Source organism: Pseudonaja textilis, chromosome 1 (genome assembly GCF_049901715.1).
Source record: "Pseudonaja textilis isolate UNSWEBS1 chromosome 1, rPseTex1.2, whole genome shotgun sequence".
Taxonomy (NCBI): Eukaryota; Metazoa; Chordata; class Lepidosauria; order Squamata; family Elapidae; genus Pseudonaja; species Pseudonaja textilis.
In genome coordinates, this window is record NC_141990.1 from 165,919,681 (window position 1) to 166,041,576 (window position 121,896).

At 38.2% G+C, this 121,896-nt stretch overlaps 1 protein-coding gene across 1 annotated transcript; it reads left to right on the top strand.

The window, feature by feature from the left end:
- The first annotated feature begins 47,317 nt into the window (after window positions 1–47,317).
- KLF7 (KLF transcription factor 7) lies at window positions 47,318–119,601 on the top strand. The gene is made up of 4 exons (XM_026707781.2): window positions 47,318–48,079; window positions 78,376–78,985; window positions 103,589–103,712; window positions 118,777–119,601. The coding sequence occupies exons 1-4, from the start codon at window positions 47,855–47,857 to the stop codon at window positions 118,826–118,828; spliced, it is 1,011 nt and encodes a 336-aa protein (XP_026563566.1). The 5' UTR covers window positions 47,318–47,854; the 3' UTR covers window positions 118,829–119,601.
- Window positions 119,602–121,896: the final 2,295 nt, after the last annotated feature.

The following is a 121,896-nucleotide window of genomic DNA, read 5'->3' on the forward strand; positions in this document are numbered from 1 at the left end:
GTTATTAAAAAATTTGAATCCCACCCCTGCATACAACCCTCCCACCCAACCACTAGTATACATGAATGAACATATACTGTAAATTCATGCATACACCCACTCCCTCAGGTCCGAGACTCTGAATCAATAAATCTTTGCATTAATAAATTTCAAATCCCATGCACCAAGGGAAAGTCCGCTTCTTGGAAAGCTTGTGTGTGGTCAGCGTTCCACTTCTGAAGCTAAGGGAAGAAAAATAAAACAACTCCACAAGAGAGGTATCTAATCTCTCTGGGAGTTGCAGCACCAAAGGACCATGGAAGCAGACAACCCAGCAGCTGGAGGGGAAGAAGCAGCCCCATAGCAGAGGTACCTGCTGGGCCAACTGGAGATTATTGACTTCCCAAGGCTGCCCTTCCATGGTCCTGTGGGCTGTCTGCAAGGGAAGTCTGATGCCAGCATAGAATGGAAAATGCTGCTTTGAGGTGGAGGTAGAGACTCCCTTGTGAGCCCTTGGCAGCCAATGGGGCATGCTTGCGCCCCAGTAAGTGGCTTATATGCATGAGCCTTGAGCCATTATTGGCTTGATTTGTGAAAGTGAATGAAATCTTAGTTACCTTTACAAACAGTTTGTATATTTTTGTACATCACATGTACAAAACTCATACTACCTCTTAGAAATGATCAAAAATCTACACATGGAACAAAAAGATCTGCTTGCAAGTTTCGATGTGGTTTCACTATTCACTCAAGTCCCGATAAAAGAAACCCTAGAAATCATCAAAAACAAATACCAAACACCAAATACCTCATGGAACTAACAGAACACTGCTTAACCAACACATATTTCATATACAAAGGACAAAGATACAAGCAAATTGAAGGAGCCCCCATGGAATCACCACTGTCACTCGTAATTACAAACCTGTTCATGGAAGAATTCGAATCCAGACTCCTGGCAAATGCCACCCACAAACCCAAACAAGATTCATCAATGACACATTTGTTATTTGGCCCCATGGAAAAGAAAACCTAAATAATTTCCTAATACACCTAAATAGCGCATACTCCAAAATCAAATACACCATGAAAACGGAAACAAACAAACAACTACCATTCCTAGATGTATTAATCTACAAAAAAACCAGATGGCACACTAGGGCACACCATATACCAGAAGAAAACACACACCAACCGCTACCTTAATGCCCAATCCCACCACCACCCAGCACAGATAAACTCTGTGGCCAAAACACTAATTGCCAGAACCAAACACCTGGCAGACAAGACACACATAAAGACTGAACTATGCACCCTGACTAAAGTACTGACAGCCAGTGGCTTCCACAAAAGCAAAATCACAGGCCTGATCCACAAAAACACACTGAGAGGAGAGTTCCAGTTTGTCAGGCTTCGGAGGCGGCAGGAATTCGTATTTGTTCGCTATCCCTGTCGCGCTTGCTGCTGGAGTGCCTCCAATCCAGCTGGATCCAGAGGCTATAGTTATCCTGTAGGGATAACTGAAGATAAGGGAGATCCAGGCAGGGGTCTGGGGGCATCGCAACCCCCTTCCCCAGCTGGCTTAACTCCCTTTTCCAAAGGTGGTGGAGTGGCAGTCAGCAACGGCCACCACAAAGAACCTCTCAGCTGGACAAGTTTTGTGCAGGAGGAAGTTGAGAAAGTGAAAGTTTTTGGCTGAACCAGGACGACAAGCAACATCTGAATACCCTGGAACTTCGGCTCTTTAAATGTTACATTGTTTCTCAAGAAGATCGTAAAGCTGTGGTTGAAAGTGAAAGTGAAAGCTTTTTTTTTCTCCTCACTTTCCTTCCCTACAGAGATAGCAGATGGAAATTGGAAATACCCGCTTTGGCAGCAGAAGGTAACTAATTTTGAAAATTAAAACCAAGGGGACATTAGATTTCTAAATAGACATTTAAAAATTAAAATCTTTTTGCTTATAAGTGAGAAGGAAGAGAGGTAAATGATTTATATCAAGATTTGTTGAAGGAGACTGCTTGGAGGTTATAAGATCAGAGATTAAATTGCAATAAGACTTCAAAAAAAATTACTTTGGAATTGTGTAATTGAATTCTACCCCAGGAAGAGAAATTATTAAAAGAAGAAAGTGCTAAATGAAACAGTTTGTGCTGATTTTGATTGCTTGATGACTTTGGGACTTTTGCAAACTATCTTTTGAAAGATTAATAAAACATTTGGGTTGTTTAAAAAAAAATTTCACAATGGTATCTGTTGAAGAATTGAAAATGGAATTTGAAAAGTTAAAAGAAGAGGAACAAGAAGGCAAGGGCTCTTTTGGATCTATTTTTCGCTTCTTAGAAATGGTGATTTCTACTTATCAGGAAATACAACAACAAGAAGGTTGGGATGAAGAAGAAGAAGCCATCTTTAATGGACATATAATTTTAACTGAGGAAGAAAAGGGAAAAAAGGAAAAGAAAATGAAGAATATAAGTTCTAAAAAAAAACCAAGAAAGGGAAAAATAAGGTGAAAAATCGATATAATGTCAGAAAGCAACAGAAAAGAGGAATACAACAGAGAGGGGAGACTAAGAGGGTGGAGATGGAGGGGGGGGGGGTAAAAAGGCTAGATTTGACAAGAAAGGAAGGGAAAAAGTGAAGAGAAGTTATAAAGGCTTAAAACAAGACATTAAAAAACAGGCTTTTTTCAGAGACAAAGGGTAAAATATAATCTAAAAAGAGATTCTGCAAAAGTACATAAGATTGTATTGTAGTATTTGTATTTGAAATAGTTAGAAAATTGGAATAACATATGTGTTAATAAAACATTGTAGGGAATGTGTAAAATGTCTAAGATTTAACTAATAGAGTTTAATTAATTAATTTGTTATGGAACATTGTTTTTACCATATTATGAGCTTATTATGTTTTTTATTTTAAAATGTTATGTAGAATGTACTAAGCAGAATCAGAATGGAAATTATGTATTATCTTAAGTGTTAAATTTGGGGGAAAGATAGAAAGGTGTCATACTTCAACCAGTGATTACAGGAAAAAGTTTGTATTAAAGAGAAAAGATAAATAGATAATTGAAAAAGAACGGACAAAAGATACAAGTATAATGATTTAAATTGAGATTAAATAAATAAAATAGAATTAAGAGTGAAAAGAGGGGAGAAGACATATAGAAAATATAGAATGTTAAATAAGATATGAAATAGTATATAAGGTGAGCATGAATCTGATTTATGTCTGTACAAAAAGTTGTAACCCGGGGTTAAGCCGCTTTCTAAAAAGAAGTTTTATGTTTTTATGTTATGTGTTTTGTTTGTTTATGTTTGTTTATTGAGAATTAATAATGTTGGATAAGAACATATGAAACAGTAATAATATGAAATATGGTAATATGAAATAGATGAAAGTATAAGTTTAATGAATAAAATTGAAAAGAAGTAAAGGAAGAAACAGTGAGAAGTTGGAAAAAGAGTAATAAGATATGAAGTTGAATACATAAGATGCATATTAAATTGTGTTTGTATGGAAATGTGATAATTTGGAATTATGTTGTACTTAAACAAGATGTTTTATTTGTTTTGTTAAGCAGTTCTGTACTACTGTAGTACTAGATGTACTATGTTCTTACATTTTATGTTGTTTGTCTGTGTATTATCTTTGAAAATTAATAAAATTTGTTTAAAAACACACACACACTGAGACATAATGGAGACCTAGAAGATGAACAGGCCTATGGAACAGCTGTCCTGCCTTACATAAGAAGTACTACAGACAAAATCAGTAAGATACTACACAGGCATCACATCAAGACTGCCTTCAAAACAGACAGAAAAATAGCAGCCATCCTAAGAAACCCCAAAGATAAAATTGATCTGGAAAACCAAGGCATATATGAAGTCCCCTGCACATCATGCCCTGCCACATGCATCAGACAGACCAATAGAAGAATAAGTACCCACCTGGATGAACACAAAAATGCAGTAAAAAATCTGGAACACACTTCCTCACTAGTCCAACACATGAAAGCCACAGAATCGACTTCAATGGCACCAAAACCCTAGTCACTATAGAAAACCCAAGCTACAGAATTATCAGAGAAGCCATAGAGATTGAAAAAAGACCTGAAAGCATGAATAGAAGAGATGACTCCACCAGACTGTCAATTATATGGAAGCCTGCACTCACAAACAAAAAAATCTCCACACCACAAGCCAAGCAAACACCTGGGCACAAACAGACCCCCCCTGATACCTCCAGCTCAAACACAGCCCAACCAGGCACCCAGATGAAACCTAGCTTCCTAATAAATGATAGCCATCCGTTTACTCGAAGCCAAGCCGCACTAAAAGCCTCTATTACAGGAAACACAAAGTTGCCAGCCAATCAAGACAAAAAATGTTACAAATCAGACAGAAGATATTAGAAACACCAATCAAGCAGAACACAGCAAACTCCAAAACCAATAAACACAGACCAAGACTCCCAACCAATCAGGATGAAGAAAAAACCATTTTAACACAGCAGTAGGCTAGCCCCAAATTTAAAACAGAAACGGCTGTGAAAGTCTGACTCACAGATGAACACAATACAGAAGCCTGATGATGGCAGATGAGATTCTGCCGAAACGTTGCTACAACTTTAAAAGCGCAACTATAATGATGTGGGAAAATACCCGAACAAAGCTGAATACCAGACATGTAAGTACCTGAAAACTTAAGAATATATATATATATATATATATATATATATATATATATATATATATATATATATATATAGTATTCAGCATTGTTCGGTATTTTCCCACGTCATTCTAGTTGTGCTTTTAAAGTTGTAGCAACGTTTTACAGAATCTCATCAGCCATCATCAGGCTTCTGTATAGTATACTTATATTATATTATATTATATTATATTATATTATATTATATTATATTATATTATATTATATTATATTATATTATATTATATTATATTATATTATATATATTACTTCCTAGTCTTTGTTCAGCCCTCTGCTTTACCTTAACATTCATTGTCATTCCTTTCTGTGGTTGGATTTATAATCTCTTTGGAACAAGCAGAATATAAATACCAGAGATGCTTTGAACATTGATTTGTAATCCTGTAATAAAAACCCAAAAGCAGACAGTGCTTTGCAAATTTCTTTTTTCCCCTTTAGCTGCAAAATCTCTCAAACACCAGGCAAAATGACTTTAAATAGTAAGGCTTTTATATAGATGTCAAACTGAGACTCATAACGTGATCATCTGAATAGTTCCCCATAATTAAATTAATGGATCCCTCTCTCTTTCTCTCTCCCTCTCCCTCCCTCCCCCCTCCCCCTCCCCCCTTCTCTCCCTCTCTCCCCACTGCTGTGGAAAAGAGTTTTACACTGTAATAGTCCAGAATAGTTCACATTTTGAAGATAAAGCATAGGAAATTAACTGAAGCTTAGAAAACCTGAACCTCTAGGAAAGAAGCAGCATTTAATACAACAGGGCATGTTTTTGTTCAGAAGCCTCCATGTTCTAAGCTGGCATCTATTGTGGTATCTATGACAGATTGCAATATCATCATACAAATGCTGCAGTTAAATACTTCTGTCGCAATATCAATTGAAAGTATGAAAATGTTATCATTTGTATGATGAAATCATCACACAGGCCATTTGTCCTCCTTCCCTCCTGCACATGACCTTTTCATATCTCCAGTTAAATGAAAAGGATCTCGGTGCGGTTTGTGAAGAGTTTCTACAATCCCAAGCCCTCAAAAGCATTTTCAACCCCTATGGCCTTGAAATATTAATAATGAGGAACTAAAGTCCTTGTTTTTGTCTTGAGGAAAAAAGGCTTGATTTTATTGAAATGACTCTTTAGTCCAGGGGTCCTCAAATTTGGCAACTTTAAGACTTTAAGCTATGCTGGCTGGAGAATTCTGGGAGTTGAAGTCCACAAGTCTTAAAGTTGCCAAGTTTGGAGACCTCTGCTTTAGTCATAGACTGACCTTTGCATTTAAAGGAAACTTATAGGAAGGAAGCATCTGCCAACTATGCGAGGTTTTTATGATTACTGCAAGAGAGAGAGAATGTAGTTAATTAACACACAGTACTGTTGTTAACCTCCACAAATAAGCCTCATTATAACAGATTAATGAAAAGAGCTTTTAGGCACATCTAAAAATGTTTCGCTGAAGGGTTCCTTCATCGTCCCATGTTTCATCATCTTCCTAAGTACCATCATTCCCCTAACATCCTGTTAATGTTCAGATTTGAATATTGTGTTAGCAGAGCTAGTAAAAGAAACAGCACAGCAATGGCTTCACAAAATCTGTAGGAAAATTGAAACCTTGGTAGCAGTTATTCTAACCCAATCCCGTTTACTAATTTTTTCTTTCATTTGTTCATCCTTTCTTTTTCTGGCACAAAACAACAACTCAGGGTGCTAATTTCTCAATTTCAGTCTTTTTACAAGAGACTGTATATATTTGCCAGGGGTGGGCTTCAAATTTTTTATCTTGCCAAATAAATTTAAGTGTTACCTTATTTATATCTTCAAAAAAATTTTTTTGGTAATTTAATTGGGATTGTCTGGAATAAGTAAAGGAGTTTTGGTAAGATGTTCATTTTGATCGTGGCAATCCTGCCCAGTAGAGAAAGCTGCAGCTTATTCCAAGATTCTAGGTCTTTCTTAATTTGCTGTAATAGTTTATCATAATTATTCTCTTTGAGCGATTTACTATGTGGTGTTAACCATATGCCTAAATATTTGACCTTTTTTGTTGCCTGTATACCCACGTTTTTTTCTAATTCTTTCCTCTGGTTCTCTGTTAGATTTTTAGTCAGTAATTTTGTCTTATTTCTATTAATCTTTAATCCTGCTACTGAACCAAATTGTTCTAGTTCTTTTATTAGGTTATGTCCTTTTTCCATGGGTTCCTCTAGGAAGAAAACCATATCGTCTGCAAACGCCTGTAGTTTATATTCCTCTGCTTTGACCCTAACTCCTTGGATTTCAGAGTTTTGTCTTATCCACGTTAACAGTGATTCTAAAGCAAGTATAAATAGGAGGGGTGAGAGGGGGCAACCCTGTCTAACGCCTTTTTCAATGTTTAATGGGCCTGTTTGTTCACCATTAATTAGTATATTGGCTTGTTGGGTATTGTAAATTGTTGTGATAATGTTCTCGAATTTAGTGCCCAGACTCATGTTATAGATTTTTTGTATTAAAAAGTGCCAATGTAGATTATCAAATGCTTTCTCCGCATCTAAAAACATGAGTGCAAATTGTTTCTCTGGATGAACTTCATAATATTCTAAGACGTCAATAACGGTTCTTAGATTATTTTTGATTTGGCGGGATGGAAGGAAACCATTTTGGTCTTCATGAATGTATAAATTTAAAACTTGTTTTACTCTATTCACTAGAATTGAGGTAAATAATTTATAATCAGCGTTTAAAAGTGAGATTGGTCTATAATTGTTGATATATCTGGCATCTACATCCTCCTTCGGAATTAACGAAATCAATGCCCCCCTCCATGAGTCTGGCATTTTGGCTGCCAAAAGTACTTCGTTAAACACTTCCAGCATCAGTGGCCCTACTAACTCTATTGTGGCTTTGTACAATTCTACTGGAATCCCATCTGGACCAAGGGATTTATTATTACTTTGATTCTCCATTGCAGATTTCAACTCAGACCATGTAATATCCTTATTTAATAATTCTTTCTCTCCTTCCCCTATTGTTTTATCATTCGTATTCTCCAGATAAGTTCTTATTTTGTCTTCATTGATTTCTTCTTTTTTATATAATCTTTGAAAATAGTTTAATATAATATCTTTTTTCTTCTCAATCTCATGTTGTGGTATGCCTTTCTCGTCTATTAGTTGGTGTATCAGTCTCTTTTCTTTTTCTGTTTTAAGTTTATAAGATAGCCATCTTCCTGGTTTATTGGCGTGTTCAAAATAATTTTGTTTGGACCTTCTCAAGCTAACTTCTATTTTATCTTGTTCAATTAAATTCAGCTTATGTTTGGTTAATATTAACTGGTTTTGTATTCCTTGGATCTTAGGGGTTTTTTGTAATTGTATTTCTAAGTCTTTGATTTGTTGTTGTAATACGTTTTGTCGGGCATAAGTTCTCTTGTCTCTCATAGCATTATAGGAAATTGTTGTACCTCTTATAATTGCTTTCATAGTATCCCAAATGTTCTGTTTTGAAGTTGTTTCATTATTATTATCTTTTAGGAAATAGTTTAGCTCCTCTTTCAGCTTATTAATATACTCTTCTTCATTTACTATTTGGGTGTTTAGTGTCCATCTTTTTTTTATTCCTCTCCTATCTCTCCAAATTAGCTGTATTGGGTTGTGGTCAGCCCATTCATTTGGTAGGATTTTAATTTCTTTTATTTCATTAGCCAAATCCAAATCCATCCAAGCCATATCTATTCTAGTCCAAGTCTTATGTGGATTAGAATAGTATGTAAATTGTTTCTCTTCAAGATTCCGTTCCCTCCATAAATCTTTTAAATTTAACTCTTTCATCATTTCCTTACATGCCGCAGAAAGTTCCCTTTTCCCTTCTTGTTTTTTCCCATATTACTATGGTCTTTTTGGTAGTCTGCAATGGAGTTAAAATCGCCAATCAAGCAAATGTTCCTTTTTTCAAAGCCTACTATTTTTTGGTGGAGGTGTTTAAAAAATTTCCCTTGGTCTTCATTTGGGGCATAGATTGCTACAAGTAAAAATGTGATGTGGTTTATCCAAACTTGTATAACCAGAGTTCTTCCTTCGGGATCCAACCAGGTTAATTCTGCCTTTACATCTTGTTTTACGTAAATTGCAATTCCTTTTTTCTTGTGTTTATCGGCCGGTGCCGTAAAAAGTTTCCCTAATTTTGGACAAATTAGATGTCTTTCATCATTTTTTGAAATACGTGTTTCTTGAAGACATTATATCTGCGTTATGTCGAATAAGTTTTGAAAATATCCTTTTTCTTTTTGATATTGAATTTAATCCATTTATATTGATGGAGAGCAACTTCTTCCCCTCCACCATTTATCTACGTCTGCTTAGATTTTTGCCTAGTAATGATTCGATTCTCTTGTTGTTGTTGTTGTTGTTGTGGGATTTGCTCTTCTCTCCCAGGTTGTGGTTTATCACTTCCTGAAATTGGAGAAAGTCGTTCCTTTTGGGTTCTGTGATGATATTGGTCCTCCTGTGGTCTCCTTTTAAGTTCTTCTTTAGTGGATTGACCATTCGTATCCGTGAGCTGTTGGTACATTTTTAAATTCCTCATCCATCCTTTCAAAGTTAGTCTCCATGCGTGTTGTTCTACTCTCTACATCTTTTATTTTCACTTCGTTTTTCTCCATGGCCTGCTGTAGAGACCCTATCTTACCCTCCACCTTCAATATATCCACTTTCATTTCAGCCTTCAGTTTCCCCATCTTATCTTTCAATTCGCTTATATCTGCTCTAGTTTCATTGTGATTTTTAATCATCATTTCTTGCATTTTAGATATAGCTTCCTGCAAGGATAATAGGGAAGTTTGTATATTAATGTTGGGGACATTAGGCTGCTTTTCCCCTGTTAGGGACTCCTCAATAGTTTTTTGAGTTGTTGGTGGGGTGGGTGTCAACGTAGTCGATAGGGTTGGGGTAGCCTTCCTTCCTGTTTTTAAGGCCATAGTTGTCGTGGATGTCATCTCTCTAAGTATTTGTTTTTGTTGATGCACAATTTTAGATATATTATCCCAAATCACCATTCAGTGTTTGGGTCTTGTATTTGAAAGTCTATTCGCGTATTTCTATTTAATATCTCACTCCACAGTCTTTTCCCCTATATCATAAATAGATATCTACTACAGTATTCTAGTCTATGTAATAAAAAAATTGGTCAGCAATAGTACATCAATTAACACTTTAAGGAATTAATCTTAAATGTCTTAAGTAGTCTAAATAATTTATAAATAGTTTATATCATCAGAGTTTATCCCTCTTTACTATTAATACTTACAACAGTAATCTCTTAACTCTATAATAATAGTATACCCCCCTCTTTCCCCCCCCCCCAAATAAGTAGAATTATGTAAGCTATTTAGGAGATACTATAGGGAGGCAGGGGGCAAAACAATAAGAGAAAGGGTAGGAGAGAGATTACCACAGCTTCAGAGAATCAACAAACAAAAAGCAAGGAAGTCATCTTAAGGAGAAAGTAGTACCAAACTAGTAATATTAAGTAGTACCACGTAATAAAGAAAGCAAGTTGGGTGAGCTAAAAGTCCATCTTCCAGCTAGAGGATTCTTTTCAGCATTCCAATCAGCAAATGGTGTAATGTGCTGACTAATCTGCAGTCCCAAAACCATCTTTCCCAGCCTTCTATTCGTCTCTGCCTTCTTCCTCTTGCTTCTTCTTCTTTCTTTGCTTTCCAACTTTTAAATCAACATACAAATCATCCAAAGACCAATATAATGCTCAGTTTGTCTTCTCCACAGTATTAAATAAATGTAATAGTCATGTTGTGCTCAGATCTGAGGATTCATAAGACTCAATCAATGTCAGTATTCTTTCACCTCCGTCACCTCCCTTTTCTCAAGTAAAGTCAAAAAGAAAGGTCCAAAAATCAGATGAAGCCCCTCACCAATTCCGGACCTCCGATCTCCTGGTTTTAGCAATCTCCCTCTTTCCCCAGAGCTTCCCTTTCACAGGGTAAATCTGTGCTTTCCCTTTTGTGCTTAGGCTTTTCCGCTCTCCCTTATAATCCTTTCATTTTCCCAACTGCTTTTCTGGCCGCTTTCCGCCCGACTTCTGAAAGGTGCTAATTACAACCAGGAGAGAAGAATTTATGCTGTCATTCTTCTGTCATTCTCTCTCTTCAGTCTTCAAAGGATCCACATTCTCCACGTTGACACGAACCTCTCTGGGGTTCGTGTATCCCTGGTGGATCGCTCCTGGCGCCAGAAAAGGTGTTCAAAGACTGCAACAGTCTTCTTCACCTCCGTTCTCCCTGTCCTGCCACCGGAAGCTCTCCAAATTTTTTATCAAGGGGCTCTCTGCCCTATTAACTGCCTGGGTGGAAGTGGCTGGGTGGGTATGGCTAACTCAACACCACTCCCACCCAGTCACATGACTCCCCCAGCCACGCCTACTCAGGTTTTGTTGCTCCGGGTGTTTTCTGTGGGAAGTGGGTCCCTCTCTCTGTGTGTCCCCCCTCCCTCCCTCCCTCCTGTAAGCCTCAAAGGAGAGAGGTAGCTTCTACAAATGGTATTCTTATCTATCCATTTAGACTGTTAAATACTTGCCACTACACAGGATCAGAAACAGGCCATGGCTCTTACCCCCTCCTCAGCAAATGTTCTTTCTCAAGCCCTAAAGGATACATTCCATTAAAACAAATATAAGAACTAGGCCTGAAGCAAACTTTGAAAATGTGGGATCAGTTTTTCCCCAAACCAAGAAATAATAACTGGGTTCTAACTATCTCCCACAGAGGCCAAATCAAGCAATATAATCAAATAATGAACTGAACCTAATTGAGCTGAAGCAGAACTTGTCATTGACCGGTCTATCATAACTCCTATGCATCCTTTCTTTGCCTGAAGGATTTTCCTTGTGCATTAGGTTAGATCAGTGCTTGATGGCCATTCAGTAAAAGGTATTTCTTGAATACACAGATTCTGAATGCCATCATTGCACCGATAATGGTTATAATGCCTGTATATTTTGTATATTTTTTCTGGACAGAGTTCTTTCTGAAAGCTTCCCTAAGGAAGATCTAACCTTGATTGTATTTTCCCGTCCATGCTAGAAATATCCCCACAGAAAACATTAGGATGTGAAATGAGTAACTTATATTTTGTAAAATGAGAAAGTGCTGAAAACTATTAGTTTAATAGCTGGATTATGGAGTTTGGATAGTTGGAGCCAAAACAGATCAATTCCTAATTGCTCAAGGTATGTGAGTAGTCATTCAGTGAAACTTTGGTGCTGATGAGTTCCATGAAAATACTACAGTATAATTTTGGCAGTTCTATTGTAATACATTGAGAAGTTGTTTAATAAGAGTCTAAATTAATGAGTGGCTGAGATTTTATCTCCCTATGGGATCATAATAAATTAATAAATTTTGCCTTATGGGGCTACTGAATAGGATTTTTTTGCTTTATGGAAGCTGTGCATTCTGGGAAATTTTCTTTACTACAACATTGTATTTGATATTTTCAGATGCACCTCAGAATATAAATTCTTGATCTGCTGCAGCAAAATCTATAAACAATTCTTGGTTTGATATAGTAAAACTTTCTTTGAGAGTAACAACAGGCAATGCAATATATTATCAAGTAGGATAGTTCCATATACTATTATTTTTGTTATCAAGTAGGGTAGCTCCATATACTATAATATACTGTGATGATATACTATACACTATATCATAACAGCAAGATACAATTTCTGGATCATAAGTTTCTCATACTAAACCAACCTATTGAAATACTAATATTGAGGTATACAGAAGTGGAACATAGTTTACCAATTTCTGGGTACAATTTTACTAATTTATAATTCCTGGGTACAAGATGACTTATTTGTTCCCCCTATTTTGTGCTGTTTGTACTCATTATCTTTGCTACAGTGAGTTGTTAAACAATGTGTTGCAGTATGTTTGTGGGTTTTTTTAAAAAATTGATTCATTAGAAAACAATGTGCCTTCTTGGATAAGCTCTTTTGGGGGGACTTTTTCATAATAATTATAAAGATTTATCAGAAAATCATATGGATCTGAAGGAAACAAATAAAAATCTTGCTTCATATTTTGTTGCTAGATACACTAGATACTAAATATCACGCATAATCAATACAATAAAAAATTCCCACTCTTTTGTTTCTTCTTTATTGCAGAAGAATTTCACAACTCAACTGTGTTTGTTAATTATTACAGAAGTGATTCATTAAAATCACTACATGTTTTGACCCATGACTCCAGCACCAGCAGAGTCCTAATTGAAACATAATGTATGACAAGTGGAAATAAATGGTGATTCTTATCAGTGAGAATTGCTTTTTTTGTACACACATAGAACTTTTGATAACTGTTTTTGGATGGTTTCTGTGTTCACTTTTCCAAGGCACTGAAAAAACTAACTGTCATTAGTGGACCCACAGGTAGATTCCCTTAGTTATCTCACTGTCTGGAAACAGTTTAATGAAGTTATCATTCACAATGAATTGCAAACCACGAAGCAATTAAAACAGAACCTCAAAAACTTCTGCTGTCAGATGGTGCTCCATTCAAAATCCAAGAAAGAAAAACTCCATTAACTAGATTAATTAAATTAAAAGATATCTTTTACTGGAAGTCAAGTGGTAGCAACAAAAGAATTCTGAATCTGACAAAAGGAGCGCGTAAAGCACATATACAAAGTGATGGCAACGTTGCCATCGCCAATAGTTCAATTGGCTCATCCAATTAAAAGTTGTGTACAACATCATGTGGGCATCTCTAGTTGGTGATGAGGCCTCTGTCCGTTGACCTTGACATATTTTGATAAAGAGTTGCGGTTGCGCATAGCATAGGATAGAAGCCTAAGCAAGAAACTCCCCCTGCAACTTATACAGTTCTGGTTTGTAACACCTCCAGCTCGCTTCCCATAACCATGTCCCCCCTCCTCCCCCCGTTACTTATGACAGCTGAAAGATGCAAAGCAAAGGAAGAAAATCTTGAAGGCTGACATCTGCATTCACTGCTGCCTAACAGTGGGTTATGTAGTTAAAACAATCATCAGTACTTGGGAAGTTCTTGAACTCTTGACTGTCTGCATTTGTCTCACGTTTGACAATTGCAAGCCAAAGTTTAGACATACCTGGTCAGATTGTATATTTCAATTAACATCTAAGTGAATTAAAGCTGCCACAGCCTCTACATGGCATAAAGTTAAATAGAACTATTTTTGGCTAACCAGGTGCATATTTATTACTTAGATGCAGTTGTTTACAGATTCAGAATAAGTAAACAGTGATTTATCCTGGCTGTTCATGCTATTTCAGCTGCTATTTCCACTAATCTTAGCCTACTTTCCTTACTTATGCCTCCTGCTTTCTACATACCATCACCTTCACCAGCACCATTCATGCCCCAATAAGCTGTTTCCCCATTCCATCTTTCCAACCCTAACCCTAAGAAGAAATTCAATTCTCTTGAAGGGCTCAGACTAGTGTGCAAACCTGAAATACTTACCAAAGGTTGTTCTAGGTCTATACTACTTTGCAATGCTGAAGTGGATGGAGAAATGCATAACTAGCTGCCCAAAAACCCTTTCTACTTATAAGACCACCTCTCTTTCTGATATGCTGCTTCAGTACAGGCAGGGAATTTTTGCTGCGGGGAAGATGTGAACATGCTATCCAGTCTTGTATTCTGACAGGGTATTGTAAATCCTAAGAGGACACACATTATGTTGTAGACACCAAAGTTATCCTGGCTTTTTTTCAGAGTCACCTTCAAAGAGCAATACTAACCACTTAAAGCAGGAGGTTCCCCTGCTTTTCATCTCCATTGCTTCAAGCAACTGAATAGGGAACTCTGTTTGCCTAGCATTCACTGCCAGGACCCCAGGCACATTTGATTCCCCTGAAAGATTTCCTTTTGGTTCATCCCCAAGAGAGATTTTATACCACTCTTTGGCGTTTGTTGCAGTCACATTGCTTCAGTTCTAATCAGACTCTGTTTACCCTTGAACCTCTGGTGAACAGTTGGTGCTGTGTAGTGGGCTTCTGTAGCCGAGAAGCAGACCAGCATAATACAACAACATTGATTGACTCTAAACTGGAACTGAGGAACAGCAAGCAAGGGCCCCAAATGGCCTTAACCAATCATAATACTTGAAAACCCCACCCAAATATGAATGTTCTAAGTTTCCCTCTAAAACAGTTGGAGTTAACAGTTAGGGTCATCTAAATGTTACTCTCACTTTAGAAGGGCCTAACACAACTTTATACGCTCAATACATAACAGCTGGTTCTCTCAGGTTTGGTTACAACTTGCATTTGGAGGCACACTTCTGTGGATCAATGTCCATTTTGAAGCAAAGAAAAATAGATTGGGGACATCATAATTTCTGTGGCTCACAGTAGTTCAGGGTTTACAAATTTGTAGCTTCTTTAACAGAGTTTTGGAAAAATCTAGCTATCAATGACCACACAATTTGAGCTTTATTTGGCTGGGACATACAGCTGAAGTCCCTTACAATGCGAGTCCTCAATCCCCACTACCAGGCTGTGATCTCTAGACCACATGAGTTGTCATGTACATGTGCAGGTCAATTCACATGAGTGGTGGGCCTGCGTGCTTGTGCACGGGCAGGTCAACTTGTGCACATTGAGCTGTGCAGGTTCATGTGCATGCTGGTCTGCTGCTTATGTAAGTTGAGCTGCCCATACATGTATGCATGCCAGCCCACCACTTGCATAGCCTGGTTCCCCTCTCACCTCCCCAAGCTGGACTGCTGAGCCATAAAGATTGAGGACCACTACCTTACAATAATAACTAGATAAAAACTAGATAAGATTCAAAGGCATTGGGGGTGGGGGGTGGGGTACAGACCTTGTTCTCCTGTATTTACATAATGACTCCAGACTAATTTCCCTGCTTGAGTGCTTCTCTGAACTGGTTGCTTTCCAGCATCGGATGATTTCAGGCTTGTCTTTCTCTCTCAACCCAATGAACTTTATAGGTTTTGCAGGCAAAAATTGGAGGAGAGAGTTTGAGCTCCTGGAGGAAATGTAGGATATAATGCAAAGAGACAAACAAGCAATTAGAAGAACTGCATCTAATCAATATGAGAGTTTACAAAATATTAAATATGTCTGATTTCAGAAATAGTGGTATTGTTTTGGTTTTCACCCTTTTCCACCTGACAATAACAAAAAAAGCCCATATTACTTTGATTTTCTGTTGTGGGTGGCATTTCCAGGCTTTTTATATTATCTAGGAATTCAACAGATATGCAAGAGGGAGGCTGACTGGGCATATTAGCACACTAGAACAGAATACAACAGAATTCTTTCTTGGCCAAGTGTGATTGGACACACAATGAATTTGTCTTGGTGCAAATGCTCTCAGTGTACATAAAAGAAAAGGTACATTTGTCAAGAATCATAAGGTTCAACACTTAATAATAGGCATAGGGTACAATAAGCAATCAAATCATACTAGGAAACAGTCAATTAAAAAATTGTAAGATACAAGCAACAAAGTTACAGTCATGCACTAACAAACGGAGCCATAGATTCAGAGTGGATTAATGTGGTACTCAAATTACAGCTGTCTCAAAAGGGGAAAAAATAAAAATAAATGGGCAACATTAACTGAATAATAAGAGAACTTGTAAATAATGTAGCACATTTAAGTGGTTTCCCATACATGATCTCAGCAGGGAAAATGAATTTTGGAGGGATAAGGGGCAAGATAGTACTTATTTTCTAATGAGGCATATTTTATTTATTTCTTCTTTCAATTGTTTTTTACAGATTTAAAGTAGTATTTTAAAGTGATTTCAATCTTTATTCTGCTGTGAAGAAATAACTAGCAATAGGGAGTATATAACCACAAAGGCAAAAATCCATAATGGCTTTCTGTATAAATTCAATGCACATAATAAGCAGAGATACACATTTACACATCGGCACTGACAAAGCAATCTCCAGGCTATGGCTCTACACTGACTATTACCTCTGACACATAATATCATCACAGCCACAGGATAGTAACAAGACCAGGAATATCCATCTCATTCGTTGAGGAATGCAGGTTCATTTTTTCTTGGAAAGGGAGGGGAAAGGTATTTGAACAGAATGGTGACATTAATTCACTGGTCTCCTTCTGGATAGATTTAATTTCAGGGTGTTGAATTTTTCTGGATTAGAGCAAGGTTCCACTGAGATATAATTCAATGGTGAGAAAAGTAACGTCCTGCACTTAGGCAGGAAAAAGCAAAGGCACAGGTATAGAATAAGCAATACCTGACTCAGTAATGGTAACTGTGAGAGGGATTTAGATCTCCTAATGGACATCCACTTAAGTATGAGCCAGCAGTGTGCTCCAGCTGCCAAAAAAGCCAATGCAGTCCTAGATTGCATCAACAGAGGGATATCATGATGATGACAAGTGATAGAACTGTGCTATATTGCACTAGTGAGGCCACATTTGCAGTTCTGATCACCATGTGTTGAATAAAGATTCTGAGGCCCTGGAAAGAATTAAGAAAAGAGCAACAAAGATGATAAGGAGTCTGAAGGCTAAACTATATGATGAATGGCTAAGGTAACAGGTATGTTTAGCCTAACAAAGAGAAGGCTCAAGAATGACACAATAGCATCTTCCAATATTTGAAGGGTTTATTTATTCTGCAAAGCACCCTAAGACAGGACAAGATGTTAGGGGTGGAAGATCCAACTTAGAACTAATGAGAAATTTTTGGACAGTGAGAATAATTAATCAGTGGTACCGCTTACCTTTGGAAGTTGTTGGTGCCCTTTCATTGGAGGTCTTCAAGAAGAGACTGGATAGATATTTGCCTGGCATGGCCAAAGGACTCCTGCGCTGGGCAGGGTTTGGGCTAATTGACCTCTAAGTTCTCTTTCAGTCCTATGATTCCATGAGTTCAGCATCTTGTTTCCAGGATAGGAAGGAATTGCTCTGCTTGTATTTTCTGTAAACTGTATTACTTCTTTGCAATAGCTCCTTCAAACTCTTTCCACTCCAAATTGTTGCTGCTTATTGGATTTCTAAGTTCAGGATGAGAGAGCCTTGTTTTACCTTAACAGCATAAATATGAGAGGAGATAGGCAAAGGAAAACACAGACAAAGAATCAACTTAGTGCCTACAGTAGATGCTAAGCTGTTCTGGTGCTTGATTGAGGTCCCATCCTAGATTCCCTCATGGATCCTTTACCTCTTATGCCATGAGCATGGTATATTTTCCCCCCACCAACATAGATCCAACCTGATGGACCAAACGTCTTCCAAAATATTGTTAAAAAAATATGCTCATCATTAAAAATGCACATTAACAACTACCACTAAGAGAAGAAGCAAGGTGGGGATGGGATGATATGACCAAAAGCATACAGAGAAACGGTGTAGGAAATGGCAAAGTCCCATTCATTCCACAATGTGTTGCATGTAGGCAAGGTGAGAGGGATGGGAGGCTCACCAAAATCCAATATACAAATATTCCTGGAATTAACTTTTTGTGTTTGGAGTAAAACATAACACATACCCAAAGGGGGTTTTTCTAGGTGCTCCTTTTGGATTTGAGATCAAACATTTGGGTGCATAGGACCTTAATCTCAAGAAAGGAATTGGGGGGGGGGGGCAAGGAGAGAGATTTGCCTGAACAAAACCAAAATAAGTTTCCTCAGCATCATCTTTTCTGTTTAAAATGCCTTGTCATGGGTTGTCTGGGAGAGGCTGACAGGAACTGAGAGAGCAATCATTGACAGATATAGCTTGAAAAAAGAGAGAATGAAGTTGAGGGAAGGATTTTGGATGAAGACCCCAAAGACTTCAGGAAAATGGAGAACAGCCCAGGACTGAAGAGTAGAGTGGGACTTCAGATCAATGGAGAGGTAATGGAGTTTTCTGGAATATGGAGGTGAAGGAGAGAGTGCTGGACTGAGACTCAGTAGCCTAAAGGGAAAAGATTAAATTGCTTCTGAGCTAAATGTTACAAAGCTGGTTGCTTACCTTTAAAATAAAGTAAGCCTTTATTTAATTGGTTTTGCCTTATTATCATTGCAACAACACAAAATTTGACTACTGCACGAGTGGTGGCTGGATTTGAGTCCCAGAGAAGATGGTTCACAGAGAAATTATCTAGTCTTCCTAGAAATCTTTCTAAAAGATGGAGAATGTATGCTAATCTGATGGCCCTGTGCAAGAAGACATGTGAGATCTCCTACCCCCATGACAACATTGTTAACAAGTTAGTGAAAACCTGGGGAAACTTTGACATTTGAGAATTTGGAAACATAATCCTATAGTTCAATCAGCTTTGCCCTATTCCACAAGAAGCCAATCCCCTTTGAATTTAAGTCCACCATTAAACCAAGATTATGCAGGTCCCAGGCAGCCTTCTACAGTAATATCCCCCACAGCACCATGCAAGCCAGATTCCTGATGTTGCTCATTTCTTTTTATTATACCACCACATTTCACATGGACTCACTTCTGTTAAAATAAAATAAAAAACCAAAAATCCCAGGTTGGCTATCCACCATGGAGGCGATGATCCACCCCAACATACTAGACATAGATTAAAATGGTTAGATACAATGAAATTTTAGATAATCAAGGAATACTAAAAAGCAATCCGGAATTGAAAGATAAGGGAATAATTATAGATTGGTGGCCATATCTTCAGTTACAATCATGATATAAAAAAGATGCAGAGAAATATGGATTTGACACTAAATTACAATTAGATAAATTTTGGTAGGCCCAGAAGAGAAATTAATAACAAGAATATATAATTATTTACTAAAATTCGACATGGAAGAGGAAATAGTAAAAGGACCCATGATAGTATGGGCCAAAAATTTCAGACATAATATTGAGCTCGAAGATTGGGAAAAAATTGGGAATAAAAATTATACAATAACAAAATCCATTGCATATAAGGAAAATCAATATAAGATGTTTTATCATTGGCATCTGGCCCCAACAAGGTTGCCAAAAATATACCCAAATCTGAATCCAAGCTGTTGTAAATGCAAACAGGGACAAGGTACCTTCTTTCACTCATGGTGGTTATACCCCGAAGTAAAAAAGTATTGGATTAAAATACAAAAAAGGATGTATGAAATAACAAATTGTCAAATAGAACTGAAGCCAAAATTGTTCCTTTTAAGGATAATTAAGAGGAAATATAACAAAAAGATAAAATATATGAACTCGCACATAACTACAGCAACGAGGATCGCACTCACACAATGCTGGAAAAAAGATAACATGCTATCAGAAGGCCTAGTGATCCAAAAGATCTTAGATTTTGCAGAAATGGATAAATTCACCTAGAATTAAAAGGTAAAGAAGATTTGGAGTATTATGTGGTATGGGAAAAATGGTATGAATGGATAGACAATAGGAATAAGAATTGTAGAGATAAGAATAAGGTATAGAAATGTATATGAATATTAGAAATGTATGGAAATGTGTATTTGTAACAAAGATGCCTTAGTATTGTTAAAAATATTTTCTCTTTACAAAGTAAAGAGAAAAAAGTGCAATAAAAACAATTTAAAAAACCAAAACCAAAGTGATCATAGTAGTGTTGGAAGAAATATCTTTCTGGGTTCAGTTCCAAGTGGGGAAGAAAGACATTGGAAACATGGGGACTGCTTGGAAAGATGGTTGGATGGTGGACTGGACCACATGGCTTGGAGATCCTGGGTGAAAAGGGAAGAGATGCTGAGAGTGCCTGGGTTTTATGCCCTTTGTTGGGCTTTAAATTTGAGCTTGTGTTCTGATTGGTTGTCAGACTCCCATGGGGCCATGCAGGGGTAACTTTGTAGGTTTGTCTTTTGAGTCCCAGGCTTTTGACTCTTGCTGGGTGGTGATGTAATGAAAGGACTTTGAGCAATTTCTATTATGGCTCTGCCTGAAGGAGGTAGATCTTTGTTATGTAGAATAGACTGGCCCAGGCCTTAATGGTCCATTAGCAAATGTTGAGGGCCTCTCTGAATTTCTACTTCTCTTTTAGGGGAAATATTCTGCCTTTTTAGTATATCCTAAAATATTTCATTTTCCTATGAGAGGGGTGGGTTTTAACTTCCAACAGTAGAAAACAGAATACAAAAAAATATAATTCTTAAAACTGCCCAAACTTTCTGTAAATTATTACCAGGAAATAGTTGCCAAAACAGCAATTAGAAATGGATGCTCTTCTGAATAGTTCAGTTTTTGAAGTGATCCTGATTTTGAAGTGATCCTGATTCTTATTCTTCTTTCCTTATTTATATCAAATAAAGTGTCCTGTTTAGGAAGGGCAGGGCAGGTTGAAAGGATTCAGTATCCTCAGATTTTGAGTTCAAATTTCCTATTCAAACATTGTGTGATTGGTTTTATTTGAGTGTGTGCTATTAACTCAGCTTTGGGGCTTATTCAACAAATATGATGAAAATGAGTATGGCTTTCCATGATGTCTGAATCCAGTCATTGTTTATTTTGATTTTTCCTGGTGAGCACTCAAACACTTTTTAAAAGGGCTTTTCCTACAGTTATTTACAAGCATTCTATTTCCTTTTACAAAGTATTACTGTCTCCAATTATGCATTCTTAATTAGCAGTATGCAGGAAAAAAGCAGTTTTTGTCCCTTGGGAGCATTCAATTATACTATCACCATTCCAAAATTGCTTTCCTGTGTTTATTTAGGGAAAATATTTGCAATTTCCACAGCCGTGCTTCGGAGATCTCAGAGTCAGGATAGAAAGAGATCCCTGGCATTCAAGTGTTCAAATATAAGTGGGGGCTATTTTTAAAGGGCAGCACCTAGATTATTCCTTCAAATCAATACCTAACAGCTGCTATGGGGATTGCTGTTGCTATGGGTTACAGAAAGACACATGGCAACAACGGCCTTTAACGTCACATCCTCCCTTGAGATGGTGAATCTCTGGAGAACTTACCTTTTCTCTTTCCCCTGCCCCAATTATTCATGTGGACTTTGCCTGCTACCTTTCAGAATCACAAGTAGATGTTACTGGGTTCTGGCATTGCATGAAGAACACCACCTCCCTCCTTGGCATGAAAAAGAGCACAATCTATAATAAGCGGAATGTTTTAATTCTAACTTAGTGGAACATTTTAATGTGGATATTATGAGGGACAGCCAGGGACACACAGTGCCCTGGTCTTGCTTCCTATTTTCAAAAGATAAACTCCAGATTATTTTGAAAGTGTCTCTCAGGAATAGGTCAGGTGGATTCTGCCTTTCTCGAGGAGTTCAGAGCAACAAATATATCGATTATCTGATCTGACCTTCACAACAGCCCTGCAAAGTAGACACATCTACAATAAAACAACTGGTGAAGCAGAAGATGAATATCTGCTCCTGATTCCATTCATACATCTTGGATCCCATCATGGAACTGAATATGATGCAACATGAATTATTTGTGATGTATGGTAGCTGAGAGTCATGTCAGTAGTCCTCCTGAAATGATAAGCAATGGACAGCTGTTTCTGAGCAGGAGGGGGAGAAAGGAAAGGCAAATAATTCCTGAAGCTCCACTGGGAACAAAATGCCTGAGCTGTGAGTTTTTATTGAAAAAATAAAGACAAAAACAGATGAGAAAGTATATATTGGAAACTGTATATTTAATGTGCCAGCCATCACCATCAAACGTTTAATTTATCCCTTAGTAATAATACATCGGTAGATTCCTTTCACCAAGAGTCCTATGAATTCTCTCCTGCTTCCTCCAAGACTTTATTTATTGGTACGATCAATAATTTAGAGAAATCCTATTTTAAAACGCTGACAGCAGAATTTTGCCCAAAGGTTTTCCCATTAGGAATCTCGTGTTGTTTCAAAACGCCTCCCCTTGCAATGCACACAGATATGAATGAATATTAAAGTATCTACATAGGATGTCTTTTAAGGGAATAAATATTTTAGGTGGCAATCATATTGATCTACCTGGGAATAAACCCTACTAATCTTAATGGAGCTTACTTCTGACTAGACATGTAGGACTGCATTGTTAACAATAATAGTGCAGTGGTTATTCTTGAAGCAATGAATGTCTGCAACTGCAAGGCAATCTTTAATCTTAATGTCAAAATCATTGAACCACCATTCTAGACTGGTGGAAGTGTTTCACTTTGTAAACACATTCTCTCTGAAGACCATTCACATCCCACATCAGCCAGCTTCAACCAACAATGCCACTGTAGACCAATGATCTTTGTCCACCAAGTTACATCAAAAAACAAGCAAGCTGCCTTTCACATTTACAATTCCTTTCTTCCTGGCATTTCCCATATATATTCATCTCCTTGCTTTTGGCTATAGAAAACAAATGTGCAAACAATATGGTAGCTGCACAAAAAAAGTGCATTTAGAAAAAGTGGGGTGTTTTCTGAGATGACTCCTGGCCTTTATTGTGTAATTTATTAAAAATGTGTAGTATGAAATATATGTGTCCCAGGCATACTGACTCTTTATGCTTGGTGGAGGATAAAGGCAGGATTCAGTAGACCCCTAAGGGAGTGGGACAAGGGTAAAATAGCAACATGCAATAATGAAGCAAATTAATCATTTTATTTTATTTTATTTATACTTTTTTGTTCCCCCCTCCCATCAATAATACAGCATCCTGCCTTCAGACACAGAGGATTTTCTTTCCAAGGGCAGCCATTGCAACCAAGTGCAATCTCTCCTGGCAAGTCAAAACCCAAAGAAATTAATGAATACCAATTGAAGGCTATGGAAACTGTTCCATAAGTGAAAGCAATATGTCAATCATACTGTTTCCTTTCCTTTTTCCTCCTTCTGTACTAAAATTGTCAATCCTTAATGTTTTTGTTTGGGAACCCAGCCTCATCAATATCCCAAGTCAAACTAACTACTGTTAGTTTGTGTATATGCTGTAACAACTTCCAAAATTCCACAATTGGCTTTACTGATGTTCCCCCAAAGACAAGCTCTTCAGTCAATTTTTTTGCTATTCTAGTAAATCAAAGTGGTATACACACACACACACACACACACACACACACACACATATCTATCTATCTATCTATCTATCTATCTATCTATCTATCTATCTATCTATCTATCTATCTATCTATCTCCCCACCAATTTTGGTGTTTGATACTGAATAGTAATGTATATGTATTCCATGCTAATAATACCAAACAATAATCACATTATAAAAATAATTGAATCGATGACTTTGATTCACAAAAGGACCTCTAATAAAGAGCCCTCTAAATTCTAAAACTTCTTGGGGTATGGCTCTTCTGTGGTGCTGTGCTGTTTCCTGAGCAGCAGGTTCCAGCATGTGAAATGTGGAGGAGGAAAAGTACAATCTTAGGGCATTCCAGTGCACCCTGCCTCAGGGTATGAACTTCTCATCCCTTTTAACATTTACATCAAACTGCTGAGAGAGAACATTCAGGGATTTGGAGCATGGTATCATTAGTATGAAGACAATATTCATCTATGCATCTCTACTCCAGATCATCTCTTGGAAGATGAGGTACAATTCTTATCCCATGATTTCATTAAGTGCCTGGTTGGAGAGGAACCAGCTAAAGCTTAACCCTATAAGATGGAGGCACTGCTGGTACAGGAGCCAATTACATTTTGGACAACTGTATGTTGTATTTCCTAGGAAAGAGCCAGTATGCAATTTGAGAGTTATCCTAGATTCCCAGGTACTGCTGAAATAGCAGGTGAAAGCCATAATTGGAGGGTCATTGCCCAATTATGGCTGGTGTGATTATAGCTCTTCCTGGAACAGAAAGCTCTGGTTACAGTAATTCATGGCCTCATAATTTCATATTTGAAGTGCTACAATGTGCTGTGTGTAGCACTGACTTTGTAGTACATCTTGAAACTGCAGCTATTACAGAATGCTCTTGAGCTGCTTTGGCTACCATTTTGTTTACAGGCACTGTTCAAGGTGCCGATTATCATTTTTAAGTCTTATACAGTTTGGTGCCCGATTACTGCAAGACCACTTACTCCAAATAGGATTGGCCCACCCAAGACATACCTGCAAAGAATACTTACTTCCTAGGAATACTTCCTTATCCTTCACGAGATATGTTAAAAAAGGAATTCGAAATGAGTATTTTCTTCAGAAGCTCCATTCTTGTAGAGAATTCTGCCACCAATTGTAAGATCATTTAGGAAGTTGGTTAAAAATGGGTCTGCTCAAAGAATACTCCAGATGGTGAAATGAGATTGTGCTTGAAATAAATGAGAGGGATATGGATTATGGTGTTGAGTTTGCATTCTTTGGATGTAATTTTACTGGTTTTCTAGTAGTACATTTATTGTGTTATGATGTTGCAATATACCACTTAGAATTGCATAGTTGAAGTTTCATGAAAGCACTTGATAAAAATAAATGTCTTAATATTATAGATGGACAAGTGTGATTGAAACTGAGTTGAAGATGTTCCTTAGCACAAATCTGTTTTCTATTAGATTTCCTAGCACATGTACTTATTAAGCTATTGAGTTGTATCAAACCACACAATAGAGTTCAGAAAAGTAAACATCACTGAGGCTCATCAAAACCACTCAAAACATGCTGTTGTTAAGGTGGACACAAAGAAAGAATAACAGGGTTTGTATGGCTGTTCCTTCTTTCATGCCTGACATTAAGAGCAACAGGTGAATACTTCCCATGGAGTCTCATTTCATATTACATACACTCATATTTCCCTGTAAAAATTTGTGTAGCTTACTTTTTTCCCCAGAGAGAATCCAAAAATAAGATTTTCCCCAACTTGGTCTGTATAGTGGGCCTTACTGTTATATTACCACCTTAATCAACAAACTAAAATTAAACTGTTTGAAAATCCCTATAATCTGTTATGAATGGTTTAAGCATATTCTTAACCTATTATCTGAATTAAATAATATTGTTTCAATGATGTAAAATAACAGGATTGGCTTTCACAGCCTCTTTGCATGATTCCATTCGATAACTCTGCTGTTCAAAAACAACTATGGACCTTTGTGATCCCACATGTCAGCTGAGACAATTTATTCCTCACCAGAGTAATGCCCAAATTGCTGAACAAAAGTGGTCTTGCTATCTGCAGTACTGAAGCTCTGCAGGGCTTGTGCGGAGTCGGGGAGGGATTCAGTTCTCCACTGGAAGCAGCCCTGCCTCTTGTGATTCCAGTTTTTTTAGCTTCAGACATACTATCCAGGCACTTCAGGAAGAACGCTGGCTTAATTTAGCAATGGGGAAGCTGACAGGTACCATGCAATATACCAGCCCGGGTAGTTTTAAAGGTTCTTTTCTTTCCCTTCTGAGTGGAGGGAGGGAGTGGTTAAGGAACACTGGTTATTCTAACTGGGTGGAAATGGTGATAATACAGAAATCCCTAGTAGTATTTGTGAAAAAGGGAAGAATGGCAAAAGCAGCATTATTGTGACCCCATCCTTTTGTACATATCTTATGGCATTATATTCATGTGTGAAAAGGGTCCAGCTTGCAGTGTGACACTGCATTTTTTTTTCATTTGGCAAAAGCAGTAAAGATCCTGCAGACATCTCCTTCCAGTGTACAATATTTTAGGTTCCACATTCTTAAAAAAAGTTCATTTAGAATTTGTATGTTTAATGGTATTGATATATTGCCCCAATTGGAAAGTCCCTGAGCACTGTCCTTCTTCCCTGCTTCTCTCTCTTCTGCACTTCAGACATTGCTAGAGTCAACTGTCGGGATATTAAAGATACTGGGGAAAGCACCTGGTGACAAAATTGCTGGCATTATATGACATGTGAGGTCCTTAGTACTCTCTGAAGTTGGTTGTTTTTTTTCAGGCATTACAAGCTGTTTGATTGTTTGTCTGAGTTTGTAGTTCCTATTACCTTATCAAGGAACTACCAAGAACATTCCCACCAACACTGACAGGGCAAGCCACTTGCACATAAACAGAGCTGTTGGAAGTTAAAACCTACTCCACTCCTAGGAAAATGAAATATTTTAGGATATACTAAAAAGGCAGAATATTTCCCCTAAAAGAGAAGCAGAAAGTCAGAGAGGCAGAAAGTCAGCCCCGCTACCTTTGCTAATGGGCCATTAAGGCCTGGGCCAGTCTACTCTACATAACAAAGGTCTACATAAGGGGTCTTCAAACTTGACACCTTTAAGACTTGTGGACTTCAACTCCCAGAATTCCTCCTTCAGTCATGTTAGCTCAGAAATTCTGGAAGTTGAAGTGCACAAGTCTTAAACTTGCCAAGTCTGAAGACCTTTGGTTTACCTCCTTCAGGCAGACTCATAACAGGAATCCCAAAGCCCTTTCATTACATCATCAACCAAGCCTGGGACTCAGGACAGCCTACAGAGTTGTCCCTGCATGACCACATGGGAGTCTGACAACCAATCAGAATACAAGCTCAAATTCAAATTCCAACAGAGAGCATACAAAAGACTCTCAGCACCTCTTTCCTTTTCGCTCAGGACCTCCAAGGTATGTGATCCTGTCCATTAAACCATCTTTCCAAACAGTCTCCATGTTTCCAGTGTCATTTTCCCCACTTGGAACTGAACCCAGAAGGATATTTCTTCCCAAAGAGCAAATCCTGTTCTTTCTACTATTGATTATGTTACCAAACTGGGTAATGAAGCATCTGCAAGAAAACAACCAAGCTTAGAGAACACCAAGGGTAGTCCAACCCTGAGCTACAAATTATGTGACACCTTCACAACTGTGAATGGGATTTTTTAAAATTCCAGACAAACCATGGTTCAATCAGCAGTAGCTTCCTTCTAGTGAAATGCTCATTGTTTATTTGCTTTACTAACAAGTGACCATTATTGTATTGAATGGACCATTAATGTAGTGAAAATATGGAAATAACCATCAGTCATTTTTGTTCTTTTTATGTAGAGAGATGAAACTGCCTTGGGTAAGGTCTTGTTTGAATAATATTTTAAATGCATTCCTATTTGTTAGCAGGATAAAGAATACTGATTGGCTCTAAAGGAGTAGATCTCATCATACTGAAAAGAAGCCTGCTGCAATATGTAGTGAAATATTATTGCTTGATTATTGCAGGGTTTAAAAGTAGTTTTCCTTTAGCAACTGCTTCATTTAGCAACCCTTTGCAATTACAATGATGAAAAAGTAATTTTATGACCACATTTATAACCTTTGCAAATCTGTAAAACAAAAGATAATAAGGACAGTTGCAGTTTCACCTGCTTAATGACTGAGTTGCAGTTGGTTGCTGAAGGAGGACTGTTTTTAAGGCAATGAACCAATCATACCAGGTGTTCCACATTCATATACACTTTAATATTTTTACTGTTTACTAATTCATTTTTTTCCTGAAAGATATTAGCATTCAGCTACAGTGAAAAATGTAAAATTTAGGCAATTTGCAGAAAATTTTATGGCAATTGAAATGCAAAGTGTCATATCCATTGCATTTGCCTAAAAGGATTGCACTGCAAATCATGCAGTTTTCTAAACTGTTCCATTGCAATCAAATCATTTTATGTTTCAAGCAGCATTTAATAATGCATTCTGTGAATGCTGTAAAGTTAACATTTTGCATTCAGAGTGATTAATGGTACCATATTGTATTTCAATTACTATAAGATAGGTCTTGGTAATAAACTGTGGCAATAATATTCACATTAAGCCAATAAAAGGCATCTGCAATCTGTAACATATAAGAGCTGCCTGCACAACACAATGTGATAGCATACAATGAATCATCAGGATGGTTACAGGAAAAATTCAGCATCAAGTGGAAAATTTTGGTCTTCATTATGAAATCAATAATTTTTTCACTTCACTAATTATATTCATGCATAGCAAAGGGATTATATATTGTAGCCTACTTTAGATATATAAAATAAACATTATTTTCTATTCTGAAATCATATTTTTCATTTGTTTTCTTAAGTTTTCATGGGTACTTACATGTATGGTATTCAACTTTGTTCGGGTATTTTCCCACGTCATTATAGTTGTGCTTTTAAAGTTGTAGCAACGTTTCGGCAGAATCTCATCTGCCATCATCAGGCTTCTGTATTGTGTTCGTCTGTGAATCAGACTTTCACAGTCATTTCAGTTTTAAATTTGGGGCTAGCCTACTGCTGTGCCAGAATGGTTTTTTCTTCATCCTGATTGGTTGGGAGTTTTGGTCTGTGTTTATTGGTCTGGGAATTTGCTGTGTTCTTCTTGATTGGTGTTTCTAATATCTTCTGTCTGTTTTGTGGCTTTTTTTGTCTTGATTGGCTGGCAACATTGTGTTGCTGTATTGGAGGCTTTTAGTGCAGCTTGGCTCCAAGTAAATGCACTAAAGCTGCACTTAAAGACTGAACTATGCACCATGACTAAAGTACTGACAGCCAACGGCTTCCACAAAAGCAAAATCACTGGCTTGATCCACAAAAACACATTGAGACATAATGGAGACCTAGAAGATGAACAGACCTATGGAACAGCTGTCCTGGCCTACATAAGAGGTACTACAGACAAAATCAGTAAGATACTACACAGGCATCACATCAAGACTGCCTTCAAAACAGACAGAAAAATAGCAGCCATCCTTAGAAACCCCAAGGATAAAATTGACCTGGAAAACCAAGGCATATATGAAGTCCCCTGTGCATCATGCCCTGCCATATATATTGGACAGACCAATAGAAGAATAAGTACCCGCAGTAAAAAAGCTGGAACATACTTCCTCACTAACCCAACACATGAAAGCCACAGGTCATAGCATCAACTTCAATGGCACCAAAACCCTAGCCACTATAGAAAACCCCAGCTACAGAATTATCAGAGAAGCCATAGAGATTGAAAAAAGACCTGAAAGCATGAATAGAAGAGATGATTCCACCAGACTGTCAATTATTTGGAAGCCTGCACTCACAAACAAAAAAATCTCCACACCACTAGCCAGGCAAACACCTGGGTACAAACAGACCCCCCCCCGATACCTCCAGCTCAAACACACCCCAACCAGGCACCCAGATGAAACCTAGCTTCCTAATAAATGATAGCCGTCCATTCACTTGGAGCCAAGCTGCACTAAAAGCCTCCAATACAGGAACACAATGTTGCCAGCCAATCAAGACACACACACAAAAAAGCCACAAAACAGACAGAAGATACTAGAAACACCAATCAAGCAGAACACAGCAAACTTCAAGACAAATAAACACAGACCAAGACTCCCAGCCAATCAGGATGAAGAAAAAACCATTCTGGCACAGCAGTAGGCTAGCCCCAAATTTAAAACTGAAGCAACTGTAAAAGTCTGACTCACAGACAAACACAATACAGAAGCCTGATGATGGCAGATGAGATTCTGCCGAAACGTTGCTACAACTTTAAAAGCACAACTATAATGACGTGGGAAAATACCCAAACAAAGCTGAATTATATTTATATATACACACACACACACACACACACATGTATATATACATATACATATACATATACACATATACATATACATACACTCACACACACGTGTGTGTATGTATATACATAAATCTTCATTGTACCTTGTGGTGAATCTTTCTATCTGTGCATGCAATATTCTATTATTCTGTACATTGTAAATTAGCAATGAATATGACAAAGCAGGAATTAGGAGTACACAAAAAGCTTTTCAAACTTGAAACATTTCAAGTTGAGACTACCTCAATTATTTTAAGCCCAAATGGTTCATTCCAGACATGGTTGGACAGTTTTGAGCTTGAAACAGGGCATTTTGCACTCCCCAACAGGAGAACCAGGGTTTTCTAATTGCCTCATCTCTCAGATTCTGGAAGCTTTAGAATCTTATTGTTCTAACAAAAAAAAGCTACAGATTTGAAATTATGATTACAGGGAAGTAACTGGTCTTCTCTCTGAAAATATCCACTGATTGGAAATAAGAGGTCTGTGTACAGGATGAATAGTTCAGCATGTCTTCATATCTACAATTGTTTCTTAAATTGTTCTTTTTTCCCATCCAAGATGGCAGCACGCATAGACGCTGCAGCTTTGAGCTCCTGGTATTATAATGGAGTGAGTGGGCAAAAACCAAGTCTATACCTGCAGGGAGTTACTAAAGATTGGAGTCGACTAGATATTACCAGCAACTTCCAGTGGTCTCATAATATACCAAGTGATGTAGTAAGACTGTCAGGCTTTTCATGGATTGTTGTTGGGCCTGAGAAGTGGTGTCGACAGTGAAGAGAGATGAACCAGAGGCAGCGATGTAGAGCTGGTTTGCTAGCTTGGTTACAGAAACAGCCTCACAGACCAGCATTACCAAACATTTTTCTAATCAACGCTAGATCCTTTGTCAACAAAACTGATGAACTTGAGCTATGGATGGTGGCAAATAAGCTCATTCACAGCTGCTGTGTGATGATTATCATGGAGACATGGCTTCATCCACTTGTACAGGACACGTCAGTGGAGCTAACTAATCGCACCACACACTGCTTTGACAGAAACAGCAACTCCGGCAAAAGCAAAGATGGAGGACTTTATGTTTACACACATAATGACTGGAATACTAACAGCAGAGTTACTTATACACACTGTTCTCCAGATGTGGAATTCTTAACTGTCATTTGTTGACAATTTTATTTACCTAGAGAGATTTCTGTTATAGTTATCACTGCTGGCTATAGTCCACCTGATGCAAATGTTAGAACAGCGCTCTCTAAGTTACATGACGCCATCGAGAGGCAGCAGCAAACTTATCCTGAGGGCGCTTTTGTCATGGCTGGGGATTTTAATCAAGCTTGTCTACAGTCTGTTCATCCTAGGTTTGTGCAGTATGTGCAGTGTATTACCAGAGGTAAGAACACTTTAAACTATATGTATTCAAAACTTAAGACAAGCATATAGAGCAACCCCCCTCTCCCATCTGGGTTTGTCTGACCACATCTCTCTGCTATTGTGCCCAAAGTATATCCCCCTTAGGCCAGTCAGGAAAACTGTTAAAATCTGGCCGGAGGGAGCACTCTGCCAGTTGTAAGACTGCTCTGAGACTACTGAATGGGGTATATCTGAACTTTTGGAACTGCAAAAATTCACTGGCATCGTACTCTCATATACCAAAATGTGCACAGATAATGTAACAGTGGACAAGTGCATCAGAGTCTATGGGAATTGCAAACCCTGGATGTCAGCAGAGGAATGGACACTTCTGAAAGCCTAGAACTCTGCCTTTAAGGTAGGTGACATACATAAATACAATGATGCCAGGGCAAATCTACAGAGAAGCATCAAGGTAGCTAAACAAAAATAAAAACAAAAGGTGGAGAACCATCTAGCAGACAACAACCCGAGGCAGGTATGGCAGGGATTGCAGCACCGAACCAACTATGAGGGCAATACGATGAAGACAGTCAACTCCGATGCCTCGTTGGCTGAGGTAAGGTGAACATCTTCTTTGCTCACTACAAGGTCAAGAGACCTGACTCTGTAGCCCCAGCATGCTGACCCTCCAACTCCCAGCCATTCACCTTGCATGAACACCAAGTGGGAGCTGTATTGAAGGCCATGAATTCCAATAAAGCTGCAGGTCCAGATGGGGTGTTGGGGATAGTGGAAAAACATGTGCTGACCAACTATCAGAGGTCCCAGCAAGGATTTTTAACATATCCCTGCAAACGGACAGTGTTCTATCATGTCTGAAAGCAGCTACTGTCATTCCAATCCCAAAGAAAACAGCAAGGAACAGCATGAATAACTACAGACCCATTGCACTAACTTCATCTGTAGTGATGAAGTGCTTCGAGAGATTGGTTCTTCAACACCTCAGGTCATTCCTTCCATCAAAGTTTGACTAATATCAGTTCACCTACAGAGGAAATAGATGGACAGATGATGTCATTGCTACTACCCTATAGTCTGTAGTTGTCATGCCCCTGGTGGAGACTGACTCTGACAAAGAGGAGGAACAGCCAACAGGGAGTGGGAGTGTGGCTCCAGAGGTGGTGGAGGAGGCTGGGGAAGGGCAGAGGCTGGCTGAGCAATCAGAGGAGGATCCAGGCCCATCGCCTATCCATCCTCGGTCACGCAGGGAGGAGAGGATCAGGGAAAAGAGAGGTCTACTCAGGAGGAGATTGCCGTGGTCCTCCTCGTGGCTTGCAGCTGGGAGCTATGTATATAAGTTTGTAACTGCACAGTCAGAATTGCTGGAGTCAAAGTTTAGTGTTTACTTTGAAAGAGGCTTATCTTTGCTGGCGTTCTTCCCATGGACTCTCCTCAGTTATTTTCCTGGAATGTATGATTAGTTATCTTGGCTTGCTTCGGAACTCTCGTCAATGTGGTTTGTTTTAGTTTTCTTTTTGCCTCATTATTTACTTTTGTGACTTTAAACTGTGCCTAATAAAACAGTGAAGTTAAGTTGACAGCCTTACCGGACTTTAATGTATGTTTTGGGTTATTTTGAGAGACGGCTTTGCTGATGTGTTTGGGGAGAAGGAGGCAGATCAGCTGCCTCCACATCGGGGGTATGACTGTCCAATCGACAGTCTGATGCAAAATCGACAGTCTGATGTTGCCTGATGCAAAATTGCCAGTAGGTCGGATATATTCCCTGTTGGAACCGGAGTTGGCCATGTTGCAGGATTTTATTGACAAGAACCTCTGGAAAGGGTTTATCCGGCCTTCTACCTCCCCATTGGCTGCACCGCTGCTTTTGGTAAAAAAAGAAATTGGTGGAGCTACGTTTGTGTTGTGATTACCGCAAGTTGAATGCAATCACAGTGAGGAATCGGTACCCGCTTCCCCTCATCCCTGAACTGATTGAGCGGCTTCGTCAAGCTAAGATCTTTATGAAGTTGGACTTGAGTGGAGCCTACAATCTGGTTCGCATTCATGCAGGGGATGAGTGGAAAATGGCTTTCTGGATGAGGTACAGGCATTTTGAGTATACCGTGATGCCTTTTGGATTAACCAATGCCCCAGCTGTGTTCATGCATTTCATGCACGATGTTTTCCATGATTTGTTGGATCAATTCATGGTCATTTATTTAGATGACATTTTAATTTACTCAGACTCCCTGCAGGAACACTGGCAACATGTGTGGTTGGTGTTGCAACGTTTGCATGATAACCACCTGTTTGCTAGACGTAAGAAGTGTCAGTTTGCACAAACCATGATTGGCTACTTGGGACATTGTATTTCACCTGCCAGGGTGGAAATGGACCTGGAAAAGATACAATTGTTGCAGGTGTGGGAACCTCAACAGTGGGTTAAGGATGTGCATGACTGTTAGGGTTTGTGAACTACTACCGCACATTTATTCCCCGCTTTGCTGCCTTGACTGCTCCCCTTTCTAATCTGCTCAAGAAGGGGGAGAAGTTCCACTGGGGTGCTGAGGAGCAGGCAGCTTTCGAGGTATTGAAAGTTGCCTTTGCTTCCAAGCCTATCCTCAAACACCCTGATCCAGGCCAGCCATTTGTGGTGGAAACATATGCTTCTGATGTGGCTGTTGGTGCGGTGCTCCTCCAGACCTATGCTCCCGCAGGCACCTTGTTCCCATGCACTTATTATTCCTGGAAGTTGTCGGCTCCAGAGCGCAACTATACAATTTGGGACAAGGAGTTATTGGCGGTTAAGGTCGCTTTTGAGACATGGCAGCACCACCTGGAGGGGGCTCGTCACCAAATCGAGGTTCGGACAGATCATTGCAATTTGGAACACCTACATACAGCTCAGACATTGAAACATGTGTCAGGTGAGATGTCCTTATTCTTTGCTCAGTTTGATTTCTGGGTGACCTATGTTCCGAATGGAGGGAATCAACGCGCCGACGCTCTATCTCGGAAGTCCAAGTATATCTGAAGGGAGCATAAAATCTTGCCCCAGACAGTGATTCCATTGGAGCGGTTTGCAGCCACTGAGGAACCTGTGGACCTTGAAATGAGGATTCAGGAGGTGCAATGGCAGGACCCATTTGTGGCAGCTCAACGTCAAGAATTGGATGAGAATGGGAGACAAGAGACTCCTTGGGCATATATTTGGGACCTGTTGCAGTTCCATGATCACATTTAGTTGCCTGGAGGTCCTCTTCGTGGTCTTATCCTATATCAATGTCATGATAATCTGGCAGCGGGACACTTGTTCAAAACACTGCACCTCATCTCTAGGACATCTTGGTGGCCGAGATTTAAACATGATGTGTCGGGATATGTGGCATCCTGTGGGATGTGTCATCAAGCCAAGTATGCTCCTGGTGTGCCCCCTGGTCTCTTGCAACCCTTGCCCATGCCAGAATGACCATGGGGGGCAGTTTCATTGGATTTCATTGTTGAGTTACCACCATCGAATGGTGCCACAACCATTTTGGTGGTGGTGGATATGTTGACTAAAATGGTCCACATTATTCCATGTGCGGGTCTTCCATCGGCCAAGATAACGGCTCAACTGTTTATCTACCATGTTTTCCGGTTGCATGGGTTACCAGACTGCAAGGTATCAGATCGGGGGGTATAATTTATGGCACACTTCTGGCAGACCCTACTCGTGAAACTGCAGGTTCGGGCATGTCTGTTGTCTGCTCATCACCCCAAAACTGATGGGGGGACAGAGAGAGTGAATACTATTTTGGAGCAGTACCTCCTCTGTTTCAGCAATATTCAACAAGACAATTGGGTGGAAGTGCTGCCAGTGGCAGAATTCGCTTATAACAATGCTCAACGTGCATCCACCCATGTGTCCCCTTTTTTGCTAACTATGGGTTTCATCCACGACTTTTTCCTTTAGCCCTGTCTGATTCCCCAGTTCTGGCAATGGATACGTTCTTGCAGGAGTTAAAAGCCGTGCACCACATGATCTGCAATCAACTAGAGAGAGAGCCAAGGTGGTCTATAAATGGTTTGCAGACCGACATCATCACAATGTTCCGCCTTTAGTGGTGGGCAATCAGGATTGGCTTTCTACTCGATACTTACCAATGACGCGACCATCAAAAAAGTACGATCACTATTACTTGGAACCTTTTCTGGTCAAGGTGGTGATCAATCCTGTGGCTTGTTGTCTCTCCCTGCCATGGATCATGTGTATCCATCCTGTTTTTCATTGTTAACTGTTAGTCCCTGCCTCGGCCAACAGTCCGCATAGACCGGCTCCATCACAGCCGGCTTCAGTAGCCCCTCTGGGAGAGGAGGAGTACAAAGTGGATAGCATCTGAGATTCATGCCAATTGTGAGGCCAATTTCAGCATTTGGTGGCATGGAAAGGTTATGGACCAGAGGACTTCACCTGGGTCAATGCCACTGATGTTCATGCTCCTTGTTTGGTCCAAGACCTTCATGTTCAGTTTCCTCAACATCCTCGTCCACCTGGTCCTGGGGGAGGGGGCCCTGTGGGGGGGATAGTGTCATGCCCCTGGTGGAGACTGACTCTGACAAAGAGGAGGAACAGCCAACAGGGAGTGGGAGTGTGGCTCCAGAGGTGGTGGAGGAGGCTGGGGAAGGGCAGAGGCTGGCTGAGCAATCAGAGGAGGATCCAGGCCCATCCCCTATCCATCCTCAGTCATGCAGGGAGGAGAGGATCAGGGAAAAGAGAGGTCTACTCAGGAGGAGATTGCCGTAGTCCTCCTCGTGGCTTGCAGCTGGGAGCTATGTATATAAGTTTGTAACTGTGCAGTCAGAATTGCTGGAGTCAAAGTTTAGTGTTTACTTTGAAAGAGGCTTATCTTTGCTGGCGTTCTTCCCATGGACTCTCCTCAGTTATTCTTCTGGAATGTATGATTAGTTATCTTGGCTTGCTTCGGAACTCTCGTCAATGTGGTTTTAGTTTTCTTTTTGCCTCATTATTTACTTTTGTGACTTTAAACTGTGCCTAATAAACAGTGAAGTTAAGTTGAAGGCCTTACCAGACTTTAATGTATGTTTTGGGTTATTTTGAGAGACTACGGGTCATCACAGTAGGGAATCATCTAGCGAAACCTGGGAACTATGTCAGAATGCTTTTCATAGATTACAGCTCGGCTTTAAATACCATTTTTCCAGACATCCTCATCAAAAAGTTGACTGACTTGAATTTCCCTTTTCTCACCTGTGATTGGATTAAAGACTTTCTGTTGGACCAGCCACAAACAGTGAGAGCTGGGTCTTTCACATCCTCCTCCCTAAAGCTCAGCACTGGCTCTCGTCAGGGCTGTGTGCTTAGTCCCTACTTGTACTCATTGTACACATACAACTCATCCATATAATATGATAATAAAGTTTGCAGATGATACCACCATACTGGGTCTTATTACAGGAGATGAATTAGCATACAGGGAAGAAGTCCAGAAGTTATCCACATGGTGCTTAGAAAACAACTTGCATTTAAACACCAGCAAGACAAAGGAGATAATGTTAGACTTCCGGAAGCAGAGAGAGGAATCTGCCCCACTCTACATCAAGGCAGGGTGTATGGAGAGGGTCTCCTCTTTCAAATTTCTGGGACTTCATCTCAGCGAAGATCTCACCTGGGAAAATAACATGATCCAGGTGGTCAGGAAGGCTCAACAGAAACTCCATTTCCTTATGGTCTTACAGAAAAATCAGGTGAAACAATGAGTGATGACTTCTTTTTACTGGTCTACAATAGAAAGCGACCTTACATATTATGTAACGGTATAGTATGCTGGCTTGACAGCCACAGACAGAAAAGCATTACAGAGGGTGATGAGCACAGCACAAAAAATTATGGGCTGTCCCCTGACACCAATGGATGAAATCGCCAGGACCCGCTGCCTCAGCAAAGTGAGGAAAATCCTCAGGGATGATTCACACCCTGGTTAGCACTTCTTTATTCTCCTACCATTGGGCAGGAGATATAGAAGCATAGTCATCAAATGAATAGGCTGAAAAATAGCTTTTATCCGTGGGCTGTCAGACTTCTGAATTCAACATAACACCTCAATTAGGTTTAATATGATAGACTTGAAGGGCCAGCACAATGTGCAACATGTTCCTACCAGTGTAATATAATATAATGTTACATGTAAATAGGTATATGGGAATGTGTGTTAGTTATTACTTATTTGGGTTTTAGGGATTCTATTTCTTTCATTAATAGAGTTATTGAGATGTATTTTGTGTTTTGGGGGTGGGGGCTGCACCAAGGGAGGCTCATTTCAATTTCATTGTACATATGTTGTGCATTGACAATAAAGGTTTGATTTGATTTGATTTAAAGATTACAATTAAAGATTGTAATAATTTAAACAATCTTTAAATTATTTGATTTAAAGATTATCCTTTCCACAATATTTTCAGTGCTACATAAATGTGACTGACATTAATTTTGGTTTCAGATTGCCACCTTTATGAGTTTTTGTTTATTTTGGAAAATTCCCTGACATGAGTTGTGAGTGTAGAAATGTAATGTAAAATTTTTTAGATTTCATCCCACAGAATTCTACTGTGGAATGTCTGTGGAACCAGTAAATGAAGAAGCGAAGGAATACATAAAACGTGGTCTTCATTCCTCTAATTATTTGCATTTCTCCTAAGGAAAGTGTGTAGTGCAACAGATGATGGAAAAGAGAAGTCTATAAAAATAGTATTGGTTATCTAGCAAAATGATGAGACAAAATTAGAGCATCTCATGATGTGTCGTGCTAGTGTGGTTATTGGCAATGGATACTGAATTTTGTTTCCAGAGTACATTTGATCCAGAATCACAGATAAAAAAATTTCAGAGAGTACAACAAACAAATTAAAACTAAATATTAAAAGGTGAAATATATGGCTAATTACCTTATAACATTAAAATTAATCTATCAAATTTTATTTACACCCCAGGTTTCTCAATAGCCATCATGGCTGAGCAATATTTTGCTATAGTTATTAGCAGATAAATCTGCAGAAATCTAAATAAGAACACATTTTCTTCTGTAGAACAGTTAAAGCAATTTGTTAAATGTAGCTATTTCTATTCAAAATAATGTGGAGTAAAGATGTATTTCTTTAATTTATGTCTCATTTCCATAAAAATAGTGTTCATAATGTCTAAAATTAAATACAGATAAAATCACTATTATAACTCCAAATCCACATTGACAATAAGTTTAAAAAACCCCATTGATAAGTTTAAAAAACCCCATTGCTTTTGAGTTTCCATTACATTTAAAACATCAAAGCCCATCAAATAAAAACACATAATTAGGAAATAAATAACTGCATGCACCAGAAAAATACATGCTTCAGCAACAAGTCATTTTTAAAGTCAAAGGCCTGCCTGAGTTGAAATTTGCCTGCTAATGAAAGAACTAGGGAGATGGCAGGAAATCCCAGAATCTCAGATTGCCCACTGAAATGACTTGTTTTGTGTTTATGTCCCTCCCGAGGACCCAAAAACCAGGCAACCCCATAAGGCTTCAATAATGCTCTCTGTTGCCTTTTGCTATGGCTAACGGAAGCAGAATAAATAATGCAAAGTAGCACACAATTTAATTTATACATACATAATGTATGCAGATTGTAGAGCCCATGCAGAATTTGGATTATTGCTGGTGCACTGAGTTTGATTATTTGATATTGCAGGATACAGAGTTTACATATTAAAAACTCCAGAAGGAATAAAAAGATATGAAGGGTAAGGGAGACATTTGGCCTAAGAGTCAAAATTTAAGTTGCCATTTTTAAAACCAACCTTCTTTATTTGCACGTCTTCTGAGCTGCACACAGCTTTCCCAGTGAGAAGTTGAGAGGCAGGGACCCCAGCAATCTGCTGTGTTGAAGAAGACTAAGGAAAGGAGAATTTATTAAATGGCAGATGACAAGGCAGTTTCCCACATAATAAAAAAAAACGTGGCATGGCTTCTGAAATGAGAAGCCTGCAAAAGGCGGTCCTTGAAATATTCAGCATCAAAAACTAAGCTGATTTCTACGCAGCAGAGAGCCAGACTGAGCATTTTCTTGTCATTACTGGCTGCCTCTTTGGGGAAAAAAAGATCTAGGATGGGAAACTTCCTGCCTCCATTGTTCTCAGAGCATTTTCTTTGCTTTAATTTCAGAGTCAGCGCTTTAACATCTTATCATGAAGAGAAGAGGGTGAGGGGAATGCTGAAGGATATGGAGACAAATTGGTAGCAGTCTCTTACAGACTCCAGCAATAAGGCAATTGTAATGACAATAAAGAAACTGACACCAAGGCTGGGTGAAATGGTCCTTTTACTTTCATTAAACATAATAGCATAGGGTCAAAAAGAGTTTCTAAAACATGGGGAGGGCGCAGTTGGAGACAAGAAATCCAATTCCTTGTTCTGTGCACTTGGAGCAATGGCTTGGTCATCCCTACCACCAGGTCCCTTGTGCACCATACACACACTTGAGACTTAAGAATTAAACATCTTCAAGCACCACAAGCTTTTCAGGTTAGAAAGAGATGCTGTCTTTGAGTAAGCTCCACAGATGTCCTGCCTTTCTCTTAATTGCTCTATTATCCTAGCTGAGCAGGATGGGATAATTCTAGGTGGTGTTTTTTTTTAATCAGGACATTCTTGCCAAGGTGAGCCAGCAAACAACCTTTGTGCTAGAACCACAAACAAGCCTAGGTATCCAACTGCATCTGTCTTTCATACTGGCTGTATTGGCTAGAAGTGAGAAAATGTGAGAAAATGTTTAATACACATCTTTCTGCCCAGAAAGGAATCCAGAGGATTAATGGCAGAAATTCTGAATCAGAAAAGGAAAAGGACTGAATCAGAAAAGGACTTTCAAGATGGTCACAAAGATGAAACCATTGGCAAGGCCACTTGGTGAATGTTACATTTCCTTGCCCTCCTTCTGGAGCCCTTGTTCACCTTGTTCATCAGTTCACCATCTCCTGAGCAGGTGAACTGGGGGCCCTATCATTCTAGCTGTGGCAGTTGTAGTACAAAAGGAAGAATAAGCAAATTCTGTCAGCAACTTCCTAAGATGGCCAGTGTCACTGCCTTAAAGTATCAGTCAACTGGCAAGGGATTCATAAACTATTATAGATAAGGACTGCAACCAAAGCTGTAGAAATAAAACAAAGGGGGACTTAAAGGGAGGACAAGTAAAGACATATGGCAGCAAGATAGCTACAGCAGGGCTAGTTAGCTGCTGTCAAAGACAAGTGTATTTTAGCAATGTGGAGGATTGGAAGCTTGGTGGGAGAGCTTTGTTGGAAGAAATGTCCATCTGGGTTCAATTCCAAGTGGGGAGAAAGACACTGGAAACATGGAGACTGCTTGGAAGGATGGTTTAATGGAGCAGAACCATTAAGCACATGGTCCTAGTGCAACTGAGATATATTTATACCCTCTCTTGGGCCTTGCAAGAAATGTATCCTATTGGTTGTCAGACTCCCAGGGGCTACGCGTGGGTCCAGCTAACCTTGTAGGCTGTCTGTGTCTTGCTGGGTGATGATGTAATGAAGAGGCTTGTGTTCAGAGGTAGGCTGCACATACTGTAACAAGTGGTTCACCTAGTGCAGAACTGAAAATGTGCACACTGCACACGGCTGCAAAAACACAGGGATTTCCTGCACACAGCAGCTGCAGTGAGTAGAGCGGGAAAGGCATGAAAATCAGCTGGGTTGCATCGGCAGGGCGAGTGAGCCAGATATACAGGAAGGGATAGCACCAGGGAAGGTGGGTGGGTTGGAACTAGCAGTACGGGCGAGCTGGTCCGAACTGGCAGCAGCCCACCACTGCTTGTGTTCTGAAAGGGTGTTGGGCAATTCCTATTATGGCTTTATGGCTTTGTCTTGGTTTGGCTCTTGAGGGCTAATCCTATCACCCTGGAGCTGAAGATTTGAAGATAGGACGGCCCAGTCTTTCTGAGGCTATTAACAAAGGTGGGAGCTGCTTTCTAAGAGCATGTTTCTTCTTCTCTCATTCAGGGAGGTATAATATTCTGCCTTTTTAATATTTTCTAGAATATTTCATTCTTCCAGGAGGGAATGGGTGCTAACTTTCTACAGCCTCTACCTCTTTTCTTTTCCAGAACACATGGCTACAGAGAGCTGTTTATTTGTCCCTTGTTCAGTACTAGGCAGTTGAGAAGGCAGTCACTCTCTCACCTCTAGAAAGAAGTCAATGGTAAATTTTGCAGTTACCAACAAACTTCCAGGGGTTCATTGAGGCAGTTGCCAGGAGTCAAGTCTAACTCAAGGGGGTGGGGGGTGGGGTAGAGAAAGAGAGGGAGATTTTCATAATTTTATCATGTACACATGCTGAGATCCCAGAGCAACATGGGAACTGACCTTGGGAGAATCCAAATCTCAGCAACATGTCCAGATGTCATTGCATTCCTCTTCAATGATTGTTCCTGGACTGCGTTCATAGAGAGATGGGGAAAAGAGATAACAAAATACCAAGGAATCAAAATATAATGGGGCACAATTTCTGCAAAGATTGGAAGTCATAATAACTGGCCCAAGCCAAAATAATAAAAAGAAAGTAGCTCTTTTGTGATATGTCAGTTCCAGTCATTCATCATCTAAGACTTTTGGCGTATTCTCAAGCAGAAGAAAGAAGTGAACTGAAACTTTTTAGTTAGCAGACCCTCCCTTACTTATTAGCCCCTTTCAGAATGATGAACTTCTCACCTGGTAGATTGGTGTAAGAAGGGAAATGTTTATAGTGGTGCAAACATGCATGAAAAGAAAAATACCCTAGAGATAAGCTTTCAATTAAAAACCAGGAAATTAAAAGTAGGATCTGGCAAGGATTTTCTTGCCCTAGAAAATGAGGCCTTTTCCCCTCCTGTTTTTACAACCTAGGTAATGAGATAGCAGAGCTTATTACTGTTTTCCCCCTCTCTCTGCCTGTTAAGCTTTGTAGTACATTTGCAGATATTACGAAGAGCTTTAGGAGTGTACTTTAAAGTACCTGATGCAAAAGTGTTCTGTATTTCACAAAAATGTTTGTGTTAATAGAAATAAAATACCTCACTTCAATAAGAATGTCATTTAGGGAAGGGAGGGAAGTTTGACAAGGAGGTAAGTCGAAGTAGTTTTGCTTTCTCCTTGAATTATATGCCACCGTTTACTTACTTTATTACTATACTGTATTTGCTTTGTTAAATATGACTTTATCCAAAACATGTGTTTAACAAAAAATGTCCAGCATTGCAGAATGTTTTCTGTTTACCCCCTTTATTTAGCGTTCAGAAACATACAGTTTACAGTGTATTCAAGAGACATATACAGATACAGTAACTAAAAAAATCTTCCAGTGGTTAAGTGGTTTCCAAGTCTAGGAGTTAGGCAACTTATCAATTACTTCACTTCATCAGCAGGAACACATTCTTAATCTGGGCAGTTCTTGGTAGTTATTGTTGCTAATAAAGGCCCTAGTTGTAAGCAATAATTAACAGCTTTTGCTACAACTCTGATCTGTCCTGGATAGAGGTTGCCAGACTATGACATGGATACATAATCAGACTGAACTACAGTAATGCATTGTATGGATGAGAAACCTTTCTTTGTAAGCTACCACCAAGTATGGCAATATGTATTTATTTATTTTATTTATTTGATACTCCTACTGCACATAACACACATGCTCAAAGGGATATATTTGCTGCCCTCCCTTTTTGGGAGGTGGTACTTTCAAGTGTCATGGCAACTACATGGTCTGTTCTCTGCACAGTATTTTCAGAGGTGTTTCATCATTGGCTTCTTCCTAGAGCTGAGAGTGTGTGACTGTCTCAAAGTCATCCTGTTGGCTTTTGTGCCTAAAGTGGGACTAGAATTCAGGTTTCCTGCTCTGAGTCCAAAGCCTTAATAACTAGACCAGACTGGTCCACATTAGTTACTCATTAGCTATCAAATTACAGTCATGTTTGTTTACAACACTAAAAAGGGATAGGCAATGTGAGGAACAGTTGTCTTTAGTAAAGACTTTTCCATCTTTACATTCAGTGGAACATATTTTGCATATCACACCAGTTTGCTAAAATTCACTTAGCAATAGTGGAAAGAAAGCCATTCTTTGTAGTTGTATTCACTGTGTCCCTATTGAGAATAGACTCACAGTGGGGAGTTTTCTGCAAACACTTTGATTGCCAGTATTGCTGCCCCGTACAAATGGATTTATCATTCTGGTTTTTTTAACTGATTGCTTTTATTCTATTTTGTTATCTTATTATAAACCATGTTGATGTTTGCATTTAAAAATTAAAAATGATACAGAAATATCAATACAAGTTTTGACAGGAGAGTAATTACTCCAGCTCCTTAACAGCACTAATGCTGTTACATCATAATTGTACAATTCTGGGTGACAACCAAGATATATAAAAATCAGTAACTCTTTGCAAGTAAAAATTAGGCAGATAATCTTGGAAAAGTTTTTGGGATGTACATCACATATGCCTTAACACATCTCACCTCCACACCAAAACCTTGCTTTACCTGGTTGGTAGTTACTTTCATGAATGAAAGCAAAAATAGAGGTCCCAGGAGAATGTTGCAGAATCCAGTCTGAGTTGGTCACTAGGATTGCAGGATTAGTCTTCTGAGCTTTTGGACTCATGCTGAACCCCATCCTCAGGAACTTCTCTCTACCAGAATGTGTGCTTTGGGCTATTCTAGGCATCATAATTTATGTGGTGCCTGGTTGTTTGTGGCTTATTATTGGTTGATTGGGATGTTGATGGCTGACTACTAAGTTCATTGGCTATTGTTTCCTTGTGCTGCCAAGTCCTTAGCTCCTAAGTATCTGACACACTGGTGATAAATCAGTACTCCTATTGACAGTCAAGGGGCACGTTTCCCAGGCTCCAATAACTTCCCTGGCTATCTTTGTACTTGCTCGGCCAATGACCTTTAGTTACTTTACCTAGTTGGTAGTTACAAATTGCTTCTGGAATTGGAGCCTCTTCAAATAGTTAGTTATGACTTAGTCATCTTTAGTGGACTATTACAATGTCCAGTGAAGAATATTTGGCAACTATATTTATTCCCAAATTCAGTGGCTTGAGAAGTTAATTCGTCTGGGTAACACCACCATATTGAGAGCTGCGCTGGTTGCGAGTTGCCTGCAACTAACCTGCAGCAATTCAAGGTGTAGGTGATAATCTTTAAAGCCTCCTATGGTTCAGAACCACACTTACCTGCAAGACCAGTTCGCTTGATAATCATTTTCCTGTTTAAAACGATCCAGTTAGGGTGGACTCATTGTATGTACTTTTGCTCAGGGTTTCCCCATTTTCAGAGATCCTGGAGGCAAGCCTCCTCATTCTCTCTCTCTGAACATCCATATTAACCCCTCCCTCCTGGTTTTTAGCACTGGCTATTTTATAAGGAAGGGGACATGGTGGCTCAGTGGCTAAGACATTGAGCTTATTGATCAGAAGGTCAGCAGTTCAGTGGTTCGAATCCCCAGCGCCACGTAATGGAGTGAGGTCCCATTAGTTGTCCCAGCTTCTGCTAACCTAGCAGTTTGAAAGCATGTAAAAAATGCAAGTAGAAAAATAGGGACCACTTTGGTGGGAAAGTAACAGCACTCCCTGTCCTTCTGCATTTAGTCATGCTGGCCACATGACCATGGAGACATCTTTGTACAGCGCTGGTTCTTCGGCTTAGAAACAGATGAACACTGCCCCCTAGAGCCAGAAACAACTAGCAGGCATGTGTGTGGTAACCTTTATCTTTACCTTTATTTTATAAGGACTTCGGAATTGAAATGGTATGAACTGTTTCCCTAGTAGTGGAAGTTTTCTTTTGCTTGGTGATGGCTGTTGAATGATTCATTGCACTGTATACATAGTTATTTATTTTATTTTAATGTGCATTATATTTTTAGCTGCATTTGTTACGTTTCAAATGTCCAGATCAACTTCAATTGGAGTAGCATATAAATCCAGTGAAATACCTAACAACACATCTACAGCAGTTTCTATTGCCAGCATCTCTTCTATGCTGTAGCCAGGAGAAATGAATCCTTTGCTCCCCTCCAGTGGTTATCAGGTTGATCAGTTGATCACCATTTTGACAAATATACCCCAAATTTTATGGAGAACTGCTTTTTGAAACAGATAATGGCAGGAATAAGATCTTTTGAAAGTGTGTTCACACCTCGCTCTAACATGGTTAAATGAACCATGATGGCTTACTGAATTAATCAAATTGCCTGAGTTTGCATAACACACTGAACCATAAACTAACCATATTGGCTGAGCTTGCACAATTCACTGAACCACAAAACTAGACAGCTCCTTTCAGCTGAATGTATGTAAACCCAGCTGCAGCATTCAGTTTACCAGGCACTTGGGTTGGTAAACAAAACTTTTTACTCAATGTTACATTTTTAAAATTGGAAAGGAGATCATGTGTACAAAACACATGGTATTATAAAGTATGAAGAAGTGATTACATCGTACTTAAATTTCTCTGTATTTCTTGGGCAAAAGCTCACTTCCCTCCCCCACCTTCCTTCCAGAAAACGTTTGGGAAAGTCAGTGTCATCCAGGCTAACCTTTTATGGAAAAACTATTAAGATGTTTATGTAAAATGCAATACACAAAGAGGCCAGTAGTTTTTTCCCCCCCAATAGCAAATGGATTCAGGCGCTATATTGTAACCTTTTTCAAACACCTTAATCGGGATTTCATTTATGTTCCCAAGGTTTTGCTCTCCTTTTCGCTCTTCTCCCACCCATCGGTGGGTTGTCCAGTATTCCAAGCGTAAAATTCCTGCACTTATTCTTACTTGAAATCTTCGCTATAGTTTAGCATTTCCCGTTATTTTTAATGGGAGCCAAGCTGGCTCTGCTACAGAGCGGAGCGGAATCCGCCTACGTTTCTCTGCTACAAGGAAGCGCGTCCGAACTCCGAGCCAACAAGTAACGCGGTCAACAAGTACAAGGTCAACCACCGTAGCCAGCAGAGGGATGCGGCTCCATCCTGTGCAGATCACTCAGAAGGAAGTCCGGATGAGTTCAGTGAATCTTAATCCCACGGAACGGGGACTATCGCTCATTTCCCGCCAGGTTACTAGTTTGAAGTCAGCAAGAACGCCAAGCCACGGGGATGCTTAAATTCTTACACCGACCCGCTGGTGTTTCTCCCCCCTCCCCCGGCCGCCCATCTCCCCGGTTTGCTGCGTGGAGCTCTCGCTGACTTTTCAGCTATACAGATCTACAGATTCAAGGGAGGACCCTGCATTTGACAGTGAAATAAGAGAGCCACGACCAACTGAGGAAGAAAGGCACCCCAGTTGCTCATCATCCCTTGTCCGCAGCCCTCTTTGTGGGGCAGGTATCCTGGTTTATCCCCATTCTGCAGTTTGTGGCCGTTTATTCTCCTTGTCATGCAAAAGACAGGCTGGCTGGACTGCAGACATCCCCTGGAAATTTGCATGTACCAGACCTCGGCTACCGCACCATCCAACCCGCTCCCAAGCCTCGGCGCACAGCACCAAGCCCTGCCCGCTTATATAGTTCTCTAAAAATAGCTCCCCTTACACTACCTTATAAGGCGGCAGTCGGATGAAACCCTCCTCCAATCCCTCCGGCTCTTCCGGGCTCTGGCCCGTCCCCTCTTCCTCCAGGAAGGCCGCGATTGGGCCTCAGTGACTTCATGAGCGGCCCTTTCTTCCCTCCCCCTGTTTACCTTACATGGTCACGCGCTGCCTTAATGGACGGTTTCCTCTGAAGAGCCCACGACTGCGCGGAGAAGGGACGGGGAGGTGGGGGGAGAGTGGGAGCGCGCCCGGGGAGCGCGCACAAGGGAAAAAATGCAAACCCCCCCAATAAAGAGCAAATATTGCATTCAGCAGCGAGCAGCAATGCAGAAATAGATGGCAGTCTCGTGTCAGTGAGTTTGCATTTCCCCCCCCTTCTCTGGTCCAAGCGCTGGAGTCAGCAACAGAGCCCTTGAAGGCAATTGCTTTTTTACTACAAGTGGAGAAGTTCCCCCCTCTTGGTTGCCTGGCTGACGGCTCGCCTTGTACATGTTTGGGTGCATTTCTCCTTTCTTATTGGGTTGTTGATGGGGCTTTTTCTGTTTTCTTTTTCCTTCCTTCCTCCACTCTTGTTCCTGCCTTGATTCCCCCCCATCTTTGAAAGTGTGACTACAAACATTCTCTTGACTCTCTCTCTCAAACAAAAGCAAAACGAGAGAAAAAGGACATCTGGATTGATTACGCCCAAGAGTCTTTCTCCCCTCCTTTTTAATGAACAGAACTAAAACCCCGTCACGAAATTTCAAACACAAATCTAAAAGGAAAAGGTTGTGGTTTATTTTTTTGCTCAGCAACAGCAACAGCAACAGCAGCAGCAGCAGCAGCAGCAGCAACATGGATGTGTTGGCTAGTTATAGTATATTCCAGGAACTGCAGCTTGTCCACGACACCGGGTACTTCTCAGCTTTGCCATCCTTGGAGGAGAACTGGCAGCAGGTGAACCATTTACCTTACTCCTGTAAATCTCTTAAATGCTGTCGTTGATGAATCAAATCCTCTCTTTTTGCTTTTATTTCTCATTTTCTCTCATCTTGGTTTCCCCCTTCTTTTAAAATAAAGCTACACTGTTACAGTTTCATTAACAAAGTGATGTAGTTGAAAGCTGCTTGCATTAAATCCAAGATCAAAATAATAATAATAATAAATCAGGGAACATCCTGAGGTGTGGCAGAAGTTATTTGAAGGTCTTTTAGCATTATGTTTTGAGTTCATTTTAAAAAGGAATAAACTATTTCCCTCCCCCCTTTTTCTTTGTGAATAAGGAGCAATCACTTTTAACTGGTGTTGACAACTGATAGAAATAGAATAATGTATTTTCCCTCTTTTACAAAATAATTGGTGCATAAGTATGTCAGTTTTTACTGAAAGTAGTCTGCAGGAACATGCTGTATTAACAATAATCTGAGTTTCTACTTATTTTTATTTATTTTTAAAACTTGCAAGAGCGATACTGGTTTAGAACAATGCCACTCAAGCTTATTTCTGCACGTCCAACAGAGAGAGCTTAGACATTAGAAGAATTGAGAAATATTACCAAAAACGGAAATTGGGTAATAAGGTTAAAACTCTGCTGGTAGACAATACTGTCAGGAGAGATGGGAATCTAGAGAGGAATCTGAGACTTTTATCAAATCTTTGATTAGTCCAACTATTGAGATGAAGAAAAGGAATGTTTAACAGTCTAACTATCAGCTGGCAAAATGAAATGTAGCTGGAGAGGACAGCCCTTCCAAGAGATTCCTTGTCAGGGGCAAATGACACCTACAGTAGTAGTGTGAGTATTATGGCTGGGCTTGATTAATGATTTCTTGGTATTCGGAAAACTCCTCTCTTCAGAGAGAGTGAGTGAGGGGCAGATGAACCCTGGCCTGTGAAGTTAACAAGACAAGAGACGTACACCATGTGGTAGTCATGTAACTTCCATGCTCATGACTGATACAGCAAGTCATTATCTTGTTCACCCTATATATTTCATTCTCTTGTGGCCCAAACATTATTCGTTCATTTCTGGAAGGGGGCATTGAGGTGCCTTGGATCCCACTGTTCTGGGATGGCTAAACACTCACTAAAATTTAATGTATAATATTTAGCCCAGGTTTCTTTTTGAATGTGTGTGTGTTTTAAGAAAAATACATGGTGGAAGCACTTCAAGTCCTCTTGGTTGTGAAAAGCAGAAGCCTGTGTTTGGCTTGCTTATTACACACATTGGTTAAAGAGTCACATCTGGTTTTCTTTGTGGTTCTCTTTTAGGCAGCTGATCCAGTTGGAGTGTCAAATAATTCTTGCCTTAACAATTCTTCCAACAGTGGTTTTGCTGTTGCATCAGTTGCATATTAATAATAATCTAGACCCTTCTAGGCAAGATAAACTGTTGGCACATCCAGCAAGCCTAACATTGATCTTGTCTGCTATATTTTGGGAGATTATTCTACTATAGAAAAAGGAAACTGTTTTTTTTCCAGTATAAAAGCATTCTGCTTGGAAAGTGGGAAGGATTTTTTTAAAAAATATCAGTTTAGCTTTTGAAGGCTTTTTTTTTTGGTTAAATCTTGGTTGCCATGTGAACAAGTCATATTCAAGAAACTTGACATTTATGTAGTCAATGTGTAGAATGCTCTGTTCACATGTCCCTATATTTAAAAAAAATCCCTGTAAGATAGCCAGTTTTATCTTCCTATTGTGTGTGTTGGGGGAGGAGCTGATCATGCTGTTAAAGCCTCATGGTGAGGTGGCTGAAACTTAAATCGTTTTAATGAATATTTTTCTTGTATCTTTGTAGGCCACCTTGGGTTGTTAAGGCTTAGGGTGGCTTAAAAATCTTAAAAGCAAATGAATAAAAATTATCCCCAATATGCCAAATGTATACATGTCTCCTCAGAAGAAATTCCCATTACATCCCATCCCATAGAATCCTGTTCCAAGTATAAGGGTATAAACCTCAGTCAAACTCTGCTTAAATGGGATAAGGAAGAGGGTGAATGGAAAGTGTCCTGAAACAATGAACTTGAGTTCACTTACACTAAATTGATTTTTCAGAGGATATATTTTGCTTTTTCACTCTACTCCATTTATTTCCTTATAATTATAAAGACAATTAAGTTTCAGATATTATAATTTCCTTGAGGAAGCACTATTATAGAATTAATATTTGCTTCTAAAAATGGGTTTGCGAAGTTTGGGAAGCAGCAGAATAGCCCCAGGAATCTTAGACCCCACTCATTTTAAAAAAAAATGTTTTTTTTAAATGCCATCTAGCAAAACATTTGGAGACATTGCAAATGAAAGAAAAGCAAGAAGGCTCAACTTGCTTCCCCTTCCCCTTCGTCCGATCACAGCAACATTTGAGAAATCTCCAGAGGCTGAGTGAGAAGCATTGGCAATGGATTCCAGATACATTTTATTCAAAACACAATACTTTCCCATTTCCACATCCCCCATTCTGTCTGCTTCTCCTCTGAATTCCTAAACAAGGTAAAGATACAGCTCTGTTGAACAGACCACTTACATTGATGACTTCAGCAATTTGGAGCTTCTCAGTCTCAGAAATGCTTAAGATAGAATAGTATAGTATTTTTTATCACAAGGATGATCTACCAGGAAATCCATATTTACACAGGTGTTATACAGTAACTGATATTACTCACATGTCGAGATGCTCTGAGACTTCCAAGAAATAGCATTATGAAAGCACTAATGGCACACTCTTCAATCAAGTTGGGCATTTTAGTTATGGGATAAAATTGCTTAAACATCTCCCACTGAATTCAGTGGGATTTCACGGTCCTTCATTTCCACTGGTAATATTATATGGAAATAGGTCTCATTGCTTTCAATGGAAGACTTTTGATGTCCCTGTATGTATTTTGGTGTGAGTGACAGCTGTAGAAAACTACTATAGTAACATGGTGTTGCTTTCGTAGCCTTCCTTCCTGCCTTTATCTTAGTACACGGTTTGTGACTGATGAATTCAGAACAGGAAAAGTTGCATGTAGTTGGCAAGTATCATAAATAGAAAACCTACTGTACTGACTGCAGCAGTAACTCATGTCAGTTGCTGCCATTCATCCTCCTCGTTGTCCTCCTCCTTCCCTGGTGGCTGTAGGAAGAGGAAGTTAAGTCCTTCTGAGAATTAGCTGCATGGAAAGTTATAAGGAAGTTCCTACACAGCTCAGAGTTTTTGGAGAAAAGACCATGTTGCTCTTATGTCAAAGAAATATGGCAAGTACCATTGTAACATGTCTGAAACCTTTGTTTTTGGTGTTAATAGGTACATGGCTAGAAATGCTTATTAGAAACATTAAAGGCTCCTAGAAATGGAGCTACACAGCTAGAAATCCTTAGTAGTGAAGTATCCTTAGCATTAAAGTGAGCAAAGTAAGTCTTGATATATGTGCCATTTTAGCTGCTTTGGTGATAGCCAAAGTGTCTGATGTTCCTCACTTCCCATGCTTGAAAACTCATGTACCTACACCATTAAAGTACAGGTAGTCCTCACCTTACAACCATTCATTTAGTGACTGAAATTACAACGGCACTGAAAAACTGACTTAGGGCATTTTTCACACTTGTGACCTTTGCAGCATCTCCATTCAGAAGACTGGCATGTATTTATGATGGTTGTAGTGTCCCCAGGGTCATGGGATCACCTTTTGTGACCCTCTCACAAGCTAAGTCAATGAGAAAGCCAGATTCACTTAACAACTCTGTTACTAACTTAACAACTGCAGTGATTCACTTAACTGTGACATGAAATGTCATAAAATGGGGCAAAACTCAACAACTGTCTTGCTTAGCAGTGGACAGTGTGGGATCAATTGTGGTCACATGTTGTGGACTACCATATAGACAAAACTTTCCATAGACAAAAACAAATTTGATAGCCCGAGGAAAATAATTCTGCCTCCACATATCACCTCTCAGCTCTTCATACAGGAGCTCTTCATGCAGCTTTTCCCAGTTTTATAGTATTGTGCAGAATTTCAGTGTGGTTTTACAACAGGGACATAAGTGAGGCAGGGAGGGGAGTTATCACTGGCTGGAATATTCAACCCAGATGTTATTTGGATGGAGAGACCATTAGGATTTAAAATGAACCTGTATGAAAAATACAGGATTCAGGCTTAGATTATATCTAAGCAAAGGTATACTAAAATTCAGGCTTAGAATTCAGGCTAAGCAAAAGCTGGAAATGACTAGAAATGATGACTGGAATCTGAAGTTATTGCTTGCAATGGCTTGAGAGGTGGAAGAAATAATTCATATCTTGTGCATTTACATATCTTTACCATCTGGACTCAGGAGAGATCTTATGAATCCTATGAGGTAATTTGGCTTAGAATGCTATTTATTGAACTTACAGTATGTATGTTTAGAGTTCAGTATATATAGTTATGCTATCTGTCTGCTATTTCTGTAATAAACAAGCATAGCTTTCACACATATTTACCAGTCAAAATGTTGTCCCCTTCTCATGGACACTGGGTATTCTTGGAGATGACTTGACTACCATGGTGTCCTTGGGTAAAAGTTTGTTAAGTGCTGTTATAAGAAAGCTTCACAAGATGCAGCAAAAATTCAACCTAGTCATCCCAGGTAGAGGCACTTCCTTGTCACCTCTGATCTTTTTAAACTGGTGATCCCAGGCATTGGTTCTGACCTTCAGGCCTTTTGCTTGCAAAGCATGTGTTCTGATAGCAAACAGCATTCATAGTTGACTTCTCCCTCTTACCTGGCTGTGTACAAACAAAATAAATTAAATGAAGCAAGACAATACTTTCAAATTTGTTAACTATACATTTGCTTACTGCAGATAGTTCCTTAATAGTTGCTGAATTTAGCACAGGATTTAGGTAACCCTTAAAATATAATTAAGGGCTTTAGCATTTTTGAATAAATTGTCCTGGGTTAATGAGTGAGATGCAGCTTTTCATGGTTTGAGATCTCATTGAGTATTACAGTTGTCTATAGTGTTTGTTGTAGCCACCTAATTGTTTATATTGTATGTTTATCTAGTTTGCCCTGCATGGATATTATAAAGAAGATGCAAAGCTAGTTATGCATCTCTCTAATATGTACACATGGCTAAACCCCGCAAAATTGAATATACTTTCTCCCTTATCTTGAGAAGCAGCTATATCTAAAATTTCCTGTTGTATGCGTGAAAAACTTGTTGGATTTGGATCTGGCAAATCATCCAGCACACACTGATTTTTTTTTAACTTCAGTTTATGGCGACCATGTTGAAATGAAGATTCTGGTTAGCATTGAAGTATGAGTATAACTACAGTTGCCTTTTTAAAAGAATTATGGGAGTTCCATGTTCATTTCTGAAAAAAAGAATGTGTTTTCACTCATATTTAGATTCCCCCCCCTCCCATTGGTAGACATTCTTAATGTTCCCATTTACTGAAACCATCTTGACAGCAATAATATGTGTCCTACTGTGATGTCTCTTCGTGATTCCCAAATATATATTTTTATTTTTATCTTGTTTTACATTGAGTTTTTATTGTTTGTAAGCCAGTTAAAGTCACTGGGAGTGAGTAGGTGGCTATATAAACAAATAAACAAACAAGCAAATAAATGGGTGTGGAAACTCTATCAGCTTGACCAGTATTTGTGAATTCAAGTTAAATCCAACAGCTTGGCTGTTGTATTACCTTGAATTAGGATTGGATTGACTGGTGATGAAAATAAGACCACATGGGGAGTCTGTATATGGAAAAGAAAAGAAAGATCTAACCAACGAAAAGTTCTATGCACAAAGTCTTTGTGTTAGAATGATGATGTAGAGAAAAGAGGGACATCTGTTGTATACTTCAGTTGCCAATCTTTTGTGATCACATTCTTTGTGATAAGTGCATGCATGGAATCACCCTGTGCAGGCTGGCCCTGGGAAAAGCAGTACCTACTTTCAACCACGTTCCTCACATTTCTGTGATAGTACAGTCTGCTCAGTAAATCTCATATGTGAACTTCGTTTTCACAAAATTTGGTCTTGTTCTCACAGGTAGCTCAGAGTGGAGAAGAAGATCTACCTAGAGCCTTGTTCTAGTTGTCTAAAAATCTATATTTAGTTAGGTGCTGTTGATTTGGGCCCAACCCCAGCCTATATATGGACAAATGTCTGCTATCTAGTGCTAACTGACTTTGGAGCAATTATTAGCGAACACTGGTATAGACAACATGCATGCATATTGTGCAGTGGATTGATATTCCCCTCTTCCACTGAAGAAAATGCCCAGATGTCTTTAGGAAATCCTAGGTGATTTATCTCTGACTCAACATGATGCAAAATATGATGGCAAGAATAAACCTGGCCACCTGATCAGATCATCCAAGATACTGTTTGGTCAGAGTTTCCTTCCCTGGAATATACTCCACTTACTTGCCTTCAAGAGGCTGGTAGAAAGTAGAAGCAAGTTTTGTTATGGAGTCTCTCATGGAATTGCCCAATAAGAACAAGGATTAAGGTCTTGTTTAATTCTGGTTTACCTAGTCTGGCCTGTTTTCCTTAGTAAAGACTATGATATATTTTACTTTAAACTGCAACTGACCTTTTCCTATCTTCTCTCTACTGGGTTTATAATATGTATTCTGATCAGATTTTGGACTTAATTTTTTGCCAAGTATATGCAATGATCCTCTCCCCTGAGGCAGATATTTGGCCTTGTGTATTTTTTCAGTAGATAAAATGAAAGCTCTGAAAACAAAGGTCTGTCTGCTTCTAGAAGGACAACTCTTGAGCCTGGATTCTTCTTTATTTAACTTGGGCTTAAAATCCCGTGGGTGGTGGTGGTGTATCTAAAGAAGTCACATTTCCTTGAAGGGGAGTTCTACTGATGACTACTTGGACACATTTGGAATTCTCAATCTAAACTAAAGTCTTGAGATTCTCTGGAAATCTATTCAAATAATAACCAAGGCCTCCTGTTTAGTTTTTTTAAAGGTCAGTTCAAATTACCTTGCTATAATTTCCTCTGAAAAATATAGTAAAGGCTTTGCAGGGTTGGAGATGCAGATATCTGCTCAGATTGTCACATTAGGATAAATGTGTTCTGCCACGCTTTCTGATATGGAGTGTGGACTTTGGAGACATTCTTTATGCCTCAGAGATGTTACTAAAAGGATGATGGTGCCCATGCAGTATTCTGAAATCTTGGTGCTACAGAAGTATTACTGTGATACAACTAATCCAGCAGAACAGTGTTAACCTTTGCCCAAACTTACTTTGGCAAAGTAAGGGGCTGTTTTCCTGGTCTTGTCAGAGATGTTCTACTGCAACTGGAAAGGAATAAATCACACTGTAGGACATCACTTTCTCTTTCTAGAATAATGGGATACTTGGCTCCTTCATAAATGAAACTCATCTCTTAGAATGTTGCTATTTCATCTTAGTTCCAGTCACAGCAAACACATTTCTAAGCACTCATTGTACATCATGCCTTGGTAGCACATAGCTTCCAGGAAGAATCAACTTCCAGGAACTGCCATTTGTGTAATACAGTGAGAAAGAATCGCCAAGTAAGTAAAAAAACCTTTCTTTCACAATAGCACAAATGATACAGAGTAGAAATAACCCACTGCATCTTTAAATTGCAGATACTTTAATGTTGTATATTTTTCTGCACTGCAAATTTCTATGCTATGTACAGTACAAGTAGAATTGATTTGCTGAAATTTTGGCTAGTGCTGGGAAATCCAAAGGGGTGTCTCTCCACCCGAGCTTCCTCAAACTAAGGGGGAAGTAAGGATCTCTCAGTTTTGTGTGTGTTCAGCCGGAAATATCTTTCATATGATATTAAATGATTTATGCACGCGCACACTTTTTTCCCTTTCCCCTGTACTATTTATATGCATTTTTGAGCCAGAGTCTGGAGGCATTTGGAATTTATAGAAACTGTTTTAATGAGCAGAGTGAGGGTTTGGTGGATTCAGTTAAAAGTTTTATCTTTGCCTTGAACCATGAACTATTCCTTCACTTCCCCAAAAGACAGCTGTTTTTTACTTGAAAAATGAAATCTGCTGATGCTCAGAGCAAACTTCTTCAGAAGTGGAGGTTATACCAGAGTTATTAACCAGCAAAATATGTATTATTTTATCAAATACTCATATTTGAGAAATTAGTAAGTATACATTATTTCTATATTTCATTTTTACCTTTGCTGATTAAAAATATATATATTTTATGTAGCCTATTAAATATAACAATATCCTTCATCATGCATTTTAGTGCAATGGCTTTACAAAGCAGCATACAAACGAAGACCAGATATAAAATATATAACATAATATTGAGAAACCTATTAAAAATATATCAGTATGTTTCTATTTGCCTGGAAACATGTAAACCAGTTACCATTTTAGTTAGAAAATGTTGGAGAGGGAGGTATTTGACCTCAGGTGAATGTCTAAATAGAAGGAAGGCAAAGGGCAAGTTAAGTGGAAAGAAGATCCTCTATTTGCGGGCTGCTACCAATAAGGCTCTGCCTTTTGTTGTCTTCAATCTCAGTCTTCTCAACTTGCAATCTTTCATTGAGTGACCATTCAAACTTACAATGACACTGAAAAAAGTGACTTACAACAGATCCTTGCACTTACAAACATTGCAGCATCCCCACCGTCATATGATCAAAATTCAGGTGCTTGGCAACAGGAACATATGCAACTGGTTGCAGCCTCCTGAGATCACGTGATCCCCATTTGCAACCTGGCCAAATCTGCTTCCAATAAATAAAGTCAATGGGGGAAGCTGGATTCATTTAATAACTGCATGATTTGCTTAACAACTGCAGTGATTTGCTCAATAAACATGTCAAAAAAGATTGTAAAAATAGATATGACTTACTTAACAGATGCCTCGCTTAATTACAGAAATTTTAGTCTCAATTGTGATTGTGAGTCAAGGATTATCTGTATATAGGCAAGTCATATTGTGTATGAAAAGACATATTACCCAGGCCTGGAATTAAACTGATAACCATACAATGGTTGTATATATGTTTAAAGTATTGTTAAGAAAAGCAGAAAAGAAAAAGAAAAAAGGACAGATTTTCAAGCAGGATAAGGTAAAAATTAATGTAACATCACATTAGTGGTGGAAAGTACCCTGTATTAATTCAAACCTTCAGAAAATTATTAAAATCAAGTTAATAATTAACAAGAATAGCAAATACAATATAAATCATAAGTGAGAATGAAGAATACATTAAAATGGTCTAATTTAAGACCGTATCTGATAAATCAAACAAAAGCTTCGTTATGAAAGCAAATTAAGAAAAACCAAACATTTGTATGTGGTACAAGAATGTATGCAGTATTATAACCCATAAATAGTTCCCAAGTTGAATTAAATTATTTATCAAACTTGTTTTTCAAACATGAGGATATTTTTGAGACTGATGCATACTCCTAAAGCCTAATTTGCTGTTCTTCCATAGAAGGAATTATACTTGATTTCCAGTTTCAAAAAAACAAAACCTATGGCTTTCCCCTCTAGCATTCAGTCCTCAGTTATTCTGACATTATGAAAATGTGATTCTTTAACTCGGGCTCCAAAAGAACTGTTGAAAATTTGACAAGTTTAAGGATTATGGCATTCGCGTTTGCTCTCTAGATCATCACTTAAATATAGAACATCTCTTTGTTCCTATTATTGTAAAACAAGATTATATTCCCTTCCAACCTTTCTCTGCTTGCATTCCTGAAATTGAGGGACAGCTCCTGCCCAGCATTTGTAATCACTGCTAAAAGCTTTTACCTGAAACAGGAGGAAATTTCAGATGTAGACATGCCATCTTCCTGACTCACTCCCTTTGTGTCTCACCCTAATGATTGCATGGTTAATAACAACAATTTCCTTATGGATTAAGACCAAATAACAATGTAATTATATATTTCAACAAAAAAATCCATTAACTAAAAGTATTTCATTAGGTAAAATGAAATAAATACAAAACAAATTAAATGAAAAACTAGATAAACTAGGAAAGTAGCTTCTGACTAAGGTTATCCATGGCATGGGGAAAATAAGCATTTCAGATGTTTGCTGTATAATCATTGAAAATTCTAAACTGTTAGCCTCCTAACGGCAATTGTACTTGGCTACCTTGGATAGTTGGATGTTTCAGAAAACCATCAGCCAGAATTGAGTTTACTTCTCATTGAACCAGCCAGAACAATTTGACACTGGGGGGCAATTAAGTCTGTGTGCCAAGCTGTATAAAAGAACAACAGTGCAATAAAATATGGGCAACAGACCCCATATTCCCTTGTTGGCAAGAAAATAGTCAAACTTGGATTGAAGATTCCAGCTCCCTCCTGGTAGCACAAGAGTCAGGGAGTTAAATTTTGCCAAAGCTGTTTGGTGTGATACCCTCAGAATGTGTGTTAGGTAAATCGTTGGAATAAAAGGCTTTTATCCAGGCAGAGGGGGATAATAGTACCATGGTCACTATGAAGATGGATCATTAAAAGTAAGATGTTTCAAATTCTGATGGGCTCCCCCAAGCTCTAGTGAAATCAGATATTGAAGCAAGAGACCATGTTGTCTTATGTTCAATGCCTTTTTTCAAGCTGCATAAAAACCATTGGGGAGATTTACAGCAGCCAAAGATTCCTCTGTGAAAATCGGTTAAGTATAGGCTTTAGGATGGTCAACCCCATATAAAGCCTCTATAGAAGCTAGGCCTGATTCCAAATGTAGCTAACAGTTGAGTACATTTTGGGGCATAAGGAGACTTGTTAATATTTTTGATTAAACTGCTTCAGAGATCTTTATAGAGGTGAACCCAGGAGCCATATGGCAGAAAGCTAATGATTGCCTGAAAAATGCAGGAGTGCATTAACAGCCCTATGGTGCAGACTTTGTTCTCTCAAAAACCATGGAGGATTGAAAGGATATTCATAAATACAAAACCTTGGTTTGTTCAGTGCTGGTGTTTGTTTTCCAACCGTGAATCCAGCTGGCAAATCTTTTACTGAAGAGCACTACTGTATCACTTGATTTGTGTGAATGCAAGTGCGTACAGAAATGAATCCAACTTAGAAGCCAAATGTAGCATAAAGGGGAGGCTATAAAGTTGTTGATGCCACTTGGCCAGCAATAAAATGTAAGATAAATTGTGATGCCATACACAGGCAGCTCCGATCAAAAAGCTGGTAGAGCAGAGAATGTTGGACAGGAGCAGTGGTGTCACGGTAGCAAGTAGGACCTTGTGTCTAACCCCTTATCTCCTTCAGCGCTGATTGCAGCACAGGCTGTTGTGACAGGCCTGTGTCATAGAAACAGCCCCTTTCCTGAGCCGGCTTCCTTTGTATTTCTGCTACTGGAAATCATTGTGAGAGATAAAATTTTCTGCTTTCTTGTCTCATCTTTATCATCAAATAAAGGAAATCCTGCAGCTGTGATTTCTTTTTGTTTGTTTGTTTGTTTGTTTTTGAACTGCCTATCAAATCCCAATAGAATATTCCTTGACTGTATGATGCTTCAGTACTTATTATCCCACTGAGCATAGACATTAACTCTCTTGACTGAAGGTAGTAGAAGCAATGGTCTTACACATATAATGAGTTCTAGGTTGGGGAGGGATGATCTTGATCTATTGAGTAGCCCCATTTATTTAGTGAAGATGTGTGTTACTTTTAAAATGAGAAGAATGAGAGCTCAGATGCTTTGCTTTCTCCGAGGTGTCTCCACTTTTCATTCCAGAACCATGGTGATGAAATAAGTTTCTGACATCTTTTCTTTCAGTGTTCAGGTGCATGAGGAGACATCTTTTAATTGCTATTCATAGGTTTATGAGAAGATGCTAGTGAGAATTGTTGAATTATGTGTGATACAGAGAAAGTGGCATAACACCTCTTCTTCGTAAGCTTGAAGAATCAGAGAATGGCTGATTTAGCCTGGTCATTAACATAAATGAAATGTACCCCCTCCCTCACCCCTCCACTATCTACTGGGTGTCTTTTCTGTGGATATGCTTTAGAGAGCAAAACCTCCCTAGCACAGCCCTTTGACCCAATTTGAGTAATTTTGTTCCCCCTCACCCAGATTGCATTACTTCCTGATTACTTGCTATATTTCTATTGATATGTATTAAGGATGCAATACGCTTTTTGGATTAAAATGTCTTATTTAAACAGCCCCTTTATTTGGTTGGAACACATGAATTTTTTGTAAGATTCTTCAGTTATCCTGAAAGCATGCTCTGCTCAGATTCAGTCTTACTTACAAAATAGGAATGGAAACAAAAGCTTTGCAAAGTAGGAAAATAAATAAATAAATATATAAATATAAATATAAATATAAATATATATATATTTAAAGCAATTCAGTATTGCCACCTTCCTGGTGTATTTAGCTATTTTCTTTGTTTTATATAACACAGACTTTAAGTGGATTTTAAAACACACACACATACACACATGTCCTCCATATAGGACTATGTTCACCAGGGTTTGTAGTCTTTCTATAATATATAAAGTAAAGATATGTTGAATGTTGAATGCCTTTATATAAATATAAATAAAAATTTTATTTTCTATATTTTTTACAAAAAGACTGCAAGGCCTAAAAGATTGCATTTTAAGTATCAGTCATTCACAGTTGTTTAGTTCTAATGCACGTACTTTATGAGTACAGTTTTGTTTATGATTCTAAATCTCACTTGTGTAATCGTCAAGAAAGATTTAATGTTTAGTATAGTGAATACAATGGTAAATATAGTCGTGTAGGGCCACTTTATTGTGAATTGTTGTCTCAGCAGGGTTTCCCTGGCTTTATAATCACAATGAAAGTATGATGCTTGCTATTGAGCGGCACAGTGGTTAGGGACAACTCTCTCTCTATACCGTATAGATGTGGTGCAATCCGTAAGCTTTAGAATCAATGGCAGATTAGTTACCAGTTTCAGTAATATGGAAATGGGGACCCCTGAAACATCTGGCAGCTTTAATGGCAAGGCCATTTCTCCTGCCTTGCCGTGGCTTTCTGATAGTATTTGAAATCTATTTTTCCATAGTTGGCTCAGCATTGTGCATGTTTCCCATGTGCGCTTGTTCATCAAGAGTTCTTATGTCAACATTGTTTGTGCTTTAGCTGTGATTGTATGGTGGATATTCCTTTGTGGTATTCAAGCAGAACTTATCTTGAAATATTTTAATCGAAAAATTACTTTGAAATAATATTTTGAAACCTGTGTGTTTGTTGTCATGCAATGTTCTAATTACTCTGGAAAAGAAAAAGCTGCCAGGCTAAGGGTAAGAAGGGAAGAAAGATAGCAAAGAAACATTAGCATTAAAAAACATCCTTCAAATAATGCTTTATCTTTGACGTATAGCTGGTAGAAAACTGGTGCTGTCTAATGGAAACCTGGAGGAGTGCCACCTAGGACAAATTTTGCATGTTACGGAGCAGATTGATATGGTAGTGAAAATCTTTTGTAAATTCCTTTTGAAAAAAAAGCTGCATTTAAAAATTAAATAACTGCAAATGCTGGATGCATACAGTACCCTTAAATTATAATTTGCTTCCAGACAAATTATCAAATCTGGTCAAAACTATTCAAAAGAAATGTTTTTTTCTAGGGATGGGAAAAGGTGGCTGGAACTATTTGATAAGCTTTCTAAAATATACCTGTAACTGGTGCTGAAAAACATGAAAATGTGAAATTTTCTAAGATGGAGCTGCTATGAGACTGATATTTTATGAGAGCTGATAGTCGGGCTTCAAAACATTTTTGCTTACTTTCAGATATAGCTAGCCATCATATCCTAAAAAGAAAGAGTAGAGTATGAGAGGAACAATGTGCCTTGATGAAATATTGCATGCTACCTGCCTGATGGCTTGCAATTTTCACCCTACATAGGTGTTAGTGACTATTTAAAGATCTGTGGATCTGTTCCAGATCATGTTAACTCAAACCTAAGTCCACGAGTAAAATGGGACTTGTAAGGATATTAGCTATTATCTGAAGCTTTTATATTGTGCTCTTCAAGTGGAAAGGCTCTCAAAGAAGATCTATATAAAACATTTTTTTCTAATTTTACATTTTAAAAAGATGTGAAAAAAAATCATAAAAAAGGATCGGCATGGAAAAGGAAAAGAATAAAACTTAGTCATCAATCCTTAAATTTCTAAGTATGTTTAGGAATAGGTTATTAGCCTCCAAGATGCCCTGGTAATACTTTCAATCTGAGATCAAAAATGGTTACTAATTCACAATAAGCATATATCTCTGAATATAGGGAGTACAAATCTCCCACTTACTGGAGGCAGCATTGTGACTTCTGCATTTGATTATCTGCAATGCTGGTTGTTACATCTCAAGACTTCTCTGCCAAATTTACAGACCTAGAAAACCTAGAACTACGCCACCTCCAGTCCGATCTAAATATAGTATATAAAATCATACATTGCAGTGTCCTACCTGCAAATGAGTACTTCAGCTTCAATCATAACAATACAAGAGCACACAATAGATACAAACTCAAGGTTAACCGCACCAAACTTGACTGCAGAAAATACGACTTCAGCAACAGAGTGGTCATTGTTTGGAATACTCTACCTGACTCTCTGCTTTCTTCCCCAAACCCCCAAAACTTTAACCTTAGACTGTCTATTATTGACCTCACCCCCTTCCTAAGAGGCCTGTAGGGGTGTGTGCATAAGGGCACCAATCGTGCCTACTGTCCCTGTCCTATTGTTTTTTTATTTTTCTTATAAGTATCTATCTCATGTATTAAAAACTATATTGATTCTTATACCTGTATCTTGTAAGCATTTGACAAATCAAATAAATTCTAAATACTAAATACAATCATGATATCAGGATTTTATTTTATTTTTTGAGGCCATACTATACCAGACAAAATTGTTGTTCACAAGCAAAACGTGAATTCTTATAGATAATTTGGGAGTGAAAGAAATATTGGGAATCCTAGTGACATAGTATAACTGGTTTTTAGGTCAGTAGCTACAATGTGCTTGTTTTCTAGCTTGAGAATGACACGCATTCTGAAGAAAGCCTGGCTTATGCGTTCTTTGTCTGCAGCTCAGGTCATACTTTGGCATGTTTGGGACTCTGCATCTCAGGCATATAAGGGCCTGCATACAAGACTCAGACAGCACAGAGCAATTCATATTGGGACTTTGGGTCAGGGTGAGTGGAGTCCCCAATGGGTGAGTTTTCAGTTCTGTTTCCCGTTCTATTGCTTTGAATGCTTTAATGTGCTATGTTATTTTATACTATTTATTTATTTATTTATTTATCATCTTTTGTATGTTGCCTACATAGTTTGAATTAGATGGCTGTATAAATCTGTGCATGCAGGCATAAATAGTACAAACTGGCATTTTGAACACCTGTGACAGTGATTCTGTGGTTGCTGTATTGCATGTGACCTTTTAATAGCTATTGTGCTGCTTAGATAAAGGGAAAATACTTTTGTGAGTCCTTTGCAATTGATGCAATGAACCCTTCTAAAGAGGGTGCATATACAGACATTTAATACCAAGTGCTTTGAAAGCCATTAGTAAATTATCTAGATTGATTCTGCCTTTAATACATTTGAGGATGCTCTAGTTATTTATTTTCTTTGCATTAGGACATTCCTGTGAGAAAGCTGACAGCCCTAAAGATGTGTCTTTAAGGCACCTTACTGTACATTGGTAACTTAAAAACTGAAAAGTTAAGAATGTTTGGCTCCTAATTGCAAACTTTGTGAACAATATGATCTTGGAAAGTTTCTAGCTATTTCAGATACAGAAACCCCATTTTAACCTTCAAAATGACATTGTAGAATTTTTTATTTCATTAACATCCTTGATCTGCAAGATCATTTGCTGAGAATGTTGCTGGTTGAACTGCCTTATCTTTTGAATGCATTTGGATTGTAAATCTGCCTGTAAAAACTAACTGACTTTTCCAGAGTTTTTAAAGTATCATCATCTTCAGATCATTGGGGTATCAGAGGCTAATATAATTATGAAGCCATTATTTCCTATCCATTAGGTTTTTAGTCTTTCTAAATATTGGTGTTCTGCTTTTATTAAAGATACGCTGAATGACTCCTGTGCTACGTAGGTCGGTGTTTGCCCAGAAAAGCTTAATGAGGTGAGCTTTAGATGGCTGATATAAGCACTTTTATTGCGTAGCACAGTCAAGTTGAAAACACTTCTTCCCAGAAGCTAAATTATTTTGAATATGATTATTCACAACAGGATAGCACTAAAGTTGGCATAACCTGCCATAATTAAATTTCGCTTTTGTAGAATGTGTAAATTGGGCCAGATATTCAAAGATTAACTAATGTACAATTGATACATAACAACTATCTTCCTCTTACAAGGGAAGGACACCTGGCAAAAATAGTCTTATTAAAATAATATGTTTTGAAATGTCATGGTCGTTACTGTACTATATTGCTAGGTATTATAGACTAGAGTCTGTTACATTGCTGAATTATGATTTTAAGAAGAATAGAAAAATGTTATTGACTACCACACATTAACATTTTTACTGGTTTTGTCACTCTGTAGGTTTTCATCAAACATTTGGCATGAGATTTAAATCTGGCTTCTTGATTTTAAGGGGTGTTTCCCCCCCTTGTGATGTACACAGCTCTTTAAATGATATGTTGTATTCTGAAGGTGAACGATGAGAAAGGATTTCAAGCTAATAAATCTGTATTGTCTGCATTAGTTAAGATTTGTAAAGCTGTTGGCTTAAAGTTAAGGATATGCAGTTTTCACACTTACTCTTCCTTTGTTGCTTCTTCATTTACTTTCCTTTGTTCTGAATTTCACTGTATAGGGGTTTCTGCTTATGTTAACATGCATACTAATGATCAGATGTGTTATAATTAGTAATATGTTAGGAAATGATCTTTGGGAAACAAATTGCTGTGACGACAATCTGGGAGAACTCTGTTATAAAAATTGGTTCACATCTTTCTTCCCTCTTTCCGTATCTACTAAATTAAAAAATGACAGGCAAATGTCTGTTTAATGTAATCCAGATTCATTTCCAAAGTATTGCTATTTAATCTATAAAGAAACCAGGTTTCAAATCAATGGAATGGACTGTGTAAGGTAGATTGCCACTGATACAAAAAAAGGCTGTAGCATTCATACTCAAAAGACTTATGGGAATGAGGTCCAATATTTTGTTTATGTTCTCTGTTGATGTTTATAAATGTTCTTTACCTGTTTTAATAACAAAGCAAGGGAGTAAGTTGTAGTAAAAAAACAGTGATAGGCTTAGAATCCCCCTTTGAATTTAATGGCTGAAATTTGAATTGAAGTCTTCTGGTGTTCACACACCAGTAGCTGTTAAAGGCTTTGCTTGATGTGGTAATGATGGTCATGGTGGGGTGCTAAGGAAAACAAACCCCACAAAACTTGAGAATTGACCTAGACTACAAAGTAGAAAAATATTCCAGAAGGAAAGGGAAATAACTTGCAGATTTCTGTCAAGAAAACAACATAGTCATGCCCATGTGATCTCTAAAATTTAAGATTGATTCTATGGGGATGTGACTCTCTGGATTTAATCCAGTAACCATTTTGAGACACAGACTCTTATTCACTTAGGTGGGTCTTGGTTAAATGTATGGATTTCTGTCATAGAACCTAACCTGAGGAATATGACTTACATGAATACATGAGTTTTGTTGGGCTGTCAGAATTTGGACCAATATTTTAATGTGGTCAGGAAATGAAGTGCAATGAGATCTCTAGGCATTGTCACAAGGTATCTATAAAATGCTTTACGGTTTCTCTAGAAATAGCTGTTTTCCTAACCTCAGCAATTTCTATTGATCTTTCCTGGATGATTGCCAGCCTGTCAAGATCTTTACTCTGCAATGAAGTGCACAATTCTGATTATAGTATTACAGAGAAGAACAAGTAAAAAGCAAAACCATTTTCACAGTGTTATTTTATGACTATAACTAGATTATATTAGCTAAGACTGTATAGAGTATATTATTTTACAGACTGGGCTTGCCAGCTAATGATAATAGAATTCATGCCTTTCTTTCTCTTTTAGAATATTTTTACTATATTTTCATTCATTCATAGATTTTTTTTAATGGTAAAAATTAACAAAAACTATAATAAAAGATATATAAAGAAGAACCTTCATCACAACAACTGTAAACACATTTAGGAGATATCCACCCCCTGTAAGGTTACAAACAAAAATATCTTTGTCCCTTCCCTTATCTACAGACAACTACATAACCTTTCAGTCCAGACATCAGCAAAAGGTCCATAAAGATTTGTCAGCTTTGTAACAACATACCATATCTTATTTAACCTTAATCACATAAACCAACATTATATTCCTTTCTTTTTCTTCTAATGGTCTTAAGCTTTTGTTCATTTAAATATTGTCACAGTACAGTATTTGATTTCTTTTCAATTCTTGGACTTTGGTCTATTCATGAAGACTAGCAACTGAAACACTTGTGATTGATCTTGTAACCTCTCCTCCCCCTTATCCAGAGAGGTTCCAAGGAACTAATCTACTCACCAGTTCCTTGGTCTTATTGCCATGGCTTTCCATTCTGCTTTCTCTGAACTGCCTTTAGTTCACCATACTTCCTATGGAAGTCCAGTATCTAAAGTTGTATATATAACTCAGAAGGATGGCTGGCTGAATTTAGTGCGGCATGCTCCTAGATGGGTAAAAAGTTCAGGATTGCACCTAAATCCTAGAGGAGGAGCAAACCCTACCCATTTTTGTTTATATTTATTTATGTATCCTGAGGAGAGATGAATAGAGAGACGTTCCATTTCACAGAGTATGCAGAGGAAAATAAAAGGTATGGGATGAGCAGTCTAGAACTGCCTTATCTAATGGTTCAGTGAGTATTTAAATGGTGCAGTACAGCTCTCAAAAGTGCAGGGAGATAATTATTGACATTGGCATTTATCATAGATTTCCTTTGTTTTAATTATTGATTGGTTTTAGACATGGTGATCTCCAAATTTCTGTTTTGCATAAAGAGTATTCACAAAGAGTGCATTCCATATTAAATGCTATTCTCAATTTCTGTGTAAGCAGAGTAGGAATTGCATCACTGAGCCACAAATAGAGACTTTACTTGTTAGCTATTAAAGGCAATGAAAAAAACATGGGTGATCTTAGTTTTCCATTCTGGAGTGTAAAAGTAAGAACTATCTGTTTAGGCCAAAACTTTATTGGGATCTGGTCTCCTTAAATATAGCTCATATAAATTATTTGTAAACGTTGTTTGGTGTTTTAAATTGCCTATCCATATGAACTACGAATTAGTGATGACAATGGTGTATCTAGCCCACTCATGAAAATTTAACTGCCAGACAAACAGCACTACAGAATAGATAAAACTAAGCAAGTGCAGAATGTACAAGAAGAGCATAGGACTCTGCTCATGATAATGATATCCATTCCCTGTTACAAAATGATTCCCATTTAATATTTAGCTGGAGCAGTTGAGAGCCAAAAGGGATTGTGAATAACTGAAAAATTGGCTAGCAGTTAATGATCAGAAAAGGATCTCCAAGCATAATGTGAAATACAATTGTGAATAATTATTTTATAAGTTTTATTGCATCCTTTTCTGTTAAATTTCCAGCTGCTGAGATGCCTAGCCAGCAAGAGGAAGAAAACCTTGAGCAGTTTTGAAATCTATTTCAAGTAGAAGAAACGTAATGCTTCAAATTTGAAGATTGAATTTTGAACTAAGTGGGATGTAGACTGTTTTATGACAAAATACTAATTATTATAGCAATATAATTAGAATTAGCGTAATGAACCCTGGAAAATGGTGGGTGCTCAAAGATACACTTCATTTTAATTTGGAATCATAGAGTTGTCAGCCTAAGATGGGCAATGTCAATCTCTAGAATAGCTGGTGATATCAAAGTTTGCCTAAGGTATATCAGACAAAATACCTAGGTGGCCTTTTCTATGTCATCATCATGAGGAAATGTATAATAAATAATTCAAATAACTGAAAAATTATAGAAGTTTACCTATACTATTTCTGCTGGAAGTTGAGATTGTTTCAACCAGCCAAATAGTAAACATGATCATAGCTTATCCTAATAGAAATATTTTATTACCTAGTTCATATAATAATTATTAGTTTATGGGAAAATGTACACATTTAAAATTACTAAAAAGAGATTTAGATATTTTAATATAATTTTAATTGAAGTTTTCTAAGGCTTACATAATTATATAAAATTCAGAGACTCAAGTCAAAGGTATTCATACTGAAATACAGCATTAAATTGTGGCATAAATAGTAAAAAGACCTAATTCTCATTTCACTATGGGGAACAACATAATATAGAAATACAGACTGGATTTTATTCTGATTTATGATTTTTCCTTATTTCTTTAATTTACTATCAAGTCCACAAGCATCTAATTATCTGGGCTTATATAATTATACGCTTTCTTCCACTTATGACACAGCATTCATTTCATAATCAATGTGGTTTGAATGATGAAGGCCTCTTTGCAGTTTGTCAAAGAATCCATATTGGAAAATTCTATTAGAATTGTTCTTAAAATATAAAGTCATAGTCTATTAATAAAGGCTACTCAAATAAAATCTACAAGATGCTTCTAAATACCAAGCACACTCTGGCATTTCACCAAAAAATGCATACACTTTCTCTAGTGCTTTCCTCAAAATCAGCTGTATCAGCAGTAGGGAATAAGCTTTTAAGATACTATAAAATTCTCTAATAAACCCTACAAATTACCTTTTTTGGGGAAGGGGAAGGAAAAGGTTTATCTTTTGTAACATGTAAGACTTTAGGGAAAAATATTAAGCATTGTGTTTCCTTTACTTTAGCATGCTGCTTTAGCATGCTGTATTTTATCTAGTATCTCTCATAACAGATCTAATCTTTATTTTCCTTAATTCATTGTATAATGTCTCAGATGGATTTCTGAGACATATGCAAGAATTTTCTCTCATCAAAATATGCTTGGTATGATAGATACAATGATATGTGGACCAACATTTTTTTCTAGGATTGACCCAGCTGAATATATTGCCACTGAAACTCCTTACGGTATATATTTACAATTATATCCAACAGATACTATTGGCAATTGGAGTAGTATACTCAATGGCCCCTTCTTTTGGAAAAAAGTAGGTGTAGCTTTCATTGTGTTTATTTAGTTAGATTTTTATGTCCTCCCATATCGCCATAATGACTGTAGGCTACAAACAACAAGTTATAACACCATTCAAAATGACAAAACAAAAGCTATATACATATAAACATAATAATCTTAAAGTATGCCTCACTAATTTTTCTGATATTCTTGACCCTTCTTCATAAAATCCCTTGGTTACTGGGTTTTTTTTTTGGCTTTGGATTAAATATTTCAGAAACATCTATATAAAAGCATTAAGGAAAAATATTTAGCAACAGCAGCATATTGATCAATTAATGTGAGAGAACTATGCCTTTGTATATATTGTATATATACAAATTGTATATCAATATACAATTTATATACACAAAAGGCTACAGTAGCATATATATTTGCTTCAATATTTAATTAATTTAGAACAGAGCTCTCTAAACTGGCAACTTTAAGACTTTGAATTTCAACTTCCAGAATTCCTCAGCCAGCCATGCTTGGAGTTGCGAAGTTTGGAGATTCCTGATTTAAAATATAAACCATAGATAGAAGTTAGTGGAAAGTGAAGTTATGAATTACAGCTGAATCCTTTTTTCTAGAGAATAAAATAGTATCTAATCAATAGCTTGGAATGTAATTTAGAGTGTAGTGGCTAGATTGTTAACTGGAACTAAATATTCCGATCACATTCAGTTGGCTTCCAATGGACTGACTCCAAGTTCAATTGAAGTACTGTTTGTGACCTTAAGCGCCATTTATAATGTAAGGAATGGGGGAATCACCTGTTTCTCAGCATATTCAATAGCTTAATATCTTCAGTAGATAGCATTCTGCAGATAAATTCTGAGGGAAACAAGTCAGGAGAAAAGGAGGGGATGTTTAATATGGATATATCCCAGTTGGAGAAAGTTTCCTGAGGTAGTCTTTCTGGAACCCAATCACTTGTCCTGTTGGTGCCTGGCAGGCATTTTTTTCATGATGCCCAGACTTTTAAGGCTTAATTTTAGTTAGCTTTTCGTTGAATGTTTAAATATCTTGCTGTTTCTTGTCTTTTTTTATTGTTTCCTTCATTGTAATAACTTCAATGTTTTCCATTTATACAACTGTTGCTAGATTTTTTTTTGCTTAAGTATCATATTATACGTTATCTGTATTTTTATAATACTAACAGACTGACTAGTTTGCTTATGTCAGTAGAGAGGAACATGAAGATCTGGAAGGAAGGATTGTAGAACAAAGACTCCTAATAAACTGTCTATTTCATTGGTGTTTATCTTCTAAAATTTAGAAGATGATTAGCATTCTTATGAAGCTTCTCAAGGAGGCAATTGGTGAGTGCTTTCTGATCCCAGAATATGAATCAATATAGCCTTGCAGAGGACATACTGGCTTTTTATAAAGACAAGAAAAACAGTAACAAAACTGAGTAAGAATGTTCAAGATACTTTTATTTGAAAGCTGTTGAGCATAACCTTGTTTTGCAGATCATTTTATCTGCAATATTGAAGGAAAAAAGATTATGGACAAATCTTGTAATGTCATACTGTTCCTGTTGTAGGTTTGTTATATTTAAACCAATTTTGAAGCTAGTTTAGTTATAATTAAGGCCTGCTTCCTACAACAGATTTAAGGCTGGGATGCATTGGGACTTCAGATTTTAATGAAACCCCCCCACTACTCCTTTTAATGCCTCCAGAACTGTTTGTTACTCATATTTCAACAGTGCAGTAACCAACATTTACTTTAGTGTAAGCTCCAAAGTGAGATTGCTTGGAATTAAAAAACAAAACAATCCTCAGTTTCTCCTAAAATCAAAGGAGAAAAAGCTCAGGAAATCTCTATCGTACCCATTTGAATGCCTTGGCTTCATCTACTGTAGTTGTGGCCTTCATTCACCCAAAAAGGTAAGTATGGCTATCAGCCCCAAGATTGCTGTGGTAAGCTGTAAATAATTGTTAACATGGGTTGGATAAACAAGTCTGGGGATATGTGTTACATGCAACAACAGCTGTATACAATTCATTAGAAATTAAAGCAGGTTTGGGTTGTATTACTGTGCAGATTATCGGAGAATTTGCAGATAGAGATGCCATATATCTACCTGCATAATTAATGTGTTCTGTAGCATTTCTCATAATAACAAATGTTTGTGCCATTATTAATTGACAAAAGCTATTGCCTTAAATGGACTATTAGGCTCTGAAATGTAAAGCAGAAAAATGAGAATAGTGGGGTAAATGGATAAGAGAGCTGTTGAGAATGCTTGTTGATGTATTTTTTCTTTTGCTTGTCTCCATGAAGACGTATTTGGGTTTTTACATTATGGCAATGGTGTTTAAAGAGAAGGAAGGTTGCTGAATATTTTATTGCCTCAAAACCCATTTGGGTGGTTACGTTAAAGCAAAGCCGCATAATTACAGAAAACTGCTTTTATGGGGGAATTGGTTGGCTAGTTGGTTTAATTCCCCCCCTCCACTAGAAAACTAGATACTATTTTTTGGGATGATGCAGACATCACTAACAACGTATCAGAAAGTCTTAGATTTGTTGAAGGAATTTTGATTTTCATTTTGGTTTTAGAAAGAGAAATATATTTGGATCAGCTTTAGCAAAAGAGTTCATTCCAACATGTTACATTTGAAATGAATTTTTAAAAATTTAGAAAATCCAAGGATTTTGTTTATTTTCTGAAATATTTTTGTCCCATGTACACTTTCGTTTATTAAAAATGAAAATGGTTAATCCCCCATTCAATATTACCATATTCTATGAATCCTTTAGAAATGATGTAATTTCCATTACTTTTTAGATAGAATTTTCAGGGGTACAGAGATGAGGTTGTGGAAACTGTCTTGAGATACATAATATGCTCGACAAGCTGAGAATTAACAGATAACAGATAATCAGAGTTGGAAGGGACCTTGTAGGTCATCTAGTCCAACCCCCTGCCCAAGCGGAAGACCCTACACCATTTCTGAAAAATGGCAGTCCAATCTCTTCTTGAAAGTCTCAAGGGATGGTGCTCCCACAACTTCCGAGGGCAAGCTGTTCCATTGGTTGATTGTTCTCACTGTCAGAAAGTTTCTCCTTATTCCAGGTCATCAGCAGTTTTTAAATCTGTCTGCAGTAGTTAGGTATCTATTTATTTTCTCCATCTTAACATCTGTAAGCATTTGAAACTATGACACCTGTTAGTTACCCCAAAGGTAAGGACACAGTACAAAAGTAAGAATATAAATTTGTAGCTGTCCAAGGTGCTTAAGATGTGCACCCTCATGCTGGATATGAGAGCAAAAGAGCCTTAGCTTTTTTTCCAATTTTCTGCACCTTTTCTCAGTCATGCTGGCAAAAGTTGAACATGTGTTGAGGAAGAACATGTGGCTACTTTAGAGAAAGATGACCAATGTCATTTACTTCTTCCCACTTGTGGATCTAGTCACTCCCCATGATTCATGGAGGAGATGAGAAATGAATTTGTACTCTTTCTTTTTTTAGTACTGATTTCTGTTTTACATTTTTTAAAATATTTACTATAAATGCAATGGGTAATCTTAATAAATATTAGTTTTTGTAAATGTTGTAAAATCTGATTATATTCTGTTCAACATTAGTAGTTTTGTCATCTGCTTTTCCTCCATCCTGAAGCTTGAGCTTTACCTTAAGAATCTTGTCAGAAAGATTCTTCCCTCAATTTGGCATATTGTCATTTTTTCCCTTTACAGATACAGATAGACCTCATTTAGTGACTATGATTAGAACTCACAACTTGATAAGTGAAACATGACTGTACCTACAACGTGACTTTAGCTATTCTTTGCTTTACAGACCAGCAAAGGTCATAAATGCAAGAATTGGGCACACAATTATTTTTTTCCATCACTACTCTAAATGTATCACACTTGGCCAATAAAGAACTATTCTATTCTATTCTATTCTATTCTATTCTATTCTATTCTATTCTATTCTATTCTATTCTATTCTATTCTATTCTATTCTACTCTACTCTACTCTACTCTACTCTACTCTACTCTACTCTACTCTCTATTGTTCTGTTCTGTTTTACTCTGTTCTATTCTCTATGGTTCTTAAGTTCAACATGACTTTCACTAAAATGTTCTCACTGGCGTACTGGTACACTGTTTTAAAGTGGTTAGTGGTTACTGAAAGAATGTTAAAAGGTCAACTCCTAGCATTCTGAGTGGAACAGGAGCTCTGCCTGGGTTTAGTATTGTAGGGATATAGAGGACTGTCATTAAATATCCTGTGAACCAAACTGAAGAGGTTACCTTTAGAAAAAAAAGGTGAGATTCAAGATTATCTTGATACTGAGAATTGGATAAAATTTGCAAAATAAATTTCACAGAGATAATTCAGATCTACATTGATTTAGGAAAAACCAGTGTGCATATTTATACAAGATGACTTGACAGCTCTGTATACAAATCTGACCCAGAGGATTTAAGAACTAAATATGAATTAATGGCCAATCCAGCAGCTAAAAAGACTGAAGTATCCTAGGCTACATCAAATAGCATGGTGTTGAGAAGTTGTTACACCACTCAGCTGTAGGTATTTGCTCAGCTGAAGTATTGTGTCTAGTTCTAGCATAATACAACATATTCAACTAAGGGAGAGTTATAAAGATGTGAAAGTCTAATGCTGTAATATAATCAAGAAAGTTTAGAAGAGCTTTCTTGAAAATGCTTGGAGGAGAGATGATTAAGAGATGCAATAAGCTCTACTTTAAAATATTTGAAAGGCTTCTGCATAGAGAATATTTTTTTATCTAAAAGGAAGAAAAATTCAAAGTACAGTAAAAAGAATTGGAACCAAGAATTTTCTGATGGTACACGCACTTTTAATAGAGGAATACAATGTTCTGGAAGGTGGTGGATTTTTCCTCATTAGCTATTTTTAAGTAGATGTAACTTACCTACTGAATACAATAAGAGTGGGTTTCCTACATCAGTAGAGAATGAGAATAGATTACCCTTCCAACACTGAATTCCTGATGGAAAACATGAATTGGATAGATTTGTGATATACTTCAGAATAGCTAAGAACCTTTTTTTGCTAGGAAATTAAGAAGCCCAATTATCATTTCTGTTTATTGGACCTTCTTCTCCATCTCTTCAAATAGCGACTGGCAATGAATAACATTTATCAATTTCTCTTTATATTGTAGCAGCTGTGCTGCATTGTTTATCTTAAGGAATCTTTTGTTCAGTACTAGCTTTCATATTAACAGCTCTTCTTTTCCTTCTCCTTAGGTTTGTGTGTGTGTGTCTTTTTCCTGCTGTGCTGTGTGCCTTTGTTGTGAGAATACAATAGCATTTAGTATGAACTCACCCCCGCCTTTAAGAATCAAATTTAATTTAATAAGGTTGGGTCTAAAGCACTGAACTATTAAACTGAGTATCTGACTGCATAAAACCAATTCTCAAAAACAGAATCATATGAATGATGTTGATGCTGCTATAAACTAAGTAAAGGTAAGACTGAAGACAGTAGAGATTATATGGAAAAAGTAACATAACCACCAGTTCACTTAGAATGAATTAGTGTAATAATTAACATTTTGATCTCTGTATGGATGCAGAGACAACTTTCTATCACACTGCAACCATAATTTGATACAGGAATAATTTAGGCATTGCACCTCAGATATTGTTAAATAGCCTCAGTTAGCTTAGTGAAGTATGTTAGAAAATGTAGGCTATTAACATCTGAAGGAACACAATTTTTGCCATTTATCTAAGTCAATCCCATATCCGAAATTTTTCCATAAAGAAGAAGATCCATTGTATATTATTACTCTGCATGCGGACTATTGTGTGCTCTATTTGGGGCTGCCCTTGAAGACCATTCAGAAATGTCAGCTGATCCAGAATTCAGGGCACAAGAAGTTATGGGCATGCTGGGGTATGTCTGCAAAATATTTCTGCTTTCTAAACTGCCTAATTACCAGTAGGTTTCCAGGTACAATTCAAAGTGCTGGTTAGGGGCCTTGACATAGGGCCTTGTTATCTGAATAACTGCCCAACTTCAGGAGTTTCTTCCCTAAATTCTGAGAAAGTGGTCGTGCCCAGAGTCTCATCAATTAAACAGTTTCATCTGATGGGACCCAGAAAGCAGAGTTTTTCAGTTGTGGTACCTGTTCTCTAAAACCATTTCCTTAAGATTTGAATTTGTTCTCTTTTAAATAAATGTTGAAGACCTGTTTCTTCCCTTAGTCTTTGGGTGTGGACTCTCTTTATGAGGCTTTCTCATGCCTGTTCACTGGGGTAGTCATCTTTTCTGGTTGTTTTGTTTCTCTGATTTTCATTTTATATTTTGCCCAGAATTATTGAGAAATTGGGTAATCCACAGAAGGTTCCATTGTTTTATATGGACTTCGAAAGTAATTGTTCAAAGACTTTGATTATGATCAGTTTGAAAAGAATCCTGCTTCATCATCCTAAAGATGGCCAATTTAAGCTATCTCAGTGCATGACTCTGATAATTTTTCTGCATTACAGATATTTTGCCTGGATTCCTCTGTCAGGATAGAGAAATATAAAATTCAGAGTGTTGAGCAGAAAAAAACCATGATCACATTTATATTGCATAGCATATTGAGGCACTGTGTATTACCTGGCATATTTTTGTATTACTAACATGACTTTTAAGAACTTGATAAATATATTCAGCTTCCCACTTACAATATATTCCTGTATGCTAAGGATGTCCAAGAGTGTTTATTACCCAGTAATAAATTTTTGTTAGTAACTTGAAAAATATTGTAATTTGGACTTTGAAATCATAAGACTAAAAAGACATGGATATTTTCTTTCCTCTTAATCAGCATTCTGGTGTCTCATATTTGAATATATGTAACTTTTAATTTATTATGTCTTTAAAAACAGCAACAACCCTAGCATTCTTTGTATCCTGCCAGTGGCCAAGAGGCTAGTGGGAGCGATTTGTGGTTTGTTCAAGCTAGACATCATCACCCCTGTTGTTCAGACTGAAATCTTGGTAGCTTGGGATTGGGCCAGCAGGGGATGGAGGCAGGGAAGGAAGTTTTTCTCTGATGGAAGCTTGCTTGCTGACTTACACTTTTTCATGATTGGGGCTGCCTTTCCCCTCCCTTTCCCTTCTAATAGGAGGTTAGTTTGATGAGGTGCCTCTCTATTTCTGAGGCAGAAGGCAGGCCTTGTCCAGCTGGTATCTTGAACTGACACAGGTGCAAAGACTGCAGGGGGTGGGATCCAAGAATAATTGCTTGTTTCTCAAAGCATCAGGCCTTGCCCAAAGGGGGGGTTGCGGAAATGGTTCTTTATGGAAAATTAATGACAAGGCTTAAAGCTTGTCAGGATCACTGTGGTCATCAGAGAAGGAGTAATGCCTTACAGGGACAGCTCCCTCCTGTCTTCTCCACAGGATATTAGCTGACCCAACACAGCCTTGTATCATCACAAGGTTCACAAGGCCTGTGCTGGTTTTAGTGTTCTTTGAAAATCTTTTTCCCATCTAACTCTTGCTAACCAAAGACTCATGGGCTTTGTATTTAGAGTATGAGCCTCATGATTTCTCTTCTAAGGAGAGTAAATCAAGCTGCAGAGTGATTGTTATTTCTATTGTGACAAGAAGAAATTCCATGAAAGTTAAGCATGGAGAAAACAATAACATTATGCTTATTATTTATTCACTAGCTGTTTAGGAGATGACAAATCCTGTATTTGACTGAATTTTCTATTATATATAATTTGGTTTAATTAAACATGTGTGAAAGAGTAATCTATATAAATGGACATTTGTAAGGTTTTAAATCTCCTACTTGCCTTTGCTAATCTTAACATTTGCAGACCTGTAGCTAGCAGCTCAGACAGCACTACATTTTATTGTCTCCTGATTGTATCCATTTGAAAGAATTGCAAGCAGTCTGTATTTCTCAGTGATAGTTTTATAGATGATATAGATATATATGGTATGTGTGAGAAAATCCACAATACTGTTCTTTGGTACATTTGGAAGTTTTGGTATTTTATTTTTGCCTGCAACACACATGACTAGTTATGTAAAAGATTTTTTTAATCTTCTACTTTAATATGAAACTTTATATATACTTTGTGTGTGTGTGTGTGTGTATCATATATAAAGTTTCATACCAAAGTAGAAGACTAATATATATAAGCTAGCTTGATTGTTGATGATTTAGCAAGTGGGAGTTTTTGTTAGCAATGTCATATGCATGCACAAGTATTTGAGTCATTTGTTTAAATACAGTTCATCTCATGTACATGTTAAGTCATTGCTGTATCATTTTCCTTGTGTATAGAAGATAAGCTCAGGGAGGACAACTTTGTGAAGAGAAAATGAAATGAATGAATTACATCCTATTGTAAACTTTTACGCTGCCTTGGATTTAACTGGCTGATACAAGGTCATTGAATTACACATCTTGTTTTGTATGTATAGATTGAATCATAAATTAATTCCATAGAGGTCTAGGAACTTACAGATTTTATCAGTGCCATGATCATGTTTCAGTTTTGAGTTGTAGTCTGAATTAATCTGTAAAGAAAGTTATATATTTGTTTCTCAGTTTATATTTATTGATTCATTTGAAACATTTATAAGATTGCTGTCTAGTATGAATACCCAAAGTAGTTAACTAAATAGAGTTGAGAATTTCTTCAGAACTGGTCAAGTAGTGCTTGTGTAATATTTGTGAATCACTTGATTTGCAAATGATTGTTCTTATAGTTACTAGGCAACTAGCAACCTGTGCTTTCAGCTGCCTTCCTTTTTGCAATTCGAATATTTTTGCACAATAGATTTTTACCTGGATTTCCAGATGCAAGGCACCAGAGCTGAATAGCCATTGTATTCTTATTCTATGGAAGAATTCATTTCTGTAACGTTTGCTGCAGATACTTTCTTCCTCTTTTGTCTTATGGTTGCTTTGATTTGCTTTTCTATTGTCTCTGATTGTGGCAACTTGCTTTATTCAAATACTCTTTTCTTCTTTGCAGTGGTTGCAACTGGATTTGACTGTCCAATGATGGCTTCTTTCTCCTTTTGTTTCTACAGACATGCCTTGAGCTGGAACGCTACCTTCAGACAGAACCCAGGAAGAATTCAGAAAGCTTTGTGGAGGACCTGGACTGTTTTCTTCATGCTTCTTCTGCTCAAGGCACAGAAGACAGCATTCAGCCATTGGACCCACTCTTATTACCTGTAGATATGAATACCTGTGACAAAAATGCCAATATGGACATTATTCTCTCAAGGGACAAATTATTGTCTGAGACTTGTCTCAGCCTGCAACCTACCAGCTCCTCTATAGAGGGCTATGCTGCTGTTAACCAGGCCCAACTCAACGCAGTGACCTCACTAACACCTCCTTCCTCTCCTGAACTCAGTCGCCATCTTGGAAAAACTTCACAAACCATATCTGCAGTTGATGGCACAGTTACACTGAAATTAGTGACAAAGAAATCCACCCTAAGTTCAGTAAAGCTTGGTGTAATAGCACCAGCTAACACAACAAAGTGCGCGCTCAGTGACAGTGAACAAGGAGGGCCAGGGGCTGATACATCTTCGGAAAACAAGAAGAGGGTTCATCGTTGTCAGTTTAATGGGTGCCGTAAAGTATATACAAAGAGCTCACACTTAAAAGCGCACCAGAGGACTCACACAGGTACTTGTGTTAGATGCTTGGTTGTCTTTACCCAAACTTATGCCTTTTATTTATTATTTGTCTTGTGCAGAAATGAAGCTTTAGAGGGTAAGAGGCTTGATATAAAAAGTTGGGTTGAAACATTGTGTTCCACATTATGTCAAGGAGTTTGAGAATTTGCAGAATGAAAATGCTAATCGTATGGCTCTATAATTCCTTTATTAATAACATTTTCTTAGAATTTCCCAGATTACTGAGAATACAAATAATCATACAGCATACTTTGTTTTTATTGTTCTATTATTTTACTTTGTTTAAACTTCCTTTTTATTTCTGCATTTTTTATGGTTATGAGCTGCTTAGAATAGCCCCATAATAAGATAGGAAGCAAATAAATTTAATAATAATAGTAATAATACTTGACATGGAAAATATTCATTAGGGGGATTGTGTTTGGCTATTTGAGGAAGCTAAATTACATTCCTTGGGCATAGAAGACACCTCTAGTATAATTATCTCCTTTTATACATGTTAAGATTAATACTGCTAGAGATCTTATCAATGAAGGATGATGGTCTTTATGTCACAACTGCTTTATAATTCTATAGGTTATTTTGTGGAATACGATTATATTTAGAAATGAAGACCAGATTTTTATTAGTTTTGTTGATTGCTATCCAGCCAACCTGTTCAAAGAATTATGGTTCACTGTAGATCAAGCCATATTCATGAGAGTCTGCTTAGGGCCTTGAAATGGGTCATAATTTTAGTACATAAGCATTTCAGTTCTCCCTAGTTGTGCAAAAAAAATTCCCTCACCCATATTTATACTCATACTAAAAGGTAAACTATTGCTGTTAATTTTACATAACTATTACTGATTTTACTATTACTGATTATTACTGATCATGACTTAGCACCCGATTATCTTAGGGTCAGCCTATTTCAGTGGCGGTATTCTACCAGTTTGGCCCAGTTCAGCCAAACCAGTAGCTCCGAGGATCATCTGTGAGCGAACCGGTTCACTCTGACAATCAGCTGCTAGGCCTTCCCACCTGCCCCGGCTCTATACTGACCTTTATTTCCTGCTTTTCAACCTCAGCTGCTTTACGTGGCACAGCTGATTGCCGCATGTCAGCTGTTTTACACACAGAGCTTGCAGCAGAAGGTGAGTTGCAAACGGTGTGCATGTGTGCAAAGCACACACTCACACCAAACTGGTAGGAAAAAATTTTGAAACCCACCATTGGCCTATTTCGATTTTTTTCTGCCACCTAATTCCCTCAATTGAATATCATCTTGTGGGACCAAGAATTAATGCTGCTAGAGATCTGATCAATGAAGGATGATGGTCCATTGTCCATTGCAGCTCCTGCCCTCTTCAACAGTTCCCAAATGCTTATACTCCTAGGGTTCTGGAAGGCCATTTTAAATCCTGGCTGTGTTCCCAGCCCTAGAGTTAATATGTTTGTGGGAGCCCTGTCCCATTTTATTGTTATTGTTAGGGCTGTTTTTATTCTAGGCTGTCAGTTTCATTTTATTCCACTGACAGTCTACTTGAGTGGGTGGCCATAACAAATCTAAATAAATAAATAAATGTAATGAATATGTGTGAAACATATTCAACTTCAATCAGTTTTATTTAGAGACAGCTTTGTAGGATAAATCACTGTCCTTGCTATTTTCATATATCACAGAGAAAGAATGTTTCGATTAAAGTTACCTCAGCTGAACAGATTTTTGAAACTAGGTATTCTAGTCAAAACCGAGAGTTCTTTCCACTGTATTCCCTTTATATTATATGTGTATCACATTTGAACCAATTTATAATGTCCACATCAAACATGTAAAATCCTCAAGAAATCCTTGGTAAGCACAAAAGGGGCTGCTTGTTTGAAATACCTTCCTATATAGATATATCTAGAAATTTGGAATCTTTCTATATGTTTAACATGGTGATAGTTCTGTATTTTGAAAGAACAAAGTTTAATTAATTCTGGTTAACATCAGTGAACCAAAGTCAATTAACCATTCCCTCATTTACAATCTGAATTGGATGCTCTTACTTTGATTGGATATATAGAACTAGGCAGTTAAATACTTCTCTGAAAAATTATCGTCTTGTAATTAGCTAATACCTATACCAAAACTCTTATGACTTATAACTGGATGAAACATTACATCACAGAGCAACAGTTTTAGAATAGAGGTATCTCAAATGGGCTAACTTACAAAATATATTCAAAATCCAGGAGCATGACTCCTGAGGGAATGAAATTTGGGGAAGTTATGGCTTCTTCAGTGCTACTGGGTACTGCTGGGCTGCTATTACAGTTATGTGATCTTCATTTTCAGTATTCTAGGAACAAAATACCTCTGAAAAAATGGCCTAATGGAGCATGGGCTATGTAGTCTCTTCTTTTTTTTAAGCTTCTTGATAGGATGATATGGCTTCCTGAATGCTATGCTATTTTTTGTTTCCATTAAAACTGCTGAGTCAGTTTCTCAATTTTGCCATCATATTTCTTTACTCAAAAATTATGAATTGGCAGGGTGTGCTTAGGAAACTGTCACAGAAGAATTCATTTTAAAAATAGATGGAACTAAAACTGGTTATAGGGGTTATAGCCTATTTAAGAGAAGATTGTTTGGGGCCGGGATTGGTAAACTTTAGGGTTATGAACTTTTGATTGGCCTTCTCTTTCTCTATTTTCCTTACCTCTCAAGTTGCCTCTTTTCTACTCAGTTTTGTTTTCTCATCTTTCCTTTTCTACTCTTTTTCCATTTCTGATTATTCAGTGAATATACTTATTTGTGTCCAATCTTTTTTGCACAAAAGCATACACGTATGCACATACATCACATGGACACATTTTTGGGGTGGTGGGGCAGTTTTTGTGATTCCCCCATCTACTCTTCCTCTGAGAAGAAGGGTATTATCTTAAATTCAAAATTATCTTTCTTGCAGGTAAGTGGATGAATGAATGTGTTTTGCAATACTTAAACCCAATCTACAAAGACACTTGGCGGCATACAATATCAAATAGAACGAAACCAAATAGTAACAACAAACAACTTAATCAGAACAATATCAAAAACAAAAATATGACATGTCAGTTTAGACATCAAATTATACTGTAGTTTGCAAAAGTTGAAGTCATGGTTTCTTATTTTTGTTTGGCTAAACAGTTGGAAAGTGATTTATTTCAAAGATAATTGGAAGGATTACTGAATATATATAGTGTAACATAGGAGTCACCAATTAAGCCTAACAAACCTTAGAATTGTAAAAAAATGTTTAAATTGCCCAAATTTCACAACTTTTTAAGATTTCTTATTCAATAATTATCCTGTGAATATTTTGTTTGTCTTTTTAAAAATGGTTACTTGTATCAGGTGGATATTAATAAATTAAATACATTTATTTCTTACATTTATTCGTAATGGATTTCAAGGGAAGATTCATCCCTAACCAATACTTTCATGTGATGCAGTTCTATAATTGGGGTATCTTTGGACTGAATTGCTCTAAAAATTGATTGAAATATGAGGAATCTTAAAATGTTTCAATTTGGTGTCAATATTGACTCTCTAATTGAAATCTAGTTCAGATCAAATCTAGACTATCAATGATCAATAGAATACTGGGCATAAATATCTACTTTGCTTTTTGCTAGGATCTTGTGACCAACATTTGGAACCAGAAATAGTTCTAAAAGGAAACTCATTGAGTCTTTTCACATAAAATTATGCTACCATTAGGATATACTTGGTGTCTCCAAATGAGCTATTATTTCCTTTTGCAGTTAAACCTGATCACTGTTGGAGACTAGATACTGAGTTGGGTGGATTCAGATTATTACCCCAAACAGCTGCACTTATGTTTACATAGCTCGCTTCTTTCAGTTCATGCTGCCTTATCTCTCTAAACAACAATGTCACTTTATTTATGCAAGCAGACATTTGAAATGGTTCCAAAACCCCAAAAGGAAAAATACTAAAGGGGTGGGATTTGGAAATTTTGGTGTGTATTGTAAGAATCCCAGGGCCAAGATTATAGGAATGAAGCAGTCATTTTGTTGGATCCTTTGTCTTTGAACACAGGCTTAGTTTCTTGGAACTGTCCCTGTAAGACACCATCAATTGTGAACAAGCTTCACAGTGCCAATGGCTACCAGCCATTTGGCTCTCTTGACTGCTGAGCTGAAGCTCTAAAAAGTTTTTGATATTTAGTTTTTCCTATTAGCTGCTTGTAGCTTGTAGCAAATGAAGAGCTAGATGCAGTAATTCAAATGTGAGATAACAAGATAGCAAAACTCAATTAGATTTGACAAAAGCATCGGTTGAGCACTAGTAATACCAGAACTAGTCCTGTTTTGCCAACACTTATATTTCCCTGCACAGCAATCTGTGGGAAAAGTGCTAGAAAAAGTCTGTGGGAAAATCTCAGGGGAAAAGCCACAGAACTTCATAGGCAAAATTAAAAGAAGACACAATGATTTGGGAACCTTTGGAATGAAGTAAAAGGATGCATAGACTATTTGGGAGAAAGAGACATGCATGCTGAAGAGTACATGTTTTGCATGTAGAAAATGGCAGCCTTAACCCAGAACACATCTCCATTTATAGTTGAGGAAGACTCCTCTCTGAAACTCATTTAGTGCACTTCTTTGTAGATGTATTCCAATAGCTTTCTATGATTAATGTGATTTTTGTCATATAAAAAACTGAAGGTTGTCTGGCAGAATGAACCCCTTGGTACAGAAAGGAATTTAAATCAGAAATAACAAGAAGCTTGTTTTCTTCCCCATAAGCTGAAATATTTTTAAAGAACTGGTGCTAATTGATGTTACACCAAAGTCCTACTGCTAAAAACAAATGTGTAAAAAGATAGTCAGGTTTTGGCCTAAAGTAAAATGGAGAAGTCACTTGGTTTGTGGAAAGATATGTGTGAAAGAGAGCACTAGGAAAAGGTGAGATGTGCAGTTGGGAGAAAGATTACCTATTTCATAAGTTATGTGAAGAATCTATTGTAAAATATATACTTAATGATGTGAGAAAATAAACTCAGCCTTAACACATTTGTATGGCAAATATTTCTGAAGGGATGACACTTTCACTTCTGGAAAGGGAAACGGGATTTTTTTTTCCAGACCTATCTCAGCAAATACCAGTGAGTTAAGTGACAGAAGGAGAATTAATTTAGATTGTACAACGGGAGGAGGAAGTGTATATATTAATCATTATCCAAGATTGGAAGCAGATGCTTTAAAGAAAAAAATATATATTAGAAATTAAATCTGACTTTTCTGTGGAAGCATTAATTTGGCTCCAATCTTAATGTAATCATTAAGCAAAAACTTGTAAGGTGCAAAATTTCTTCTTGCAGAATTTGATAGAAAAGAAATCCAGATTAGGGCGTAGGCTTCTCTTATTCAGAATCAGCAAGTTGTAGTAGGAAATTCAAGAGACTGATATAATAACTAAGATAAATTTTCTGGCAGAAAATTAATCAGTGGAACGGGTTGCCTGCAGATGATGTGGGTGCTCCAACGCTAGAGGTTTTTAAGAAGAGATTGGACAACCATTTGTCTGAAATGATACAGGGTTTCCTGCCTAAGGGGTGGGGGTTATTCTGTTATTCTATTAATAGAAATAGAACATCTGGAAGGAGTACTGGTCATTTCAGAGGAAAGATGGAGGATAGTGAAGAAAGCAGTGAGGACTCTCATGCAACTGTGGGAAATCCTACAGAATTTGGGTGATACCAGTAAATATGTGGAAATTCACAAAGTAATAGGCTTAGGATCTCTAACAAGATAATGTTCTAAAGCTCTTCAACTGAAGATGTGAATGGAAGGGAATTGCATTAAGTGATAACATGTAGAGCTATTCCACAGTTTTAACTTGACTTTTTACTATCTAAATAAAAAGCATGTTTCTGAAGCACATTTTCTAATGTTAAGAGTAGTTCTCTTTCAGTTTTATTGACACAGAATAAAATGCCATTTTGCCTCATGAAAGAAGAAGGTATATTTTATTTCTTCTCAACTCTACTTACTAACAGCATTAATGAGGTGAAAAAAATCTAATTGACTGCAATAGTATCAAAGTAAGAGTTCCAGTGTATCCGATCTAGTGCTGAATTATTCCCTGAAACCCATATTTTCCATTAAAGCTGTAAACTGTTGTTGCTGTTTTGAATGCTAAAAAAACTAAGCATTGATACAAAAATCTTTGCACTTTAAAATGTATCTAAGTGATAATGAAGTACGATTGTTTTGATTGTATGTTAAAAAATAGTTTTGTGCTTGTTGTGGAACGGCGGTAATCACTGAGGCAGACTTGGAGCGAACATCAACTGTAACTTTATTACAAGAATAAAGGGTTGCCGCGGCTGTTGTGCTAACAGGGCAGTCAGCTGGCAGCAACAGCTGATGCTGTTTGACAGCTGTTTTTATAGCCGGCTGTCAAACGGCATCAACCAATAGGAGTGTTCCGCATTCCCGCTAGAAGCGCGGACCGGAGTGAAGACTGCGGGTTAGTCCAATGGACGCAACACTTCTTTGCCCTAGCACAGAGCATGCGTAGTCTCTAAGGTAGGCCGGGCACCTGCGCAGATGGCCAGATCGTCTCAGTTCTGGTGGAGCCGCTGCGGGAAAGAAGTCCTCCGCTTGCTGGGCTGTTTCAGGATCCGAAGGGACTGGAGTCTCGGCTTTGGGCAACCCTGGGCGAGGAACCAGCGGTAGTCCAGGTAGGCTTACTCGCTTGTAATGTCTCGGGGAAGTCTCTGCGTGTGTCGGCTGGTCTGTTTCGCTTGGCATGCAACGAGGGTTGTCAGTAGCCATGCTCCAGCGCCTTCTTAGTTGGTCAGTGTGCCTGTGCCAGGTGCGACTGTCTTGCAGCAAGACCCTGTAAGATTTAGGACCTGTTACTGCCACAATTTGCCCTGGCACCCATAAGGGATGACCTGCATAGTTATGGGCATAGACCTGGTCATGTTGAGCAAACTCTCTTGCCTGGCTATCTGATCCCAGGGGGGTGACTGGGGCATAATGAGGATGGAGTCTGTCTAGGGTGGTTCTCAGGCGTCTGCCCATGAGGAGCTCTGCTGGAGACTTGTTAGTAGTGGAACAGGGGGTTGTATGTTGGGTTAAAAGGTACCTAGAAAGCTTAGAGTGCCAGTCTATTGGGCCAAACCTTTCCAGGGCCTCCTTAACTGACCTGACCGCCCTTTCAGCCATGCCATTACTAGCAGGATGAAAAGGAGCTGTGAGGGCATGCCTGATCCCAAGTTTAGCTAAGAAAACCTCAACTCACAGGAAGTAAACTGGGGGCCGTTATCAGACCCAATGGTATCAGGGAGGCCATGGGTAATGAATACCCTAGTTAGAGCCTTTGTAACAGCCTGTGAAGTTGTGGTGGTCAATAAGGCCAGGTCTATCCATTTTGAGAAGGAATCTACCATTACCAGGAATGTTCGCCCATGAGCAGGGCCAGCTAGATCAATATGCAACTGGGACCAAGGGGCCCCAGAGTCTTCCCACCTGCCTGGAGTAGATGTGGGTGGAGCAGGCCTTGTAGCCTGGCATGGCTGACAAGCGTTAACCCAACTAGTGATCTGAGCATCCATGCCTGGCCACCATACGTAACTGCGAGCCAGAGCCTTCATCCTGACAATGCCAGGATGGCCTTCGTGCAGGACTTTTAAAACTGAGCCCTGCAGCTTGGAAGGGATAACTACCCTCATTCCCCACAGTAAACAGCCTTGCAAAGACAATAGTTCTTGCTGGCGAATCTTGAAGGGCAGGAATTCGGGGGCAAATGGAATTGCAGGCTACCCCCTTCCCACCCAGTCCAGAACTTGGGCGATTACTTTGTCCTGTGAGGAGTGGACAGCGATGTCACAGGCAGTGATGGGAAGATTGAGATCATTGATCTTGAAAATAGCATTAATTGGTGCAGGATCTTCCACAGGAACAGGCAGAGGGCAGCGACTGAGAGCATCAGCGTGGCATAGGGTTTTGCCAGGACGATGAACCAGCATATAGGAATAGGCAGCCAGAAATAAAGTCCACCTGGTCATCCTTGGAGACAAAATCTGAGAGGTTTGTTTTTCACCAGACAAAGGGCCTAACAGAGGCTTGTGATCCGTGATCAATTCGAAATGGTGTCCATATAGGAACTCATGGAATTTTTTGACAGAAGCAACTGCAGCCAAAGCCTCCTTGTCAATTTGGCTGTAATTGCGCTCGGCTGAGGAAAAGGTCCTGGAGAAAAAAGCAATTGGTGCCTCAGAACCATCTGGCAGTCTGTGACTTAAAACAGCCCCTATGCCAAAAGGAGAAGCGTCTGCAGCTAGAACTAAAGGCAGCTGTTGATTGAATTGTATTAGTACTGCGTTGGAAGTAAGTAATGATTTGACAGCGTGGAAGGCATTGGCTTCCTTAGGTCCCCAGTGCCAGGGGGATTGTTTGTCCAAAAGTCTGTGTAGAGGCTCTGCAATGGAAGCTTTGTGAGGCAGGAATGCAACATAAAAGTTAAGAAGTCCTAAGAAGGCCTGGAGCTCAGTCTTGTTAGTAGGTATGGGTGCCTCGTGGATAGCCCTGACTTTGGACTCAATTGGGTGTATACCAGAGGCATCAATTCTATAACCCCAAAATTCTACTTGTTTAGTGTCAATAGTGCACTTGTCTTTTTTTAACTTGAGGCCATGCTGTCTGAAACGATCGAGGACTGCTCTGACTCTTTGCAGTAATTGGGGCTTGTCAATGGCTGATATTAAAATGTCATCGAAGTAGGGGACTACGCCTGGGAGTCCTTGGAGAAGTCTTTCCATTAAGGATTGGAAAATCCCAGGGGCAAGGCTTACGCCAAACTGGAGGCGCCTGCATTTGAAAGTGCCCCGTGCATTACTATAGTCTGCAGTTCTGCGGCTGTGTCATCTACAGGAAACTGTTAATAGGCCTGTGACATGTCTAATTTGGCGAAAATGGTTCCTGGTTCAAAAGAATGTAGAAGATGTTGGATAACAGGGACTGGATAGGCGCTGATTTGCAAATATCTGTTCAATGACGTCTTGTAATCAGTGCAGATTCTCACACTACCGTCTTTCTTTAGGGGTGTAACTATTGGGGTCTCCCATTTTGCAAAGTCCACAGGCTCCAATACCCCTTGTTTGATTAATTTGTCCAGCTCAAAGTCCAATTTGGGATGGATTGCAAATGGTACCCTTCGAGGCTTTAAACAGATTGGTACTGCCTAAGGGTCCAAGTTAAATGATATTGGGGTTCCTGAGTAACACCCCAGCCCCTCGCTGAACACATCAGCATAGTCCTTGAACAAGGTATCCACTTCAGTATTTGAAATAGAGTGGATGCCGGTTACGTGGAGGCCAAGGGCAGGGAACCAGTCTAATCCCAATAGGCTAGGGAGGGCACCATCCACTATAACTAAAGGCAAGTAACCTTTAAAATTTTTGAATTGTATAAAAAACTTGCCTTTTCTGAGGACTGGGATGGTTCTGCCTTGGTAGTCGCGTAGGGTCAGGTGGCAGTAGAGGAGCTTCTTCTTTGTCAGTCTGGGAAGTAGCTTTTTTAGGGTCCCCCAGGAGATGATGGATAGTGCAGAGCCTGTGTCAACTTCCATCCTGCAGGGTTTACCTTCTATGGAGACAAAAACACTAATTTTGTTAGGGCCTTTGTTTGTCTGGTTGGCGTGATAACGGGTATAACAGTCTTCAACTTGCCTTTGAAAAATTGGGATCGTCTGAGGCTTTTGGGCAAAAGTCTTTCCTGCTTGACAGACCCTGGCTAAATGACCCTTCCTTTGGCATTTCAGACAAATGGCATTCCTGAACTTGCAGGATGTCCTGAGGTGGTTTCCTCCACAGCTTAGGCAAATGGGCTGATACCAGGGAGGTAGAATGGGGTTTGGCCTGATTTCCTCTTGAATGGGTTTCTTCTGCCTGAGGCGATTTACATCGTTAGCCCCATCAGAGCCTTCTTCTAAAGGTGCTTCATTGTAATGGATGGCTGAGCTACTCAGGCTAATTGGATTCCCCTGAATTTCTGCTGCTGAAAGTGCAGATAGTTCAGCAGCTTGGGACTCTTCAATAGCTACTGCCAGGGTTAAGTCTCCTTTAGCCAATAGATGCCTTTGTAGCCTTAAATCCCTGACTCCACAGACTATTTGGTCTAATAGCATGTCCTCAAGATAGTTTCTAAACCCACAATGCAAAGCGGCTGTCCATAGGGCAGCCATGTATTCACTAATGGTTTCTCCCTCAGCTTGAATTCATCTCCTGAAAGCATGTCTTCTGGCAATTTGGGATGGCTTAGGGGAATAGTGATTGGAAAGAATTTCCTGCAATTCTTCCCAAGGAACAGCCCTGACAGAACGCAGAACTACCAATGCCGTGGCAGTGTCAAATACTGTGGCTCTGCAAAAACTTTAAAAGTAGGACTTTTTCCTATGGGCTGTAGCGTCAGCAAGGTCTATAGCATCTAGAAAGCAGTCAAATTGGCTTCTGTAGGACTCCCATGTCTCAGCCATCGATCTGAAAGGTGGGAACACAGGGTTCGAAGTCATCTTGCTTCGGCGGTGCCGTCTCTTCCGCAGGGAAACTGAATTTTGCACTTGCGAATAGTGTCAACAGTTATGACAGTCAGCTCTTAGTGACTTCGGCTCTTTTTGTAGTGACTGAGCTCAGTGATTCTTTGTACGGCTGCCTCTTATTTGCTCCCCCGCCCTCGTCGCCAGTGTTGTGGAGCGGCAGTAATCACTGAGGCAGACTCGGAGCGAACATCAACTGTAACTTTATTACAAGAATAAAGGGTTGCCGCGGCTGCCGTGCTAACAGGGCAGTCAGCTGGCGGCAACAGCTGATGCCATTTGACAGCTCCTTTTATAGCCGGCTGTCAAATGGCATCAACCAATAGGAGCGGTCTGCATTCCCACTAGAAGCGCGGACCGGAGTGAAGACTGCGGGTTAGTCCAATGGACGCAACAGTGCTAGTACGTAAAATATGTTTCAATGCCCAGACCATATTATCTGTCCTCTTACCATGTGGGAATGTTATGCATTGGTGTCAGTCATATGAATGCTACTGTACCACTGTTGAAGTAAACAGTGTTAGACAAGGTGGAACATAATCTCACCAAGAATAATTATATCAGGCAAATAAACAAGAATTTTGATTTAAAGCATTCATGCAACTGAAATCAATCCGTGGCAAGTGGCAGTCTGTGTTAAGAATATTACCATTACCATCAAAAGGCTCAAGGATGAACCATCTAATGCAGGGGTCCCCAACCACCAGTCCGTGGACCGGTACCGGTCCGTGGGTCATTTGGGACCGGGCCGCCTACTTTGCTTCGACACCATCTTGTTCCAACGTGCTGGATCGAGCGCTGGTTTTGACGCAGTCCCTCAGCCTCGCTCGACCAAAAACATCAGCTCCACGCTGTGCGTGGCTAGAGAAAAGGGAAACATGGTAGCCGTGGAGAAGCTGCTCTCCCTAAGAAGGAGGCTCCTGATTCGCCAGGCTTACACCAGAAGTTCTGTGAAGGGAGGCTATGCTGCTGCTGATTACCTCGATCCCAGCCTGCATGAACTCCCTTGCCCTCTTTGGAAGCAGCCGGCGACCTGGTCAAGGCTCACGAGAAGCTCTTCAATCACCACACCAACACGCGGCTACAGGCCACTCAGGTGAGCGGCAGGAAATGGGAGCTTGGCAGCCACAGACCAGCCGTCTCTCCATCTGACGGCCTCGGCAGAATCTCTGCCTCCCAGCGTACTTGGTCCTCCGCCCGCAGGCTTCCCTGGCCCCTTGCCAAGCGGGTTTTCCAGCCCAGCCCAGCAGGGCCCTTGCTGCCTTCCCCTCGCCTGGCCAGCCGGGCTCCTTGGGCAACCCGGCTGCCTCGTGCCTAGAAGCACGCTGCCAGGCGGGGGCCACGTGGTGCAGGGCAACACGCCACTGCCCGGCCCTGGCGAGGGAAAGCAGCGGGCGCTCCCTGGGCGGCGGCCACGGCCCCGCCACCAGGGAAGCGGCTGCCCAGCTCCAGAGCTGATCCACACCTGACCAGCTGGAAAGGAAGGGTGTGTAGCGTTGGTGTTGTGTGTGCGATTTCTTGGCGCGTGGCGGGTCTCTTTTGGCCAGCCCCGATTTTTTTTTTCAGAGGGGAATATCATGCCTGCATTAACCATGATTATTAAATCCAATCCAACTTTGATTATAATTAAATTAAGTCATAACTAGCTTTTCAATGAGTGGAACATATAATAAAATAAATAATAAATAAATAAATAAATAAATGAATGAATGAATGAATGAATAACTAACTAACTAACTAACTAACTAACTAACCCTAACCGGTCCTTGAAAAGGTGTTTCTGCGTGAAACCGGTCCCTGGTACAAAAAAGGTTGGGGACCACTGATCTAATGCATGCCATGCATGTCCAACATTTTGGTTTGCCTGGGCTGCATTGAGTGAAGAGGAATTGTCTTGGTCCACCTATAAAATATATAAAACAACGTATATAAATCACACAATAATGTTAAAAGATGATGATCTTATGCTACCGCATGGACATGCCCAATCTAATGCATGGATAAGATAGTATGAATATCACCTTCTATTTTAAGAACGTACTGTAGAGCCAGGTTTTCCATGCTGCTGATACTTTCAATTTAGTTAGTTAGGAGGGGTTGTTGTTTTGTTATCCAGAGAAATAGTAATATGGCTTTAGTTTTGATGTGCAAGAATGGATTATAGCATCTTTTTTTAGATGCAAATGCACAAAATGTTGATGTTTTATTTTATGCCTAGCAGTTAGAATTCTATATACACAAATGAAATGCAACAATTTTCCTGTAATCTAAGAAAATCTTATTGAACTCAAATCGTGGTATTCTCATACTCCTCAGTGGATTTTGCGGTTGTTATCATGTGATATATATGACGTTTTTAATGCTAAGTGAATTGAAACTAAATACTGTACAGATTTTTAAAAGTTTCCTGATCTCTCCTGGGAAAAAAATAGGAGTCATTGAGTCAAAAGGGGGACGAGTAATGGTTTGAATGCTGGTGGGGGAGGAATGTGAAGAGAGTGAGTGTGGCAGGCAGACTTGTGTATTCTGTTGCTAGGATACATCAAGCATTATATACAGTGTGCTAATTGGCTAGCTTGTCAGTGCCTGGGTACCAGCCCAGGCCTGCTACACAGCTGTTTCTGCCACCTAGTTGCTAAGCAACTACATCCTCTACCCCCTCTTTCCCTCCCTCCCTTTGCTTCTGGCACCTAATTGTCTACTTTTGCTGCTGGTGTTGCTGCTGGGTACCAGTCTGGGCCTGCCGCTCTGCTGTTCTCCCTAGGGGTCGGAGATGGAAGTGGGGGGTGGTATCAGCAATTAATGGAGCAGAAGTGCACATTCTACAGAAGGCTGGCACCTGTGTCCCCTAATCTCTCCCCACCCTCAAAAATCCTTCTGTTCTGAGCATACATCAGGTACTTCCAGCTTCAGTTTTTGCTAAGCCCATAAGGATATTTTTTTTAAAAAAATATTGAAATTGAGAAACCTTTGTTCCTTTAAATGAGGACTTGCAGGGACAATTGAAGGATAATATCCCTTTTCTCAGGACACTTTTTTTCATTTGTCTTCATGTTGTTATTCATTGCTTTCTGCATGCCTGCTTGGCAGGAATAGGAGAGAGAAAAATGTTTTAAAATACAGCTCCGTGAAAAACTACTGAAAGTACAACTAATTGGACTATTAAGAAGGCTCAGAAAGAAAAACACAAGGTGCAAGCGCAGATGAAAAGCAAACCAAGGTCATCTTGACAATGCTTTTCCTCAGGATGTATATTCCTACATTGTTCCTCATATCATCAATATTCAAAATAGTGAAGAGTATCATAATAGTTGTGAGATGTGACCATTACATTAATGGCAGTTCAAGCCATGAGAATTTCCCATTGCAATCAGACATTCTGCCAGTACTGTTGAAGTGCTATTCTGATTAGGTAGCAATGGAGGATATTGTTATTGTAAGTCATAAGATTTGTTTTTAAAAACTAATTTGTCGGTCATCCCAAATAGAAAAATGGAAAGAGATATATCTTTTGACTTGAACAACTAAATGTGCACTCAAACTCCAGTGACACTACATTTGAAGTAGCATAATAGAAAAAAATCTGTCTGACTTTTAATTGCTTGTTTACAACATGCAAATTAGAGCTTGAGGCTGGGTGAAGATTGACATATGTATTGAAGTCAGTCATCTCCTTTTGTAGATTCTGCTTGCGTGCTCCTCAAAAGCTTTCAAAGGACAAAAGAAACTGCTTTAAATTTATTTTACATTTGAGTGTCAGATGCTGAATTATTTTCTTATTCACGTGTCTATGACAATGATTGTATTTTTTTTTTTTTTTGGCTTAGAACAAAAATATAAAAGACAATAGGAAAAAAAGTAAATGAATTCTGTTTTTGTATCAATAAAGAACAATTCTTTTTTTAAAATAGTAAACTGTTTCAAGCAATATTCTCTTGCAGTAGAAAATAAGAGTTGTGCAATAAATCATTACTTTGCATCTGTTATTTTATTAAGAGAACCCAGGATTTTTTAAAAATTGAAATGAATTGAAGGCATATCTAGAAATGAAAGGATCTTAAAAGAAAACTGAAATAGATTTTTAAATTAATTTCTGTATAATTGGTTCAATAATCATATTTTCCCATTCTGAGGTTCTGTTTTTTATTTTTTAAGTATAGGATGTATTCATCTGTTGTGCCTTTCCTCTCTCTCGCTACATCCAAGTTACTGTCCCTTTGCAGGAATCAATAGGTGTGCAGAGTATAAGTTGGACTTACATAGAGATAGTCCTCAACTTACAATCATTTGTTTAGTGTCCATTAGAAGTTACAATGAAAAAAGTGACTTATGACCACTTTTCACACTTACAACTCTTGCAGCTTCCCCATGGTCACGTGATCAACTTTTGTGACCTTCTGACAAAGTCAATGGGGAAGCCAGAGTCACTGAACAATCATGTTAATAGTTTAACAACTGCAGTGATTCATTTAACAACTGTGGCAAGAAAGATCATAAAATGGGGCAAAACTCACTGAACAATTGTCAATGGAAATGTTGGGCTCACCTGTATTATGTAGGATGGAATTAATGGTGGATGTCCCTTGCAAAACTTCTTGAGGTGTCAATGTCACAAGCACTCCTCCAATTGAAAGCATTCATAAATTATAAACAATATTGTTTATGCAACTTGATTTTGAAGGTGGCTTCTCTATTTCAAGCTTACTAATTTTGTAGTATGAGCTAGTAAACTTTGCAACAACCTGCTACAGTCTTAGAAAAATAGATGTGCAAAGAAACAAGATAAATAGAAAATGTTCCATTCCATTTCCACAAGAGATCCTGCAACCATCAAACTTAGTTTTGCCTGAAAGCAACCACCACTTTCCGAATGCACTGCTTTCAATGGTAGCAACCTTTCCTTTCCTTTTCCTTGTTTGTGTTTTATCACTACTGTTAGCTTCCCAGAGTAAAGAAATCTATATGGTTTACCTAACTTTTAAAAATATAAATAAATCCCATGACTATATAAAAGTAATTTATTAAAGCAATTTTAGGAAATATTTCTGATTTGCTCCTTCTTGCTGCTTCCCTGTCAAACATGGCCTAACAATGTGAAATGTCTGTCTGTCTGCCTGTGTCTCTCTTTCTCTCTGTGTGTGTATCTGTCTGTGTCTGTCTATTATCATCATCTACCTACCTACCTACCTGCCTAGTATCATCTATTACCTATCACTTCTGTATAGCCATCCAGCCACTATGATTCTGGCCAGTATATATAATAAACAGAATACACACCACAAATTAAATTAAAAGAAAAACAAAAACAACAAAATGGTGGCAAAGCATATAGAGAGAGTATCAGTTCGCCATCTAATCTAATGGGCTCTGCTTTATCCCAGGATCCCCAAGTTCACTAGTAAAACCGAAAGGCCAACAGACTTGGGCCTTCTTACCTCAGGAGGAGTGATGTTCTGCGGAGTGGGGCTAGAGCAGAAAAGGCTTCCTTTCCACCTGATGAAACTCTAGCTGTTGGGACCTAGAGCGTGCTTCTCCTTCTGAATTTGATAGGATTGGATGTAGCTGGGGAGTGGTGGTCCCTCAAATAACCTGGCCCTGTACCATGTAGGACTTTAAAAATCATAAGCTTGAAGTGGACCTGGAAGCATACTGGTAACCAATGCAGTTTGCAATGTGTGCAGCTTTTGGAGCATACATGCTGCTGCATTTTGGATTAGCTGAAGCTTCTGGATACTCTTCATGGGCAGTCCAATGTACACAGCACATGAAGAAATCCATCCAGGAAGTGACTAGACATGAGCGACAGAATAGAATGGGCACAACTAATACACAATATGCAAAAGGTCCTTATGGCTACAACTGCCACTTGCTCTTCAAGCAGGGATCATGATTCCACAAGAACTCCCACCCCACCCAGATTGTGCATTGGGTCTGTTTGGGGCAGGATGACCCAATCCAGCCCCAGATGCTAAAGCCCCAGATTCAGAAGGCCCTAAAGCCCAAAGACTCGCAGTCTTTCCATGTTTAGTTGAAGCTTGATATTTTTAATCAATTTTACTTATTTATTAAATTTTTATGCCATCCATCTCATCCAGACCCCCACAGCCTTTCAGCACTGAAAAAAAAAAAAACATCCACAGCATCAGTTAACTCATCAGGAGGAGAGATACAACTGGATATCATCAGCATACTGTTGATATCTCATCCCATGGGGGTGAATGATGTCACCCAGTGGCTTCATATAGTAGATATTAAACAGGTATTTATTCTGATGGGAAATGTATTTATTTATGTATTTATTTTAATTTATTCTATAAGGATGGAGATATTCCTAATAGGAATAATACACTGTGTAGAATATCAATCCTTCTTAGTATTCCCCATATTTAGGCTTATATCTGGATTCTTTTCTCCTCTTTCCTCTTCCTTGGAATGACTTGCACCCATTATAGTAGTTCTTCCAAACTGATGCCCTCTGTGATTGAATTACAATTTCATAACATCCCCAGTTGGCATGGCCATGAAGCTAAAGAGTTAGTAGGAATGGAATCATTTTAAGATACCAAAGAAAGATAATCCATTATTTATTAGATTTCTTTTATCCTGCCTTTATTTCATAAATAACTCAAGGCAATGAACATAATATTCCCTCCTCCTCCTATTTCCTCACAACAACAATCCTATGAGATGAGTTGGCCCAAAGTCACTTAGCTGGCTTTCATGCCTAAGGTGGGACTGGAACTCACCACCAGTAGCACTTTAACTACTACACCAAATTGCTCTCAATAATGCTCTAAATACTCACCTTCCCTTTTCTTTTGAGATGTTCTATCTCTTCATTTTGTTTTGGTATCATGACAGCTCTGATAGGGGTAAATTAGCCTTTGCTGAAATCTGTGGGTCAAGGATTTTTTCTGGTTTTCCTCTGTTTTTACATTTTTGTCTCTTTACAATATCCTGTAAGCAAGCCTGCAGAGTCTGGAACACACACGTTTTCTGACATTTGGCAACTAGCAGCTCATGTTAACAAAACAAAACAAAAAGGACTGAACAGGAACCTAGTGTCTATGCTTGGCAAAGTCATTTTGCCCCTGGAGCTCAGATATCATCGATGTTAAAGCTATACCAGAAACTGAGAAAAGAAAATGTGTTTATGGTTGGTTACCATGTAGCATATCAAATCAAGGGTGATACCCTATTTCCCTGAAAATACGATCTACCCTGAAAGTAAGTCCTAGCTTGATTTTTACTCATGAACCCAATATAAGCCTCAGTGGCGCAGTGGTTAGAGTGCAGTACTGCAAACTACTTCTGCTGACATCCAGCTGCCTGCAATTTGACAGATCGAATCTCACCAGGCTCAAGGTTGACTCAGCCTTTCATCCTTCTGAGATGGGTAAAATGAGGAGCCAAATTGTTGGGAGCAAAATGCTGACTCTGTAAACTGCTCAGAGAGAGCTGTAAAGCACTATAAAGCAGTATATAAGTCTAAGTGCTATTGCTATAAGCCCTACCCCCAAAATAAGCCCTAATTAAGATCCCACCCACTTTAGAGTGCATGGGTAAAAATTAAGCTAGGGTGGGGATGGGGGGTGAAGCAGTCCTACTTATCTTTGGACAGTTGTTGCCAGGCCTCTCACACCCTTACACCTGCCTTGCGGCCCATTTCTTCTGCAGCCAGCAAGGCTTTCCTAAAGACCTCTGTATAGCTGATAACAGAGCTCCAGATTGATCTGTTATCGGTTGCAGAGATCTTCAGGAAAGCCTTGCTGGCCGCAGAAAGCCTCTGATGGTGAAAACGAGGCCAGGGGCAACACACACAAGTAAGGTTAGTCAGTGGATGACATCCCCCGAAAACAAGTCCTGGTGCCTTTTTTGGTGGCAAAAATAAATAAATAAAAATAAGACGGTCTTATTTACAGGGAAACAGTATTTATTTATTTTTGTTAGCAAAATTGAAAATTTTCTAATTAGTACATTCAAGTTATTGAGTTTATTGGCTAGATTTTAACTTGAATTGGGCATCAAGGGAATGTATTACTACCATGACAACCAGAATGCAAAATTTCCCTATCTCTTACCTACAGTGTTAAAAACACTGTAGGGAACAAAGAATTTTCTCTCACAGAAGATCTACAGCTGCAGGGCTGTGAGGTGGGGAGAGCATTTCTCACCATAATCAATGGTTGCTGGAAACTGTAATTGAGCAACAGCTAGAGGGGGTTGGTTTTTTCACTTTTGGACTAGAATTAGTAAGAACATTATCATAAAAAATTCAATTTACAGTGAACTTACTTGTGTCTCAGGAAACAGGTTTGGCCTAGTTATATTCAAATCAAATGTGGGGTACGTATGAAGATGTAATTCAAAGGGACAAAATAGTGCAGGAGGAATGCTGACATCTTTTCAACAAACCCTTATCCAATAATGTATCTGCTTAGATAATAACTACATGCTGTGTTGAGGTTAGCACTGAGCACTAAATCATCTGCTTTTTGAATATTGCTTTTTGTGTCTATCAATATGAGCACATTTACATATTTAATCATTTATCTAGACGGCAAGCTCAGTCCTGTCCTAGCATCCATCCTTCTAAGGGCAGTCTCTTCTCCTAAAATTCAGCTGAATTTTATATAACAACTGGTTTCTACATTTGTTTCCTATAAAAAAACATATACATTATAAATAACTTTATATACTAGAGCTACCCTGTCATATACGTTTTTACATAACTATCCAAGGAAGAAAGGAGGGGGAGGAGAATCAGAATGAGTTGAAGCATGTTTTGCTTATGTTTTCTTTGAGAGTGCTTATGGCATTAAAAGTCCTTTGTCTATCAGTCAAAACGGTAACAACCAGCTGCATTCTTCAAATGGACATTCTTTATATTCTTTTGTCATGGGAAGGACATGTAGTGAAATCATATCTTCATTGTCAAGTTTTTCTTTAAAAAACTTTCTATAATATGTCTTTCACCAGGACTGTTCAGTGATAACACTGGGTCCTGCTGAAACTTCTCATAACTCTAAAGCTAATGCTGCATTATTTTCAGCATTCAAGAAACAGCCAAATTTGTCAGTGCTTTCCTCTCAGTCTTTCATTCTGTTGAACCTGGCAGATCACCTGATATTGCATCTTCCATCTTGTGTGTCTGAAAGATTTCTGCTTCCATTGCAAGCCCTGCAATATCCAATGGTCAGATTCTAGGGGGGGTGGGGAGGAACCAATACAATATTGATGTCTATTGACGTCTCCCTTGAGTGTTTCCTTTATATCAAAGATTCATTTGTTCTGCCAATCTTGATATTGTTGCTTCTGCTTCTCTTGCTAACTTCTTAACTGTAACTTGAGGTCTGTTCCCAGAGGGGTACTCAGTGGTCTCTGTCTCAAAAGCAAAGATGATGGGACCAAGCTCAATCCCAAACTAATCCTACTTGTACCTTTGCTCTTCCATTCTTTGATGAGCATGTGGAGATTGTGATCATAGCAGCAGTCTTCCATACTTTAAAACAACGGTCTGCTTTTACAGAATCTTATGTGCTCCACATTTTAGAGATCAAATCTGATGTTCTGTCCAGGTGTATCCTGATATATTTCCACTGCAGCGGCAACTATTTATAGCCCAGTACAAACTTCAGATCTGGGCATGGTTCCCATGCAGCATTTAGATCACTTTTTAGATGGAGATTCCTATAACTCTGATTCTTCATCAGAATAATCAACACCCTCATTTGCTGATCCGAGTTGAGAGGTTTTCTCTTTCAGAAAAAAAATTAAACCTATAACAAGGCAGTCTTACCTACAGCATGTTCCCTCATATTAGAAATAAACCAACCTGTCTTTTACTGTGTTATCCTGTTTTATGCCTGTACCTGTTCAGGAATTTGCACTTCCAGCTCTATTTCCAGAGGGTTGGGGACTCTTGAATGAAACCATTTTTATACAACATTATAGCATTTTGATAATTTATATAGAGTCCAAGACAAATGTTGTTCCTTCTTGTTTCGACATCCATCCCTGCCTCCCAGTTTGTAAATGCAACACAATGCGGCATAAGCTTAATTCTCCTGGAGACTTGGACTAGGGTAGCCAATTACCAGCCCTGTCTGACTAATATCAGCAATTTCTTATGGGTGAAAGCTTTGCCCCATTTCAGCAATCTGACAGATGACAAGTAAGAGGTCATCAATGTGTTTTGTAATGAGGCCATTCATATTGCTAAGCAGCAAATTAATACAGTCAAGCATGCGGGTGTCAGTGCTTCTAAATTCATGGCAGAATCTGTCAGTCAATAAACATTATGCTTCTAAATTCATGGCAGAATCTGTCAGTCAATAAACATTATGCAAAAGTGTGAACGATATCTGCCATTTTTAAAAAAGGGTTATTTAACTCTAATTCCAGGTACTATCCTGGAACAGAGATTTGTATATAGTTCTATGCCATATTGACTTTTGGAATTGTTGTATATCTTGCAAGTGTTCCTCATATCAACCCACCTGAAAAGTTGGAACAATATTTTGTCAGGTGTTTTTTAAGCCACATTTTTTGGCAGAATGAGACTGGGTGCTTCACTACATTTATTTTCTCATTTTGCAATTGCCATATTTGTCTTGTTTTCTTTTTCCACTTGTCCACCAGATTGGATCTTTCTCCTGTTTCCCCCCCCCCTCCACACACACATTAATATTAATATATTAATATTAATATTGCTGATAATAAGTAAAACATAGTGCTGGAGAAATACAATGGACTAATATGAGATGTTAGTCCATTGTATTTCTCCAACCCTATTTTTAAGTAGGTTTTGAAAGGAAATTTCTTTCTTCCCAAGTAATTAGCTACTTCAACATGGAGTTTGTCACTAGTTATTAATATCTAAGCCCTTGAGTCCTATAGTTCTTTCTCCTCTCTACTGACTTGAAAAACATTTCCTTTCATTTGGATGTTTTCATTCAGATATTTGATGTTTCACAAGGATAGGATGGTTTTATAAATGAGTATTTCATTCTGCTCCAAGATTGCACATATTGCAGAGAGTTTCTTCTGCAGCAAGAGTTTTTGTTACCTGTAGATTTTCCAGACCTGACTTTGCTGGTGACATGCTCTCTCATTATGATTGATATTCATTGATATTCACTTGCAAAGGAGTCCTTGGTTCTCTCCTAGTACTTTCCACCATTAAGCAACATTGCCTGTTAATTTCCTATATGCATGAGTAAGAAACACCACAGTGCATAAAAGGCACCCCTCCCCCCAACTGGTTTTTTGAATAGTCATCTCTGACTACCCAATTCAGGAATCTTCCCTGTTTGGACTGGACATACTTCAGCACCAGGACAGAAATTGCAGTCATTTCAGTTGCTAGGTTGGAATGCTGCATGGCAGGTGAGACTCCTTTCCAGAATCTTTGCTGTGGAACATTTCAAATAGGCAGCTGTGTAAGTGCAGAAGCCCTATGTGGAATTCACAATGGCATATAAAAAAATTAGGCAGGAAGAAATTACTACAAATCTCACGTTTGGGGAACTAAAGCAAGAAGGTGCTGCCTTTTCATTGTGGTGCAACATTGTGGAAGAACGTCCCTATGGATTAGGCAGGCTCCCTCTCTGTGTGTTTTTTGCAAGCTCTTTGAGACTGGAAAGCCCCCTTGATTTGAATTGTGATTGCCTTCTTTTTATTCTGTCTTGTTGTAATGCTGTTTTGTTTTATTTTTGTAGAGGGTGCTTTATATTGCATTTTTGAACTGTATCTGAACTGCCAAGAATGTTGATGCTGATTGTGGTGACATTAAAATGAGTATATTGCATAGTTGCATTAAATTAGACCATTGGCTGATCAAACACACAGTGAATTGGGAAAAATATGAAGGAGTGGGATTAAATAAAATTCTCTCTACAATTACTTTTGGTTTCCTAAACACAGAATTATAGGATTCTGTGAATTATGTCATCTAATGAAGGCGGATATAGTGGGATAATGAATGGAGGAACAAAACAGTGTAAATAAGGTACAGATAAACAATAAGTAGGTAAGAGCATTTGGGAATGAGCAGATTGTTTTATGACTGATCCATGCCATTTTTATCCACTGGATAGTACCATTAAAATATAAGCATTGGTCCAAAATACATGGATCACAAACAGGACTCAGCAGCCCCACCAATATGGCACACTCAGATACTTTCTAAAAGAAGAAATAGAAATATAAAGAGACAAAGCAAAATAAAGTTTGCAAAGAATGATGTACTTCAAGGATGTCCCTAGATAAAAGATATCCAGCTCACCATGGGGGAAAGCCTTTCAGAACTCTTAGCAACTTTTGCACCAGTGGCAGTGTTTCATACTCATTTGATTATTAGCTTAGAGATTATTTTTTACTGTTAATCCATTTTATTGAGCGTGTTCCACTTTGAGATCTGTTGATCTGCAGTAGCTTAGAAATTCCTTTGTGCCCTCCTGTAACTTTTTAACTTCTTGAAGTCATGTAGTTAAAATGCATTGTGTGGCCTTGTTGATTATGCAGTACTCCACTTACTGAATGAAGAAACATGTAAATGAGCAGGAAGATATTTTCAGACATTATCCAACTGTATTCAGCACTCTGGCTGCATCATTTTTGGACCAAACATTTTAGGCGGTTTATATAGGGCAGCTGTATATATAGCATGTAGCATTAATCTAAAGAAAAGTTTATCAGGACATGGATTACTGCAATGGGATTATTCACACAGAGCAAATCTGTATTATTCTACATAGGATGTGTATATCTAATAATAAAAATAGAATTAGAAGCTACAAACTTGATCCTCCCAAAATGAGAATACAATAGTAGCACTTCTGTCTTGCCTAAACTGAGCTTCAGTTTCTTGGCTTTTATCCAAATCCTCAGTGCAGTCAGGTACTGGTTCAGCACTTCCACCTCCTTACCTGGAATTCCTGAGAAAAGAGTAAGAACACCTGCATGCAGATGACACATTACTCCACATCTCCAAATGATCTCACCCCTTTGTTCCCTGTGAGTGTTCTATAACATGGGAATATGAGAACCATTTTAATAGATTAAAAAAAATATCTGAAAAAATAATCTATTTTAATCTATTAAAAATTTGTTCAGGACTTATAAAAGAGTGGAAGCTATGTACAAAGTCAGTTTCATTAAAAGTCACTACCTTGTGCTGACTGCTTGCTTATGCTTAAAAGGCCAGTAAAAGGATCACAGTTTCCGGTAAAGAGTGCCTTTGGGGCATTGCACAAACTTATATTTCAACCATTATTTGAATATTTACCAATTCTCATGATTAATATTATTTCTTCTATGGTAAATCATTTGTTCAGAACTGTGCAGAAACAGCAAAGGAAAAAAGCTTAGAAGATTTCTGAGTACTGTTGCTGATCTGTCGAAATCAGAAGTCTAATAAGCTAAATGCCATGGAAAATATGTGTACATACATATGTTTACTGACTTTGCATTATGAGTCCATTGGAGTTGGATAGTCAATAAATTTAAACAATGAAAATAATAATGATAATCACGATGACAATAACAACAACAATAATAATATATTACTTACAGAGGCCTTAGGAATGGACAAGGAAGAATGCCAAAACACATTTGACTTTCAAAATCCTTTCTTAGAACTTCACTGCTGCATGAGGTGTTACCAATTCTCCAGTCCCAAAAATTATAATTTACAAAATATTGTGTGCAAGGACTTCTACAGTACATATGTAAACACAAATATAGGATGGCCATGATAATGAGAATTAAGTGCTCTGAATACCAGGTTTAGAATATAGCATTGCAAGTTCAGTTTACCTTCGCACAGAAAGTGATTATAATCATTTGCAGGTTCAGGACAGAATAATGTCAGCTGTTCTTGTTCAGACAGTAGCCATTACATCCTGCCAGTGCTTTCAATGGCTTATGGAATTTTAGTATGAATGGGAAATGTGCCTTTTGCAAATTTTGCTTTCAACATTAACAAGACTTCTGTAATCTCCTCTGCAGGTGAGAAGCCTTACAAGTGTTCCTGGGAAGGGTGTGAGTGGCGTTTTGCACGAAGTGATGAACTCACACGGCATTACAGGAAGCACACGGGAGCAAAGCCCTTTAAGTGCAGCCATTGTGACAGGTAATAGTTACTATTTTCTCTCACATTTTATCCCACTTCTTAATTCAAGAAGTGCTATCAAAGCAATTAAGATATTATGATGATGATTGGTCCCACAGTCAGCCAGACGATTAGATTGGATTTGGCATTTTTACCCACTTATCGAGTTCTTTCCAAAGACCTATATGCAGATGTTGTTTGATAGTGTTAAAAAGATATTGAGGCAGGATATAAGCTGATCCAAGTAAAGCTGTCTTTTGCAATTCACCGTGAATTTGTCAATCCTGATAGTATTCAAGTAGTGCTCCAGATGTTTTGGGATTGCACCCAAGGTATCTTTTACCATTAGTACTATTTTCGCATCTTTGCTTTCTTTTGCCACAGTTGTTATACTTCTAAATTACAGGTCTCTGTATTTTGATATTTTCTCCAGTTATTTCTCTATTATTGTGCTGTCTCTGTCTTTTGATATCATTATTATTATTTAAATACAGCACCTGTCTTATTTTTGTGAAAACATATTGACTTTTTCTTTCAAATGTACAGTTAGTTTGTCCTTTTATGCACTTCTCTGCACAGATTCTAAAGAAAAGATAATATATGCTGCAACTCCTGGATTCACAGCTACTGCTCAAAGAGCAGGTGACAGCTATGCCCAGATTCATCTGGGGCACCAGTTGCACCCTTTCTTCCTTTGGGTGGTCTCCTTCAGTCTGTAACTCATACTCTGCTCACCTCACAACTGGTTATTGCAATACACCATACATGGAGCTGCTTTTGAAGACCAGCTGGTAGCTATAGTTGTTTTAAAATGCAGTAGCGTAAACAGTAATAGGCATCTATCAACATGCCAATGGATCACCAATGCTATACAAGCTGTATTGGTTGTCATTCAGCTTCCAGATGTAATCCAGGGTGCTGTTTATTTCCTGCAAAGCATTGTATGGCAAAGGGCCTGGATACCCGAAGGCCAGATTATCTCCTATCCTTTCTGTCTGTCTAGTTACATTTGGGCAGAGTGGGTGCGCCTAGGTGTTGTCATCTTATGGAACTAAGGAAGCATGCCCTCTCTATCATTGCCCCCACCCTCTGGAACAGCATTACCCTCAGAGATAAGGACTATGCCGTCTCTCCTGGGGTTCTGGAAAGCACTTATAACCTAGCTTTGGTCCCAGGCTTGGGATGGGTGCATTATTGTTGTTTGTTGAGCTACGCAGAAGATCTGTTTTGTTTTTGATTTGTATTGATTTGGATAATTTTACTATAGGCTGTTTGTGTGGTTTTACGTTTTATCTGTTTTTATGGATGGGTGGGGTGTTGTATACCACCCAGAATCCCTTAGAGTTGGATAGCTATAATAAATAGTTTTCTTGGTGCAATCTCTCTTTTTTATAGGCAATATAGCAATGGTTCTCAACCTTTTCTTCACCACAGACTCCTTTTTTTTGGTAAAAGTTTCATTGGGTTTTTACAAAACATAATAACAAATAAAACATCTTTTTTTTGAGAACAGCATGATTCCAGGTTATCACATCTCCATACAGACAAAATCTCAATTACATATTCATCTTATATATTCAGTTTCATATCTTAGCACAATTTTTTCAATTTCTCAATAATTTTTCTCTTCCCTTACTTTCCTTAATGTTCTTTTATAATTATCTCATTTCTTTCTAATTCAATTACATTTCTTTTCCTAAATTTCTATATCTTTCTATTCATTATACTTGTACTTTTGTCTGTCCTGTTTACAATTTCATATATTCTCTTCCATCATCATCCTGAAAGAGAGAGGGAAAAAGATAATTCCCTCCTCTTCCAGGCATTAAAAAGCAAGATTCCCCCTGTAATTACCAAACAGAATGTCACCTTTGAATCTTATAATTATTGTCATTTCAAATCTCATTAAACATTTAATTTATACCTTATACAATTATAACATTCAGTTTCTAATATCTATTTTATATCATATAACTCTCATCAACTGAATTCTGCTTGGTACTTTTCTTTAGAAATACAAGATTCTAAAAAATAGAAATTATATATATATAAAAATAGTAAACAAAATAGTTATTCTATTCAAATTCATTCTAACAACTGGTATTGATTTCATTGTAAATCTTTGACATTTCTTTTCAATTGTATTTTATAAGTCTTTAAAAACAATTAAAATATTTCCATTCCTTCTTATTTCAGTTTCTTTTACCTTTATTCCCTTTCTCTCATTATTACACTTAATTATTAGTAAGCATACCATTACAAAACAATACCAGTTTTATCTTGTAATTTAATCACCTGTTTCGTTTCTAGCTTATTACTATTTCTACTATAACAAGACTATCTTTGGTACCCTTGCAGAATTCTTACTTTTAATTTGATTTAACCATTATCACTATGTCTTCTAAATAAGCTAATACCATTGATCCTTGTACGTTTCCCATTTCTTTATTTCTTGTTTTTGTCCCTTATAACTTCTTTTCCTTTTTATCTTTCCTCCCTTTTTCTCATCCCTCTTTTGTCCCCTCCCCTCTCTAATTCTCCCTTCTGTAATTCTCTTTTCTGCTTCTCTTTACTGTTGTGTTTATTTTTCAAACTATTCTTTTTTTTAGTTGTTCCCTCAAATCTTGAATTTTTAACTCCTTTCCCCCCTTTTTTCCATTTTCCATTGCATTATTTGATCATTAAAGATGGCTTCTTCTTTGTCCAGCCCTTCTTCTTGCTCTCCAAGCATTTCTTGTTGTTTTTCATAGTTCAAAATCTCCATTTCTAAGAATTGAAATACGAAGCTAAAAGATCCTCCTTCCTCTTGTGCCTCTTCTTTCATTTTTTTAAAGTTCCATTTTTAATTCTCAAGGAGTACTGCCATTTTAAACACTTTTAAACAACCACCCGATTGACTTTAATTAAAAATCCAACACCCAAAATTCTAAAAATCATCAAGTAATCCAAAGTTGTTTCTTCTTGCTTCTTTCTTCAACTTTTCCTTTCCGGGGGTTCTGTTATCTTTTAATGAAGTTTCAGTTACAATGTAACCTTTGGAAGTCTTTTTAAAGTTTCACTGTTAATCCCTTTTATTTCCAGGTGGACTCTCTGTTCTTTTCAAGTTCCACCCTTTTTCCTCCACTCTTCTCCTTTTAAGGGCTTTAGTGTATCCAGAAAGTCTTTATTTTCCTTCTGACATTTTGATTTCAGCTTAAAATTGCCTGTTAGTGTCAAAGTAAATTATTACAAATTTCTTACTTAGATTTCTTCCTTTTAACATTCAAAGATGATTGTAACTGTCAATATGAGAAATTTAAAAAAGGATTTTTTTTCACTCCTTTTCTCTCTTCTTCGCCACTTTAAAAATCTTCTTTTAGGAATAAGACTCTTAATACTTTTAAATCCAGGGTACCTTGCTTAGATGTTGCCTCTGCTTAGCCCGGTCTGTCAAGTTCTCACTTTTGCCTTCCTCCTGCTCAATCTTGTCCAGTTGGGTTCTTCTTTGAGGTGGCCATTTCTGACCACTGCTGCAACCGCCTTTGGGAAAGGGAGTAATGGCCAGCCGAGGAGGAGAGATGCAGCTCCCCTCTACTCAGCTAGTGGTCTCCCCACTCTTCGCCATCTCTACGGGGTGGCTTCAGCCTTGAATCCAAAGGCGAGCATGGATTGAAACTGTGCACGATAGCGGATTTCGGTCCATCGCCGAAGAAGCCCAAACCGGAAGTCCTCGCCACAGACTCCTTTTAAATACCTTTTGTGGCCACTGACCATGGCCATGGACCCCCAAGACATATCTCAAGATTTAAATCATAACATGACTTCAAGCCTTCAGGGACCCCTATGAGTATGGGCCCCCAGGAGGCTGCGGACTACAGGTTGAGAACCTCTACACTATACAATTAGTAACAGGATTAAAACAAAACATGAGTACCTCCTTCATTCCTCTGGGAAGAAATATAGGGAAGGCATTAATGCATATGGTGAGAAAAATTAAACACTTGCCATATGTTTGGCTTCCACTATGAAAAACAGCCTGTCAAAGTATTGCAGTGCTTTTCTGAAGCAGCAGAGTGTGTAGGGAAGAGCCAAATGTGGAGAATATGCTACTCCATTTATCCATATAACTGTTGTAAAAATTAGTTCAAGCATAGATAGATAGATAGATAGATAGATAGATAGATAGATAGATAGATAGATAGATAGATAGATAGATAGATAGATAGATAGACAGACATAGACATAGACATAGACATAGACATAGACATAGATAGATATATATCAGATTTTTGAGCAACAAACATAGTTTGGTTATGTTCATTATAACTTGTAAGATGAGATAGAAAGGAGCATAGGAAAAAATTAGAAATAGGAAGAATTTAAAATATATAGAATGTACATTTCTGGCATCAGAATGTATGTCATCAGTACAGTTGCCTTTTGGCATTTGCCTCAAAATTATGTAATGCCAAATTTTTTGCACAAGCAATTTTGTTTGCTTGTTTGTTTGTTTATCCTACTTTTAAACCTCCCATTTCCCTTATATATACAAATATACAGAAAATTTAATAAAATAGGGAATGTGTATAAATGTATTTTTATGGAATAGATCTATTAAATGAAGAACAGCTATTTGAATTATATGTATTAGGAAAAATACAATTATAGAAAAAATTCAGATATTGGGGAAAAAATTCAGAGAAATCCTTACAGTATTTATAGAAACAATGGAATTGTTGCAAATATGTGCAAACTGGATGGAATGAATTTAAGCAAGAACAGGCAGTGCAGTATCCAGGGATGTTGCATCATATTCTACCCCCTCCCACTGCCACCTTTTCAAAATTCCTTAATTATCTGAAAAGAAAAACATGAATAGCAAAACAAAATGCTGGCTTCCTGAGAGTGACCTGTGACAAGAGGTGGTGGTGTTTAAAACAACCATCCACAATACTATTACAGAAAAATGGATGTTTTTATCCCTGTGTGTCTCTGTGAATGCTGCCTAATGTCAGCCATTTTATATTTGTCTAATAAAGTTCATCTATAACATGCTTTCAAAATATGTCCGTTAGTCCCAAAGATTGTCTACTTTTTCGCTAAGGTGAAAAACTGAAAAACTGGGGGGAAACATATTAACAAATGCTTAAAGTAAAGTCTTAAAGTAAATTATCAGCCTCCAAATCAGATACATAAAATGGCAGGCGTTTTGGTTTGTATTTTTAATCAAAAGCACCAAAAGAAATAAAAAGCCATATTTAAAAAGGTTGCATCTTGAAATATTAAGAATTCAAAGTATAGGTCAGCCTTATTATCCACTTCTGCCTTGCAGTTGCATATTTTCAAATCATGCATAGTAAAACTAAAAAAAAATTGTGAATATGTGCAAAAGTCCATCTGTCATTGTAGTCAAAAACACAGATCCAAGGAGAACCTTTTCTGCTTATACTGAAATCTTGTTTCAGTGTAGCAAGTGTGGATATGCAAAGCTTCAAAGGACTAAATAACAACTGCTAATTATGCAGTTACAACCACAAAAATAAAATTATGAATAAGTTAACAAGGACACAGATTTTGATCAAAGCAGTAATAGGAAATGCTGTAATAAATAAAAGGAAAAGTGTAAAATGTTCTTGATTTAACAATTAACTCCAGTATGAAGTATGAAGCAAAACGAGAAATAAATAAAATAATAAAATACAAAAGCAAAACCCAAAATTGTTTCATTACCTGTGAGATGAAGATAATTATGAATTTCTCTCCATGTGATGCAAACAGACACAAACACACACACATACTTTTTCTTAATCTAGAGCAGTGAAGCACAGATGGTCACAGAGCGACTTTGGGTCAGTTACTCCTTCACAGCCCAACATGTTTCACTGGTTATTTGTAGGGAGAGGTGAGAAAGCTATATAATAGCTGAATAAAAGGCAGGATATAAATCTCACACATTAATATTATATGAATATACAACTGTATACTTATTATTTAGCTTTAGGAACTCACATATGTAAGTAAGAGGTTATGCAAGAAGTTATTAAAGTCCTTGATATTTTTGAAATCTAAAATTGAAAACTTACTTCATTGTTTACTTTAATTATCCTGGCATATTGCTGATAAAATAAAACCTTTAATAGATTTTGGGTAATAAAAACATAATAGGTCTGTCTTTGCGAAAAAAGCTGTAGACTACCTAATTGGAAATACTGACTATGCCCAGTCTAAAACCAAGGTCCTACTGAGGGGACTAATCAAATAATATAGCTACATCTGGCTTTGACATGTTTTAAAATCCTATTTATAAATGTAGCTTTCTGGGCAGATTTTAGAAAATTATTGTTATGTCCTTGGAACTCTAGGAGTTCTCACTCAGGTCCATTCACTTTGCGGGGGCGTTTTTCCCCCTCACTCATTGGTTGGTTCTCCCCAGCAGCCAGCTATAAAAGCAGGCTGCGGGGTCCAACCAGTTGCTGATCGCTGCGAGCCAGTTCCAGGCTTGGCAAGCACGGTCAGTCCTTTATTGCTATAATAAAGTATTGTTGCACTCCTGCTCTGGTTCAGCCTCTCATTTCCCAAACTTAACAATTATCCATCCATTTTCATACAGCCCGAAGTCCATTGCTATAATAAGAAAATGTTTATAATACAATCAAACCTCTGTTTCCCTCATAAGCACATGAGATTGCCAAAACCCATGCATTTGAAAGAACCAGTCTCCTGCTTCTTAAAAAGGAAAGAAATCTGATCTTTTTTCACATCTCTCTTCTGAGGTCTTTTGCATTACCAATTAATTGTCCTCCTCCTGCTGTTAATCTGCTTGCACTGCTTTTCTTTACTTTTTATCTCTGGATTCTTGACTATACTTAGTTTTCCCATAACAAACTTAACAAAAATTAAGCTTTACTTAATTTGGTTAACTAAAGAAATACTTTCTTTCTCTGCTTTAGGAGCAATGGAAGAATACTCAGACAATTGCCATTTCATTGATGTTGGTGAAAATAATACTAAATTGGAACAGCCAGAAAATTGTATTCTTGAACTGGAACTTTTTTGTTAATCTTTATTCTTAAGAGGAATCTAGACACATTATAAGAATTCAATTCATCCCAACCTTTTCATTGCTACAATCAATCCGTGAAGTGTTACTTTATCACAGTGTTAATTGATTTGTTGATAATACTGATATCTGTATTCTACAGTAACGAGTATGGGAAAACCACACTAATTCTGCATCCCCAAGAAGATTTCAACTGTATTATTTAAGAAGAATATTTTGTGTTAAGTGGATATTTATAATACATTTATATTTGAAAACTTGATATGGATATATGTCACATTTTGCCATTCAAAATACCTTACATTTCCTCTTAGGATAGTGGTCCTTTTAGATTGTAGTGTCAGAGACACATAGACTGATATGAGGATAAGAGAAAGTTGATTCTGATTGGTCCTTTCCTTCTCCCCCACTGACATACATTCCATTTTAATGGACTAGGCTAGTTTCCAAAATATATGGTAAGAGAGTGACTTTGTCTTCTTATATTTTCAATTGCTTTAGAATGAGCTAGGCAATTATTCTCAAGATTTCTTCATTCCATTTTTTGCTCTCTTTTTCATTTCATTTTCTAGATCAGAATCTTCCTTCCTTTTTTAGTGGAGTATAGTGATGTTAATTAAATTCCACATGTTTTCTGGGGAATCCTAGCTCCAAACCTGACACATTCTTTTCTTCTTCTTGAATTCTGCCTCCGAATAGAGGTTTGTGACCACAATGCTACTTTGTCCTTTCATGTTCATATACTTGTTTTCAACCATGGTGATTTTTCATAGCTCAGTGGTTTCCCATTGCCTTCGAAACCACTGTTGCTTTGGTGTGATGGTATCAGTGGTGGGATTCAATTTTTTTTTTACTACCGGATCTGTGGATGTGGCTTGGTGGGCATGGCAGGGGAGGGATACTGTAAAAACTCCATTCCCTCCCTGGGGGAAGATTACTGCAAAATCCCATTCCCTCCACACCCCACTAACTTCCTTTCCAGCTCTGTTCTTCTGTGCAGGGCAACAAAAGAAGTCCCAGCCGATCAGCTGGGACTCTGATCAGCTGGGACTTGGGAGGCAGCAAATAGATAGTGGTGGGGCCAAACAGAGGTGGCATTTACCGGCTCTCCAAACTACTCAAAATTTCAACTACCGGTTCTCCAGAACTGGTTAGAACCTGCTGAATACCACTTCTGTATGGTATATTTCATCCCTGCATTGTAACAGCTGTTGCAGATTGCATATATTAACTTGTAATTGCTACTGATAGAATAGTTGCTCTTTATCAGGTTATGCTTATTTATTTGCGGCATTACTTACTAGATCACAACACTATTGTTAGATACATGCAACATATTTGTCAAGTCAACAGCATATGAGCCCCAGTGGCACAGTGGTTAGAGTGCAGTACTGCAAGCTACTCCTACTGCAATTTGGCAGATCAAAGCCCACCAGGTTCAAGGTTGACTCAGCCTTCCATCCTTCCGAGGTGGGTAAAATGAGGACCCAGATTGTTGGGGGCAATAGACTCTGTAAATCACTTTGAGAGGGCTGTAAAGCACTATAAAGTAGTATATAAGTCTAAGTGCTATTGCTATATCAGCTATTTAAAATGTTACCACTACAATTGCTAGTGCTGCTGTTAACTGTCACAACTGTTTTGCAGCTCACCATGTCTACTATCTCTTATGCCATCCAAACCCCAGTGGAGGCACCTGGTAAATGCAAGCTTAGGTCATTTACTTGAATCCAATCCATCTTTCAGAATTGTGTGGATAAAACAAGAGAGGAAAGTCTACAAGAAAATATAATAAGATTAAAATAGAATTGCAGTAGTACAATTTTATCAGCAAAGGACAGTCCGGAGGCTCTATAAGTATTGTTGCAACATCTGAGCCATTTTCTGAGCTAGCACTCAGTATAAAGGTAAACTAGCTCTTAAGCTTGATGGTTTTCCTCTTACCAATAAGGCTACACATTCAGATATGGGCAGTTGATTGATCTAGATCTGCTAGTTGATTTGCTGGATAATTTTCTACTGTTTTTCAGGGATTTATTTATATATTTAATTTCTAATTAGTTTATAAAAAGTCTTCGTTACTCTTTTGTTTTCTTCTAGTACACTTTATTCTGGGGATTCTGAAAAAGCTTGATGGCAATTTGTGATCATGGCTGCATATATACAGTGCAGCATAGTCAAGCAGACTGCTTCTTTTTCTTTCATGGTAGAGGTCTTGGATACAAAACTTAATCTATGGGAGAGGGGAATTTGTGCATGAATACCGTCATATATTTTTTTGTAAACTAGAAAAATGTGGGATAGACAGCATAACCACCAGATATATTTGTAACTGGTTGACAAACCGTACAGAGGCGTATTCAGCAGGTTCTGACCAGTCCTGGAGAACCGGTAGCAGAAAGTTGGAGTAGTTCAGAGAGCCGGCAAATACCACTTCTGAGTGGCCCCACCCCCATCTAGTCTCTGCCTCCTGAGTCCCAGCTGATTGGCTGGGTCTTCTTTTGTTTCCCTGTACAGGAGAATGGAGCTGGAAAGCAGATTAGTGGGGTGGTGAGGGAATGGGATTTTGCAGTAACCTTCCCGTAGAAGTGGGGAGGGAGTGGAGATTTTGCAGTAGCCTTTCCCTGCCATGCCCACCAAGCCATACCCACAGTAGTAAAAAAATTTGAATCCTATCACTGAAATTGTACCTTAATGGCACCACATCTACATGGAGGGAAGTAAGGAGTGGGGTTCCATTTTAGGTCCAATACTCTTTAATGTCTTCATAAATGACTTAAATGAGGGAATAGAAGGGGAAATCATCAAATTTGCAGATAACACTAAGCTGGCAGGAATAGCCAATACCCCAGAAGACTTGAGAGACTTGAACAATGGGCCCTACCCAACAATATGAAATTTAATGTGGAGAAAAGCAAGGGTTTACACCTAGGCAGGACAAAGGTACAACAACAGATTAGGCAAAACCTAGCTCAAAAAAGTAACTGTGAGAGGGATCTTGGAGTCCTAGTGGACAATCACTTAAATATGAGCCAGCAGTCTGTGGCAGCAGCTATAAAAGCTAATACAATCCTTGGTTGTATAAACAGAGGCATAGAATCAAAATTACGTGAAGTATTAGTACCACTTAATAAATCCTTAGTAAGACCAGACCTGAAATACTGCAACCACATTAGAAACTTTTTTTTGAGACTTTAGAAAAAGTGCAAAGAAGAGCAACTAAGATGATTAAGGGCCTGGAGACAAAAATATGTGAAGAATGGTGGCAGGAATTGAGTGTGGCCAGTCTAGAGAAAAGAAGGATTAGGGGTGCCATGGTACCAGTATTCCAGTATATCAGGGACTACGACAAAGAAGAGGGGATCAACATATTTTCTAAAGCATCACAAGATAAGAAACAATGAATGGAAACCAATCAAGGAGAGAAGCAACTTGGAATTAAGGAGAAACTTTCTAGTGGTGAGGATAATTAACCAGTGGAACAGCTTGTCTTCAGAAGTTATAGGTGCTTCATCACTGGAGGTTTTTAAGAAAAGTCTGGACAGCCGCCTATCTGAAATAGTACAGGGTCTCCTGCTTGAGCAGGGGGTTGGACTAGAAGACATCTGAGGTCCCTTCCAGTTCTATTCTGATTGATTGATTGATTGTCAAGGCATGCTAATAGCAAAGTCATTAACAGTTCAAGATCAAAATTGTATGGGCACTCACAAGGAATCAAAGAGTCTTAGCCCCAGACATGCCCAAAGTTCAGGATGTTCCAAGTTCTGTACAATTGGCCAAAATTCTGTAAGTCAGAGCAGAAAATATTGTAAGGTCCAAGTGAAGATTGGAGGTTTTCAAGCAGACCAACATGGCTTGGAATCAAAACAGCAATATAAAAAGTTGATCTGCCATGGAAATGATTCCAGTTTCTTGCTGTTCCCAGAGACTTTTTAAGCTCCTAGCCTTTAAATAAGTTGTACTAATCAATCCCAATTCTTAAAATTGGAGTAACAAGAGACCATGTGTGTCTCTGACATTTAACTTTTCTGTATAACAGCAGTGATGCTACGGTATCTCAGCCTGGACCTTCGGAACTTCTGATGGGAGTTACAATCCACTTGTTCAGAACTGTGAGGCATCTTCTTCTGTGATACTTGGACTTAGTGCCTTGCCCTGTTTCTTTCCTTCTTTCAGTAAAATTCAAGTGTGAGGAGCAAGATATATGTACTTACAGTAGCAGTTACATCTTTTCAATAAAAATTACAAGTAGTTCTCAATTTACATAATTCATTTAGTGCCCATTCAGGGTTACAACAGCACTGAACTAAAAAGACTTATGACCATTTTTCACACTAATGATCATTATAGCATCCCCATGGCCACGTGATCAAAATTCAAATGCTTGGCAGCTGGTTCATATTTGTGATTGTTGCAGTGTCCTGGGGTCACGTAATCCCCTTTTGCGACCTTCTGACAATTAAACTTAATGAGGAAGCCAGATTCACTTAACAGCTATGTTACTAATTGAACAACTGCAGTGATTCACTTAACAACTGTGGTAAGAAAGTTCATAAAATGGAGCAAAATACACTTAACAACTGTCTCACTTAGCCACCGAAATTTTTGGTTCAATTGTGGTTGTAAGTTGAGGACTACCTGTATGTTATATCCAGCATATAGAAAGTCAGTTTAGTATAGCTGTTAAATTTGGATTAGGCATGGAATGAGTCAGATTCTGATCCTCCTTCAGTCACAAAAGATTATTGAATTTATTTGTTGGTTGGTTGGTTAAATTTATTTGCTGCCTATCTCACTGGGACTACTCTAGGCAGTTTACAATAATAAAAAAGGAAGAAATGTAAAGAGTGTAAACAAAACAGAAGTAATAGAACAATAAAATAAATAGTGAAAAAGAATCCAAGAATACATAAATCTGATAACAAAAAATGGATGGATGGAGAGTAGAGAGTAAGGGGAAGTGAGGTGGACTCTGCCATCAGTCCTGCAGCCACTTCCAGTATGGAACTCCCCCAGCTGGTCCTCAGAACAACCTGCAGCGCTGGTTGACTTGGATGACTTTGAACCACTCACTCCCTCACTCCCTCCTACCTCATAAGGTTGTTGTGGGGTGGGAAATAGGAGGGGAGAGCACTTTACATCCTAGCTTGCTCCTGAATGAAATACAATATTTTAGCAAATAGAAATATGCATACAGCTCACAATCAGGTTTGTTTTTTAGAAATTGTAAATAGACATTATTATTGAAAATTAAAGGTGCTTTTTAAAAAAATTAAATTTAACTGCAATGAATACTTGGCTGTTCATACTAACTCTTCATTTCAGTGTGCTTTGACTTTTTTTTCTTTTTCTTTTGCATAAGCATTCTAAATCATTTGTGTCATGACTAAATATCATGACCAAGTCCTAGCTAATTCCTTTGTTTTGGATTCACTGGTAGGGAAGGTAAAAATTTTTGGTTTGTGTAGTCAATTTGGTGTGACTGTTATAGCCTCCTATCCTTTCTACACTATCTTTTGGTGTAGACTGTTATGGCCTCCTATCCTTTCGACACTATCTTAATGAGAACCAACCAATAATGGACAAGCTTTTCCTCATAACTGTGTTTGAAGCACTAGCCATTTATCTTTCAGCTGGCAAAAATGTATGCCAGCATAAAAATGTGCTGACCACATTGCCAAACTTCATTCTGCCACAATAACAAGATTGATGAGCGGCACTGCCATTATTTACATAGAGCAAGCCGAATTAAGGAAATGGGTTCGAAGATTCCCCTGGCTTCACTTCCACCAAATATTACTTGCTCATGGGAAAACAACCACCTCTCATTCTCCTCAAAATGGAGTGGTTTGTGGCAGTGGTGGGATTCAAATTTTCTTGCTACCGGTTCTGTGGGAGTGGCTTGGTGAGCGTGGCAGGGGAAGGATGCTGTAAAATCTCCAGTCAGAGGTGGTATTTGCTGGTTCTCCGAACTACTCAAACTTTCCGCTACCGGTTCTCCAGAACTGGTCAGAACCTGCTGGATACCACCTCTGGTTTGTGGTGAATGTAGGCAGCTCTGGGATACATTTTAGGTAAATGTAAATCTGTGAAATTACTCGACCAAACAGATGGCATGCATTCGAGCAGTGTGGAAAATAAGGAAGCTGTCTCCATATTCCTTCCAATTCTTCTCTCGCCTCTTCCTTGTCTGTCAGTATCTTTATGAGCGCTATCATAAAGGAATGGGTATAAGATTATTTTTTTTCATAAAATAGGTAAAAGGCAAATGGGGTTGGATATGTTTCAGGATGAAGTGGAAGGGAATGATTGATAGCAAATCATGATCATTGCTACAAGGGACCAAGGAGTCAGTTCTGACCAGGCTTGGTAATATCTGAAAGTAGCCCTAAAGAGCCAAGGAGAACAAGTGTTTAGAGCAGCCATGCAGATCTATTCAATTATATTTGCCATGCAGATAATAACAACAGCCATCATTGTGACACCAGGAGCTGCCAAAGCCAAAATTGAGTAAAGAAAATCACATTCCCACTAAATCAAACATGACATGACAAAAAAGAGGTGGAAAGTATGGCTTCATAAAACTGATCCTGGGAGCTTTGCCTGATTAGTATAATAGTTGTAGAACTCTTGCATAAGTCATCAGAGATAATAAAAAAATGGTAAAAAATATGATTACACAAAATTCTCTGGAGAGCATAAATGAAAACCAGTAATGCACCCAATGGTTATTAGACACATCTGATAATACCTAGTACTCTTTCCTATCTTCTGTGCAATAAAGGACTGGCGTTCTTTCAGAAGAGTATGAAATGTGTGTTTAAAAATAAGTTTGTTGCTCTTTTCAGAAGAAGTATGAAACAAGTTTGTATAAAGAGTCCACCTAAAATCTGATGAGCACTATTGGAAAGCGCAATCCAGGTGTTAACAAGATGGAGGTCAGATGCCCCATCTGTCCCAAAGTTAAACCACAGTGCCAAGAAACCAGAATGGAGGGCTGTGTTAAAAGGGGCAGGGTTGATCCCAGCTACCAACCATGTCGGCTGTCAGATGGTCAGTGAAGTGTGCCAGATTGTACATTCTCTATTGAGAGAAGAGTAAAAACATTCTTTTAAAGCTGGAACAACTGAGGATGACTTTAAGTTGCCTCAGATATGGATTAAGACTTCAACAACATCAGGAGGACATGGAATGAAAAAAGCAGTTATTGGGGCGAAGTTTGTGCTGAGCACATAAATCATCATAGTTCTTTTGTATAGAACTACCATGGCTGGGCTACCAAAATCCAGATGACTGCTAAATGACAACAAAGAGTTATAGTTTTCCATCTCTCTCTTTTCTATTTAGTGTCCATATGGATTTCTGCAGCCCAAATAATTTCATCCTTGGTGACATGAAGCTCTTAAGAGTGATATCAGCTTGAACTATGAATTCATATACATATTTCTGAGTGCTTTGCTCTTGATAGAAGACTGTTTAAAATATTTCAGTGGCTCAATTTTTTTGGAGTAGGAGCTGTCTGTAAATCATCATCACACAATGGACCTTTAAAATACTACATATTGTTTGAGAATGGCTTCTCCATATATGGGGCCAAGTTTGTGTCTTTTTTCCCCTCAATGATTATCGTGCTTTCTTCTGGCTAGACTATGATTAGATGGGCATTTCTTTCCAGCCATCTTTTTCAATTATAAGCCACTGACTAAAGTTATCATGGAGCAATTACACTGGAGACAGTGATCTATACACATTTCAAAATTATAAAATGGTCTCGCCCATTTTTCTTCTTAAGGATTCTTCCATGACCATGAGAGCTGAAAAGATAGATTCTGAAATGGATGTAATAGAATTGAAATTGCCAGCTAAATTTGTATTCATTTATTACTCATACCATGTTTATCAGGTGCTTTACAATTTCTGCAGTTTTATTATGCAGGAATAAGCAGAGAGTTTTCTAGCTGATTAAAAACTGTACACACTGAGAAGTGAAATCCAAAAGATAAAATTGTCTTTGATACTGATTTTATTTTTGTATTTACTTTGCAGGTGTTTTTCAAGGTCTGATCACCTTGCCCTCCATATGAAGAGACACATCTAAATGATAGGGAACATACAATGTGACCCGGATGCAGTTAGACCGTAGCGTCATGGGGAGAAGGGTGGAACGCAATTGCCTGTCTCTTGCCACCTTCCAGAAGAAGAGAATATGATCACATGTAAACTTCTAAACATACAATATGCACTAAATGCTGTCATGCTTTCAGCAGTACATTCTTCTGTTTCCAATGCTTTGCCTACCTGAAAGGCAGAAGACATGTGATTAGGAAAAGGGATGCAGGGGAAGTCTTTAAGACACAGTTGCTTATTGTACTTGAGAACTTGAAAAACTTTGCTCCTGTTTATTGCCAATGGAAATCAAAACAGATGGAAGAGGATTCCTTGCAGGTGAACAGCATAGAAGCAGCATATATGTAACTCGCTTTTTGGTGCAACTTAACTGGGGAGGGGGAAACTAATTTTGGACTTGCATATTTGTAGCACTAACTTTTATTTTGAAATAATTTTGGAAGGAAAACTAATGACCTAGAAAAACCAAATTCCAGTTTGGTAGCCAAAACGTTACTGTCTTGGTTCCTTTCTGCCGATTTTGTTTTAAGGCACCCTTACATACAATGATTCATCAAGATTCCTCAAAAACTTCTTGATCTGTTCCGTTTTCTTTTTTCAAAGAAATGAGCTGTCAAGATCTGTTTAAGTCAATACCAATGGCCTTAATTGGCAGTACACTCTGAAGCGATCCTAGGATACACCTACCACTTTTCTTGCTTCAGCTATTATGGACTTTGTCAAGGATATATATATATATATATATATATATATATATATATATATATATATATATATATATATATATATATATATATATATATATATACAACACACACACACACACACACACACATACATACATACATATATACATACACATATACATACACACACACACACACACACACACACAGAGAGAGAGAGAGAAACATATTGTTTTGTTCCTTTAATTTTGGTATTTGGTTATTGCACATCATGTGCACAGAGGAACTGTGAAAACTGCTGATATGATTGCATAATGGTTGACAAGTGAAATCTCTGAGCAAGATCACAGTATATCTTTGGAGGCATCACCATATTGCCATAGTTCAGACTTCCTATTTAATTACCTAATGAAAACTTGAAAGAAAGCTTATTTGAAGCCTTGAACCTTTTCTCCAAGTTTCTGAGAACTCATTTACACACCTGGATACCTGTCTTGGATTCTCTCACTCAGGCATGACTTCAGGTTTTCCTTCTGCACCATTGGGAGCATGCTTGTGGCAACTCACAAAAAAATGGTTAGCAATTCTGGTTGTTTGTTGTTGCTAGCCCTCTTACCTGGTGAAATACGTGGTAACATATATGTGTGTCTGGCACCCACAAAAGAAATATGTTTAGCAGATCTATAGAATACTTTCAGTCATGTAAGTTATGAGTGGAAAAGTGAGAACCTCTTGCTTTTAATATTAGTCTCCTACATGATTTTTTTCTAAAAAAAGAAAATGCCTACCTATATTCTCCTTTCCCATTTTATTAAGGTGATGTAATTCCCACTTGTCCAACACAATGCAGTTGAATGAAAGGATTGGCTTTTTGGTAAGCATGGACAACAACTAATTTAAACAAAAACAAGTAGATGCATGGGTCCACTTCAAGCAATGGTTGTACTATTTAATGAACAATGAAGGCATCAGGCTCATGCTTGGATCTTGTAGATAGTTTGATGGATGTGGTCAAATTAAAAAAAATCTGTACTTATGCACATGCGCGCACACACACACACACACCCCTTCCTCTATATATGCATAATGTTTATTTTTAGCTAGTTGGAGCTGGCACTATTCCAAAGACTGCCTTTTCAAACTATCTCTCATGCAGGTAAAGAGATAGTAATTCAGAATGGTTGTGTATAGTTAATTTGGGACCATCCCTGCAAGATGTGCTGAGAAACAAAATGGCCTGTAACTCTCTTGGTTGCTACTCTTCCACTCACTAAACTAGCTCACTGCCCTACTTTGGACTGTTTTTGACTTGTTGACTGTTCACTAATTTCCTACTTCATGTTTAGGGTGTAGAAACATTTAAATAACTTTTTATATTTTCAAATATATAATGGAAGTACAGACACTGATTCATAATATTTAGCCCTTGGGGTTTTCTTTCCATCTGTAATTTCAGTCAGCTACTGAAGTTCCAAACAGTCCCCCCCCACACACACCCCTTGGGCTCAGAATCCCTGCATAAACTGTGACTATCAGCAACCATTTCTATTGCAAATACAAAGTCTAGCCCTTAATGATGGGATGAGATATGGACCAAAACCTGAATAATCTTTACAAAGGCAATTAACATTAGGATTTAAGAATAAGGGTAAGATCTGTTTTATTCCAAAGATTTGTGGTGAAGAAATCTTGGAACATTGTTTGCTGACAATCTTGTGGTTCTTTTTAACTGTGTTTGCATCTTTTCTGTTCTGGGAAGGTGTTCACTGGGAATATGAAAACTGTGTAACTTGGTATTGGAATATTATGTGACAGCTTTAGAATATCAGAGAAGAGAGAAGACTGAACATCTAGACAACGTATTAGCTGAAAAATCTCTACTGACAAGATTTTTTGTTTTCTTGTAGAGTCACATAATGTGCATGCATGTATCTCTGTGTGTGTATGTATATAGATGTGTGTATGTATGTATATATATATATATATATATATATTTGTGTGTGTGTATATATGCTCACACACACATACACAAATATATATATATATATATATATATGTATCTGTCATGACATAGTCCTTAAGTAGTACCCATAGCCTAAAATACTTAGTTCTGTTGTATCTAGAATGGAATTTGAGACTATAAGAGTTAGGGACAAATTTAAAATAAGTTTGCTTTCTTAAATAATCAGAAGAGATGTGAATGGGAAGCCAGAGAAACCAAAAGGAACTATGTTCATCGATCTCTTATTGATATCAGAAAATTTTCTGTTAATAGGACTTGAAACAATCTGGGGAGCAAAAAACTTGCTCCCTCTTCAAAGTAGATTTGGGACTAAGCCAATTAAAATCAGAC

Bases quoted from the DNA above. Each gene is read 5' to 3' on its own strand.
- KLF7 (XM_026707781.2), top strand. From the start codon at position 47,855: ATGAACAGAACTAAAACCCCGTCACGAAATTTCAAACACAAATCTAAA. The intron at 48,080-78,375 runs GTGAACCATTTA...TTGTTTCTACAG, and splicing joins TGGAGGAGAACTGGCAGCAG to ACATGCCTTGAGCTGGAACG. The intron at 103,713-118,776 runs GTAATAGTTACT...TTTACTTTGCAG, and splicing joins AAGTGCAGCCATTGTGACAG to GTGTTTTTCAAGGTCTGATC.